The sequence below is a fragment of the Drosophila grimshawi genome, unplaced genomic scaffold (genome assembly GCF_018153295.1).
Source record: "Drosophila grimshawi isolate 15287-2541.00 unplaced genomic scaffold, ASM1815329v1 contig_184, whole genome shotgun sequence".
NCBI classification, from domain to species: Eukaryota; Metazoa; Arthropoda; class Insecta; order Diptera; family Drosophilidae; genus Drosophila; species Drosophila grimshawi.
In genome coordinates this window covers 300205-440352 of record NW_025062956.1, presented here as the reverse complement: position 1 = coordinate 440352, position 140148 = coordinate 300205, and the positions used below count along the sequence as shown (strand labels likewise).

The 140148-nt window shown below is 41.0% G+C and overlaps 18 protein-coding genes across 21 annotated transcripts; 9 read left to right on the top strand and 9 right to left on the bottom strand.

Moving 5' to 3' along the window:
* The first annotated feature begins 10507 nt into the window (after positions 1–10507).
* Positions 10508–13252, top strand: LOC6560167 (V-type proton ATPase 116 kDa subunit a1). The gene has a single exon (XM_001987808.2). The coding sequence runs from the start codon at positions 10554–10556 to the stop codon at positions 13161–13163; it is 2610 nt and encodes an 869-aa protein (XP_001987844.1). The 5' UTR covers positions 10508–10553; the 3' UTR covers positions 13164–13252.
* A 46313-nt stretch (positions 13253–59565) lies between these two features.
* LOC6560166 (diptericin A) lies at positions 59566–60019 on the bottom strand. Its single transcript, XM_001987807.3, has one exon. The coding sequence runs from the start codon at positions 59990–59992 to the stop codon at positions 59663–59665; it is 330 nt and encodes a 109-aa protein (XP_001987843.1). The 5' UTR covers positions 59993–60019; the 3' UTR covers positions 59566–59662.
* A 3486-nt stretch (positions 60020–63505) lies between these two features.
* Positions 63506–64064, bottom strand: LOC6560165 (diptericin-D). Its single transcript, XM_001987806.3, has 2 exons — positions 63915–64064; positions 63506–63842 (listed from the first exon to the last, which is right to left on the bottom strand). The coding sequence occupies exons 1-2, from the start codon at positions 64008–64010 to the stop codon at positions 63585–63587; spliced, it is 354 nt and encodes a 117-aa protein (XP_001987842.1). The 5' UTR covers positions 64011–64064; the 3' UTR covers positions 63506–63584.
* A 1279-nt stretch (positions 64065–65343) lies between these two features.
* On the bottom strand, positions 65344–65781 carry LOC6560164 (diptericin A). The gene has a single exon (XM_001987805.2). The coding sequence runs from the start codon at positions 65764–65766 to the stop codon at positions 65437–65439; it is 330 nt and encodes a 109-aa protein (XP_001987841.1). The 5' UTR covers positions 65767–65781; the 3' UTR covers positions 65344–65436.
* Positions 65782–70358: 4577 nt separating this feature from the next.
* On the bottom strand, positions 70359–70925 carry LOC116805055. The gene is made up of 3 exons (XM_032734848.2): positions 70833–70925; positions 70595–70756; positions 70359–70533 (listed from the first exon to the last, which is right to left on the bottom strand). Exons 1-3 carry the CDS (start codon positions 70881–70883, stop codon positions 70417–70419), a joined length of 330 nt encoding a protein of 109 aa, XP_032590739.1. The 5' UTR covers positions 70884–70925; the 3' UTR covers positions 70359–70416.
* A 3874-nt stretch (positions 70926–74799) lies between these two features.
* LOC6560677 (juvenile hormone epoxide hydrolase 1) lies at positions 74800–76595 on the top strand. The gene is made up of 3 exons (XM_001987804.2): positions 74800–75344; positions 75402–75606; positions 75697–76595. Exons 1-3 carry the CDS (start codon positions 74944–74946, stop codon positions 76480–76482), a joined length of 1392 nt encoding a protein of 463 aa, XP_001987840.1. The 5' UTR covers positions 74800–74943; the 3' UTR covers positions 76483–76595.
* Positions 76596–77644: 1049 nt separating this feature from the next.
* Positions 77645–79703, top strand: LOC6560676 (juvenile hormone epoxide hydrolase 1). The gene is made up of 4 exons (XM_001987803.3): positions 77645–78058; positions 78176–78375; positions 78564–78762; positions 78828–79703. Exons 1-4 carry the CDS (start codon positions 77852–77854, stop codon positions 79608–79610), a joined length of 1389 nt encoding a protein of 462 aa, XP_001987839.1. The 5' UTR covers positions 77645–77851; the 3' UTR covers positions 79611–79703.
* Positions 79704–80234: 531 nt separating this feature from the next.
* On the top strand, positions 80235–82086 carry LOC6560675 (juvenile hormone epoxide hydrolase 1). Its single transcript, XM_001987802.3, has 4 exons — positions 80235–80646; positions 80715–80914; positions 80978–81188; positions 81252–82086. Exons 1-4 carry the CDS (start codon positions 80437–80439, stop codon positions 82053–82055), a joined length of 1425 nt encoding a protein of 474 aa, XP_001987838.1. The 5' UTR covers positions 80235–80436; the 3' UTR covers positions 82056–82086.
* A 107-nt stretch (positions 82087–82193) lies between these two features.
* On the top strand, positions 82194–83448 carry LOC6560674 (microtubule-associated protein RP/EB family member 1). Its single transcript, XM_001987801.2, has 2 exons — positions 82194–82602; positions 82694–83448. Exons 1-2 carry the CDS (start codon positions 82464–82466, stop codon positions 83284–83286), a joined length of 732 nt encoding a protein of 243 aa, XP_001987837.1. The 5' UTR covers positions 82194–82463; the 3' UTR covers positions 83287–83448.
* A 1293-nt stretch (positions 83449–84741) lies between these two features.
* LOC6559657 (coiled-coil domain-containing protein 130 homolog) lies at positions 84742–85954 on the bottom strand. The gene has a single exon (XM_001987800.2). The coding sequence runs from the start codon at positions 85886–85888 to the stop codon at positions 84782–84784; it is 1107 nt and encodes a 368-aa protein (XP_001987836.1). The 5' UTR covers positions 85889–85954; the 3' UTR covers positions 84742–84781.
* Positions 85955–86066: 112 nt separating this feature from the next.
* LOC6559656 (methionine--tRNA ligase, cytoplasmic) lies at positions 86067–89761 on the top strand. Its single transcript, XM_001987799.2, has 6 exons — positions 86067–86261; positions 86354–86475; positions 86536–87371; positions 87432–87536; positions 87594–88745; positions 88810–89761. The coding sequence occupies exons 1-6, from the start codon at positions 86159–86161 to the stop codon at positions 89561–89563; spliced, it is 3072 nt and encodes a 1023-aa protein (XP_001987835.1). The 5' UTR covers positions 86067–86158; the 3' UTR covers positions 89564–89761.
* A 368-nt stretch (positions 89762–90129) lies between these two features.
* On the top strand, positions 90130–100944 carry LOC6559655 (protein dopey-1 homolog). 2 transcript variants are annotated; one of them, XM_032734645.1, is made up of 11 exons: positions 90130–90504; positions 90927–91111; positions 91800–91978; positions 92044–93261; positions 93548–93845; positions 93909–94701; positions 94776–94884; positions 95010–99442; positions 99515–99710; positions 99794–100145; positions 100223–100944. In XM_032734645.1, exons 2-11 carry the CDS (start codon positions 90959–90961, stop codon positions 100442–100444), a joined length of 7953 nt encoding a protein of 2650 aa, XP_032590536.1. In that variant the 5' UTR covers positions 90130–90504; positions 90927–90958; the 3' UTR covers positions 100445–100944. The 2 variants fall into 2 exon arrangements, with proteins under 2 accessions (XP_032590536.1, XP_001987834.1); XM_001987798.2 differs by having other exon boundaries at positions 93545–93845.
* On the bottom strand, positions 100913–103478 carry LOC6560461. The gene is made up of 4 exons (XM_001987797.2): positions 103236–103478; positions 102719–102786; positions 101275–101437; positions 100913–101184 (listed from the first exon to the last, which is right to left on the bottom strand). The coding sequence occupies exons 1-4, from the start codon at positions 103354–103356 to the stop codon at positions 101093–101095; spliced, it is 444 nt and encodes a 147-aa protein (XP_001987833.1). The 5' UTR covers positions 103357–103478; the 3' UTR covers positions 100913–101092.
* A 213-nt stretch (positions 103479–103691) lies between these two features.
* Positions 103692–105299, top strand: LOC6560460. The gene is made up of 5 exons (XM_001987796.3): positions 103692–103978; positions 104101–104328; positions 104406–104491; positions 104605–104758; positions 105002–105299. The coding sequence occupies exons 2-5, from the start codon at positions 104151–104153 to the stop codon at positions 105148–105150; spliced, it is 567 nt and encodes a 188-aa protein (XP_001987832.1). The 5' UTR covers positions 103692–103978; positions 104101–104150; the 3' UTR covers positions 105151–105299.
* Positions 105300–108407: 3108 nt separating this feature from the next.
* Positions 108408–111623, bottom strand: LOC6560459. Of its 2 annotated transcripts, none has more exons than XM_032734572.2 (4): positions 111304–111623; positions 110471–111208; positions 108908–109402; positions 108408–108861 (listed from the first exon to the last, which is right to left on the bottom strand). In XM_032734572.2, exons 2-4 carry the CDS (start codon positions 110616–110618, stop codon positions 108509–108511), a joined length of 996 nt encoding a protein of 331 aa, XP_032590463.1. In that variant the 5' UTR covers positions 110619–111208; positions 111304–111623; the 3' UTR covers positions 108408–108508. The 2 variants fall into 2 exon arrangements, with proteins under 2 accessions (XP_032590463.1, XP_001987831.2); XM_001987795.3 differs by having other exon boundaries at positions 108408–108837; positions 111304–111587.
* Positions 111624–112810: 1187 nt separating this feature from the next.
* LOC6561106 (kelch-like protein 17) lies at positions 112811–121236 on the top strand. Its single transcript, XM_032734431.2, has 6 exons — positions 112811–113051; positions 117346–117525; positions 117784–117967; positions 119319–119415; positions 119495–120827; positions 120917–121236. The coding sequence occupies exons 2-6, from the start codon at positions 117500–117502 to the stop codon at positions 121128–121130; spliced, it is 1854 nt and encodes a 617-aa protein (XP_032590322.1). The 5' UTR covers positions 112811–113051; positions 117346–117499; the 3' UTR covers positions 121131–121236.
* Positions 121237–122174: 938 nt separating this feature from the next.
* LOC6561105 (prohibitin-2) lies at positions 122175–124824 on the bottom strand. Of its 2 annotated transcripts, XM_032734432.1 has the most exons (7): positions 124758–124824; positions 124561–124701; positions 123865–124211; positions 123571–123804; positions 123392–123469; positions 123217–123316; positions 122175–122482 (listed from the first exon to the last, which is right to left on the bottom strand). In XM_032734432.1, exons 2-7 carry the CDS (start codon positions 124691–124693, stop codon positions 122376–122378), a joined length of 999 nt encoding a protein of 332 aa, XP_032590323.1. In that variant the 5' UTR covers positions 124694–124701; positions 124758–124824; the 3' UTR covers positions 122175–122375. The 2 variants fall into 2 exon arrangements, with proteins under 2 accessions (XP_032590323.1, XP_032590324.1); XM_032734433.1 differs by lacking the exons at positions 122175–122482; positions 124758–124824 and adding an exon at positions 122594–122978.
* A 142-nt stretch (positions 124825–124966) lies between these two features.
* LOC6561104 (spatacsin) lies at positions 124967–131168 on the bottom strand. The gene is made up of 6 exons (XM_001987792.3): positions 130051–131168; positions 128340–129806; positions 126793–128265; positions 125639–126738; positions 125358–125519; positions 124967–125279 (listed from the first exon to the last, which is right to left on the bottom strand). Exons 1-6 carry the CDS (start codon positions 131092–131094, stop codon positions 125060–125062), a joined length of 5466 nt encoding a protein of 1821 aa, XP_001987828.1. The 5' UTR covers positions 131095–131168; the 3' UTR covers positions 124967–125059.
* Between the last annotated feature and the right edge of the window lie 8980 nt (positions 131169–140148).

Here is a 140148-nt window from a genome sequence, read left to right as displayed (position 1 = left end):
ATGCATTGTAAATGTTGGCGCTGCCTGCAGTCAAAATAAGCTTATAATAAAGACATGCCAATCGACTAACGCCGACGCGTCATGTCAGCAACGTGGATGCAAAGTCTGGAAACCAATCAGCTCTCTCAAACTAAATCAAAAATCATAAAACCAACAGAAAAGGAGAGAAAAAAAAGAAATAATGCCAGGCAAAATGTGAATTGCACACATGAGCAGGCAGCTCGTGGCCCAGAGAGTCTTTGGATTTTGGGCATATATTGGATGAACTGCACCAGCCAGGGAACGACAACCGATGAGCTCAAGTTGGGACTGTGTCTGTGCCTGGGGCTGCAGCTGGGCTTCATCCTCCGGTAACATCCGCTTGCCAGAGTGCCTAGCCCGGCTGTCGTTTATAAATAAAATTTGCATAAATTTAATAAACCCTGCTCGTTTTCAGTGCCCATAAAAGGCAGCTTTTTCGGGACACTTGTTAGTTGCTCCGTTGCAGCAGCAACAGCAGTTGCAGCAGTGGTTGCAGTTGTCTAGCTGGAAGGTAGATTTGTGATTTACCGATTTACCGGTAAAGCGGTTTGTCACATAAAAAGCCGTTGTCTCACCCAAAGACCCATAAATAACAAAATGCCACTGGCACAAATAATGATGACAGTAGTATTCCTATTCCTACTCCTGTTCCTGGCTATCCCAGCGCATTCGCATCATTTTGCACGCATAAATCGCATTGCCTACGAGCTTGTTAGCAGCAATACCACTGACAATGGGCCCAAAAACCAAAAAGAAGCAGCAAACCACATTGTTGCAAACTGTAGCTGGCATATGCAACATAAATGCGTTTTTATTTGCACCCTGTATCATATTAAGGGATTATGAATCCCTGACCACAGAAACTATATACTTCCATGTTCTAGAATTTTAAAATAGAGATTTGGGTGTGCTAAGTCAAGTAATATCGATTAACAATAAAGTGTCCCATTTGTGATTATTTTAGTGGGTTAAAAAATATAAAATATTTAATAATGCTTGCTTGAACTGAATACAGAGTAACTATCAGTCGATAGCCCTTGATTGGAGCACTCTTACTTGTTTTATATATATATTTGGGCCGTATTCATTTGACGGCGAGTGCAATGCTCTCTAAATCATCGCAATGTGTAAATATTTGCGCTATGCCAGCAACTTCCTGGTTAAGGCAAAGTGCGGCCACAAATTAATGTCAAAGTCAAATGAAAATGGCATTTGGCAAGCTAGTCGCAGTCAGAGTTAGAGCCAAAGTCGCGCCATAAATTTAGCGCTGTGAAAAAATGACAGAAATGCGTTTATTGACCAAATGCGCAGCAGCTCATCGATTACGAGGCCGAAACGAAGATGGAGACAGCAACATTTTGAAACTGAGATGGGGAGGTGGTTTGGTGGTGCAACGGTGGCTGCCTTGACCATTGGCGCATTTGCGCATGCGTTTTCTGTTGCCTTTGGTTATGCCATTTGGGAAATGCCTTTGTAGCACACACTACTGCATACACAAACGGGTCGTATACGTAATGGCATTGCCTATGTTTGTCATTTGTTGTGTTTTTTTGTTTAAGTGGCAGTTGCAATGCGGCGCATAACTACATGAAATGAAATATCAAATAAATCGATTGCAATTTAGCTATAAACATTTGCCTATTGTGCAAAATGTAGTCGTTAAGCAGAGAATATTTCGTTATTTGACAGAGCTCTGTTTTGATGATTTCAAGCTAATGTTTGGCAGTTTTAATAAATTAAGAGGCATTATATAATTTCGAACTAAGTCAATTGTTGAATTGAGATCATTGTGTAGAAGTGATTTTGTATTCCTCGAAATCTACAGTTAACATATTGTGGTCATATTTGAAAAAATGTATTATTTTTAGCAACTAAACTAGAGTTTAAGGTTATTGTTTAGTTTCATCCAAAATATTTTTAGCGTTAAAATCAATCAAACTAATTATTTTGTATCATAATATGTGAAATAGCTACAATTTGTTTCGCTATTTTTCAGCTAATTTATCAGCACTGACTGCAGCTCCACTTTCTACTGCTCCCTCCCGAGTAACACTCTGGCTTGCTGTCTAAGTGGCTGCTCTTTAGCGAGTATTTTTGGATGCTCAAGTGCTAAATTTGTGTTACTTCCGAGCATTGGCAAAAGTCGTGAGGTAGCCTCGTTGCCGCTGCCGTCTTCAGCTACGCCCCACTCCTCTTGCGGCACAACGCTGACAGCGCTGTTGATGTGGCTGGCAAACATGTGACAGGAAACAAGGCAGGCAACCAGGCCGCTGCCTAACTCTAATGCATGATTTATAGTAAAATATTTATTTTACTGTTAAGTATATGCTGCGAAGCAACACGAGTCGCAGTCGCAGTCCCATCTCCCAACTCCCAACAGCCACAAAACGCCAAGGGGGGTTGTGGCTCAACGACTGCTGGGTGGGTGCCACATACGGACTGCGGGCTGGGATTGGGACAAGTTGCTGTAGCAGTAGTTTCTGCTGCCGCTCTTGCTGCTGCTGCTGCTGCTGCTGCTGTCACAGTTGCTTATTGTTGTGGCCTTATCAGTGCTTATGCAAAAGACTAACTGTATTTCATTTTATTTCTGCTCTTAGTTAAGCGCTAGTAGCAGCTTGTTAGTTGGCTTAGGTTTTGGCTAATGTCACTCATACGACACGTTGCAGGCAACAGATAAAATATTTATGTCAAATGCGGTTCGTATAAATCAAATGCTATCAGCTGATGACCCCATTCAACGTAATATACTCCGTAGCTGCTGCCGTTTTGTTTTTGTTTTTCTTTTTATTTTTTATGGCTTTTCAATAAGCGTGTCAAGCATAAATCAACTAAGCAGCAACCGCAGTAACACAACTTATCTCAATCTACAGTGGGTAGCTCAAAAATCTTTCATTCGCGAGTGCACAGCAAAATTAAACCAAGTGCTCTTCACAAAAATTATGACAAGCTGCCAGCCAACCAATCGAGTGTCTAAAAGCTGTACAAAAATCCAGCCAACCATTCTGATAAGCATCGTGCCATCGATTTTGCATGACTGAGCGAGCGAGGAGCTCGAGGTCCCTGCGAACCTCAGCCTCAGTCACAGTCTCTCTGGGGCTGAGGCGTTGAAAAGCTTTTTCTTTTGGCTTAAACAAAAGTGTCATAAATCTTGCAGGTCGACACAAAAGAACTTGACACAGTGAAATAAATACGCAACATATATTCACACACAAAGGCAACATACACAGCCAGCCAGTCAGCTAGTCAGGCAGTGAGACGCTGCTCGAGCAGAAGGATACTAATGCACGTAATACGTTCCACTTGAATTGATCACAAAGGAGCCCTGGCAATATGGCCCTATGTGAGCCAGAACAAACCTCACCCCAAAAAAGAAAATAAAATACCAAGAGCTGCATCATCGACCCACGCTGGGTCCATGGAAAATTAGTTGTTGCAGATTTCGCATAGAGCCCGACCCTGCATTGAGCTGTTAGCCCTGTATTGTAAGTGCGTTACGACATCAGCTTTTGGCCTTAGCTTTGTTTTTGGCTTAGCTGCCTATTAGCAAGAACACAAGGCGTTAAGCCAAAGTCTTTTGTCAACTGCATGCAGGGCAGCGTAAAGTTCCTCTTTTGTGATAAATTTGTTGTGGCGCTGGCAACGAATTGTGATTTCCTGCGATAATAAAATAGCATCAGCGACGACAACAGCAACTATAACAGCGGCAAAGGCAACTCATGTTACCACTTTAACATATAAAAATGCTAAAAACTTTTGGCCAAGTGAAAATGAAAAAAGAAGATTAATGACAAATGACAAATTGCGCTCAATGCCGAATTAATTGAGGCAATGAGCGCATGAATAAATGCATTAATTTACACACAAAAATCAACAATGACAAGCCAAATGGTTTCTATTAAACTGAGCATTAGAGCCAACCAAATCAGCGACGAAGGTCATTTACAAGATTTTTGATTGTGATCTGCCGTTGTTCATCGTTAGATTTTACTGAAAATGAGAATCAAATGCTAATGACAGACCCGAAACCAATTTGCAAGAATTATTTAGAGAATTATTTATAAAACAAAAAAGTTGCATAATTGCATTATTTAGACTTCCAACATATCAATGATGTTGCAAGCAGAAGCAAAACCTATTTGAAACCACAAAAATAAAATAAAACGAAAAATATTTAATAAGAAGAACTTTGTGAAACCCCAATTTGAAAGCAAAAACTAGACTGAAAGAAGAAGTCCAAAGAACAAAAAAAATGGTACATTCATAAGGAAAGACTTTTCTATATCGGCTGGGTTATTTATGGTTATCAAAATATGAGGTCAAGGATGTCTCCTTCAATGGGTCGCACATTTCATGAAAATAGAGGAATTTATCTGAACTGATATGACTGTGCATAAAACCTTCTAGCAGATCGTTTCTAATACTGATGAATTCTGCACCAGCAACGGCTTATGGCTTAAGGTCACTTCAGTCGAGCGTCGTGCTATATGTAGATTGAGTTAGATAGAGATGTTGTCGCTCCTCCAAATTTTGCGGCTGTAGCGCGTGTTACGGTCTACGGTAGCACCACAAACAACAGCAACACACTCCACAAACACACTACACACACGCACACACATAGTCTAAAAGCACTAAAGCACACTCGTTGCTGTCTATTAGCGCATTTATGTGCAAATTACGGGAGCGCCATGGCAACAGCGGCATTGCTTTAAAAAATGCTGCCACCCGCCGTTAAGTTGGCCACAAAATATGAGCAGGCCAGCAGCTAATTGCACCACAACGACGTCGACAACGGTCCGGATTGGCAGCCCACGTAGCCAGCGGCTCTGCTGTTGCCCGCTTTTTTTTTAATTTTTTATTTTTATTTTGTAATATGCAACAAATCAACGCGCAAATTGTAACATAAAATATTTACACTGCACTCATTTTGCTCTGCCCCCCGCCCACGGCGACTTCATGCCTGTATTCAGTATTTAGTTTATTGCATTTAATTTGCGCATTGTTTGTGCAGCTTTAGATAATTGCGAGCATCAATTGCAAGCGGTTAGTGGGCGTGGCAGGCAGGCATTCGCCCACACACAGCGGCAATCAAATTGCCTGGCGCTGACACAGTAGGCGGCAAGCAGTTGTGGGCGTGTCGGGTCCGTGCACATCAAAAAGCCAAAAAAAAAGAAGAAAAAAAAGAGAAGCCAAATGAAAAGCCACAGAAATTCGCTTGCTTTCATTAAGTTTTCAGCGCTCGCCGGCAAATGCGATCTGTTGTGTATAATCAACGTCCAGCAGTCCAAGGCGTCCAAACTGTCCATCAGTCCAGTCTGTCCAGCCATGCTGTCCAACTGTTCGTTTGTTTGCATTTCACGGTTCAGCCTATGGCCCCGTGTGATTAATCTCCCACACAGCAACGGCGGCTCCAACGGAGCACAAATCAGACGGATAAACTGATAGAGTGGGGAACACAGGGGAGAAAGAGACACATATAGACATACATTATGTTTGGTAGAACAAATGATTTCCCACTGTTATTGATGATGTGTTGATTAGGTTCTGAAACACAACACAGTCAACAAATTGCGGCCATGTGAATTTCAAGTCGCTGCGTTTCATTATGGATTTCACTTTGAACTCGTGCCGCACGCACACACACCGTCGCATATAGGACGCCCAGCTGAGTTTTTTAGATTCTGTTGCACATGTCCAAAAATAAAAATAACACAAAAGGGTGGTAAATTGGGTCATGTTTGCTCAAAATGTATGTGTATTTTTTGTTGCAAATTGCAAGAATCATGCAAAGCAGCGTGTGTCGAATAATGTGCCCAGCCTAAGACGAATACGTGCGTATGTCTGTGTGTGTATCTCATATTTCAAATTACCCAGCAAGCTAATGACTAGACAGCGCTGCACGTTTCCATGTTGCAAATGCTGCTGTTACGCAGAATGTAAACGTCAATTTATTAGAAGTTTTCTGCAGCTGCCGGCCGCTGTCAAATTCAAGTACAAAATTGTCAATGGGTTTATACCTACCCCCTTTCACCACCAGGGAGCCTTAATTGTTGCGCAAGTTGTCCTGTTCAAGCCATTACTGACAAATTTGTAATAAAGTTAGATGAAGTTTTGCATGGTTTGAAATAATTAAAACACACACACTCATAATGCTGATGGCACTCGAATATTTCATTTAATTAGTGGCATAACAAATTGATTTGATGTTTACGTACAAAATGAGGAATGAGCATCATTAAACACATCTTGTTTAGTGTTATTGAATTATTCAATTTCTTAATCGTAAATACTAATGATGTGTAATATTTAAATTTGCTAAGTATTAAGCAATTAAGTTCAGGAAAAGATTTATTTCATAAATAAGTAAAATAATAAATTAAAAAATCTCATGCATTTCTGTATTTTAAAGAATATTTTGCTATTTCGAAATATAGATCTTAAAAAAATGTAAGCCTTGAAGGTATACCTAAAAATATATATTATTTAATTATATTTAATTCAGTGAATATAAAATGATACACCAAAAGCGAACAATTAAATGAATAAGGAAGCAAAAGGGCAAAAAAGCAAAAACGATTTTTGGATTTCCTATAATTTAACAAAGTTAATCACATAATTTGTTGAAAAATACACACTGCATGCTTTGCTAAATGATTGTTGTCGAGTCAACGTTCCGTTTAACAAATCACAATGTGCTCATAATTTTACGCCAGAATTCCTGAATAAATTGTTGAGTTCGAGTAGGGGAATTGCTTCGGCCACGCCCACACTTACAGGTCGGGCCGTCAGTCAGTTAGTCAATCAGTCAGTTTGGCTAATGGTCAGACCAATTGTCGCAAATTAGTAACTCTCTTACACATACACGCACTCAACGTGCACACACAAATGCACACAGGTGAATAAGAGCAGGCCTGGAACTGAGGTAAATGGCCGAGTATTTTGCTGCAACACTTTAGGCCAATCACATGCACAGCGAACTAACGGTAAACACCAGATAGTGGGGGGAGCAATGAAAATATACAGCTACAAAGTTTACTGCTACAATTGGCAAATTGAAAATTGTGCGCTGGTGGCGGTGGCGGTGGCGGTGGTGCCGGTGCTGGTTGTTGGAGCAACCACAGCCACAGCTCCAGTCTCAGTCTCAGTCCCAATCCCAGCCACAGTCAGACCCAGACCGCATGAGAAGCTATGGTTGGGAGGGGAGGAGACCTTGGCTTCGCCAAGAGCCAAGTACGCGTTCATGATGCGTTGGCTGCCAGATCAAGCTCCGGAGTCAAGTTGATGATGATGCAGACGAAGATGCATTTGCAGCAGACGCAAGCAGTCGCAACATACGACGTTTCAATTTCAAAAACCATTTGGGCACAGCTAGACATTTTAATGAAGCGCTGCCGGCTCTAGCTCTAGACGCATAACGGTGAGGTACCAGGCCAGACCAGACCTGGCCAAGACCCGACCAGACCTGGACCAGGCCAAGCCAGGCTGGACGTCCACGCACTGCAATAACAAATACAGCAAGAACAACAACAACAACAAAAACAACGGTAGCAGCAGCACCTCGTCACAGTCATAGCTTGATAAGGTCGCAGTCAGTCAGTCAGTTGGTATGCAAATCGAATGACTTAGGCAACGAACTGGCTGGCTGCAACCACTACCGCGAAAACAACAACAACTGAAAGGTAAGGCGTACATTTCATTGCCAGTCTTGAGCACAGTTACTTCTTGAGTGCAGCGGCAATTGAGATATTGGCTTATGTCGTAATTATGTGCATTCGTAATCATATTTTAAATATACATATGCTGTCAAATAACAAAATATGTGTGTTTAACTTTGTTTATAATGAAAAAATATAATATTTTAAGTTATTAATAATTAGAATAGATGCGATTTTTTGCTCATTCCTCTAATGGAAACAGATCCCCAACAACTGAGTGTCCTGCTGTCCGACTGTCTGTTTGTATCAATGAAATCTTCGCGACGCTAATAATATATACATTGAATTGCTCATGAAACCTTTCTATGTAATTCCAAAAATTGTATATTGCTGATAATCTTCCTTAATACATGTTCGACTGCAACGTCCTTGCATGCCAGCTAAATTTACTTAAGTTTTTTAGTTTTATTTTTTGGGATTTTTCCGTTGTCACTTTTAACTTTCGCTGTGTAGCTTTTGCTCTCGTTTTTATAAGACACGCACACCCACAACTTCGTGTGTTCTGCTTCGTGTGCTTCGCAACTTGACCCGGTTCGAACTACGGCCATGCCTCATATATTGTAATTAAAACGAAATGTAAGCTCCACTCCCCCCACACCCTATCATCGCACTTGATTGCCATAATAAAGCTGAGGAGTTGAGCCGGTGTGGTTTAGGCGTTAATTTTGGGTTCTACTTGCCGCATGCCGCTAGCAAATTAAAAGTTTTCTAAGTGCACTTTCTCCCTGCTGATGAAAAGTGAGTTGCGTCTTTTTGTTGTTCTTCTTGTTATTTTTGTGTTGAGGGCGTTCACTTAATTGCTTATTTAATGCCAAAATCGATTGCTGCTTACCTTTTGCTTGGCGTCTGCTTGATGGCTCTTAAACTTCACCCACACAAAGAGGGAGAAAGAGAGAGAATGGCAAATTAGTTTATGAAAATACTTGAAACGCTTCAGAGTCTCGCCCTTAGCCATACAAATTGTTGCAGTTCTAAACTGTTTTAGGCCAAAGTTAATTTATTGGCTGGCATGCAAATCGACAATTGACTGCAATTGACGCAGCGTGGCCAAAAGTGAAAACGCAGCCCACTTTTGCTTTCCTTCAAGACTTTCAATTGGTGACTTAATTTCATTGGCAACAAAAGTGCTGCAATAAAGCTAATGAAATCGAACGGCAACGAACAGCTTATTGTTAACGCCAATGTCCAGCAAAATGACTCGCGGGTAACAACAATAACAACAACAACAGCAGTATGAACAGCAAACTTTAGAGATCGCCAACAAAAGCTTGCTCAAGAAATTATCAAGTGCAGTGCGCTTTGAGTTGGCACTTTTACTTTCATTGTTGTAGCCCGATTTATTTCATTGTTGCCATTGGGCTTATTGTGCTGTTGCAAACGCTAACGAACATTTTATGGGCGCCAACAACAACAACAACAACAACGACTAGAAACAGCTTTGACGCAGCCGTAACAAAATTTTCACCAAACAGTCACATTTTACACATTTTGGGCGATTTTCCTTTTAGCAGCAGCTAATGACTAAAACGCTTTTGGCACTACAACAACCACAGAGAAAAGCAGCAGCGGCAACAACAACAGAGGCTTAAAATTACAAAACAATTTGTCTTAAACGCTTAAGCTTCGATTTGTATGGGAAAATGTTGTTGCATCTTTGTGGCATGTGATGAGAAAATAACACCAATATCAACACCAACAAACTACATAAACAACAATATCAACATTCGGTGTTGCTTTCTGTCTTATATAAGCAGATTAAACATACACCGAATTGCTAGCTACAGCAACAGCAACAGCTTTAGCAAAGCCAAGACAAAGCAAATCAAATGCACTCTGGCCACAGTCATTTAATTAAATACAAACACAACAGCAACAAGTTTGAATCGTCTCTGCTTCACTTGAATATATCCTGTATACTGATAAATATTTAATAATATGAATAGTTATTGATTTTTAAAGTCTGAAACACATGACTGCCCTTATTGACACTGTTGATGGTCCTAACCAAAAATAATAAATATATATATATATATATATGGGGTCGGTGCTGTCTCCTTCTGCCTATTTTCTTAAGTTGTGCTAATCATCTAATAAAAATTAATATTGATTCATGTATAGGACTTATGAAAATCTTTGGAACCAATTTAAACATATTATGCTACTATGCATACATATATATCTACTGGCTATAAAAATATATGAGCAAAGATTATTATAGGGGTTTCGGGGTACATAAATAAAAGGCGTGGCCTTCCATTGATTTATTTCTAATGTAACAACACATTATTGATTTTACAAAAGTTCTCTAATGGTTATGTGTGAGATCTAAACTCTGCTTTACATTTTGCTTACATCTCTCCCAGTCTCCACTGTAAATGACTTTATACACGCTCTACACACAACATGTACAACCATCTTACAAATAAAGTCGAGTTTCCCATTGAGAACAAAGCATAAATTGCAGGCTTGGGTCTTGTTCAGTCTAGCGTTGCAAAGACTTGAGATGTGGGCGTTACTGCGGTTGTGACGCGGAGGGTGTACTGTAAGTAAGACATGGTACAGGGGACAGCATGCAAACTTCAAATTATCGTTGTTGATCTAAGTTTTGGAGCTTGAGTTAGCCGCTACTCGTTTTAAGTGTAACTTCAACAAACACAAACAAACATAAAAAAAAACAAACAAACAAACACCAGCATAAACAATAGCTAGGCAAACGTATCAATTAGTAGGCAACACAATTCAGCAGGCCTGGCAACATTTTTAGTTTACGGCAAATAAAACTAGAATTGAAATTTTGTTGAGCTGTTCAGCGGCTTCAAAATGACCAAGGCATTCTTTTGTAGTGAGGAGATGGAGCTGTGCCAGCTTCTTCTACATGTGGACAACGCCTTCAATTGCCTTGTAGAGTTGGCCCACAATGGCGGGCTGCAGTTTAATAATGTATACGATGAGGATCGCATTCTGAATGGCCTCTATACGAGGCGTGTCCAATTGTGCTATGAACTGTTGCGCATTGTCGAATATCTGGAGGAACAGCTGATCAGCTTGTCGATTAAAGAGGTATACTATAACGATGTCGATACCGAGAATCGTCCACGAGAGTCCTATATACCACAATACGAGACGCATCTGCGTCGCATACATAAGGAGGTCATTTCCGTTATGGAGCACTACCAAACCCTGCAGAAGCGTCAAAACTATATGAAGGAGAAACGTTTCGCATTGGAGAAGGCTCAAAAGATTCTCTCCTCGGATGGGACCCATGGCGCTCAGTTGCTATACTCCGAGAGCATTATTGTCAAGCTGCTGAAGGATCAGTCTGATAAAAACCCAGACAGCTCACAACTCAACTACATACTGGGCAGCATCAACGTGGAGATGTTTCCAGCCTTTGAGCTAATGATATACAGGCTATTTGGTCGCAATCTTTTGATACGTCACGCCGAGATGCCAATGAAAATGATGGAGTATGTGGGTCAACAGTATAATTTGGTGCACAAATTCGTCATACTTCTAATGACCATCTCGCAGAGCTATCGTCCCAAGTTGTTGAAATGCTGTCAGGCATTTCATGTGACAATTTTCGAGTGCCCAGAGAGGCCCAGCCAGCGCATGGAGATGATCAAACAGCTGGGTCAGGACATTCACGATTTAGATTTGGTGCTAAATGAGACGCGAGCTGTACGCAAACGCATCCTGCTCTTCGCAGCCACCGATCTGTATATAATGCGCATCAATTTGCACAAATCATTGAAGATCTATGATCTGCTCAATCGCCTGAATCAGTTGGGTGGGCAGGACCATCAGAAATACTTGCAGGCAGAATGCTTTGTGCCCAAGACACAGATTGATCAGGTGCGTGACGCACTCAATCTTGCTACTGAGAAGGATACCGCACCGCCCATTCTGCTGAAGCGCAGTCGAAAGTTGCGACACATGCCACCCACATACTTTCGGTTGAATAAGTTCACGCAGGGATTTCAGAATCTCATCGATTCATACGGCATGGCTGACTATAGGGAACTGAATCCGGCACCGTATACAATCATAACATTCCCATTTTTATTTGCCATCATGTTCGGTGATTTTGGACATGGCCTGATTCTCACATTTTTTGCTTGCGTCCTCATCTTCCAGGAGAAACGAATCGAGAATATGAATCGCTCGAATGTGAGTGAGAATGAGATACTCAATATATTATATGCCGGTAGATATATCATACTCCTAATGGGAATATTTTCTATTTATATTGGCATTATCTACAATGATGTCGTATCAGTGGCAGTGAATATGTTTGGATCCAGTTGGTCGGCCGTCTACAATGAGACGACTATTCTCACATTGACCTCCAGCCTAGGTTTGAACCCAAATGATCCGAAATTTTATTCCGGTCATCCTTACCCACTTGGCGTGGATCCTATATGGAAAATCAGTGGCGAAGATTCCATAACTACCTTCAACTCACTCAAAATGAAACTGGCTATCATATTGGGTATTATACATATGATGTTCGGCCTAGTGCTGTCAGCCATCAATTGCATACATCTGGGTCACACAGCGGATTTGTTTCTGGTGGTGATTCCACAATTCATCTTCATGATCTGCCTGTTCTGTTATCTTGTCTTTCTCATATTTTATAAATGGATATTTTATGGCGGCTTGAAGGAGTCACCGCAAAACTCTGCCTGTGCTCCGTCCGTGTTGATTATCTTCATCGACATGATGCTGATGAAGAATTCCGAAATAACTATAAATGAATGTAATGTCGAGATGTTTCCATTCGAGCGTACTCTCGAATATATTCTGGTCATGGTAGCCTTTGCTGCTGTGCCCATTCTTTTGGCTGGAAAGCCGATATATTTGACGCGTCGTCAGAAGCAACTAACCAAGGAGCGCGAGCAACGGGATACAGACGATTTGAAGAAGAGCGGACGAGACACTATACTGGAGATGCGATCCTCGCTGCGCTACTCTGTCGAATTCCAGGACGTTGGGCAAGATAGATCGGGCTCGGGACCCAAGCTACAAACAGTCGAAGATGCTGTAGAGTTCGATATGACCGAGATCTGGATACATTCAGGTATCCACACAATTGAGAGCGTTTTGGGATCTGTATCACACACCGCTTCATATTTGCGTCTTTGGGCATTGTCGCTGGCCCACAGCCAGCTGTCCGATGTCTTATGGAATATGATCCTAGAGAAGGGTCTCGTAAATAATTTACCTATCTATATGGGAGCGCCGGTACTGATGGTAGCCTTCTTTATTTGGGCCATACTCACTGTTGCTATTCTGGTAATGATGGAGGGTCTGTCGGCTTTTTTGCATACTCTGCGTCTGCACTGGGTTGAGTTTCAATCAAAGTTTTTCAACGGCGCTGGAGAACCCTTTCGACCTTTATATTTTCCACCATCCACCATACGCGGCTAGCTTGGAGGTGGAATTGTTGAAAATTGATTATATGTTATATAATATATTTGTTAATAATAAACTGACTAAGGACGATTTATTTCTTCTCATAATTGTGAATTATAAAAAGAATATAATACTAGCACGAGCTGTATTTTAGTGTAATTCTATTGATATTTAATACAAGATAATAATAATTTATGAAACCTGGCAATCCTGGCTAAAGATCAACATTAATAACAATTACAATTTGATGAAGAAAATGGGATATGCCTATAAGTACTATCAATTAAGAGCCAAGTAATCCTGACTAATGCCAATAATTAGCAGCAAGTAGCAACTAACAACCAGCAGCAAAAAGTTGCACGTTGCAGCCCACGCAAATGACCGGCATCTGCATTTTGTGGACATTCCAATGCAATTAACATTGGCAGTTGCAGCGGAGGCCATAAACCAAAGCAAACTTTAAACAATTTACATTTATTTGGTTTATGCCAAGCCAAGCGGCCATTGCCAGCTGCAAATGCTGCACGTTGTACGTTGCACGCGGCACATTGTTGGGTGCCAATGCGGGCGAAAAAGTCGTCGACCCTTTTGAAGCAGTTGTTATTGTTGCTTTCGTTGTTAATGTGGCTGCTGCTGCTGCTGCTGTTCTTGTCGTAGTTGTTTAGCTTGTTTTCTATACTACAACACACACAGCTGAGTATTTGCTGGCGTGACTGTTCAACACTGTTGCCGCGCCGCCATTAACACCCACGCCAAAAGCGACAACGTTACCGGGGCGAGTCTTGGCATAAATTATGTACCACAAGCGATGACGCATGCAGGCCTAAGTAGACTTGTTGCATGCATAAATAACTTTCGTTAGCCACAGCGCACATAACAAAAAAAATGGTCTTATTAGATCTTTTGCGCTCACTAAACAAAAGAGACAAAGCTCAAGCTCAATGCATTTTCATGATCAGAGCAGGTTTCAAATGGTACGCAATGGCTAAAAAAAAACAGGCTTTTGCTTTGACTGTGTCTATAGCTATGGCTGTTGCTTTTAACCATAGCACGCGCCATTGTCTAGTTCAGCTGTACGCAAGAAGTTCGTTGCCCAAGTCTTTCGAATATATTTGGTAAGTTGTGTTCTAATGCGAAACGCTAGTTGCCCATAGTTGTGGCTGCTGCTGTGTTTGTCTCTGTGCTTTGTGCCCACAATGGGCAGCTGCTTAGCGCGTTTATGGCCAGCAATTGTCAAGTCCCTCGGGTAGGCAGCCTGCAACTGCAACAAAAGCAAGGTCAACGTTGTTATCTTCGCTGCTGTTGTTTTTGTTGTCGCTGCTGCTGTTGCTATTTTAGCTGGCAACATGTAGTCGCATGGGGAAAATCAATTTCAAGCTAAAACGTCGCATTGCTTGGCTTCCTCTTCCTCTCTCGCACACTCTTTGCGCAGCTTTACGTCACGTCACGTTGGGTCATCAATTTTTTGAGTGCACTGCGACGGGCCTTAAAGGGCGCTCTGCGGCTACTGCTGTTGCTGCTGTCATTCTTGCCGAGTCTCATATGCTCTGATCCCAAGGGCAGAAGAGCATATTGAGTCTTGAAACTGGAAATAAATGCTCGTATAGATAGAAAACGCACAAACTGGAACAGAGAAATCAATAAAATCCCATTTGTATAACTCCTACAGCTTAATTCGATGAAATCAATATGTTGTAAAATAATAACAATAACTCATTGGATACAAGAATTTCTTCAATTCAACAGCTTTAAAGTAACTAAGCTCATTATCAAGAAATCTCAATTCGATGTATTTTAAGGTATTACCCCACCAAGATCAGAGTATTATGCAGTCGGTTAAGAACGACTGCAACTTGGTTGTTTTTTTATTTTCGTTTTGTAGTTTTTGCTATTGTCTGTCTGGGCTGGCAAGCAGGCTAGCTCTGCTTTTGGGGTTTACATGCCGAGCATAACAAAAAAGGTGTTAAATTCAACTCATAGCCGGCAGTGGGGCAACAGCGGGGAAGAAGAGAGCAGGAGGTAAGGGGTAGGGACAACGGGCAACGGTCGCAACGGTCGCAACAGCCACTCGAAAATCACAAGCAATGTCAATGCACGCTGAAGAATTTCTGCCACAGCAGAAGGACATTTCAGCTACGACGGCGAGTGCGACTACGACTGTCCACCGGCCTGAAGCACCTCAAGTGCTTACCTCACTTCACAAAAAAAAAAAAAAATATATATATATATATATATATGTGTATATATACTAAATACATATTTTCTTTGGACTGGCTGTGTCTCAGGCAAAGTATTTAAATGAAGTCAAGAGTTCGACGGCAACAAAAACATCAGTAGAAGCGGCTACCTGATGAAAACATCAACAAAGCAAATGCAAAGCAACAAATCAGCAACAACAACAACCACCATAACAAAAACATAACTGTAAACAGCGAGTTATTAAGTAAATTAATTAACTTGCCTCACACTTTTGCACATTTTAAGCCAACAACAAGTTGGCTAGTGGAAAAATGTCGCAAATTGTGCATTGTTTAACTTGTTGTTGCTGCTGCTCGCTGCTTGCTTTTGCTATGTTAGCTAATTTTAATTAATTTTAATGGCATCAGAGTTTGGCTGTTATTTGTTTAGCAGATTCTTAACGCGGCGGAAGTCAACAATTGGCCCCATTAGAGCCAAGCTGGCCAATTTCTGGACTAACCCAGCAGCGACTTTCACTCAACAAAACGCTTTAATTAAAATTGCAAAAAAAATTCATTTAACTATGTCGGAATTTGCTTGCTAATTTAACCAGTTTCTGTTAAGTTTTGTTTTTATTTTAAGCAGCTGCTGCCACAGCCCGAAAAAGTGAAATTTATCTAGCTGAGAACCCATTTTTGGCATTTAGCAGTTTATTAGCAAAGTTGTAGAATATAATAAACAATGGCCAAATACAGCTCAGCAAAAGAGAAATGGGAAAGAAACCGATTTAATAAATGCAAATTACAGGGAATATCTCTAAAATAAATCAACCTCGGGAATATACTATTTCAAAATATTTTCATGCCAAAAAGATTTTTAATGTGATCGACTTAAAGTGCCTCATCAAATTAATGAGCACATTAAAAGCACATTAACATTCCGCAGCCTAATCGAAACTTAATCTAGTTTTAAGACGTTCAGCAAATAGGTTTTCCTCTTGGAAATCGATTAAGTTTTAACCAACTTATTGGAGTTAACAAATGATCTATTGTATATGTATTTAACTTTATAAGTTAATCAAAAACTTAACAATTATATTGCGGAATATTGAATATGGAAATTACTTTGTAATGTGTGATATATGTTTATGTTAATTTATAGCTTGGCACTGATTTAAGTATTCTCGCTTGTATCATTCTTACATATTTCACATGATCTTGGCAAGTTCGCTGTTTCAGTCTTTTGTTTTGCCACCGCATGCATAATGAGAAGGCGAACCAGATATGATACTTAAATACGAACGAAACTGTATAATGTGACCGTATATATGTCAATTACAGCACGATTTTTGGCAAATTTGCTTGTCTCTGACACATTTTCTACTGGCAGCGAATTGTGGGTCAGATCTGATACCGATTTATGTTGTCGGCGACAATAAATTTGTCAGCTTTTTGAGCACCGTTAAATAAACGCAATGCATGATTTGTGCTTTATAATGAGGGCAAGCAAAGACGCCGATGACGATGACGATGAACGTTGAGCGATGAAGACATCGACAAAGGCATAAAGCGCTCACGTTGGACTTATAATATATTCATTATATGTGTGTTTGCTGTGCGGGATGTTTACTTGAAGCTGTCAAATAACAGTTTACGTATAATTTGTATGTAAGAGCCCACATAGTTCGTTAAGTCATAAAAATGCAATTTTCTATCAATCGCATTACTAAAGTTGGCTAAGGTGGCGTTTAACCAAACTTCACATCAATTTATTGGCATGGCAAACTGACGGTCTAAAAGTCACTTTACGATCATTTAACAACAAACACAAATTGAAATAAAATGACAATGCTCTCGGCAAAAATAACGCATTTTGGCAAAAAGGTTGGAAAAGATTTGAATAAGACCTCATTACAGAGACTGATGAGCATATTCCTGCAAGCCAGTAAGAAAATGTCCACATTAATTGTTCGTATTATTTAAGTTTGCCATCGATATATTTTAAACTCCAAGTCTCGACATTAAGCAAATCTAATTTTGTGTGTGGATCAAGCTGAACGAGACATTGAAAAAACAATCCTGAGACAGTAGCGAGAAATGAACCAAGTGTATTGAGCGGTATATAAAAGTATCTGTATCTGCATATATGTATATAGCTGTACTTATGTATTTGTATTCGTACCCTGCACAGCATCACAAGCCCCAACAAGCTGTGTGTGCGAGTGTGTGTGCGCTCTAGTTGCTCGAACGAATCAAAACATCACGAAATCTCGTTAAAAACCACAGCACAAAGCAAATACAAATAAAAATACACAAATATGTACCGTTAGCTTTGTTTTAACGCTGCCCGCCGCTGTTGGTACTTTTTACGCGCATACGCGAAATAGAAGAAACATACAAAAAGTATATAAGCATAAAAATAAAAATAAAAGGCAAACAAAAGTGGCAAACGGCATTGACCAGCCAAGTGGGCAAGTTGCCAAGCAGCAGCGGCTTTTGGCCCGGTCAATTGTCAGTAATTTGATGTTGTAGTAACTGCTATTCATAATTTGCTACATTTAATTTGTGTGGGGAGAGCGAGCAGCTGACAAACTGATTTAATCACTTGTCAGAATGCAGCGCAGGTGGAACGACAACAACAGCTACCAACAACCGCATTATGACCTTCGCCTGAGACAACGCAAGCCCAAAATGCAGCTCAAGAGTTAAAACTTCACAGCTCTCGGCTGGCAAACACTTGAGCACGAAGTTCGTTGGCTGTCTGCCATTTGAATGACGTGCAACGACAGCAGCAACAGCAACAGCAACAATAGCGTGCAATCACAACAACAACAATTGGTGTCAAATGCTACCGTAGCACGCCACATCAAATTGCTGCTGCCAGAATTTATTGGCGCAACTTGAGAAATTAGCCAAAATATGAAAGCGCAAGAAAAAAAAGAAAAAACCAACAAAGATCATATTTCTTTTACATCGAATATTACATGCCCTTGTAGATTACTAAAGTCCACAAGCAAACACGAAATGAGTGTTGCAACAATTGTTGGTAGCTTAATGACATAATAGTCTGATAGATTGATAATTGAGCAAAAAAAGTTGCTCATTGTTTTTTTCCCCCAAATTGTTAGCCGCATTACGACACTCGTATCTAATGACAATTTTAAGATATATTCTGAGAAATTCTACAAATATTCTTTTACATAAGCTGAAATATTAAGTAGTATCACAATCCGACTGCAAGACCAACGATTTATCAAGATCAAGCGAGTAGTTTGCCTAGATGAAGACAGAACATAGATAGATATATATACCTAATGGGCTTGCAGGTGTCTTATTTAAGGCGTTACATAGTTAATGCACAAACTATAATACCCTTTTGCAAAGGCACAATAAATAAACATACATAAATGATTATTGTGGCAACTAATTTCACTAAAGCGAAATGTGCTGTTGACGCCTCCGCATGCCAAACTTTCCAACTGACCGGGCAGGCAGACGGGCAGTTAGAAAAGCCAACAGAGAGATGGATATGGAGAGACAGGGCGACGACGAAGACACAAGTCTCTGTGGAGCTTACAAATGCTTCGCAATTTGCAACCGTTTGCTGCCGAAAAAAAACAGAAATAACAGACAGAGACACTAGCAGCCCCGCACCACCCACGCAGCCCATAAATAAGTCAGCATCAGGCAAACAGCAAGCGAGTCGGTTAGCGGACCAGTCGACAGCAATAAATCGGAGCGCGTGGGCCGTAGTCAACAGCGTCGTGCGACAAATGTCAGAAGCAAATGAGGCCACGCCCTAAAAAAAATGAACTGCGTCATCAAGGCACTAAAACTAGACACATTCATCTGACCACCAAGTGCGTATTAAGTGGCATTTCAATTTGAACAAACCCAACTTTATGACTCAACTAAAGAGCCCAGCCACTACTATTAAAGAAAGCTATTAGCGAAAAGTGAGCGCGCATTTTGATAATCTGTTTATGGTCACAGAACTAGGCCTTATTACCATATGTGACAGCCAAAAACACAACATGTGGGCATGTATGTGTTTTATTTTTACAGATGCTCTTTGCGTTTAGCTCCACTTGGCCAGACATTGGCGTGCCAATGAATTGGCACATTTGGCACAAGTTCAGCGAATATTTTTGGATTATTTTTAGCTAAAGTAATACATAAATTCTCAACTGACAGCAATTACAGATGTAAGTGTTTTGAAGCTGCAAAGTGAGCTCAAAGAAGAACTTTAATGTTAACTTAAAGTTAAAGGTAAAATTATCGGAGTATCTATAGCTAGAGCAACGCATATATTGAAAGCGTATGCAGTTGTGTCCACGTCTGTTTATTTGAATATAAGCTGAAGTAAACGCAAAAAAATACAGCAGATTCCTATTTCCTTGCAAAATGTTTGTTTTTTTATAAATTCAAGTCGGTTCACTTTTAGCAGCAAAAATGTTAAGTATCAAAGAAGGAATACTACCAAATCGCTTGACTGGCTTGGCTAAAGCGCTCCGAAATTAGAATATATGTTTTGTATTTTCTGCTCAATTTTAGTAACAAAAATACACACTGTGTTAAAGTAATTTATTCCTATATGTATATATGACTTTAACGTAGATGTTGTCCTTAACAAATTAACTGATAGGTATTTTAATTATTTATTGTTTGGTGTCGACATTTTATAATTTAAATGCGTCTTAAAACATATTAAAGTAAGCATTTAAATTTAAACACATATTTAACTCACCCGTCAAAATCAAACGCTACGATGCCGCTTCTATCAATTGACAACTGAAATAAGAAAATTAAAGCACATTTATTATAGAGCATGTGTAGAAACCAAGAGACAGTAGAGACATACATAAATCAGCATATATAGTAATTGATTTGCTTCCAAACGTATGCTTAAATTATGAACAATTTGTTTGGTCAGTTGTTGACTAAAATTATCACTTGAAACTGATCTATGAGCAATTTGAAAATACACTTTCTATGGCAAATTTGCGGCTACCAAATGCGAGAGTAACGCTCAAATTAGACTCAAAAGCATGTATGTACATACACTTCAAGAGGCAGCAACACTAACAGCAACAGCAATACTAACAGCAACAACAACACGTACTGCGATTCGCTTGTTAACTCATCCAAAAAGTAAACCACATTCTTTAGAGCATTTGAAAAAGCAGCAGCAGCAGCAGCAGAAAAGTAAAAAAAAAAAAAAAACGAAGCAAAAAAGATACACAAAACAACATGCGAGGCAAACAACAACAAACAGCAGCAGAAACAAAAAAAAAAAAGATGGAATAAAAACACGTTCAGCGCGTGTAACAGCAAGAGGCAAGCATGGGCGGCCGTTTGGCGTGGCATGGCTTTGGCTTTGGCTTTGGCTGGAGCTGCTGTGGCTGTGGCTGTTGCTGTTGCTGTTGCGGCTGCCAATGCTAAACAACATTGAAAGACGAGAAATCTGGCTACTGTAATTTGTCTGCCCCGCCATAGACACGGACACGCGCTCGGGCGGCCGATTTCAATTCGGTGTCCAAGTGCGATTCCAACTTGAACGGCAGTTGCAATGCAGAGTATACATACACGGTGGTGCATAGGGAAGTGGCAAGTAGGGGGAAATATGCTTAGCCCACAGTCTGCAATTGCTGCTCCACTTTTGAGTGAGTCTCGTTGTGCGCCTCCCTGTCTCCAACTATTCGGCTTCACAAAAAACATAGTCTAACAACGTTGACGTCGTCGTTGCTTTTTGGCCGCCATTGTCGCTGAGGTCAATTTTTATGTTGCAGCCATTTTTCAAACACAAACGTAGAAAAAACTTCGTTGGGCTTTTTACATTTTTTAGTTTTCGGGCATCAAGATTTTTTTTATATTGTCTGCGGCACTTAAAGTTACTTATGTGAGTATGTGCTTCGTGTGTGTGTGTGAGTGTGTAGATTTTGCTGCAGCCAACATTTCAGCTTGGCACTTGGCCGACAAACACTTCAACTTCAACTACAGCTAAAACTATGAGTACAACAACTAGTGCTATAACTACAAAACTGCAATTGCTTGACACTTCAGTAGTAATTAGTTTTGTGGCCAGGCATGAAAATTTCATTTATTTTTTGATAGCTTCATGTACTACAATAGCCACGTGCTCAAAGTGTTATTTTTGAAGTGCTTATGAACAAAAGAAATACTTTGAAAATGCATTGTTATTTTTATTTATAATAACTATTACATTAGCAACGCAATGAATTCAACAAAAAAAATATATATATATAAATTCTATAAAGTATAGCTAATTTAAAGCATTAATTTATTAAACATCATTAATAAAGCGTAAGACATTTCCCCCTAACTAAGTAGTCATATTCCTTTTACAACTGGTACTCCAACTTAAATGTCAAATTAATTGCAGTCGCACAGACTTTGAGTATAAATCAGTGGCAATAAATGAAGGTGTATCCAATAATATAACAAACTAATGACATTATTTACATGCAACCTTGAATTATTGTTTGAAAGAAGCTTTCGACAAGCAGCCAATTTGGCATGTGCACATGATAAACAATCCTTGGAAATAAACTATAATAAACTGCTTGTGTGTGAATCCTGTGATTACCGCTCCCCGTTGCTCGCGCCCCGCGCCCCTTGCACTTTCAAGTGTCTGCCAATCTAGGGAAATCATGTTGAAATTATTGACAATAACAATAATAGCAAATAATGTTCAGCTGCTGTTGCTGTTGCTGCTGCTGTTGCTGCTGCTGTTGTCTTTTGCATGTGGCATGCAACGTTGTCTGTCAAGGGCTAAATAACAGCAACAACAATGCTAGAAGGAAAAGTGAAAATTCTTGTTGCTGTTACCAAGTGAAACTGCCAGGCAGGTGAAATACTATTGTATCTGATACTTTTACTTGCCATTAAGCAGGGCTTTCATATATGAAGTACCTGCCACTGCAACTGCTACCACAACAACTACTGGCAAATTTTGTTGTTGTTGCATTTGATGTTGCTGTTTGCACATATTCCCAGTTTGCCGGCATGAGTTTTCATAAATTTTGTTGCTACTGTTGTGTGTTGCATTACATTTGATTACAAACTGTGCAGTCGACATGTGCCACTTTTTGTTGCAGCTGAAAGTAAAAATGAAACAGCCACAAAAACAACTGTAACTGAGCGTGCCGCATGTGGCATGAGTAACATAAATACGTATAAAACCTAAAATTCAATGAGAAATGCATGTGCATTTACTAACAATAAGTAGAACACATGGCAGCAGCAGTAACAACAACAACTACAACAACAACTGTTGCTTGCATGTTGTAAAACTTTCAAAGGCATCAAAAATGCAGCAAAAATATGAAAAGTTTAAATATACAGGTAATTACCTGGGCACAGCTTGTTGATAGTTTGTTGTTGTTGCTGTTTACGCTGCTGCTGCTACCTGCATTTACATTAAGTCTCTTTAGTAAAAGCGACTGCCAGTCAAAGCTAAAAAGGTACCCCCTTAACACAAGATCAAACAAATGCTAGACCTGCTCTAATTAAATTCCACAGCCATCATATTATGCTACTTATAAACACGCTATATATATTTATATATGGATGAAGAGAGGCAGAAAGAGAGAGAGTGAGAAGCACACAGGGGAAGGGTTAAATAAAAGAGCAGTCCAGTTGCAGGTCCAAGTCTTTCGCAAATAATTTTCAAATTTTGGCGCTACACTTAGTGCTTTTGCGTGAAAAGTTACCCCGAACTGTGAAAAGAAAGGGCGTATTTTGATACCAGCATATACGAATAGATAAATGCACTACAGCTGATGCTTAAGTTTAACTTGCTACAGTCACTTTTCTATCTAAATAAGTCAGGCTAATATTATCCCCTAGTTAGGTTCAGGAACTTTTATACATAACTAAGTTACTTAATAGCTTAACACTTGTTTTAAATACCCAAAACATTCATATATGAAAAAATTAAAAACTCATTTACTAATTTTAATTTATCTTTGAATTTTAATCAACACGCAACAATCCTTATTAAGCAAACAACTTGGCGTATGCCCTAGGCAATACTCGCAGTGTATTAAAAAGTAATAACAACTACAAATTTTTTTTGGAGGAAAGTTCATCAAAACGTCATAACTAGAGTTGGCAACGAGCAAGAAATGAAGCTATCAAAAGCAAAGACACGCCAGACCAGCCACTCAACCGCCCTCTCGGCCACCCACTTATGTAGCTGGCGTTGCAGTGAAAATTGGACGCTGTAGCTGCTACAGATTGAGATTGGGAACAGGCCACTTCTGCGCAATTTTGTGGCAAACAATGCATATGACAAACTTTTGTCAATTTATTAAAAACTTTTGCGCGCTCAAAGTTAACCTGATTCCCAGGAGAGCACGGGAGCAACAGTGGGGGATAAGGCGGAGTTGTTGTAACGACTGAAACTGGTCAGTCAACAGCTTAAGTGAAGAGCCAGAACCAGAGAACAGCAGCAACATATCCCAGTTGTGCATCGGACTCATCAACAACAACAATAAGAACAACAACAACATCAAGCAACTTTCGTTGTTGTCGTTTATGAAACGAGCGCATAAATTTATGATAACAACACACAAAGGCAAACGGGCAATTGGCCAAGTGATTGCACATCCAGATGCCGGTCAATAGTTGCAACTGGAGCTGTTGCTGCTTTTGTTGTTGTTGCTGTTGTTGATGGCACGATTGCATCCGCGTTGCAGTGGCAGTTGCCCAACTGGTCGCTGGCCAGTGCCAAAGCTGTTGCAGATATGAATTATGTCAAATGGCATAATTGCCAACTCTCAGCAAACGGTTTCAGGTCTCGGCCACTGGACGGCGTAGTCATCATCATCGCCATCATTGTTTTGTCGCTGGTGATTTTTTGGTTTTCGCGTAAAGCAGGAAGCAATAAATTCTATGCATTGCACTCGATACAATTTGTAACTGATAGATAGCTTGATACACACGATACTAGCTAGATAGATGGCCAGCAATGGACGGAAATACTGTACAGCTGTTTGCAACTGGCCAATTGTAGGCCTGCAAAGCACAAACACAGACACACACACCCTCCATCATCCCCTCCCCTGTTCCTGCTCCTCTAATTTTTTCTCTTTCTCCCAATTTACAAGCTAATGAACGTGTTGCCAGGCCGCATGCAGTTTAATTAAATTTTTGTTTAGCTTTTTTTCATTTTGTTATTGCCGGCGACTGCCTGCTTAACGGTACTTGGCTAAATTGTTGGCAATTTGTTCTGCGAGTCGTGGCTATAAATTTGCATTTATCTGTTACAGTTAGAAGCACGCACACGAGACCAACCACAAACATGCTACCAATAGCTCCGGTCTTGGTCATGTTTTGTTTGTGTTACTTTCGCTGGCAGTGAAGCGACACCGACGCAACAAATTTGTACTCTAATTATCAGGCCCAGTCAGACTTGGGCTTACATTTCACACTCACTTTTGCTGACGAGGGTCTCTCGCTGTTGTCATAATGCTTCACCTGCTGATTTTCTAAAAACCCACCCACCGCTCACAAACTCTCTCTCTCTCTCTCTCTCTCTCTCGCTCACTCTTTTTCCCCGCTGGCCATACATCTGAGAATCTGAGAACGCGTTAGTGGAAAGTGAAAAGTCATTAAAACGGCAAAGAAAAGCGAAAACTGACAAACAGCTGGCGAAATATGAGCACAAAACTTTTCACTAGCCGTCCTCCCGCTACACCATGCGGCTGAGGCTCCAGCAACTTTGACATTGATATGACGAGGGAGGCTCCAATAGTCAGTTTCTTTGATGTGTTAAACAGCAAGAAAGCTGTTTATATTGACAATTTTTATGTGAATCGATTAAGTTCCATTTTGCCGCAATGCATATCAAAAGAAAAAACGAATATAACTTAAAGATCTCACAAAAGTCAGAATAGGACATAGTTTATGTATACAATATAGACACAAGGAAGCTGGCAACTTTCACTTATAATTTCCAAGCAATTCGACCGCAAACTTGTCAATATATATTATTAAGAAGGTTTGCTCAACGCAGTTTTCCTCATGTGACACGTTCTGAACAGGTTTGCAGTTAAACTCGCACCCGTGTATTAAGAACCTTTTTAACGCCTCCCGCGTTCTGTTTGTCCAATGAAGGGATGCAACGTCAATGGCGAACCGCAATATATGGCAGCCCTGCTCAGAGTTGCCATATTGTTTCCCAATTCAAATCCAGAACCCACACGTGCACCACAAGTATCTATTTATGAGAAGTATGTGTGTGTGCTCACTTTTCATATTGAGGTTATTAGTAACAAGGCCGAAGCTGCATTAAATTTGGCCGGTGGCTAAGCTTGTGGGTGCAGCAGGAGAGGCGTTCAAAAGTTTGCGGAAAGCGAAAACTTTTTGCGCACATTTTCAATGATAATTTATGCCTAATATTTGAATACAATTGCATCAGCAATGGCAGCAACAGCTGCTCATTTTCGTAGCGAGTGTTTACAATTTTCCAGCTAGAGGCAAAAACAATGCCAATGTGTGTAAATGGTGTCAAATTCATGAACAAAAGTCGGAAACTCATAACTTTACCAGCTCATTGTTGCCTATATTGCAGTTGTTTTGATCTCTGTGGATATCTGAAAATGTATTTGTGTATCTCTTCATATTTAGTCATGTGCGTGTGTATTTGTAAAATGTTCATAAAATATTTACGAGCCACAGCCTAAAACTTTTATACGACAATTATTTAATGTGTACTGCAAAATGTTTATTATTTGAATGTGTCCTATCTGACGCTGCCTATTACGAGCACCTGAAGCCCGAATAATTACCGTAAATTAATGAGCACCGATTTGGAATTCAAATAGAAATTAACCCAACCAATAACCGTTATGGTAATATCGAAAAAATTAGGAATAGCCACAACAGCTGCCAGCTGTACATTTATGATCGTCATATAAAAGCAGCTAGCAATAGTATACTACGGAATGCTAGACTGCTAGATACTCTGCCTGCACTTATTAACGTTATTTTCAAGCGGCTATTCTAAATCTATTTTTAGACATACAACCAAAATATTAAGATTTAAGATCACATCATTTATATTCATACTTAACGAAATTTTATCATCTTTTTCATTCCGCAAAACTCTTCTCCTAGCTTCTTGTAAAAGAATCCGCCAAGGGCAGCAACAATAAAACTTTATGAGCTCACACATTATGACATCACAAATTCGAATTATGATTTATACGCATTGATTCGGCTGAACAAAAACAACACAAAAATTAGAAGAGAATTCTTTGGTCTATGACATTCAAATGGCTATAATTAAGCTAAATTAGCGGCCTTTGAAAGATTGCCACGAATTTCAAAGTTTGTACCTTATAAAAACATTGGCATTCGCATTTGAATGTAAACAATACAAAGTCGAATTTAATTTGCATGATTCCGAAACATTTCGTAAGAAAAAAACACAACTAATAAAAGCACACAGAATGAAAAATACCAAATAAATTATGTGCGCATTTCAAAAGAACGTTTTTGCAACACTAGCCACGCCCCTTCGAGTATGCCTCAAACAGCAAGGCCAACACCCAGCAAAAAGTGTATTTTTTTTTCATTAAATTGATGCGGCTTGCTGCGCATATGCTTGTTGCATTTGCTTCCCCCAAAAATGTTTTTGTTGTTTTCGTATCGAATAAAATGCTGCTATCAAGTGATGAATAATAAGCACTGACCAAAAACTGGCCAAACATTTAATTACAAAAGCGTCGCGTCGTGCAATAAATTTTGTTTGCCTTTACGCCGCCCCAAGCCAAATGAATAAGCCTGCCAAAAAAAAAATTAAAAAAGAAAATATTTATATAGTCCGAGGCAAAAACAAAGTGCAATTTGGCTGTTTGTTGGACCGCCTTTGTTTATCAAAGTGCTCTCAAAGGTTGCACGCTCAACCTTATCCTTATAGCAGCCGAATCCTTAGCCGTGTATAAATATGATTTTATTTATAAGTTGGCCAGAACCAGAACCCAAAACCTAAAAAAAAACCCAAAACCCGAACTCGGGACCCAACACAAAACTTTTTCAAAGCCAAAATTTGTAGCCCTGGTCCGCTAAAAACTGCAGCTACTGCTCTGGGGCAAGAGAGAGCAGCTTACCAAAAAAAGGAAAGAAGAAATACGAAGCAGAAACAACTTTTTGTTGTCGCTTGACTGCGCTCTTGCAGGCATCTACTGCGGCAAAGTGTTTGCCAGAATTGCCATTGCCATGCCCCGCTTTGGTTTTCCTGGACCTGCTTCGCTCTTAGCTGCCTTCTTCACTTTTTTACTGTATACATTTCAAATGGAATATACTTGTAAGCCCTTGCCGAGCGCATTAAAACTTTCCCATTACCTATTACAATACACTCAAAAAATAGTAGCTTATGCCACGAAGATCAACTGAGTAATGCTAATTTAGACAAATTCCATGATAGAACTCGAATTTCCAGAATAGTAGTATTTGCTTAGGCTATTGCGTATTATCATCAAATTAAATATGACAAGCGTTCAGATTTCTCAACTTATTGACTAGCTAATGTACAATTTACTAATAATATTTATATTCGTACGCCCCACTTAACAAACAAACCAGTTAAAGAAACAAAGCTTTGGTAATGAATAATGATAAAATGGTAGACTGTTACATGAATTTTTATTGTAAAGAGCTTTACTAAGTTAAAATGAAATATTAATATTGTTATTATTGTTATTATTGAGACACGATAGAATGATCAAAAAGCCAATTTTTAGAATGATAGATCCAGTTTTGACACTGGTTTCGAAGGTGAAAAGCTTCAGTCGTCACAATGTTTATTTTATCTATATCGAGTTTTTAAATTAAATCCAATATTAATCTAAAATATATCTATGTATTTAATATTTCATTTTTCATCCTTGAAGCAATTTCGTTGATATGTTGCATAGCAAAAGCCTTACAATCAGCTGAAAGACCGCAGGGCGCAGGTATTTCCTTTGGCATACGTGTAGCTTATTAAAATGTATATTAAAAGTGCAGACACTGCATTGAAAGTGTAAAATGCAGCAGCAACAGAGACCGCAACTTTATTTCATTTTAATTAAAACTGCAAATGTGAAATGGCATTTTGCTCCGTAGAGTATTCGAGTTGTGGACATAAATATGTCGAATGAATGTGCATGTCCCACAGGAGAACTGCAAATGTGCTATCTTGCTAGCTACCTATCTGCCTCGTATATCTATCTAACTATCTATCTATCTGTATATGTGACCAGCGCCATCGGCAAACGTTGCGTATGTTTAACGTCGCCTAATGACTTCAGCAGCAGCTGGCCGAAATTGTCGAATAAAGTAAAGTGAGCCACGCCCCGCAATGCCTGGCAGGGCACGTGCTACATGAAGGTTGCAAAACGAGTACACACAGATACGCTCGTAACTATTCACGGGCATTCACGATTATTCACACACTTCTATGCGAATACTTTGGTTACTGTAATCAAGTGCGCGCCTAGCACGCAGAGTGCTCCACCAATAAATTTGAGACGAGTCGGCTTTATCAGCTACGTCACCATGTTGTGTGCATGTTTATGGCCAGAACGAAGCAACAAAAAAGAAAAACGCCAAACACAAAAGGCAAATGTAGTAAAAATACTTTGCATGCCAGCTAACCAGCACGAGAGAGGGAGACTTGCCTTAGCTTCAGCCTGATACCAGCCAAAGTTTCATATGTCATAATTTTATCAGGCAACAAAAAAGGCAAGTGATGCCTATCTGTGTGTGTGTGTGTGTGTGTGTGCGTGTGTTGATGTCTGTGTTTTGATATGTATGCATGGCAGCCCTAAAGTGGAAACGCTGCGCTGTGCTGCGCTGCCATTCATGACACACAGGCATTAAGAGCGGCGACAGGAATAGTGGAAACCGAACCCCGCCAGCTTACAACTCCCCGCAATGGCCACGATCCTCGAACAGGTGCATCAGCTAAGACACAGTTGTTGTTTTTGTTTTGTTTGTTGGACATGCTAACAGGTACATTCGCAGCGTTGACTTTGATTACAAGTTCAGGCCAAAAGCAAGTGCAACAAATTTAGTGTTATCTTTTGGTGTTCGGGGGGAACGACGGGAATATAATTCACTTAAAGCCCAAGCGATTTGTGAACTATTTTCCAAGGGAGCAGAGGCAACAAGCCACAGCGCAATTTTATCACTCTCTTAAGCGCTAGCAACATATTTCTTCAATTTGTTGTAGCAGTAGCAGCAAAAAAACAACTATGAAAAATATGATGTTATTTTTAACACACTGAAAGCGTGAGGAAAAGCTATTTTTAGACGGCAAAAGAAGTTAGCGATCGAGAAAAGCAAAGCAAAAAAAATAAAGTGTACAGAAAAACTTGTAGTTAAAGGCAGCAACTTGGAACAGCATCAGCAGGGGCAGCAACACTTGCCACTTGCTGCTTGCCACAACCAGTAAGGAAAACGACTTTGGTTATTTGTGTCGACGTTTGCTTTTGTGCTGCTGTGTACTGCATGTTTCTTTATAAATATGGCCAATAAATTGCAACTGTTTGACTGTCGCCTCTACCGCTAAGCAAAAGGGCGTACAAAAATTAAAAAAATTACAACATTTTTTTCGCACCCAGCCAAAGCGATTTTCATTGTACCTGGGCATATGAAAATCTTTTTATTTTTGTATGTGAGCAAGTCAGTGTGTGTGTGTGTGTTAGCTAAAGCAAACAGTTGAAATTGGAAACAGTCAGTAACACACACAGCGCACACAGACTTATACACAGCGGCTGTTAAAGCTGAGCAAACAGTGCCGCAAACACGTTGCACAAATATTCAGATGCGGGGGCCGGAACGAGATGTGGACACTGGGGACAGTTGGACATGGTACATGGGACATGGCAATAACTGCACATGCCACATGCCACAGCAGAATACCAAAAACGCACCGAAAGAAATGCAAAACAAGAACAGCAAACAAAATAGTGCCAAACGCAGCTAACAACAAAAAAAACAACAAACCGCAAAGGTATTTGCAAAAGTTTTCACCATGAAATTTAAAACACTATGTTGATCGCAGGGCTGTGGCTGTAGTGGGTTGGGTTAATGCATTGGCATGTTGTATGCAACGATAAAACGCTAAACGCATATTAAAACAGCACAACACAAACACATTTGACAAAAAGGGGAGGTGGTTGGGCGTTAGCGGGGCTGTTTTTTTTTTTGTTTGCTGATTTTGTTAGCCATGTGGCGTGGCGGAAAGCAAAAAACAAACAACCGACTCCCGGCCGCTCCCCCCCTCACGTAGCACATAATGTGCTCCATAGAAAAAAAAAAAACAAAGAAATTGAAAGATTGAAACTTAAACAAATATAAAAAGCGCACCAAAAACATAAAAGTTTCGTGAAAAAGGGATTTACGAGTGTGTGCATATCAAATCAATGAAAATAGAAGAAGAAAACAAATAACAGCACGCACTCTGCAAAAATCTATGCTGCAGTATCCGGAGAGGGGGAGAGAGTTAGAGAGGGAAATCAGTATTGGCAGCAATGCACATCAAATATGCAGCAATTTAAGGAAAGCTAGAGAAGAACTGCATAATATGGGCATTAAAAGATTCCAACAAGCAAATCATTTATTTAACTTATATTAGGAATTTGCATATGGAAGTGCATTGGAACTACCAATTTATACGAATTTATTATTTCGTAAGATCCTAAATTCATAGTAAAATAATAAAATTCAAGAGACTTAGCCAACAATTGAGGTGTGGAAAATATTCCTTATTAAAATATATGTATATTCGAACACTGCACCTTAATTTTCCTTCACTTTCAATTTCCATCCTATAATTTGGCTTGGTTTTAAAGGCACTTACTAAAAACAATGCTTGCAGATATGTTTAAAGATCAAACGAATATACAAGAGCAGCAATTTAATTAACATGTATTAAGTGCCCAATAAAGTTTTTTTTCTTGTAAATCTCAATGTTGCTTTAGTTATTATTGTTATTATTATTGTTGGGTTATTGCTGTGGGATTAACAAGGCCGCCTCAAAGATAAATTGTTATAGGCAAGCCAAACGAAATTAAAAAAGAAAAAATTAAAAAATAGTAATTCACACATAATTGCTAACACAGAATTTATAAAAATTACCCAACACCGCTGCGCAGTGATAAATTAATGAATCTGAACTGCAACCGTTAAGCTTAGGTTTTTGAGATTGAGACCGCAGAGCGAGTCGAACCGAGTTAAATTGCCCAACTGCCCAAACGGGTTTCCGGCATATATTCAGAGCTAGATATAGATATACATTTGCAGTCGTGCGCCGAACAACAAACATGTTTCGAGTAATTTAAAATACTCAAATATTTAAGGCATGTGGCGTTTAGATTGCATTTATTTTTTATTTATTATTTATCTCTATCAATTTTCCAAAATGTACATTTTTTGTTTGCTTCAATCAAGTTGCGGTAGGTCGGTTGGTCGTTCGGTCGGTTGAGTGGTATGCAAATTTTTTAACTTTACTGATATATGCAAATATATATATGTGGAGTGAACTGCAGCTCGACGAGTTTTGGCACCTCCAAAAATGATTTAAATTAAATTCATAAACATTTGTTAGCGAATTTACTGTTAGACCGAAACCACTTTAAGAAACCAAATTGTTTTACGTTAACCACTTGAACAACACTGCTTTCTAGCGTTGTGAGCACATTAAAGTCTTTGCTGCAATAGATGTTTTAGTAATATATATGAATATACATATATATATATAGTTTCCCTTTCTCCCTGTAATTACTGCCACTTTTAAATAGTCTTATTGCACTTCAATGACTTCTCAGTGTTTACATGTGTGCCCAGTTAATCTTAGATATTTAGTGATCTGCTGTTCAGTGCCTATGACTATGCTTTTTTCAGTAAAATGTATCTTCTTAACGGTTCACATTCTTAAGACTTCTTTTCTTATGTATTTCCAACTATGGCTTCTGTGAGGTTTGAGACTGACTTGATAAAGTATGCTACTTTAGTTCTATGAAAGTAATTGGGTTTCTTCAATTTGCATTTGTCAATTAGAAAAGATTTTACGTAATCAGAGGAACGGAACATGTCCGAAATGACAGCTTTTGCCATCATTTACAAATTGCATAATGCTATTTAAATTGCAGACGCATAAATGTCACAAATGCTACAAATTGCAGGACCAAATGATCATCAATAAAAGCACTTTATGTCGCAAGTCACTTATACCAAACACACACACACACACACACACATATATATATATACAGCTGCAGTTAAGTAGCTGACCCAGCGGCGGCTGCCGCAAACATGGCAACATGTCTATTCCTGCAAAACGCCAAACGCCAAACATTGTCGTTGTGCCTGTCTCTGTGTGTATGCAGACTTTATAGCAGAGTATAAAAAATAAACAACAATGTGAGGGCGACGCACAGCATGAAAGGCAAATGGGAAAACATACCCAACCGGCCTTTTGCAAAGTCCTAACGAATCGAAATTCAATCAACGATCAATGAATCGAGTCGATTCGATTCGATTTGAGAGAGAGAGAGAGAGAGAGAGTGAGTGAGGATAGCGAGGCTTACAGTGCTCAGAGTATTCGAATGCGTCGCTGGCGACTGTGGGGACTCTCGGCGGCATTTAACATTTCCGTTGCCATTGTCGCATCTCCATCAACGCAGTCCCTGGGCTACCTGTGCAAACGTGGCAACAGCTGCGCTGGCTGCCTGGCATCCTGCGTCGTCGCCTGCGGAAGCTGCGCTTAGTGCCACTACGGATGTCAGAGCTACCACCAGACACCAGCCAACCAGCCAACCAGCCAACCAGCCAACCAACCCACGACTCCCCTCTTTCTCTCACAGACACGTCTCCCTTAATTCAGTTTGCCAGTTTTCGGCTGGTTCGCAAGCGTTTTGTTTGTCCTTTATTCGCATTCTGGTACATAAATGCCTCTTGAATATTTTTATTGGACTTGCTTACTTGTTGCCGGTGGGTGATGAGTGCAACACACGAGCCGCTCTGCAGCACTGCACCACAATCATCAGCTTTATCATCAGCGTCCTCATCACACGAACTAATCGCTTCTGCGAATTTGCATTTTAAATGCCAGCAATGAGTTGCAGTGGCAACTAAACACATACAGACACATATAATGTTGCAGATGTAGTTACAGATAGAAAAGTGCATTTGACGTTTAATTTGCTTTGCTGGCTTTATAAATGGCCATAGCATGGCTGATTAGCCATCTAGCTGCGCATTAAGTGAACTGATTGTGACTAGACTGTAAGTCATCTACATAAGTAATTAATTGCATTTCTCAGCAGCTCTATCAACATCAGCATCCACATCCACATCCTCATCCAGAGCCACATCGTCAAGAGCATCGTTTGTCGATTGCCAACTTCCTGCATTGAGGAGCCACACAAATTGCAAATGAGTGCTAAGCTCGAGTACCAGCAGAAGCTGATGGCTAGGAAAGCTGGCCAAACTGGGTAAGCTGTGCACTCTACGAACACTAGCAACTGGACAACTGGCATCTAGTTAGAAAACTGACAAGCAAATTATGAAAACCAACCAGCTGCCTTCCCTCCCCCAATCGCCCCTGGGGAGCGCTTTGACAAACAATGCAGCTCCTAGCTGACAAATGACGAATGCAATTTGTATTACAAAAATTGAGAGTACATTTCATCTGCAACTCACGCTGATACTGATGCTTTCGCTTCTGCATTTGAGTAGTGGCAAAATATTTGCAAATTAATTCGCTGGGGAGTTGCGCATACAAAAAACGCCGTCAAAATAAGTGAAACAAATGCGTTTATACCGACAACTGCCAAAGAGAAATGTACAAAATTTCATTTGTTTTAGTGTGTGTTATATTATGCACTGACACCCGGCATATCCGGCACCAGAAAATAAAAATACGCAAAATGTACATACCTTTGTGTATATATGAATGCACATATGAAAATGTGAGTGCTGGTGCTCAGACAAGACATTTTTTATTAAAAACTACTTGTCAAGAAATTTTGCGAGGGCTGCTCGAGTAACGAATTTTATTGTCAACACATATTATACAAATTCTTCTCTATGCATTTACAGATGAACTCGTGAGAAATACTAATCATTTAGCGATTCCCGATTTATTTTCTGACAAAAGTGAGATCACCGATATTTGGAAGTGTTTGCGATTTAAGTTTGGCATCGATGTGTACAAGAAACAGGTACTGACGCATGTGGTACCAATGTAGCAAAACATGTATTTTAATTATTCGCCAGTATGCTGGATAGAACTATTTAACCAAAAACAATACAAAACAAATTAGAAACATTTTAAGTTTGTATATTTACATATTTGTATTCAATCATGTTGAATTGAAGTGCACTCTTGATTTATTCTGTTTAGTTTATCACGTACACTCACGAGTTGTTCTACATGGTTGCAACTGCCACTATTTAGTTTGCTTAGGCAGCTGGCAGTGTACTGTGTACGCTTGTGTGGCATACTTTTCGTTGCACACTTGCTGAGCAATTTGACAGCCCTTTGCCTGTCCATTCAATTGAACACACATTACACATACGACACATGGGTCTAAGGTAAAATCCTGAGTGCGCTGTCAGCAAAGTACAATCTTTCGGCAGCTGTTGCCAGTTACGAAAGGGTGCTGAACTGTGGGCCAATTGGAGAGGGTTGAAGGGCATCGCCTAAGCTGATTTCGCAACTAGCAAAATGAACAGCTGCTACAGCTGCCCTTGTTAGTATTAGTTTTTCTATTTTAATAGGGAAATTCGAATAAAAACGATATAAAAGCGAATTTCCACTAGAGATGACATTAACAGCTTGCGCTTGAACTTGCGGCACCATAAAATGTGGCCGCATGCATACATATTTAATGTTGACAGTTCACTGACTGTGCGTGTGTCTTTATGCGCGTATGTGTTTGCGTGTCCACACACTCATGACCTTAAACTTCAACTTGTTTTGTAGCCAACCGCCGCCTCGCAAAACGCAGCTGCTGATGAAGACACGCAAAAAAGTGAGCGAATCAGCCAAAAGCAAACAGCCGCCAGGCCGAAGGCAGGTGGCTCAGGTCGATAATGCTGTTGTGCACTGAGCGAAACTAGGCATTAGTTAGAAAAATATATTTAAAAACGTTGTAGGCTAAGAGCTGTGTGGATAAAATCAATTCTGTGACTCTATTATCCGCCTTGCCATGTTTTCAATGGATAAGATTGTTGGGAATCATATAAAAACAATGGAAAAGAGAGCGAAAACTTAACTCAACTTTACTGCTGATTTTTTTATTAAATAAACTTGTTGTGAATAACAAAAGCCAATAACAAAAATTTAATTCTATTTTATTTATGCGCTTTTTACGGTTTTTTGTTTGGTTTTTTTCATCTGCTTTCAGACGAAAGAAACGTTTTGTGTATTTATAAACACAGCTCTTAAAGCATTTCTCTCTCCCACTTTTTGTGGCAGTGCAGCTTGGGTCTCAACACGTTGATCGGACGCGCAAACGACATGAGCAATTAAAAATTTGTTAAATTAATTTTTGCAAATTTTGTTGCTGTCGGAAAGGCAAAGAAGCAGAACCAGAAACATAACCAGTAAGCGAAACCCATGCCCAAACCAGACACAGAGACAGACCCCGACTGATGACGACCCATCCCGCATTTTGTGTAATTCATTAAGAATGCTTGCCAGCTTTAGTTCAGCAAACGTTGCCCCAGCCCCTGCCACATGCCGCACGATTCTTTGCCTTCAAGTCTATGTCGTCCCTTTTCAGTTCTTGCGTTTTATTGCTACACTTGACATTTTGTCAGCAGTTGCGTATTTTAATTTAATTCATTTTTATGAAATGCGGGCTCTGCGCTGTAGCAGGGTTTGAGTGCACCGCCCTGACACGATGCCACCCCCCACCCCCCACCCCTGACTCTGCAAATGGCCAGCCCAAAGCCAATGTCATCTAAGTTGACATTTATTTCGTACATATTGCGCATACGCCGCGTCGCTCAGCTTAAACAGACACTACGCTACTGCAATGGCGGTTAGCCAAGTTTGTCAGAACTTTTGTCCACAGCCAGTGCCAACTAGATGCGTCTTGTCTGTCTGTCAGCCTGTCTGTCTGTCTGTCTGTGTGTCAACTCTCGACATAGACGAACCATCAGAGCTTCGGTCATGTGTGACTTTTGTGAGTTTATCTTCATTTGGACTTTGGACAGAGTTGCGGACAGCAGAGGAGCTGAGCGGACGAATAGCTGTAAAGTTCACCCGTCAGTGCAAATGGTCTTAGCCATGGCCAATGGATTTGAGCGCAGATTGGATTTTCGACTTTTGCGCTTAGATACATGCGCCAATCCGAAAGAAATGCTCGACTTACTAAACGGTTGGCAATTCAATTAAAATACAATCCCAGAAAAGAAGTTGAAACTTTAACGGTGTCGAAGCGTGGTAAATGTATTTAGTTTAAGGGCGAGTCTCCGTGTGTATATGTTTGTGTGTGTGTGTGTGTGTGTGTGTGTGTGTGTAATTTAATTAAAAGTTTTTACTACTACTAAATAGAGAACTGCTGGGTCACACAGGAAATGGAATGGCAAAGCTGAGCACAGCAAAAGCTGCTGGCAAACCCACCTACAATTTAATCAACCGACAAATGGCTCAAGGAGCTGCCAGCAAATTGACGAACCTTTTAAAACGCAAAAAGCAAGAAATAATAAAAATGGGCTCGACCCGACCACGAACTCAAACCACTGGCAGGCAAATCAATTGACCGAAAGGGCCACGACAAACTTGGCCCACAAAAAAAATCCATAATATAAACAATATGCAGCTGCATTCGTTGACAGTTGTGCAAATCAGTTTTGGCCAATTTCTAGCCGGCGGCGCAACAACAACTAAAAACAAAGAGGCAAATCCAAATCCAAAGACATGATCGCATTCCAAGAAGCGGCCAAAAGCTAAAAACAATAAGCATTGCCGTTTTTTGAGCGAAGCCGGCGTTTTGTTGATTTTTTCCTTTTTTTAGTATTTTTTTTTTTTTGGTGGCCGCATCGATCACGATCGCTGACTGACGACTGACATCACCCGGTTGCCTGGGGCACTGTGTCAGTCGGCAAGTTGGGGGCAGCTCTCTCTCTCTCCTCTGTCTCTTTTACTCCCTTTCCCCCACATCCATCATAAATATATAATGGCAAAACGATATCGCTTAGAAACAACCGAAGCAATCTTTTGTTTAGCCAGATGTCATAGGTTGGCCCAGAAAGCAAATAAAAACAAGAAATAACGTTTATTTTAGGCACGCCGAAAATTACATACCCTTATAGACCAGAGTTAATCGGCTGCCATTTAAATGTTAGTCTGGAGATCGAAATATTATGTATTTATATTTTTCTGCTTCATTTTACATATTTCTATATAATAATTAAATTTGATCACAATTCGTTACATGTATTTCTGCGCCCATCTCGTGCACACAACTTTATGTTCATCTTTCGACAGATTGTGCCTATTGCAGCTATATAGCTCGATCTGATTGCCTTCGACGATCCAACTTACAATACGATAGCTATGTATAACATCTTCAAAAAATGGATTTAAGCAATGAAGACTGCTTGTTGATAAAGAATACATAAACCTTATGTGTTCGAAGATGTCTCCTTGAGTGCGTTACACGTGGCATGACAATTTTATTATACCCTCTACAAGGGTATAAAGAAAAAAACCCATAAGCCCAGGTAAGGTCGCTGGCCAAGTGTTGATTGCAACGAATGGCGCTTGCATAAGCCAACTTGAACTTCGGGCCGAACGGAAAAAAATATCGAAAGAAAAAACCGGCCAAAGCGAGACGATTGCACAATTAAAACCAAAAAACAAACAAACTGTTAAAAATTAATTCGACCTATGCGCCACACAATTGACAATAATTTTCAGCAGCAATGCGAATGCAGCCAAAAAGTTGAGTCACAGTCACAAGCTGATTATCAGCCACAACAACAACCACAAAAGTGCTTTCAAACTGCAAGCCAACAATTAAACAATTGCAGCCAGCAGCCAAACAATTTATGATCATTTTTTTCTGTGTTCAGTAAAAAGAGTTTTCCAGCTGCGCACATATGAAACCCGAAATTCATAGCTTCACAATACAACAGCGAATTAGGCGCAGCCCAAGCAGCAACAGCAAGAGCAATAATAAAGAAACCAAATTTCCTATCATACAATTAAGTTCATTGTGAGCCCAAAATAAAAATCCACATAACATGTCAAATGTCATTTGTCGAACAATCACGATCTAACGATGTTAGATAAGTTGTACCAGCAAACCAGCAGCAAAAAGAGAAAGACTGAAAGGGAGACTGAGGCAGAGAGAGATAGTGAGGGAGAGAGAGGCAAGCAGAGCGAAGGAGAATCGGTGATCAGTTAGCTGGTAGCCAGCTGGCATCGACTGTCGCACTTAAGCCCAATTCAATCAGTCGTCTGACGAAAATCAATTAAGCATTCAAGCAGCCTTAATATAATATATAGCATATCCACGCTGAAAATCAGTGTATGTGTGCACTAAGCTATGGCAAGAGATATAAAGCGAGACATAGAGGAATAGTAGACGATGCCACATCTATATTTTGTTGAGCATAGCTAACACAATATGTACTATCAGATACTCTAAATGCTAGGATAGAGTTTAGTCTGATGATTAGTGTTACGCTCAGTGGGAATCCCTGTAAGGCTCCATAATAATAAATGCTTACTTAAATGCTTCCAAATATTGTCTAGCTGTTTATCGAATTAATAAAATCCAATACTAGAAACTATCTAATGTGTTATTCATCCATCACAGAAGCAATAATATAGATGAAGGAAATAAAGTCCAGTGTGGTAGCACAATGAGCAAATCATCGATTAAGTGGATCGGTGGGGTGTTTTCTCCTCCCTTGCCAACAACAGCCTTAACCTAACCTATCATGCCATAAAACTTAATTGATACGATATAATATAGTTCATTACTCTAAACAGCTGTGAAGCAACTACAAAAGACATTACCACATAAATAAGGACAAGCTGTTATTATCATCAGCATCTCAATCATGTGCCTTGATTAGCTTCCTTATGGCATTTGACATCTCAACTTCCCCACATCCCGAATCCGACCCATGCACTCTGTGGCCCTGTCGGGCCAATAAGTTATTGCCGCTGCCCGCTCAGCAACGCAGCAAAATCGATATGCAAAGCATGGTGTGAACTGAAATTGCAATCGACTACCTTTTGCACCCTTTTTCACACCTCGACACCATCGACTGCGTCGCATTGTCACCCCATCAACAATTGGTGACAAATCATTTGCCATTTGACTGCGCTCGCTTTTTGGCATTTTTCCGCTGCGGTTGCCATCGGCATGTGCCAAAAATGTTAAGCGCAATATGTCTGCAGCTCTCTTGCAGTCTATCTATCTATCTATATATCTGTCTGTCTGTATGTCTGTCTATCAGTATGTCTATTGGATTTTGAATACTGCGTCGATTTCGTAACCGCAACAAAGAATTTACCTGACACATTGTGTATCGAGGTATTTGTCACTTTGCCCCGAATTGCTGCCGGCAATGTAATTGAACAGTTTTCACACACATACATACATGTATAAATATGCATATATATATATATATATATATATATATATATATATATATATATATATATATATATATATATATATATAAAATATATATATATATATATATATATATATGTGTACATGTCTGTTGCTGTAGGCGCGTGCCCCAAATTGCGGGCTGTGTCCGGTGCAACAAACAACTAATAACAAAAACCGGTCGTATTCCCAAAAATTATTGCAGCTAAAAGCAAAAGCATAACCAGGAAATTGTTAGCAAAAAGAAGCTTACATACTCTAAAGCAAACCACTGCAAAACTTTTGGGAGAGATTAGAGTGGGCAAAGTAATTTCGCAGCTGCAGGATATTATTTGGAAATGTAGCAAATAAATTTTAACAGAGCTTTCACTTAAGTTGTAAAATGAATATGTGAAACAGATATTCTGACAGTGTTTTAATGTAGGTAAAAATAAATTATACGGTTTTTGAATAAACTTAATAGCTGTGCAAAACTATTGAAATAAATTAGAGAGAGATCTGTGAGGGTCTTGAGAGTCTTAAAAGTTCATGATAATAATGTGTGCAACACTATAAAATATTTTTAAAGGATTAAAAATGCTCTCTTTAACTGATTGGATTAAAAAAATGTTGTCGAAAACGAAATGCTATAAAATTTAAATCTCATTTTGGAAATGCTATTCAAAATATGTCAATACGAAAATTATTTCATTTTTTTGAATGCGTGCCAAACACACTAAGAAAATCAAAATACCGAGTGCAAGCGTATAAGTGCAGAAATGAATAAATTAAATAAATATTTGGTAGATGCAGCGCCAGCAGCTAATTAAATTATTTACTTTAGTTTTCGAAATGTAATTTGCAGCAGGTTGACAACCAGTTTTTGTGGTCGTTTGATGTTGTTGTTGTCCAATCTACTCAAAGCTGTTGATGTTGCTTGTCTTTTTGCAGCCTGTGCGCTTGGCAAATAAAAATATGTTTATCTTTTAACGTGGGCAGCCGCCTGACCTGACCGACCGGTCAACACATTGTAGCTCCGCTTTTTTTGATAGTAGCAAAGTGTAAATAACATGCACTTTTTATCCAATTGTTTGCAGAAATTTCGCATCGGCGCGTGGGCAACGGCCAAACAATCAAATTGCGATGAGCAGCAAATAAAACAATTGCAAATAGCAACCGATGACAAGAACAACAAGAGCCAAAGGCAACAGCAATGTGCAATTGCAAAGCCTTTAAGCAATTACAATATTTGCATAGCAGCAAATAGCACTAACAAAAGCAATTTCTATTGCAATTTCCGGGCCACGTTTTTAACAAATTGCAAATATTACGAAATGATTTCAATAGATTTTCCTTTAGCTGCCGTTGCAATCTCTGCAGATAGCTAGCAAATTAAATTGAGTTGTTTAATTTTATTTGGTTTTTCTGCTCAGAAAATTCGACAAGACACAAAAATGGATGAGTTCGGGGCGCATTTAAATTGGGCAAAAAGCTTCAGCAAAACTAAAAAAAATTATGTAAAATTGTTGTTTTCTTCAATGAAAAATCAAACAATAACAACATAAACATTTGATTTGAAGATAAGTTTTTGAGTGTTGTCTACTAAAACGTGCACAACTAATTTTTACACTCAAGGAAGGGTATTACAATTTTGCAGGCAAATATGTAAAACATTGATAAACATAAGGATAAAATATGAGATTATATAGAGTAACTAAATCTTCAAAATAAATTTCCAAATTGTAATTTTTTTAAATTTTCCTAAGTAAAATGTACAAATATTTTCTATTATGTCATGCAAGAGTATTCAAGCGTCAGCAACGAAAAACAGCCGAATTTCGCTACTCCCTTGTTTTTATTTCTTTATTCATTTTCTTTTCGTCATTATTGTCGTCAGTTGTTTGCTTTGTTTGGTTTTTCTATGTATCTGTTGTTACATTATATATCGATGATTATGTAATTATGAAAATGATGTCTGATCTCGGGAACTGGAGGTGACTGCTTTCAATTTGTTCAAAATTCATCTGTCCCCATCTTCTCCCCCGCCACTGAAGCCCCCTGCTGTAAGCTGGCCAGGTATAAACCTACATACACACATACAAATAATTGGACTGCTGAAATCTTGATAAAGCAACTCCATAATTGAATATAATTTCTACAGAAGTTAGCAACGTTCTATGCTGACCTGAATTCGTGAATCCATTTTACAATTTGCCAATTTCCGAGTAGTGGCGTGGAATAGGGCACAGAACATACTACAAAGTGTATTCCAACTAAATGTGGCATATTCAATCTACTGCACTCACTGCAGATGATGTGAGCTCTGAAATTCATTAATATGAGGGGCAAGCAAATATGATGCTGATGCAAGGATGAGCAGCTTCAACAAAGACACATTGCTTTGCTTGACTTGCCACATGCAACATGTTATTTAAACGTAAATCATTTCGCTGCCAGACGCAACTCGAATTGGAATTTCGATTTTTCACAAGTTCACATGTTCCCAAGTGTGTTTCGCCCCCCTCCCAAAAGAGAAGTCGTGTCTGCAGCATATGTTAAAGCTATAGCTGGGGAGCTGGGCCTGGAGCTGGGGCTCTAGCAAAAATTGAAGTCCAAGTCCAAGTCGCGCTCAGCGGAGCGCAACGTTGCCGCCAACGCCGCCGACGACGACGACGAGCTTGTGGCATTTCCATTTTCATTTTCACACGCGGTCATTAGAGTTGAACCCCACTTAAGAAGAGAGTGAGACTTGGACTTGGACTTGGCCAACTCCTTTAACCATTTTTCACACACATACACAAACATGCACAGCTGGTAGACAAGCGCAGAAATCGCAGTAGAAATAAATTAAATTTAACTTGCATTTTTGCCAGGCCATGGGCCATGGGCAAGTCCAACTTGCCAACATTGCTTTTGATGCAGTTTTGATGCTCTCATGCCGCAGCAAAGGGAGTATTTTGCTTAAGGCCAAAAAAAAATACTTCTGTACATACTAGTCCAGATGGATAGTTCCAGAGAAAATAAAGATACTTCTGCATCGCTATAATCTTTGAGAATACTACTTTGATATATATGTATTATCATATATCTAACTATGCCATAGTTAAAATTTATAAACACTATTTTCAGTAGTAAAATGATCCACAGTTTTCAAACTAAACAAAATAAGTATATTTGTATTTCATATAATTTTAAGACTGAACTTTTTAACTTTGATCGGTTGTTTAACGCTGATCTTCAAAGCTAGACGAAATAGTATTCAAGGGTATCATGCAGTCGGTTATGTTTGTCATTCTTGTTGCTGGCCCTGTTGCTGTATTTTTTTTCGGTTGGCAAGTTGGCACTTGAAATTGCAAAGGGCCGGCGCACTCTCTAAGTACTTGCTGCGATGCATATATCTAGCAGATACTTACTTAATACTTTGTATCTGTATGCGGTATTTGTGTTGGTGTTGGTGTTGAGCTGTTGGCTGTTGGCTGTTGAGACCGCCGTTGCGCCTGCTCGAGCGCGTTCTGCCATATGCAAATTAAAATTAAAAGCCTTTTTGTACTGCTTAAGTTTAACTTTGGTTGCAGCCAAAGAACAGGGCCATGTCTTCAGACTTGGACTTCAACTTGGTCGCTGTTGGCTATTGCTGTTGCTGTTTTCTGCGCACCGTCTTGCCTATGACTTTACAATTTGTTTGGCTTTTTTGCAGCCGCCGATAGGCTCTGAAGTGTGAAACATGCCTTCACACATACACACACACACACACACACACACACACACTCACACAAATAGATAAAGATTGCCACAACTCAGCAGAAAAAAATGACTTGGTCTTCGTTTCTTGACTGTCATTCGTCTTGGTTGTGTGTTTTGAACTTCTTTAAGCGGAAGTTCAAGGCGTTCACTCAATTGTATCGTGTAATGAAATGTTTTATAAGTCAGACAACAGACAACAAGGAACAGACAACAAGCAAACAGACAAAGTCGCAGCTCGAGTTGAGTTCGCATTAATAATTGCTCGTTTATTTAACAGTTGCGTTTGGGTCATTGGCTTCATTGGCTGCGAGTCCGGCTCCGTCTTCGACCCCGCCGGCTACTTGTCATATCAGAATGATGCCCCCCGCTCTCATTAGCATACCCAACACGCAGCAGCAAATCGATCGTGTGTGTTATGTAATATTTATGCTAATATTTACACACATTTTTGCTGCGGTCAGTTAGTGCACGGATTCTGGGGCTCTTCTTTCACATCATTTGTCATTTGGCAAAGGGCAAGTCGGCTTACAGCATCGACTTAATTAATGGCAATAATCAAAGCAAAGCCAGCAGCTCTCAGCCACTTGACAGTGACAGCCAACTTCGACATCAACTTGGACTTCAACTTCTACTTGAGAACTGTTCTCCAAGGTTGTAGACCTTTTCAAAAAAAAAAAAATGTATCCCAAAAGCCAAGCCAACAAAACAGCAAATTGACGTAACTTATTCGCGTTTATATCACTCTCGACTGTAAGACGGGCACACAGCTATAGATACCATCATCAGCCAAACCAAAATACACGCAACACAATTACAACAACAACAACAGCAGCAGCAGCAACTCGAAAACTGGCGCGTCAAAATTAATACGTTTTTAAATGCCAAGCGACGCAGCTTCCTGTTGAGAGCTCCTCACCCAGCGCACCAAGCCCCCAAAGAGCCAACTGGCCAAGTTAACAAAGACTTACGCACATGCGCGTAATTGTTGGAGCACAGCCAGACTACAAGCCATAAGTTCTTGGTACGAATTTGGGGGCCAATCAAACTGCGCAAGAAAACTTCGAGCGAGGGTAATTCGAACAGTTCCTCTTTTTATTTTATAAAAAGCTAGTTTATTTTAAAAAGTAATTTTTATAAGTTTATGAATTAAGTTGTCAACCAAAGTTAATACATTTAGTTAAATTTTATTCTCTTAATGAGATCTAATTAGCAACGAGAATTCCCGCAACTAAACAACGTATAGTAACGGAATTGTCCGATTTTGGGACAGTCAAAGATATTCCTCATTGCAAAAATATAAACAAGTAAGAATGCTGTTGTCGATTAAGCTGGACTACGATTTACCCTGAACCAAGTTGTTAAATATATTCTATATTCCAGTTGTTTTGGAAAATTTCCCTTTACAAGTTTTGCACCAAAATCCGAGCAGATCTGCTAGTGCGATCTGCCGACAAACACGTGAATACTCATACTTATACATACATATATATATACATATATACGTACACGCAATGGTAACGGGGTAACGGGGCTCTGCAGAATACACACAAAATACACACATATTGAAGCCCGCTTCGATTATCATGCCACATCTTTCTCACACATGCGCTCGCATATTTATGCATACAGAAAATGCTTGCCGTTGCTGATAGAAATGAGATTAATATGAGAATATTGTCGAATTTAGCTTGGGTGTTTCTTATGAAATTTGGGCAGTTGATCCATAAATTAGAGGATTCTGCATTTTAAATTTTAGCATTTATTACTATCGGAAATTAAAATGTATCGATAGCCCCGAAACGGAAGCTGTTATTGATGAAATACTGCAAACTTGACCTGTGCCTGGTATACGTGAACCTATATTCCAAATTTGAAGTCTCTAGCTCTTATAGTCTCAATGATCTGCGTGTTCATACAGCCGGACAGACGGACATGGCTATAACCATAAGCTATAAGACTAACCATTATACCCTTTTTACCCATTTTTAATGGGTTCAGGGTATAAAAAAATAATATAAAATCAAAACCCAAATTTTAGATTACATAGGCTTTACAACTTCTTGAACACACCTCGCCACATACATATTAATGATGGGCCTGGGCCAAGACCGAAACCGAAATGTAAATTGAATTTTAAAAGGCAATTTAACAAGCGCGTTCTGCTGCCATAATTAAAAATTAACTTAAATTTAACACTCGGCGCACAAAACTTCAATTTATAATTTACGCAATTTCAGCAGTAACTGATGCTGCGTTTTTAATTAACCCAACAATAACTCATTTGATTTATGACTATGTTTTCGAACTGCAATTGAAACAAATGTAATAAGAGAGCAAAATGCAATTGTTTGTTGATTTATGTCAATTGAAATTGCATTCAAATTAATGCCAAATTCATTAGCAACATGAAATGGAAAGATGCATCCGCCTTTGTAAAATAATTATATGTATTGTAATGCAACGCATTGAAAATTGACAGTGTTCCTCTGATGCACAATTGTTAAAGATGTTGTGCTCTAATTAAAGGAAATAAATAAGCAATTAAATAAAATATAAACTAATTTGAAATATTTAAAGAAGAAAAAACAAGTAATAAATTCCTATAAAATAATAATACAATTATCATGATCTATCTATTTGTATTTGTCTACATGTGTATATCCATAAAGCATTCTGTCAAATTTGCTGAATTCTCAATACTCAACAATGCATACTCAAATATCTCGATTGTATTAATGCATGGCCAGGCAATAAAGCAGGCATTGGACAGATAAAATTTTCAATATCACTGGAATGTAATTTGAGTTTTTAATAATAATAAATTAGCATAGTTTAACGAAAATATTTTCCCATTTCTATCAACAGTTTGCCAACTAAATGGTGCATACAATTGGCGCATTTTGTGATCAATTCGCTGGCTGTTTAATTGCCACACTCGTTGTGTAGCCAAAACAAAGCCAAACTAAACAACAATTTGAAATGCAAAAATTGAGTCGTTTTGCGTTTTGAATTTAAAACCCCCGAAAAATGAGAAGCGCACAGCTTATGCAAATTATGAATGCTTGTTAACATTTATTGCCGTCGGCTGTCTGCTCTGCCCCCTTAGTAGTGTGAGTACGTGGGCGTGGCCTAAGAAGAGGGGCGGGGTCGGAGGAGTTGAAGGGGTCGGATGAATTGGAGGCTTGGCGCACACGTGCAAATATTTAAAAAAAACCATCGCAAATCTAAAAACCCCACAGACGCAGCAGAGCAAAAGATTTTTAATTAAAATGTTGTTGCCTTCGAAATGGCAGCATTAAGCGGGCTTTTGTTATGCAGATACTTTATTTTGTGGGTGCGAAAGGGTAAATAGAAGCAGGGAACAGGCGAGAGATAGCCATTGCCATAAACATAAATATAAACAATAACTACTGATACGCAGATAAAACGGATAGTTGAGGGCTTGATAGAGCCAGACCAAATATATATATTTGAATTTGCATTTGAATTTCACACATTTTTGGGCAGCATTTTAAACATTCAATGCACGTACCGTTAGTTGGTTTTAGCCAGATTTGCGACCCCTAAAGAGTTGTCTGCTGTCTACACGATAATTAAACAATAAAACACCTGAGTTGTGATTATTTAATGCAATGTTTTTGGATTTTGTTAATTTAGGCACTAACTGCTACACACTTTAATTTGATTAAATTGCTCGGGGAATTGATATTGGAACGCTTTCGTTTGTGACAGCTGCAAAAACACAAAACAATAGTCGTAATGAATGCATTTTGTCTAATTAATTTGGTGTGAATCGAATCAGATATGCAAGGGCGTCCCCAGCTCTTCGGTAAGGTGGACCCAACTACTGAATATGCTGGGCCGAATTGTATTTTTTTCCATAAATTGTAATCTAAACCACGTTTTGTGTATGTAAAGATGTAAGGGAAGAATATGGGAAGAGGGCAGCTTGCTCCCTGCCCTGCCTGCGTACGGCGTCTGATAGATTTACAATAAATAAATAATTTAAGAGTATGTACACACACCGAATTACAGTCTTTAATTTATGGCAAATAATTAAAAAAATATATTTTAAGCGAATGTCTACCACAAAAGTATTAATTAATAAATTTGGTCAACTACTATTTTTAGATTCTGATCAGATTTATAGATTTAAAACAAATAAGTAAATTCGGTGTATGTAAAAAGTGCACGATCTTCCATTTATATGGTATAAGCCCAAAAATTATTGTCAATATTGGGCCATCCTTGAAGGATTTAAGCAATTGCTACAGCACTCAACACAACACTCGAATTGCAGTTGGCCCAAATGCAATTAGAGTCAAACAATCAGTGCAAATTGGCACAGAAGGTATTTGCCAGCTAAACTGTGATGACTTAAGTCACCCTCCAATTCGATACACCACCGTTCAGCACCCACTTAAATATTTGGTTAAAATGGAAATTGTCGCAAATTAACAACTCACCTGTGATTAATGAAAATTCAATTGGTTAAGCAGACACCTGTCTTTTGTTTCGATGTTTGAATCGATTTTGATATTGGATATTGAATTTGGATTTCGATGCTTTTATGGAGGAGTACCTGCAGTGGTTGTTGCGGCTTTCAAATGTGGCGCGTTGCGACTGACTTTTCGGCCATAAATTACAATCAATAATGCAAAACGTTTTTAGAAACAAAGCCACAAATCAAATTACACAATAAATTTTAATCAAAATAATATTCTTTTTCTTACTACATTCAACAACTTTTTTGTTTTGATTCGTTTTGCACAAAATACACGAGACACAGGTAGAGAAACACAAGCACAACAAAAAAGTAGAAAAGATAAGCAGCGAGAAAATCAAATTATGGAATTCTCTTAGCGAATTTTATTTTCTTTTGACCTCCAGCTTTTTTTGTTTTGGTTTTTAGTGCTGAAAAAAAATATATATATGAAAAATGAAAAGAAATGCAAAATGGCAAATGAATAATAGGCAAACAAAGAGTAAGGGCCACGAAGCAAACAAATAAAATGAAAACAAAACAAAATTTTAGCAAATTATCCGTGTGAATATATACATACATATATATATATAAAGTACTCAATGCGCTTTAGATTTATGTTGCAAATATGCAAAAACCCACAAAATAATCAACAAAAAAAAGTGTATAAAAGAAAAAAGCGATAAAAGACTGCCGGTCAGTGTCTGCTTCTAAAACTGTCTCAAGTTAATCGCATTTATTTATTTTCGCCATAGCCAAGTGATGCAAAAAACAAACAAAAAAGCTAACCTGCAACCGGTTTTTCCACATATAAATATATATAAATAAATATATATTTATAACAATATTTATACATATATATATATATATGCACACATATGCGCTCGTAGAAATTTTGCGCGCCTTTTAGCTATTTTCATTGCTTTTATTTGCTACCATTTTTTTTGTATTTATGAAAAAAAACTCATCAAAAACAAAAGCGAATTTTGCATGCATTTTTTTCTCATATAAATAGTTTTTTTGTTTGCATATTTTATTCCCCCTTTTTTTATGTATTTACTAAACACAAGCAGCTTGTCTGAGAGTGTGTGTGTATGCTTAGGTTGCAGTTGCAAGCAGGCAACAACAGCAACAGATAGACACAACACACACACAAACACCAGGTTTCACGTCTAGCCAGGTAGCTGTTGCTGGTTGCTGGTTGCTGCTTGCTGCTTGCTTCTCTGCTGGCTTGGCCAGGTTAACACGCCAAACTGGCGACGTCATAAAGTCAGCTGCGCGTCTTCTTCCTAGCATCTTTAGCTTTGGCTGCTGTTGCTTTTGTTGTGACTTGTGGAACGCTTTGTTGTTGTGGTTGTTATTGCTACTCGGTTGACAGGGGCTGCTGCTGCTGTTGCAGCTGCGAGGCAGCTTTCAAGGCTGTTTAGAAGGCAGCCAGCGCAAAATACACTCACACACTCCACACACACACTCTATACACACACTCTTCACATACACTCAACACATACACACACACACACACACACACTTGCAGTTTTGTTTTTGTCAAGCACGAGCTGCCCTTTTGTTTAAGTTTAATGCAATTTATATGCGCCTAAAGTACATGCATTTCTGCATATATGTGCAACAAATATTCAGCCTTTTATTTATTTTTTTTTAATTGCTCAAACTGGTTTCTTACTCTTACTTTGCCTAATTAGCAAGTTCGTTTTTTCTTTTTTTTTATTATTTTTTAATTTTTTTTATTTTATTTTATTTGTTTGCAACTAAATTTACCGTTTACTATTTATGTTTGTGTTTTTGTCTTGGAATTTTGTTGTAATTGTTATTTGTTTGTTTGTTTGATTTTTTTTCTGTTGTGTGTGTTTTTTTTTTTTTTTTGGTGAACGCGACGCGAACTCGTCGAATGAGCTAAAATCGAGTTGCACCCAACGCAGCGTCGTCGTCGTTGTTGTCGTTTTGGCTGGCAAAGCTCAACTGAAATCAAGCACGTTTTGGCCAAGACTTCGAACTAAAATGCTGCCAACAACGCCAACGCCAAGAGCCAAAGCAGTTAACTGGTTTTCTTGCTGTTGTTGTTGCTGTTGTTGTTGCAGCTGCTGTTGTTGCTTTTGCTTTTTGTCTTTTCGCATTGTCGGCCCGAAGCCAAAGTCGACCGAGTCGTTGCCACTCGCTAGCGTCGCCGTCTCTCTCCACTCTCTCTCTCTCTTACACACTCTCTCTCGGTCTATTTGGGTGCTGGTGCTGGTGCTTCCGCTAGGGCAAAATGTGTAGTAGCAGCAGCAGCAGCTGTTAAAACAGTAGTAGATCTGCGCATCATAGTAGTAGACATCTGCAGCAAGGCAGCACTTGTATGCGCTCTATGCGCTCTCTCTCTCTTCATACAACGCTCTCTCAAGCTCTTAAACGGAAGTGAAAAACTGCAACACCAGCAGCAGCAGCACCAGCAGCAACAACAACAACAGCCGGTTTGCGTTTCTTGTTTACTTTTTGTGCTCTCTGGTGGCTGTTATACGTCTGTTATACGCCAACAAACAGCTGTTAACAGTCGCTCACCGACGTTTGCAAGTGGAAGTTGGGCGATTGGTTTGCCGGATGGGGGAGGAGTGGGTCAGTCTAGTGGGTGGTTGCCATGGCGCATTTGATAAATAAGCAAACAAATAAATAAACAGCTTCAAGTGCGGCCACAAATTGAGTCCAATTTTTACTTTTGCTCACACAAATAAATGAAATGATGCAATGCAATCAACCGCAATGGGATAATTTGTTTTTTCTCTTCAAATGAAGCGTTAATTAGTGTACTTAAATGTGAAATTTGTCAAGTGTCATAACTTAATTGAATTGCAAAGGTTGCAATTAGCTATTATTATACGAAATATACAAATATTATCTCTTTTTTGGTGGGTGAATGTTGTGTATGCATATATAAAGTATATGTTGTATATAGCAAGTAAAGGAGGAATGGGTTCATGGCACCCCCGATCCACCGACAACCATAACCTTCTTTACAGACGAATCCAACCGCGTAGGCGGAGGGGTCTACTCCGAGCAACTCAACATACAGTTATCCTTCAGCCTTCCAACGCACTGCAGTGTCTTTCAAGCTGAGGTACTGGCCATAAAAGAAGCTATAGACTGCCTAGAAAGGATCAAAGTCAGCCCTAGCAATTAAATCCATCAGCTCGATATCTTCAAATTCGCTATCAGTAACAAGCTGTCGCAAATCTCTACACGAGATGGCTAAACAGCATGTTATTGGCCTGATATGGGTTCCTGGTCACCAGGACATTGAAGGCAACTGTAAAGCCTATGAGCTAGCTAGGAAATGTACTATACTACCACTCTTCGCGGACAAGGAAGGTTTAAGTATGCCTCTAGCTACCTGTAAGCTCAACATCAAGGAGGAGTACAGGCGCAGGTCATGCCGAAAATGACAAAATGCTACCTGTGCCCGCATAGCACACCAGACATGGTCAATTATAAACTCCAAGCGCGGCAGAGAGCTGTGCAGTCTACGTCGGACTGTTCTGCAGTGATCCGGGCTCTAACTGGGCACTGGCTGGTCGGCATTCATGCCAGCAGACTCCAGGTGCCATACAATGACTTTTGCAGAAGCTGCAAAGACGAGGAAGAAGTAGAATCTCCGGAACATTTCTTCTGCCTCTACCCAGCACTTGCCAGGAAAAGGCTGGCAATCCTGGGGAACTACTCCCTAACTGGTTTATCGGAGCTCCGACATATGAGACCGACCAAGATAGCGAAATTCATCAATGCATCTGGCTGGTCAAATGTTTGACTGTTAGAATGCTTTGGAGGCACGACTGCAGGAGGAAACCCCCCTGGATCCCATTCGGTATCACAACGGGCCAAATATGGCCTAAGTGTGTCAGCCGATCGGGCTAACCTAACCTAACCTAACCTATGGCAAGTAGAAGCTAATATTTATTAGTTTTTATCAGTATATAACTCAGACTAAAGCATTTGTTCTTTGCCGTAAATCAATTAAAAGTATTACATTTCTTTGAATACTTTTTGATTAGTGGTTTTTAAAATCATTTTAAATTTCGCTTAACAAATTAACTTTATAACACTATTGTCAAGCTATTGTTACTCTCTTTTATCTCCACCCTCCTCCCCCCACTTCGCACTCTTAGCCCCAACCCAATTTGCTGCGCACAATTGCAAAATTTCATAACTTTATTAATACATTTGTCCATTGTCTGTTTTATCGAGCCGCATTCAGGCGCGACAAAAGACAAAAACCCAACCCACAAAAAACAACAAAAAACTGAGGGGGCTACCGGTGTTCATAGGCTACTTGCGGTTGTTTCTCTTGTTGTTGTTGTTGTTGGCCTAGCTGTGGCACAGTTCCCCCCGCAGGAGTCAAAAACCAAAGAAATTCCAATTAATGAAAATGTGAATAACAAGACAAAAGGGGGCACTCAATTGCCTGTTGGTGGCTGAGTGACAGGAGGGAAAGGGAGGGGAGGGAGGAAGGGGCGAAATGGGGTAAGGGGCTTATTGAAGACAAAGTTTTGGGAATTATGCAAACAGCAGGTGTTTTATTTGTATTTTTTGCTTTTGTTCACATCTACTTATTTTTATTCAGTTGTTATTGACTCACTTGGCGCTTGATAACTTTTCACTGCAGTCGCCAATTTGGGTCATTAACAGGTGTGTTTTTGGGGTGAAATATTATTAACCCGGCCCACCCGCCACGTCTCACCATCACTCATCAGTTCGATGGGTGGTCCAAAACGAGGAGAAAATTTAATTAACAGCTAAATGAAATGCGCACAGGCAGCAGCACAATGCGTGGCAAGAACAACAGCAGCAGCAGGCAGTTTCAACCAATTTGCAAATCAGTCAACATCCCCCACTCCCGACCCATCCTACTAACCCCACTCAACACAATTTTACGATTGAAGCCACCCGCAACGACGCGTCCAGTTGTTGGTTTTGGTTGTTGTTGTTGCTAATGGTTGTTGTTGTTGGCTGTTGGCCTTTTTTTAGTTAGTGCGTCGGAAGTTGTCGCCGGCAGTCAACAAACCATAACGCACAACAAACGGTACTTTTGAGAACTGCAGAACATTTATCGCCGCTTTGAATGCCAGCCAACTCTTTGTTGTTCCTGTTTCTGTTGTTGTTGTTGTTATTCACATTGTTGCTGTTTGCATACTAATATAATTTTCAAAAATTAATTCATTAAAATTATGCTGTTGAGCACCCAACAAATTAGCCAAAAGCCAGACAAGTCGAAAGAAGTGGGCAACACTCTAACCAATTATTCATAAGACTGGCCTACAACATTTCTGTGGTTTCTTCGTGAGCCATTATAGCAGCATAATTTGAAGTTTCCATTTCAAATTGCTGAACAACAACAACCACATCAAAATTGCTCTCGAATAAAGAAGCTTCATAAAAGATCAAAATTTTAATTACTTACAATAAGAAGAGATAGAGATGTAGTATATTGAGCACTAATTTTACAGAACTCTTAAGAAAAATATTGTCTTTAGTTATATTTAAATTTGGCAAATATTTGTATATGTTGAAATTGCTAAACGGAAAATGGCTTAATCAGACAATTATAAATTTGTAACATTAAAAATATATTCACTGGCAATCACTCTTTAGAAATGTTCTAGTTAGTGAAACCTGGCATTAATCAAACTTGCTTAGCCAATAATTTAATCCAGACCTCTTAACCATCAAATCAACTCAATCATCAACAATCAAAGTTACTTTTCGGATGACTATTTATAACATACTATAAAAACAACTATAAAAATACAGTTCAAATTAAAATCATTTAACTAATGAAAATCAAAGTAAACATAGGACTCGTCACCAAAATCTTGGAAAATCTATCATAAACCTCGTATCGTAAAGCAAGAGAAAAACTTTAAAGACTTTGAACCTTCTTGTGTTAATAATGTCCAGTTTGGTGAAACTGATAATATTGCTATTTATGAGTAGCAATAAATATCACCTATAAGGTGTTTTACAGGCTATAATAAATTTTAGACAAAATTTAAACTGTTTGTTATTTTTTATAACCCTTCTTGAAGAAAATGCTCCCCACGCATGCATCGAGTTAGTTTTCAACGTAAATCATTTTCATTGGGCTCAGCTTATATACAGTTAGTTAGCCCCATTTCTCTATTAACGCAACTAGTTTTTTTCTCTGGCGTTAGTCTCATTACCCAATCAGTTGATTTAATCGATCATTACGATTTCCAGTTTATCGACGATGATCTTGCAATGGATAAGCTTGTATAGAAACATGGCCGTTTTTCAATTTCCTAGCCCATAAGCTGCCAATTTTATGGCCAAAAACGCCGCTTGGTTTTATGAGTTTCAACACCCAAAAAGCTGCGAGAACGCCGCGCATAGAATCCAGCCTGCTGTGGGGCATATATACATATATCTATTGCTACATATATGTGTATATGTGGAAAGAGCCACACAGCGACGCACTAAAAGAAGAATTTATGTTGATGATTTTGTGTGGCCGCCGTCGCGAGACGCAGCACCAGCGAAACTAAAATCGTGGCCAGCACGGGCTGCAGCCGGGGGGCGCACGCAGACACACACAAAAGTGCAGACAATGCCGACCACAAGCAACAACAGCAACATCAGCAAACGGCTGCAACATCGGCTGCGGTCATCGCACTGCCCACCCAAAAAGGCGGGACTAAATTGCCGAATGCCGTTAGAACAATAATTGCGCACACACTACCATACAGAAAAAATAAAATAAAATAAAACAGATGACAGTGGCAGGGGGTAAAAGGAGGTGTGGGGGATGGAGGGTTGGAGGTTGGAGGGAGGTCCAAACTACATTGATTGCTGCTCGCAGATAGAAGCGCTGCCAATTTATTGAGTTGTAAAATTGCAAGTGGCTGTCCAAACGGGACCTCGCGGATCCATATTAAAAATAAATAAATTTTAAAAAAATGCTTGTACATGTCCACTTGCCTCCCACCGCCCCACCTCCCTTCTCCGTTTCTAACGCTCATTAGTTCCGCGCGGCCCCTTCGCCGGCTGTCTAGACTAATTGCCATACATAAATAAGCTGAATTCACACGAAAATTTTTAACTCTAATGCGGATGCTGCTGCTGCTGCTGCTGTTCTGGACAGTGACGAATGCCGCTTCCTTATTGCAAGGTCAGTTTTGTCCCCGTCTTTGGCTCAACTTCTTTGCTCCGGCACCCAGCGATTGATTGATGCACTGCCAGCTGCCGTTAGCGGACTGCAACCAATGTTCTCCAGTCTGCGGCCAAAAGCACTTCACACCAAATTGGCTCCTAATCTGCAAACGGCGCTGCCCAAAAATGGCTAAGCCACTGGCCAAGTCGCTGCCTTTACGATGTTTGTTTTTTTTGCTTTTTTGTTTTTGTCAATAATCGTAAATTAATGAAATGCAACAGCGAAGCCACACGCCGAGTAAACAAACAAATGCCGACAACAACAACTGAAATAGTTGAAAATAATTTTTCAATAACAGCAGACTGTACACACTTAAAAAAGTTTGTCAGCCAAAAAAAAAAAACAAAAAAGGAGAGAACTCTTTTCTTAGAAACGTCCAAAATTCAATTTGAAAAGAAAATGAAAATATCTTCTCTAAGAGTATAATTATACAGTATGTATCTAAAGGATAAATATTGATTGCTTCTTTCAAGCTCTCAATTTTTAACAAATTTAAAAGTTTCAACATTTGTAAAGGCACAACACAAACAAAGCCAGTGGCTATGTGCAACTACCCACAGTGGGTAAGCCTGATAAGCACCACAGCAACAACAACCGCAAGATGCGATTTTAAAGCCATATTTATGGGTCCTTAACATTGCCATTGTTATTGTTATCGCTATTTGTTTGTTGTCGCCGTTGTTCCTTGTTGTTGTCACTGTTATTTGTTGTTGTTGTTGCTTCATTTGTTCTTTGTCGGTTTTGTCGCAAGTATCTGTCGTACTTTTTGGGTCAACATTTTATATAATTTGTTGAATTTGCATTTAACTAACCAAATACTAATGTCAACTTGGCGAGCCATTAAATAATTAAAATATTCGCTAGCACAATGAAATTTTAATGACTCAATAATGCACAACAAACACTAAATGACACTTAACTCTAAAAAAAATGGAGAAAAGAGAAGAAATAATATAAGTGGTAAACCAGAAATGATTTGAATGCTGCCAAACGGTAGTCGCCAGTTAGCAGTTGATGCTCATCATTTCGCTGTGATTAACTTAAGTACACAAGCCATAAATATTTAAACGCTTACGGCGAAAGACTGACAAAATCAAGCGTGCTAACGGGCAATGGTTAGGGAGCAGAAGAAGGGACTAGGACATGGACGGGGCAGACGCAGGGATGGGAGCATGAGCTGTTGCTGGCGAGTAACGGCACTGCACAGTGGCAGCTAAACGTCAGCGACGCGTCAGTCAACAAATGCTGTCTAGAAAATGACGACGACAATGTTGGTAATGGCCAACTAAAGCAGACGCACGCAGTACCGAAGCTAAAGCTACACTGTTACAAAATATTGTCTTAAATTGCATAATTAATTTTGTCAGAAATAACAAAAAAGAAAAGAAATCTTTTATTAACATTAATGAGTGGCTAGACAATTTATATTATATTCTTTACCATTAAAATTAAATTTAAACGGGACTTGATATGTATTGATTACAAATATAAATTCTTAATTTTCCATAAACTAATATTGGCTGTTAAATAATATCTGGATAAGGTAAAAAAAATGTTTTCACAAGAGATTTCAGTGCAACTTCAATTCCTCATAGTGTGTTGCAGTTGCAGGCAGCATTAACCATAAAAGTGAGCAGTGGCAACGGATTGAAATAACTAAAGGCGTTCCATGCTGGGCAGCTTTTTGTTTGTATGCAAATATCTTGACCACCAGAAGCAGCAGCAGCAACACCACCACCACAACCAGATGGGGCTCATTGGCCGGCCGATTGTGGCACCTAGTTGATCAATAATTGCCACACGACAGCTAAATGGGCTTTAATGCCATGTTAGCCATGATGCGACGCCACGTCGTCCAAGGAAATGCAAATCAAATTCTAATGATGTTGTAATACAGACAGCGGGCACCAAGCAGCAGACGTAGCAAAATGGTCATGTCGATAGATAGCTTGGGACACACTGGACACAATGCCCAGGCACGCAAATAGCCTTTACCGCAGCAGCAGCAACAAGCAAGCAAAAAGAGAAGAAAAACTTATAATATTAGAATTGAACATGCAATCTGACAAGTGTTTCTGCCCAAAACATTTCCTGGTTTGGGCCGAGATGGCCACTGACCAGGCTAATTGCCACACAGCATAAATATTGCAACTATATAGCCGCAGCAATGACCATCAGCGCGATTTATGATTGCGTTTCCTGTGACTCTACAACCTCCAGCCCAAAAGTTGCTTAGAAGAAGTCCGTTGCTTTGACTGCTGTGTTGTATTGTCGCTTTGGGCCAACAATTAAGCGGAAATGCAATTGTCGTCTGTGTTAAGCCAGAACACTCCCATCAACCGTGTGGCCACAAACACTTACACAATACTCAATGCACAAAGAACTCATTGATATTCCACACTCCGCGCGCACAGCTCATACTTTGTTGTTGTTGCTTTGGTGCTGTCATCGACCACATTGACGACCCTTCTAATAAGGTATTAATACCTTTTGCCAAACACATTTGACGCCGCATTCTTGCCCGGTTATTGATCACTGTTTGTTGTCATAGGTGTTTGTGGTTATTTTGTTTTATTTTTTTTTTTGTCGTTAATCGTGCCTTTGCATTTTAAATCACAAACACGTTCGACAAGAATTGAACTTGCAATGCTTTGATTATTAACATCAATTAGATAAGGCTCTATCAATTCCGAGGATTTTTGAACCACTAAAAACCCTTAAGAGGGCCGAATAAAAACCACATTCTAATTAAATATTAATGAAGAGTATAACCAATTAAGAATAACTAAAGCAATTATAGTTTAAAAGCAAATGTTTCGAGAAACTCAATCTGATGATTCAACTTGCAAGTACTTAAATACCCAAAAAGACACGAATTAAAATCTCTTAAATGCCAATCTGTATGTATATTGTATAAACTTACTTTCAATAGTTACTTAAGCAATTCTTAATATTTCCACGTTTATAGGGTGATGCAACTGTTGTTAAAAATAAACAAATGAATGCCACTTGCTGCACCTGCCCATCAGCAAAGGTCAACGAGCGCGTGCGGTTCAAGTTGCTGATGAAGTCGAAAGTTGACGTGACCCGTTGAATGGATGACAACCACAACAGCAACGACACTAACTGCAAGTGAACATTGTGATTGGGAGTTGACTGTTGCCTATTGGCTGGTGACTGTAGCTAAAGCAGGTGATTAATCAATGTGTATATATGCATATGACAAATTCGCATCAGCTATGGGAAGTGGTTGCTGCTTGGATTCTAGCCTCTGCTGTGAGAGCGGGCAGTGTCAAGTGATGACCATGGCCAACAGCAACACTGGCAGCAGCACTGGCAGCAGCACTGACAGCAGCACTGGCATCAGCACAGGCAGCAGCAATGGCAGCAATTGACGATGACTTCGAGTGGCCACTTTGACACACTCAAGCCGGCTACGTGCAGATCCCTATCCACAGATAGCAACACACGGCCATACAATTTCAATACAATATTTGAAATAATTGGCTACAAATCGTCATTGTTGTTGTTGTTGTTGCTGCTGTTGTTGTTACTGCCGTGGCTTTGGGTCTGATCCAACTGCATCGACATGCCAAGTCCTAGGCCACAAATTGCAGTTGGAAAACTGCGGCAATCGTAGACACATTTTGTTGCTGCCGCTGCCGTTTTGTAGCTGCTGCCTGACCTACGACACCATCATGTGCGCCCAGTCGACTGTGCAGAGTCCCAGTTTCAAAGCCGAATGCATCCTTTCCCCCACCCATTCCATCTCTCTCTCTCTCTTTAGCTCTCTCTAAATACATCTATATATATATATGGACATATATATATATATATATATATATATATATCTATGTCCAGCTGGCCGCTTGTCAAGTTTTGTGGTGAGTGAAACTTAAAATTACTATTGATACTGATAGCAAACTGCAACTGCAACAGGCATTACACGTAAGAAAAACCTGGCTGGCAGAGATTACTTTTTTATGAGTACTTTTTAAGTAAAGTACGAAATAGATTTTTCTTGAAAGAAACTGTACATATCTTTTAATAAGTAATAAGTTCTAAAAATATTACTCGGGTTCGAGTAGCTCGAGTAGTTGTTTCAGCTTAGTTGAGATTTGGCTTAGGTCAAGAAGAGCTGATGGCAAATTCATGCATTAAATTGTGGATATACATTTTATAATAAATATGCTTTAAAATTGATAATATTATTGGTATTCAACTCAAGTACTATTGCTGAATTACTAAGCTGATGTTATTTAAAATCGGAATCTGTAGTTGCCGCCCACACCCCATGAGGGTGGGCTATTGCCATAAGGTCCATCCAGATGCTGTCCATATTTGCCGACAACATCGAACTCGTGTCGCTTGTTCTCACTGGTCCAAACAGGCACCTGTGCTTGAACCCACACATCCTTGCCACTCTTATCCTTGTTGTAGCCACCATCCACTAAGAAACGCTGCTCATCTGGCATATTAAACTGCTTTCGCTCATTCCAGACATCCTTCTTCTCCTCCGGATCGGGATAAGGCAGAGCCAGTGCAGAGCCGACTAAACAGCAGACTAAGGCGATGATTGTTACCTGCATGTTGTATGTGAATCTTGAGCTGATTGACTGATAACTCAGTGTGCCGCAACCGTGCTTTTATAGCAGGACACTAGAGATAAGAGACACATCACACCAAAAGAAGATGCAAAATATAAAAAAGTACCGTGCTCTAGCTGCTCTTATCTGCAGAGTACTTCCCCTGGATAGATTACCAGTATGTGACTTGCAAAATTATTTGTTGACTTTGATTTTGTTTATAGTAATTATGTTACATATACATGTTTACAATTAAATAATAAAATAAAATAACAAAAATATATAATAAAAAAAGTAACCTTGCATTTCTAAACATATTTCTTTAAGTGTAGCAACAGCAAACTGCATCAGTTTTGTTGCTGCCTTCTTGCCTTTTAATCTGTGCGGCATAATGCGTTACGGTAAATATTTTTGCAGTTAAGATCAAAGCTGGCCATCAAAATGTTTTCATGTGGTCTGCCCCGCTTGCCATTATTTGCCTAATTGAGCTGCGTTGGGTCAGATTTTCGACTGTTGCCAATTATGAGACCGATATCTATGTACTACACACTACATAGATACATTCACGTATAGATATGCGGGCAATTGCCACAAGGTGCGGAGAACTCAATCATCGCCAGTGGTCCGTAGTTTGCTTAATGCGCAAAACGTGAGCACAATTTGCATGGCGACAACAACAGCAAAAGCAACTGTTAACTTAACAACTAACTAACTAACTACCAGCATCAACATGCCGCAACTATAAAGTCAGCCTTCATTTTGCAGACTATTCTGAATGCATTTCGCACATTTTACTGCATGACTCAGTTTTATTTAAGATTTATTACGTAGGCAGCTCGCACAACAATTCATTAGCCATTTAAATCATTTGACCCATCAGCTCGAACTAGAGATGAGAGCGTGACTGCATATACATGTATATATATTTGAAGATGATCATTTTATTTGATTAAATCGAGTAAAAATCACCACAAAAGTAAATAAAATATTATTCAGTATAATTTATTTTTATAATTTCTCCCAGTTTCTCATAGAACCTTCTATGGATTTATTTATACAGTGAACAGTATATGTAATTGAAAAATTAATTAAATATATCGCTAACGGTTACGATTTTCGTGTGTGAGTCACGCACACATTTTTAGCGCAGCTACCACTATGGTGTATTTGCAACAACGTCTTGGTTTGCTATGTGGATAGGTCACGTGTTTTGTGTTTTTCGTGGGCCTCAGCAAAATATCAGCAAATGAACTATAGACATTTTAGCCAAATGCAGTAAGCAGCCGCAAATGCCGTGCTCTTTTTGTCAATTTTGGTAAACAGGGGGCTTTGAGGTGGAAAAGCTGCTTTCATGTCTGGTTTGCCTGTTGTTTTTCTTTTGGTTGGTGGCGGCGCATCTTGCAAGAGTTGCACTAAATGTCAAATGCAAATGCAAAAAGGCCACAGTTTGTTGGCACCTGCCAAACTTTCAGGTGCTTTTTCAAGTTATCTTTCTACCTGTTCTGGTGCTGGGCTGACAGTCATAATTAATACGCTTAAGTTGGCTTACTTAGTTTCAATTTGCACGTCGCTGACATATTTCTCCACCCTGTCGGCTTCATTAAAAACCCATTAGTGGAGTCATCTTGGACGCATTAGAAACTTCTGCATCAATTTTAGTCCAGCATTGCCAAAAGATGTGGCATCTGCCGTGTATTAGATGTCATTGCTGTTATTGTTGTTGTTGTCGTTGGTGTCAACTTTGAGACTTTTTTCATCCGTTAGGTTTTCTTTTGCGTGGGAAATGCCGTCGATCGGTCACGATCAGCAAGCAAGCAATCAGCAATCAACGCTCCCCGATCAAAGCGAAGACACAAACCAGCTGAAATTACTGCTCGTACATGCAAAATAAAAAGTTGATTTTATCATTGTTGTTGATTGTTTGCGTTGCTTTCCATTCATCTGGCCTTTAAAGTGATTTGCCACTTGACAAATGAGCTGCCTGCCACATGTGCAATTTAAGAGACGACTCCAACAACAACAATTTGTGGATCCAATCTTCGCTCAACTTTGCAAAACAATAGACTTCAACTATAGCAATAGCGATAGCTATATAGAGCCACATACACACATGTGCTGATTGGCTTGACAATTTGTGCATTGAATTGGAAAATATCTCTAGCAAATGGCCAAGAAATGGAGCGCACATCGTCCATACATTCATACGTTCATATCAGTGCATTAAAATGACATGGAAAAACTCGAAAGTCTCGAACCCCTCAAAAAGAGAAAATTGTGGCGCACACAAAGGAAAATTGCCAGAAATTGGCGCTATTAACAAAAAATAACTTGCGGAACGAACCCAACTGCAGTAGCACACAGAACCGATAATAGAAACAACACAAAGACAAATAAGAATGAAAAACGAAAAAAAATAAATAAAAGCAAACAATAATGTTTTGTTACCCTATGGATTGACCTTCATTACTGTTTGCAACCAAAATTTAAATTTGTTTGTGAAGTCTAATTGTTTTGTGAACATAGCTATAGGGTTTGATGTGCTTGTATATAAAATGTACTCCGAAGATTGCTTCTGTCGATCACATACCCAGCCATCGATAAAGATCGATTAATAACCACATTCTTGAAGAGAATGCTTGTGAATACCATTTAAGTAAACCGAGAATTAGATTTCGACTTTTAGATAAGACTTCAGAGGATTCGTTAATCCAGCATTAATTTCTAGAGTTTTCCTTTCATGAGCACGTATGAGTATTTTAGTCCACTCAGACCTGCAAACAATGCATCTTCCAATCAAGTACCCAATTTCTATCACTTTAAAGGGAATCTGTGAAACACTCTCGTTTCAGGCTTTCTGGTTAGTTTCATGTTTTCATTCTTATTCGATTTCAACACAAAACGTGCCAGGTTCTTTTTTTCTCTCAATTTTCGTGCTGCTGGCACGTTTAACAAATTTAAAATAGTTCAACGTGACAAAAAGTAGCGGAGAGAAGGCTGCGTTTGGCACATAGATGCCTCTCAACTGACGCACACAGCAATTGCTGATCGCAGCTTCTAGAGCGATTTTCGCTTATCAGCACAGCTGACTGATAACGGTGGAATAGGTATATAGCTATATAGCTTTATGAACTTATTTAGTGCACTTTTCAAAATCGAGTAAGACACAACAAAAATTAGAAATGTTTGGCTTGTTGAAATTGTTGTTCTTTGTTCAGTGGCTAATTGCTTTGAGCCAAGGGAATTCCACAGCGATTAAGGATTTGCATCGGGCAAGTGCTTAAGTGCGGTCTATAAATTAATTACAGCTTAATAATTCTCTAAGTTACTTGCAGTCACCTGAGCCAGATCCCACAATCTTTGAGTGCAAACCACTCTTAGAGACAGATATGCATATGAATGATATAAACTGCAACTGAATATGTTATATCTGATGTTTAAAAACATAAGTGCTGAAAATATATAAATATAAGTTTAATATCCAGTATGTTCCAGGTATTCTTTTGAAAACAGTTGAAATTATGTTGTGAAGTAAATATTTTTAATGAAATATATGTGTATAACTAAACAATTAAGATTAAAGATGAATTTGGTATCCCTAGAAACGGAATGTGTACATTGCACCTGCACCCCAATTGGGTCGGCTATTGCCATATGGACCGCCCAAGTGCTGTGAATATTGTCCGGTGGCATCTACGGAATGGCGACCATTTGGACTCTGCCACACTGGCGCACGTCCATTGACGCTCAAATCAAAGCCCTGGCGAGGACTGCCCCCGCCCTGCACATTCAGCTGGCGACGCACACGATGCTGCTGCTCGACATCAATGGGCGCCCAATCTCTATTCTCGGCCAGCTGCAAGGATGTTAGGCACAAATAAGTTTTTGTGGCAACTGCACCAACTTTTTTGTGGGGCACAGCACTTACCAATTGTGAGTCTTGCTCATAGGCATCCAAGTCGTCAAATCCCCAGATGCAGGCGGTCAGGCCGAGCAGGAGCAGCACACTGAGATTAAGTTGCATCTTGTGACTTTTTTAAGCTGTTTGGTGCTGCAGTTACTGTTCAACTGAATGATGAGTGATGGCTGGTTCTGTTTGCTTTATATATTTTTTATAACGCCACTCAGACTAAAAGTTCCCCCTTGAGGGAATCCCTTAGCACATTGTCTGTGGTTCACAAGTAGATCCCCGTATCACATATTGCTCTTGATAAGATGCGTGATCTCATGAAACAATTTATTTTCTTATTATTATTATGTTGATAAGGATCGAAGTGAGGGACCCCCATTGGAGTTGTGAGTAAATACATTGGTATTCCCAATAACAGTCAAAACCAAATTATATAACTCTTCTAAACACGGCTCCTCATTTTACTTAATATATATTAGATATCGATATCGATATCAATGCTATCTACAGATATTATGTTACATTCTTTTTACCACGTCACTAGTAGTCTGTGGCCGACATTACAAGTGACCTGCTACAAAAGTAATTTAATCTTTAACAACACTCAAAACGGTATATCCCATTTCACAATTCATGTGGTCACGTATGTAATTGGGCTATGCTTGAGATCAACTATATAAATAGAAATGTGTTATGCATTTTTGATTTAAATATTGCGGACCATTACTTGCTCAGTTAAAAAAAAATTGCTTTCGAAATATATAACTGATGTCGTAATTTTTTTAGAATTATATATAATTTGCCAAGGTCAAGTTATCGGTAGAACCCAGCTCTAAATTTGCAACAAATTTATGCAAATTAATGATGTGCAAATCAAATTGTAATTCCCATTCTAGACCCGAAAAATGATTCATTTTTTAATAATTTGATACGGCAACGCCCACATTTTCGCCATCGAAGATGATTCGCTTTCGTTGGCTGCCTAGTACCTCAATTAGTTAAGCAACTTTGGGTTAGTCTCTTGGCATGATAAATTTTCATTGAAGGCTCTCTTGACAGTTTACGCAATAAATCCAATTAAGAAAAAAGATTTTATCTTGTCGAATATTGCGGCAGGTTTCATTAAGACAAACATATTGTCGTCATTATCGACGTGTGCGCTTAATTTGTTATTACCAACAAGAATTAGCCAAAAAACATAAATATAGTCATGTACAGCCAAACTGCAAGCTCATCTCGGCGGACTATGAGTAATAAAACTGACTGTATGTTCCGGGGTAGATGAACGTGAAGTTATTCAAGGATGCCAAAGTGCCAACCCCAACTCAAACTTTGACTATGAATCTTCAATATTTCATAGAATTGTTTTTATGTTTTTATTTTAAGCTAAGCTAATTGTTCAGATACTTGGATTTAGTAAAAGGCAAATAAATATTGAGTTTGTAAACAAAATTTTTATTTCAATAAATAATCCTTTAACTTCAAAATAATTTTGGTATTCAACTCAAGTACTATTGCTGAATTGTTAAACTGATGTTATTTAAAATCGGAATCTGTAGTTGCCGCCCACACCCCATGAGGGTGGGCTATTGCCATAAGGTCCATCCAGATGCTGTCCATATTTGCCGACAACATCGAACTCGTGTCGCTTGTTCTCACTGGTCCAAACAGGCACCTGTGCTTGAACCCACACATCCTTGCCACTCTTATCCTTGTTGTAGCCACCATCCACTAAGAAACGCTGCTCATCTGGCATATTAAACTGCTTTCGCTCATTCCAGACATCCTTCTTCTCCTCCGGATCGGGATAAGGCAGAGCCAGTGCAGAGCCGACTAAACAGCAGACTAAGGCGATGATTGTTACCTGCATGTTGTATGTGAATCTTGAGCTGATTGACTGATAACTCAATGAGCCTCCACCGAGTTTTTATAAGCTAGATGATACAAAAAAAAATCCCCATCAGGCAGCTGCTCTACTCTTATCTGCAGAGTGCTTTCCCCCGGGTGATTTCTTCTATTTGACTTGTCAAAATTCTGCCTTCTTTGTTTTGCTTCAATTAAAAAATATTTGTGTTCAATACCCCAAACTTATGTTTAGTTCAATGTCTTTCCATTTGGAATATATGTGGAATTATTTTCTTCATCTATTATTTATTTTTCATGTTTTCAATTCATCGAAATCATTTATTGGCCATGAGGAAAATCATTCGTCTGCCATATTTGTAATAAAATTATTGCATATTTTCTCTCTGGCAAAAGATTCCTTCAAACCACACGCACACGTGTCATATGACAAGTTTTATTGTTTATTTTTTTATGTAGCGTTCATTGATTTATGAGCATTTTGTGGGTTTTGTGAAAGCATTTTCATCATTTCGTGTTCATTTCAATTTATTTACGATTTTCGTCTGTGTGGCTTATCAGCAGCTGATAATGCTGTACCATGAATAATATATAAAGCAAAAACAAATACGTGTTGGACATTTTTTTCGTTATTAATGTGAGCAAATATGAAACAGTTGTACAAAGAGAATCAGTCGAGAGCCAACTGAATTAACGGACAGAGTGCAAAATGCGACTGCAATTCATTTACATAAATACGATAGTCATTTTATTGGCTCTGTTGTGCGGAGTAAGTGGCGAGATACAATAATACGTAAATACTTTACAATATTGACTAAATACTTAGCAGCTGCAACAGGGCGTGGCGCAAGTTGATGATGCAGATTTGGGCATCGCTGGGACAAATCCACCCTCTAAGAATCGTTTTCCAGTTTGGGATGATGCAGCCGGCGAGTGGACTGATCAGGATAATTAATAAATAAATTTTATCAAACATGGTCTCTAATTATACATTTGCCATCAATATGTCACAGCAGATAGTTATTACTCTGAATTTCAGCTGATAGATTTAAAGTCAAGATTGGAAGGCCCTGTTTTTTGGAAATAGGATTACTTTTCACAAGGTATTGACTCTGGAAAGTTTCTTCTTTCTCTAAAGCACATTTTATCATATTGGAGCTGAGATTACGTCTCCAAATAATGACGAAAAAGCCAAAAAAAAATTATATAGAGAACCTTAATCTATTCCCTTAACTCACAATAACGCTAAGGCTAAGGCACACTTTTAAGATGTTTTAATTTTAGCCTAAAAGTATGCATTCGGTTTATTTGTAAACTATATTTAAATATATACAGCGCAGCCAATAGGCTCCTCAGGCCAAGCCGTGTCTTCCCTTTCTTTTTTCTTAGAATCGATTGTGTTATGCTTGTTTGAATACTAGTATGGCAGGCTTACAATGCTACACACCATAAAAATGTCGCTACATGCATGTCAAAAATCAATTGCCCAAAGTTCAATGCACCTCGAGGAGAAGTGCGTGCCAGCTCATGATAATTGTGGCCGTTACACTAGGCGGTAACGGAAACTACGTGTACTCAAAACACCCAACTTTGTAGAGGCAAAGACAAAACGTAAAAAACAATATTAACAAAATCACTGTAGGCTAAAGTTGGGCGACTGTGAGATGCCTTGTAAATATAAAAATCAACTAAAATAATAATAAAACACAAGTTTCAAAAATATCTATATAATAACGATGTCAGATCAATGATTTGTCTTAGTGGTTAATAGTTTAGTTAGTACTTCAATTAATGTACATTTACTAAAAGATGACTAAAAACTATGATCTTCCATTTTCCACTTTCTGTGCTGAACTAATCTGCACAGTCTGAAAATGCAATATACTCCTCAGCCCATCTTCTACAGGGTCTATGTAAAGTGGCACACAAGCCACTCAATAAAATGAATAGCTCCGACCAAATTGCTTCAGGCCGCCACATTTCCATGCCCCTCTTAGCCACAAAAAGGCAACTCTGAGCTTCTGCGCTAAATGAATCGCCCATCAATGCGGCAATTAACGATTCCAGTTATTGCCCCGGCTTAAGGGGTATCTGGATATCTTGTTGGGCTGGTGCCAGTTTTTGACACGCTGCAGCCAGGCAATTCGATTTGGGGCGCAGCACGCAAAGGGGCGGCAGCACTGGCGCCAACTTTGCCGCATGTAGTGCTGCAGTGCATCATTGTGGCAGTTTTGGCAAAATCGAGTCGCGGCCTAATTGCGTTAATTTTACTTGCATTCCAATTCCCATTGTTTCAATTGTTTCTGTTAGCAGCCACACCCATTTTTATTTTCTGGAGAGGGGTCGCTTGCATGCTTTGTGGCACTTTTGTTGCCTAGAGCGCAGCCTGTGCATGTCGACGACATAATTGTTTGCCTTACAACTTATACAAAATTATCCCCAACAGCAAGGTGCAACAACCCCCAAGGGCCCAAGCCCAAGACCAACCGCTAACCCCTAACACCCACTCTTACAAACAGAAACAGTGAAAGTTCATTGACATGCGCCAAGAGTAGTAGGGAAATGGGGATTCTATGACAAGAAGTGGCTTATTGCTTTTGATTTTTAATTGCTTCATTATTGGAGCTAATTTATTGATTTTAGGTGGGGGAGTGACAGGTGTGTGACCATTTATGATCGAAGGGTATAGATTTATGGCTGACCCTTTTTTTATTGTGGGTTGGCATGAGGTGGAGGATCACTCAGCAGCACTTGTGTGTGCGTACGTTATTGTGGTTTTAAGGAGGAAATTGTGTGCTAGGCGTGTAACCTGTGTCTGTTAGAATCAAGTGGAAGATCAGCTAGCAGCTGGCGCACTATTGTGCATGTACATGATTTGATTTTTGAGGGTGGGTGCAATGGTCAGTGGAAAGGTAATGCTCGCTTCTCTTTTGCCACTTCTTTGTCAATGTATAGAACTCATACGACACCTCACACCTGAATGTTTTCCCACACAATAATTAAAGTATTATTGGTGTAAACTGTAGTTAAGTAGTACTTCGCGCGTACGTTTGCCACGTGCTGCTATCTTCTTCGTGTATTTGGTTCTCTCCCTTTTTATAGTGCACTCTTTTTGAGTGACCCTCCTCCTTTGAAATAATAGCCTGCGTTGCTTTGTGCACCTACGGGCTTCATACCTAGGTTTATAGACTTTTTAAAATGTTTTCATATGTGAACATTTTTTTATTCTTATTGATAAGTTTAATTTTAAGATACATGTACTTTATGAAAGTATATTATTATTATTATTATCCATTTTGCTTAACCTCTTTCTTAGATTAATGTATTGAAATATAAGACGATCCAGTTTTCTTTTATATGATACAAAGTAGTGACAAGCACATGTATCAACTCCATCTCTGGCGTTTTCCGAAGACCATGGGCGCACTGTCAAGTGCTTTCCATATTTTGATTTAATTAGACGATAGTTTTTATGTTCCAAGAAAAGTACTCGGTATTCCTCCAACAATTTAGAATGTTCAGGGAAAATGACATCCTCAAACTCCTTGAGGAAATCATGAATTTTCCTTACATTTGATTTAGAAGAATTATTTTACTTTATTTATAAAGTGTCTATTCTTGTGTAACTTTCTTTTGTAATACTTGTCTATACTGGTTTACATCTTTTTTTTATTTCTTTTCCCATTTTTCTTGAAATTTCAAAGCATAAGCGTGTTAAATCAATTTCTGCTTCATGTCCATAAGACACATTTAAATCTAAAAGTTGTACATCATATTTCCCCATCTTTGAACATTTTGGAATAATATAATTATTATATATATTACAAATTTGATTTTTAAGCAGTGTGTTCCAACATAAAAATGACGTGAAAAATATCCCTAATCTTATGAAGGCTCTCCATGATTCACTATCAAATTCAATTTTATTTCCGTATTGATTTAAAATTAATATTGATTCTAATCTTAAAATGACACCTTATGCTCTCAATCATGATAATAACCATTCTTAAAAACAAGAGCAATTTCTTTTAATATAAAATAGTCGCAATTTCCAAAAAATCCTTGAATGTCGACAACTACTTGATTCTCAATACTTTAGTGTTTCTCACACTTGCACTCTCCAACTCGATGGAAACTCTGATATCGATCGGTCCTGTTTTAATAGACTCCTTCTGATGTGTTAGATCTTTAACAACAATCGGTGCTTTTTCCTTAAATTCCTTAGGTGTTAACAACGGTTCAGACTGCTTCATATAGTAACTTGCTTGAAAATTTGTATACATATCATACAAAGTTGCAAATCGTTCACGATTAAAATTTATATTCATATCATCATAGCGATATGTTTCAGGGTTCAAGAACACTTTCAAGTTTCGCAATTGATTTTGAATCAAATTATTATCCAGTATAAAAGCTATTATAGCGAAACGGGGGCGTTCTCTATTTTTAGTTATGAGTAGTATTAGTTCATGTTTACAATTTAGTAAGATTTTGTTATAGTCTTCACAAAATCCAAGTAGGTATTTAATAGGAATAGAGAAATTAAAATATCCATCATTTACCACTAGTTTTTCGTTTCCATTAAACCAACCAAAATTCTCAAACATTCGACTTTCAGGTTTATTCAAAGAAATAGTTTTTTAAGGTTGTTGAAGTGCTATAATATACTCATTAGTCTGATGTTGATTGTTTTAATTTTGTCTAATGCGTCTCGATATGCTACATTGGCTGCACGCATCTTCTTCATCTCGATCCGCAGAGCGGCCAGTTTTTTCTGAAAATATTTATATTTTGTGCTGATTTCGACATTTTATTAAATGCTGATTCACAAGTACCTTATATTGTCGGTTGACTTTCGCCAACTTCTGTTTCATCTTGTGATTTTTAAGAAACAACGTATTGCTTGTATTCAAATGCTTTTTTTTTTCCACCTCCAGAAGACGCGTTACGTTGGCCTTATTCATTAGCTCAACGCCACGCTTCTTAAGCACCTCCAACTAGAACCGAAAAAAAGAGGTAATGAGTGTCTTGCGGTGTAAACTCTTCGCACTGATTCAATATGGCGTTGCTTACCACATTTTCAGTGCTCATCGAAGCTATTTCTCCATTGCTGCTATTATCCATCGCGTAGCCGACTGAAATAAAGCTCAGTATTATTCAAAATGTTATTTTAGTTTTTAGTTGTGTTCACGTTGGAACATTGGAGGCAACTGACGACTGAAATAAACAGTCGCCAGCCAGCCCAAATTTTTTTTCCATTGCTCAGACACAGCAACCTTTAAAATATACATCACATGCAAAATGACAAAATTTGAAGGGGCAACTCTGGGCAAATAAATAAAATGTCCAGCTGAATTGGCTGCAGTAACTGCATCTGCATCAGCACAATGGGGTGGAACTCGCGGTTTAGACCACGGAGGACCAACTTCATCCAAGTTCCCCATTGTGTGAGCGGCTTGAAAACACATGACGATTAAAAAGACCATGGAGGACCATCCAGATCAGTTTCTTCAGAAGACTTTCCTGCTCCTGCAGCTCAAGTGGCACCGCGAAAAAGGAGTCCATGGAGGACCTACTAATCCAAGAGGTGCCAGATGAAAAAAGAACTGCATCTGCGGGTGGAGCGACGTCTAAAACAAGAGTCCAAGGAGGACCATCCAGGTAAGTAGTCACATTGAAGGAAAAAAGAAATCTGCTTCTACAAAAAATGGCATCTCCACCAAGCACCATTTAAGAAGTCAGACTGAAATGACAAAAAAACAAAAGATCACGCATAAAGTATTTATAGACTTAGCCATCTGTCAGGAGATCGCGTCTTCCGATGAGCCTGCTGCCTCCAGTTGTGCTCAGGCCGCCAAAGTTGAGCCGGAAAGCAAACATCAAACCAGCAAGATTGATACCCATCTCCATGGACAAACAGCGGGTTCAATTGCAGCCATTGCTGCAGCGCCTTCTCCTCAAAATTCTGCTGCCGTTGCCAGGGCAGCAAAATCCGATCCGAAGACACCGGCACTTGTGGATGCATCCGATCTGGCTGGTCATGCTCACGAAGACAAATTCGTTTTGTAGGGGGCAGAACCTTCCTTAACTTCCGTTTTTCCGGGTTACTTCTACGAATGCCAGGAGCAAGTAACGAAACAGCACTGGGAGGACGTATCGCAGGACCCTTCATGTATGGGTGCATGCACACACGTTTAGATGGCATATGTGGAGATGTACACCTACGTTTTTCGGAGGTGACTTGAGCTTGCTGCATCTGCAGATGATGCTGACGATGATTATCTATGGACTCCAAAGATCCACACTGTGACTGCTCAGTTGGCTCAATTACTTGCTCAAACTTCCGCTGCTCAAGAAGGAGCTCATCATCCATTCTCTTCTCAAGCTCCTGCTGCAAAGTCTCAAGCCTCATCTCCAACTCCAGACCATCATCTTTGGGGGGATTCTCCTGCTGACGCTGCATGGCTACACTGCCAGGAAATAAAGGCAATTGAAGCGGGGGCAAAATCAAAACTTCCTCTATATGGACTCTTGGACGCACTGGCAAGCTATTATCTTCCATCAGGGGGGAATCACTCTTTCTTTTCAGCAGCAATGGCTCAGAGTCTATCTGAGTTGCTACCAGTTGCTGAATTCGGATTGGCTGAAGCAAAACAACCTCATCAAGCTGTTCCCGCGTAACTTTACCCATCCTGTAGAAGCGCAGAAAGGATCGCATGAGTGGATCGATAACCAATTCATCTTGATGCGGCCGTTGTCGATCAGTCCCATTGGCATCAATCCGCACTGTGGCAAAATAATCTCCTGGATTTGAGCAGGCTGACTTGCAATGACCACCTCCATTCTCTCACGAGAGATAAGGCCATCTCTAAACTTGCGGCGGAGCGTGTTAATTGTCATTAAGGAGTTGTAATTTTCCCTGAACATTCTAAATTATTGGAGGAATACCGAGTATTTTTCTTGGAATATGAAAACTATCGTCTAATTAAATCTAAATATGGAAAGCACTTGACCCATGGTCTTCGGATAACGCCAGAGATGGAGTTGATACATGTGCTTGTCACTACTTTGTATCATATAAAATAAAACTGGATCGTCTTATATTTCAATACACTAACCTAAGAAAGAGGTTAAGCAAAATGGATAATAATAATAATAATATACTTTCATAAGGTACATGTATCTTAAAATTAAACTTATCAATAAGAATAAACAAATTTTCACATATGAAAACATTTTATTTATAAATAAATAAATTATATTATGAAAATTTAAAAAAAAAGTTTTTTTATTTAAACATTTTAAACTCTATAAACCTAGGTATGAAGTCCGCAGGTGCACAAAGCAACGCAGGCTATTATTTCAAAGGTGCACAAAGCAACCCAGGCTATTATTTCAAGTTATTGTGAAATTAACATGAGGAGGGTCACTCAAAAAGCAAACGTACGTGCGAAGTACCTACTTAACTACAGTTTACACCAATAATACTTTAATTATTGTGTGGGAAAACATTCAGGTGTGAGGTGTCGTATGAGTTCTATACATTGACAAAGAAGTGGCAAAAGAGAAGCGAGCATTACCTTTCCACTGACCATTGCACCCACCCTCAAAAATCAAATCATTACATTGCACAATAGCTGCTAGCTGATCTTCCACTTGATTCTAACAGACACAGGTTACACGCCTAGCACACAATTTCCTCCTTAAAACCACAATAACGTACGCACACACAAGTGCTGCTGAGTGATCCTCCACCTCATGCCAACCCACAATAAAAAAAGGGTCAGCCATAAATCTATACCCTTCGATCATAAATGTCTCATACGTGATCCAAAATCACACATTTTCCTAAAAAAAGGTCACACACCTGTCACTCCCCCACCTAAAATCAATAAATTAGCTCCAATAATGAAGCAATTAAAAATCAAAAGCAATAAGCCACTTCCTGTCATAGAATCCCCATTTCCCTACTACTGCCAAGTATTATTTTTAATTTTTCAATGCTGCAAATAATTTAAATCGAATAAGTTGCAAGTACATATGCATCTGCCCCTCGAACTCATGCCTCATGTACCACATCTTTACCATCTTATCTAATTTTTGTTTGCTACAGGCGCAAACATTCACGTTATAATTGATTGTTGACTCAAAAATGATTGGGGCCACATCATCATCAAACATTAATGTTTGGGGCCACATCAGCAGCAAACAAGTGGGAAGTACGTAATAAATAAGAATATATATATGAAAGATAAGATACCGTCCACTTAAGCTGTAGCAGGTACTGCTCCCGGCATATCGCATAAATATTCCTAGCTGGCATACGAGTCAGCGGCAATCTAATATTATAGTACTGTGGTTAAATGTGGTATCAAAAAATAAATAAAATTTGAGTATTAAAATCGATGTTGTAATGTTTGAAAACTTCGCTTCTTTATGAATGGAATTAAGAAGTTAAATTCAAGTTCAAAATATATAACCAAATTATTTTTAAAATAACCTAATAAGGTAACCCTTATTACGTTTTACTTCAGTGTCTGACACATACATACATAACTATGAATAATAATTTGTTTAATTCTGAAATGTCAGCATTCGAGCAAGTAAGAACGCAGTAGTTAAGTGAGCTCGACTGCAATATACCCTGCTCCAAGCTAGAAATTCAATTTGTATCGCGAAACAAGGACAGTTTCAAATTTAAAGTCTCTTACTTGTATTCTCGTTAAGATCCTCGTGTTCATAAGGAGGGATGGCTTTATCAACTCGGCTGTTTACCATGATTAAGATTATATAGATTAGATTATGGTGTCGAAAATCCTTGCTTCTACGAATATATATGTTAATTTTCTCGCATAATGGAGCAGACTTTGACCAGAACGTATTTCACATAAGGGTATATCATTATGTTCACCTCACATCTCAAATGTTATTTAGGTCCCACTGTAAAGTACGCTATCATGTGTACAATTTATTTGTACATATAACTATATGTACTATATATAGTGTAGCTTTACGAAAGCTCTTTGGCGTTCTTCTTGACAGTCGTCAGTTGTTTAATGGCAAGCACGAAGAGCAGTTGTGAATACTCAATGAATATTTAGAGAGCTCATTAACATTTTTGTCATTAGGCAGATAAACAATCAAGAGTCAAAAGAACGCATTTGCTTAGCTGCACATTGGCAAAATGAGGTGCCTGGTAATATTCGGACTGATTGTAGGCATATTTGCCGCCATCGTTGGATACGCTTATCTCGTTTTCACAGACCTGACACGTCCACTGCCCAAACCCGATTACAATGACAATACCTACTGGGGACCTGGCGATGGCAAGAACTACGTGCCCGATACGAAAATCAATGAGTTTAAACTGAATGTACCCCAGGCAGAGATTGAAGATTTGCGACAGCAGCTAAACCGCACATTGAAATTAACTGAACCCTTAGATGGCATTGCCTTTGAATATGGCTTCAATACAAACGCACTGGAACAGTATGTGGAATACTGGCGCGAAAAGTATCTAACCAAATGGGATGAGCGTCAGGCGTTTCTCAACTCACTGAAGCAATACACCACCGAGATTCAGGGGTGAGCAATTAAAGCTTCAGACTTTTCAACTGATTTACTTATTTATCCCTTCGACAGCTTGAAAATTCACTTCATACACGAGCGCGTTTCGGAGGAAGTTGCGACCAAGAAGCATGTGTATCCACTCTTGCTGCTCCATGGCTGGCCGGGTTCAGTGCGTGAGTTTTATGATTTTATACCCATGCTGACCAAGAACCAAAACATAAGCGACTATGCCTTTGATGTTATTGCACCCTCGCTCGTCGGCTTCGGTTGGTCGGATGTAAGTAAATTCTCACATTTATGTATATTGATTTATGGCAATGTCATGTTTTGTGTGTTTTATTCTTATCTTTTTATCTTATTTTTTCAGGCTGCCACTCGGGTGGGCTTCAATGCCGCCGAAATGGCCACCGTGATGCGTAATCTTATGCTGCGACTGGGTCACAAGCAGTTCTTCGTACAGGGCGGCGATTGGGGCAGCATTATTGGCAGCAATTTAGCCACACTGTATCCGGAGAATGTGCTCGGCTATCACTCCAACATGTGTGTGTTGAGTACGCCCCTCTCCTTCCTCAAGGGTATCTATACGAACTATTTTCCCCAGAAAGTTTTGGTGTCCCGCATGTTCTACGATCACCATGTCCCAATGTGGGACAAGTACCTCGATTTGCTAAAGGAGAGTGGCTATTTTCATATACAGGCCACCAAGCCAGATACGATTGGTGCCGCCCTTGACACTAATCCTGTTGGACTGGCCGCCTACATTCTGGAAAAGTTCCAGACCTGCAGTGGACCCAGTCTGAAGCAGGACTTTGGCGGCATTGCCACGGCCTTTGGCCTGGAGGCTGTGCTCGATAATCTGATGATATATTATCTAAACAACGCAGCCACCACCGCAGCCCGCTTCTATGCCGAGAATGTGTCCAAACCATATCGCGATCTCCAGCTGGATCGCGTGCAGACGCCCGTGCCCATGGGCTGTGTCCGATTTAGATTTGATCTGCCTGCTGCTTCGCTATGGCAATTGAGCGACAAGTATACCAATATTAAGCGCAACATGTACTTCCAGCATGGTGGTCACTTTGCTGCCATGGAGATGCCATCTATGTTGTACAATGATTTCACCGCATTTGTCAGCAATGTTTATGAAGAATAGAATAAACAGGGAAAGTGCTTTTGAAAAATGTTAAAACTGTTGTGGCTCTCATAGAGTTTTCAATTGTGTACATTATTGGTAATTAAAATAATAAATTAAAGATTTACAGATTATTATAATTCAGTTAAATCTGATGAGCCGTCTTGTTAATACAGTTTCTCACTCTCATCGTTGATCTTTCTTTTTATGTATTATTTTTATTTCAATATATATTATTATAGTGGACCCAATGTAATTCATTGAGTGATCCTAATAATAATAATAATAATCAGTCCTAAACCGATTCTGCTTACCAATTACTTGAATTTAAATAGCGCGCCCATACTAACAAATTTATTTTAAGCCGTCTTCCAACACTAAACGCAGCTCTCCGAAGTTATCTGTCATCGCGTTGACAGCACTTTATTTGCTAATCAGTGGAGAGCGGTAAAAAATTTCAATGTTATTAAATTCATGATGATATTAAAAAAAGCATTTGTTTTTCATTTCCACCAGCTCATAATAATCAACAGTCTCGTTGCTGTGTCATGCTCGCAAAGCACATCATTTCATTGCTAAATATGAGCGATTCAATTGATGATACTCACATATGTATGTATGTATATGTGTTTGTATGTTTGCATATCACGGTCTAAACTAAAGTCCAAACAAATTGGGGCTCCCCTTGCTATTACAAAGAGCATTAACATAAAACGAAAGTGATCACAAATATTAGATTTAGTAGACAAACGGTTTCTTCGTATAAATAAATTCAAAGCTACATACATTTAACATTTTCGTGCAAACGTTGACACGATAAGCACGATATTTCTATGATCGCATGCTTTCTGCTCTATAGCTCTTCTCTAGTTTGCTTTTGTTTATATGTAGGTGTTCAGAATAAAGAGAGAGACCACAGCGCACTTCACAACTATAGAATAATAATTATTTGGACGCTTTTTTTGTTTTTGCCTATTTAAATTAAGCTTTTAGGTGGAGGCGACGAAATAAACGGTTAAACATTACCTCATTGGAATTGTGAAATTAAAAAAATGGTATAAATGAAAACTAACCAGCTTAGCTTCAGTTCAATAAAAACTTTGCAGCTGCCGTAAAGTTATGTACGGCGCTGTACAATCTCTGTATCGCAATATGCTTTTGGCGTGCTGATTTTCCTTCCCTTTATCGTCGAATTTGCTTTTGCCGAGTTTTTTTTTTAACGGAATTTGTCTCTAAGCGAGGAACCGGGTCATTAATAGTGTACAATGCTCAACAGTTTGTTGAGTGAGTTGAAGCTGAGTGGTTGTGTTGATTTTAGAGCGTTTTGAACTCTGTTCGCAGAAATCTTAATAGCCATTATAACGCAGCATTATTAAAAAAAATAATAATAATGCCATCTGTAGCGTCGACCTTTGTGCGCATATTGATTGGTGGCTTGGCCCTTTTGGTGGCGGTGGGTTATAAGAACTATCGTGATTTAGGTGCGCCTGGCAAACGGCCGGATTTGGATAACAATGCATATTGGGGACCAAAGTTGGAGGGATCATATCAAGAGAAGAAGGAAATTTCTCCATATGACATAAGTGTTGCGCCCGAGGTAGTTCAAAGTTCAAATGAGCTTCTTTCTTTTTTATGTTTTTTTTTTCTTTTTACCTGTCTTGCAAACTCGTTTGCCATTTTATTTGCATAATTTTTGGATTTGTTATGCCATTAGGTGATTGCCGATCTAACCGCACAGCTGGAACGTCCGCTCAAGGTGCAGGAGCCGTTGGAAGGCATTGGCTTCGAGTACGGTTTCAATGCCAAGGAATTACAAAGGGTGGTGAAATATTGGCGCGATAGCTATCTGCCCAAATGGAATGAACGTGAGCAGTTCCTCAAAAAGTTGAAGCATTTCCAAACAGAAATTCAAGGGTACGTTAGACATATTCGCATAATTAAGGTATTCATATTATATATATATATATATATATATATATATATGATTCGCCTGTGGATCAATATACGGAACTTAATTCATTTTGATTCCAACAATCTTATGCAATCCGTGGCATCTGAACTTTCCCCTATTGAATATGTATTATCTCCAAATTTATTTATAGCTTAAAAATCCACTTTATACATGCGAAGCCCAAGAAAGCTGGGGGTAAAAAGGTTGTTCCTCTGCTCCTGATGCATGGGTGGCCCGGCACTGTTCGCGAATTCTATGATTTCATTCCACTGCTGACGACTGGCAGTGATAAGAGCGATTATGTTTTTGAGGTGATAGCGCCCAGTTTGCCCGGCTACGGCTGGTCTCAGGTGAGCTCGAAATGATTGTTCACCATGATACGAACTTTTCAGACTGTTGTCTTTGCATTTCACAGGGTGCTGCTCGGCCTGGTCTGGGCGTCGCACAGGTGTCTGTGGTTATGCGTAATCTGATGCTGCGTCTGGGCTTCGACAAGTTCCTTATTCAAGGTGGCGATTGGGGCAGTATTATTGGCAGCAATCTGGCCTCTCTGTTTCCGGAAAACGTGATTGGCTATCACTCAAATATGTGTTCCAACAACAGTCCCATGGGTAGTCTGCGCTTGCTGTTCTCCTCCTTCCTACCCAGCTTCTACATTGACAGCCAGTATAAGGAGTATTACAAGGGCGTCAGCAAAATGTTCCTCATTCTAATGGAGGAAATGGGCTATGCCCATATCCAGGCCACCAAACCGGACACTATTGGCACTGCTCTGGCACACAATCCAGTTGGCCTTGCAGCGTACATACTGGAGAAGTTCTCTACGTGGACGAATCCAACTTACATCAACTTGGAGGATGGCGGTTTGACGAAACACTTCAACTATGATCAGCTGCTGGATAATGTAATGATCTACTATGTGACCAACTCGATTACTACCTCGCAGCGCTTATATGCCGAGTCTATGGGCAGCACCCAGATGGCCTTGGGAGTGGACAGTGTGCCTGTTAAGGCACCGGCCGGTTGCACACGCTTCGCCAATGAGATATTCCACGTGCCGGATTCGGTACTGGCCAATAAGTTCCCGAATCTGGTGCACAGCACTCATTATCCGGAGGGTGGACACTTCCCAGCGTTCCAGGTGCCACAGCAACTCTATGAGGACTATGTGGCCTATGTGAAGAAGGCATTGGGATAAATTTTTGCCGGATTGATTTCCATGTAATTTGTATGTTGGTTGTATGTTAAGCAGAGGTTCGTGGAATGAATAAAAACAATTGTTTACATTGTATATATAAGCTATAAAATTGATTAGATTGTTTGTTTATCAATATCAAAATGCTGAAAAGTGCTTACATTCTATACGAACAGAGTTTGCTAACAAATTTAATGTATGCAATCGTTAAAAATCGGTTTGTGTCAACTCAGATATGTTCAGATATACAACAGAAAACACACACTCAAAGCTTTGACAAAAGTTTCGTAATAATTTGTATTACGCCATAAGATTGAGCTTAGACAACTTTTGAATACATTTAGTAATGTTAAGAATTGAGTGCTAAGCTTCAATAAGGAGCTATCTGGCTGTAACTTAAGGTTTGGTTTAAAATATATTCGTTTTTAATCTTCAATCAAACTAATTTCATGTTTCTTTAGCATATTTCCATTTTTTAAATCTTAGTTAACATGAAAAAAAGCTTCGAGACAGCAAAAAGCTTCACCAAAAATGTGGGCATATGCGACTTGTGAAAGCTGTCATACCGTAATAATATCACAGCTAAAGCTTAATAGCCTATGGTTTAAAGTTTAAGCAAACGAGTCACTTTTATACGCTAGCGAAGCGTTGTTGATCAAATAAAAGCACTTATCATCGTGTGTGCAAAGGTTTACGATCAGTTCTGACAGACTACAACAACGCAACTGCAATCTCAGTTAAATGCCTCACTGATTAGACGACGGACCGAACTAGCCGCAATTAGTATGAAGCAAACCTTTCACTGCAGTTGTTCTAATTTGAAAAAATAATGTCGCCCATAACACGTTTGGTGGTTCTGCTGCTGGCCATTGGTGGCGGCATGCTCTACAAACGTGTAAATCAGCTGTGGGGCGATTTACCGGCACCGACGCTGGACCCACAGGAATGGTGGGGCGATGAGGCCAAGCCCAAAGACTATGCCGCCTATCTGGTCAACAGCTCGGAAGTTGTGGGCAATCGACTTTTGTACCCGGAGTCAGTAAGTTGAATATTTTTTTGCTTTGATTTAACTAAACATACATGTATATTAATCTTTTTTCTCGCTAGACAATTGAGGATCTGACTAAAAGATTGAATCGCACGTTGCGACTCACCCCACCACTGGAGGGCGTGGCCTTTGAGTATGGCTTCAATAGCGATTATTTGCAGGAAGTGGTTGACTATTGGCGAGACGATTACATGCCGCGTTGGCGCTCTCGTGAGGTATTCCTTTGGCAATTCAATCACTACACCACTGAAATCCAAGGGTGAGTGCGGGAATGAGTGATAAGCGCTTATCACTATTGATAGTGGCTATTTTATTTTATTAGTCTACGCATGCACTTTTTCAACCTAATGGTTTACGATGACAACAAGGTGGGCAAGGCGCATTATCCGGTTCTGTTGCTGCACGGCTGGCCGGGATCAGTGCGTGAGTTCTATGACCTGATCCACATGCTGCACCAATCCCATTTGGATAAGAATAACAAATACATTTTCAATGTGATTGTGCCCAGTTTGCCGGGATATGCCTGGTCGCAGGTACCTGGAGAATTGTTATGAGAGGTTACTTTTAGTCACTTATATATATACTTTACTTTCCAGGGCACTTCTCGCAAGGGATTGGGTCCCGCTGAAATGGCTGTAATGCTACGTAATCTGATGCTGCGTCTGGGCTATAATAAATTCTTTATACAGGGAGGCGACTGGGGCTCTATAATTGGTTCGCATATAGCCACTCTCTATCCGGACAATGTGCTTGGGTATCACTCAAATATGTGCAACAATCTGAGCCCCAGATCACAGGTGAAGGGTGTACTTGCCGGGCTATGGCCTGGTCTGTTTGTGCCCAGCGGCTTTGAGGATTTCTTCTTCCCTAAATCGCGCGAATTCAGCTACTTGATGGAGGAGAGCGGCTACTTCCACTTGCAGGCCACGAAACCGGACACGATTGGTGCCACATTAACCGACAATCCCGTCGGTCTGGCTGCCTACATACTTGAGAAGTTCTCCACGTGGACGAATGCCACATATCGCTCGCTGCCCGATGGCGGACTCAAGAAGCGCTACAAGCTGGACGCACTCCTGGACAATGTGATGATCTACTATTTAACAAACTCTATAACAACTTCACAACGCCTCTATGCGGAGGCATACAGTAAGGAGCAACTTGATCTCAAATTGGATCGCGTGCCCACCTTGGTGCCCACTGGCTGTGCTCGCTTCAAGGGTGATGTTATGCAGTTCCTGGATCTGCAGCTGCAGGACAAGTACAAAAATCTAATACACAGCACCTACTACAGACGTGGTGGTCATTTTGCCGCCATGGAGGTGCCCAAGGTTCTCTACATGGATTTCATTGAGTTTGTTAAAAAAGTTGAGCACAAATATAAGATTAAATCTTTGTAAACTAGTTGCAAATAAAATTTGAATAATATATATATATTTTGTTTTTCAAAACATAAATATCGACAAATATTATCAATGCAAGCCTGATGAGCCATTGTCATTTGATCCTGCCAATTAGCTGCCAGTGTTGCCAGTGCGTCAAAACTGAAGAGAATGAGAAAGCGAAAGCATGAATTGAACAATAAGAAATTATAAGCGAGCAGTCAGTCATAAGGTCGAATCGCCGAAGAATAAGCCACAAAGAATTATTTTCATTTAAAAATTATCATTTTCTGTTTTCAACTTTTAAGAGTTATGTGCTGCTAGTCACGCACATTTCTGAAAATTTAAACGCAGTTAAAGAAAATAAAAGTGCAACTGTAAATAGGTTTAGGTTATACACATTCACATTTGCACCTATTGTAAAACATGTCCAAGACGAGTGATATGAAGCCAACTGTGTCGCTGACCAGCGTCAATGCGGAGAATTTGTCGCGCCACCAAATGATAGAGTGGGTCAACACCATGGTCAATGGCAATTTCAAGAAAATCGAAGAGATGTCATCGGGTAAGCAGAGTCTAAGATAAGAGTGCCCAGTCGTCAGCTGAATTCAATGAAAATATAAATGCTTGTATGACAACTGCTGTGTTATTGCCAGGTGTCGCCTATTGCCAAATGATGGAGATGATCTCGCCGAACTGCATCAATTTGAAGCGCGTCAAAATGTCGGCCAAACTGGAGCACGAGTTTTTCCACAACATGAAGCTATTCCAGGGCGCCTTTGGGCGTCTCAAGATGGATAAAACTGTGCCGCTGGATCGTTTGATAAAGGGTCGTTTTCAGGATAACTTTGAGTTCCTGCAGTGGTTCAAGAAGTTCTTCGACTCGCAAGCGCCCGGCCTGGAGAATATCAGATCGGCAGCCAATGCAGTGCAGCCGAAGCCAATTGTGAGGCCACGCGCAGCCATTGCCAAGGATGAGCCGACACATGAACTTCAAGCGACGATTGAGGAGCTCAATACCAAGATTACCGATACGATCGAGAAGCGCGATCTAGCCTATGAGAAGCTGCACAAGATTGAGATGCTACTCACAGATATGATCAATAAAAATGAGCATGTCGATTTTTGCAATCGCATGCTCGAGGTGCTCTATAAAACCGACCAAAATGAAAATGTCAACGACAACGTGGCACCCGAGGATAATAGCACTGATAGCGCCATCGATGATGTGAATGAAGGAATGTATTAAAGGTTTTTTAGTTACTGTTTTTTAATATTTCCACCCATTCTATTTAATTTATTTAAAATTATTAATTATTATACCCCAGAGCTGGCCGTATCGGATCATTATATTATATTGCTGCCATATAAACGATAAATCGAAATAGATGTTTATGTATACAAAAAAAAATCACTGATCTGTCGTTTTGTAAATTTATAGAGTACATAGAGAAAGTATAACAGGATATACATATTATCCGCTTCTAGGATTAGGAATTTTACAGCTTTCCGCTTCGGCACATCATTGTTAAATAGGTTCCATTTGGACTTCCCCAAGCCTATATTGTGGGAGATACTTTTCGCGGGAGTGTTTAATCTGCCTATACAGGGAATATTAAATGTAGATTTGCAAAGCTGAGAGAGATCGCCCGAAGCAATGTGCGGTTAGTTTTCTATGTAAAATGTATTTAAATATATGTGAATCGGCTTATTTTCATTAGTTTCCCCAATGGGAGACCGTGACTCACCCACTGTAAGATAGGTGATAAGAACATCAACAATTAAGAGAGCAAACATATCATTCAACATCAAAAAATTGTAATACAACGCTGAAATAATAATTTTGAATGCATTTCCAATAGCAGAATTGATCAGACATGGCAACAACATCAAATGGCGCTCCTGCATTGGAGCAAAAGTGATTCGAATACACGATTTGTAAACAGAAGAGTAAAACATGAACTGATGACTTTCACAGCCTGACCTGCATGGTGCCAATGATGAGCAGGAACAATGCCAGCAAACTAAGACACTGCACAAAATGATAACCTCTAGAAATAAATAAGTGGTTTTGTTACTCTTTCGCTATCCACTTTTAATCTCTCTTACCAGTTAATAGCGGCCACCATAATTGTCATCCCAGGCGAGCTAAAAAAAACCCCAGCCAGCCGAGAAGGACACCGGCGGTGCTAAGACTCATGCAGCACAGACTATTCATCATCTTCACAGGTTTGCGATTTTTTTATCACCAGAATTGAAACGAATATTGCAAACTTAATGAGTCACAATTGCGAATATATGCAATGCGGCAGGTTCAAATCACAATCATGAATTACTGTAACTTATATAATAAGATCTTTGGTACAATACCACAAACAAATCATATAATGCAAATCACACAGTGCGTCATAATCGAGACTGTTGCGAGTTACTCACATTAAAACACAAGCTTGTAAAAGTTGTTCATGAACTAATGTTTTTCCGACTGTTCCTATGGCAGGTATACAATATAGTTATGCGATCCAAATATGTACTGGCTGCAGTTAGCTTATTTCGCATAGAAAGCCACAGTCGAAAATGGATATATAACGATTCGTTAAAAACTTAGCGACCTGCAATGGAATGATGAGTTACGTAATTGGATTACTGAATGAATATTTTTCCATGATTAATGTAATATTTATAAATTAATAAATTTGTCTGGTTAAAATATAATACTTTTATTGTGATTGATTGTGTCGGCTTCAATCATTGGAATCGGGGCTGCTGTCTTCGGAGCTGGTGCTTTGATAGTCACCCACCAGACTGCATAACTTTTGAGCTGTTACCGCTGACTTCTCGGCGGATCCAGCTGCGGATGTGTGTCCTGATTTCGATGACATTGCTGATTCTGTCTCTGCTTCCATAACTGCTACTATCCCTGTTTCTGCAGCGGTTTCTATATCTGCTCGTTCAGTTGATTTCATTTTAGCTCCTCCAGCAGCGTTAGCCTGCTTACGCTTTATGCCCAATTCCTGCAACTGGAGCTGCGTGTTTAGAGCCTTTTGTCGCTTCAGGCCACCAAAGGTGGTGGATGTGGCGCCCGGAAGCGCAGGTCGCATGAGAAGTTCTAGCCGCTGCTCCGATTCGCGTTCGATGGCGCTTTTCGTTTGCAGCTTCATCAGGGCCGCCATTTCTCTGTCCTGAGCTGTCTCCGGGAGCAACGCTATGTCCAGACTACTCTTGGCCAGTAGCTGGCGATCCAGATCCTGTTGACCCTTGATCTCCTGCTTTTGCTGGCGAAATGTGGCACGTAGTCGATAGTTTGCCACATAGCTATCATTCCAAACACTCTGATTGCGATCTACAAGTTTTTGGAGGATCGGCTTGGCATCGGACGCTGTCTGAACATCTTTGGCCTGATGCTCCAGCTTGTACATGGCATCGTCGAAGAGTCTCTTTTGAACCTCTTTGGTTTCGGGCACTACCTGCTCGTTCTGCAGCGGATCCCAGCGATTTTCCTGACGTCGGGCGCCCGATAATATCACATAGTCCAGATTCCCAGGATCTGTTTGAATCTCAAAGTGATTTTCACACAAGTGGCACTTCATGCGAAACTTGTAAATGGGCGTTGTGTAGTACATGCCCACCTTAGTCTTCTCGGCATTGTAGCGGACACCCATGCCAATGTGATTCTTACAGCCATCACACCAGATATTGTAGGGCATCTCAAAGCGGATGATGATGATGCCCAGATGAATCTTCCGAGCACGCTCGCGCAGCGCATGGGTGCCGCGAAATTTGTTGAGACCGCCCTTCTTTGGATCATAGTCGGGCGGATAGTATTTGTTTTGACCCTTGCGTTCGCCCATTTTAATGAAAATACACCAACTCTTTAAATTGCTATTGAAACGTATACGAATTGCTGCTCCACACTGGCGCCACCTGCCGAACACAGCTGATTCCGCTCGTATCTTCTCGATATCGATAAGTTTGAAAAGCGTGCGTATATTTTCTCTTGCGATAGTTCGCTTATTAGCCCATCACCATTATACATATAGTTACCAATTCGCATGCGACTGCGGCTTGAGGCTTTTCTTTTAACGCGTTTTGCCACGTAAATTGATTTAAAGTAGTGCAACATGATTATCTACACAAATGAGGGTAATCCACTTGGCCTGCAGCTGCTCATGCTGGCGAAATTCGCCAAACGCACGGCCCAAGTACAATTGGTTAACCTAAATGGTAAGAAGGAAAAAGAAGAAAAATTCTGCGGGCCGGCAACGTGCAGCAAATAAAAAAAAAGTTACCTTTTGCAAAACATGTCAAAATTTCAGATGCAAAGTATAAGGATTTGCTAGTGCTGCCCACGATGGAGCTGGACAACGGTTTGCGATTGTTCTCAGGTGCAGCCATTGCTAAATATTTTCTGGGCGATGAGAGTCAGCAGAGAGACGAGGTAATTGTTTGCCCCTCGATTCTTCAAGGTTAAATCAATTAATGAAACTCTCGCTCACAGTGGTTGGAGTGGTCGACAACGCTGCTGGCGCCAGCGTTGGCCCATCACATGGCTGTCGGACATCGCGCCGATCCCAATGCTCTGCCCGTGCTTAATAATCTTGTAAAGAAACTCGACGACCACTTGAAGAACTCGTCGTATTTGGCTGGCGACAAAGTGACTGCAGCAGATATTGCAGTGTGGTCCCTGTTGGCGCCAGATGGTACACTGAAAGGTGCGCAAAATGTGGACAACCTGCGCAGCTGGTATGGCAAAATCAAGGCGCTGTCGGAGGTGCAGCAGGTGCTGGGCGAGCAGTCGCTAAAGGATCTCAGCTTCAATGCTCTGCAGCAGGCCAATCGTTATGGTGGACTGCATCATGTGCCGCTCAAGCGTTCAATCTCAACGGATGCCGGCAAATTGCTGGCTGAAACCGCCTCCACTGTCGCTGACACCATTACGGATGAGGAAATCAGTGCGGCACGCGCCGCTTTCATTTACAACAAACCTCAGGAGTTTGCCGAGCCGCGCACCGTACTGCCGAAAGCTGGGGAGCGCAATGTGCTGATCACATCGGCATTGCCGTATGTCAATAATGTGCCACATCTAGGCAACATTATAGGCTGCGTCCTCTCGGCGGACATCTTTGCGCGCTACTCGCGCGCTGCTGGCTACAATACGCTGCTCATCTGTGGCACTGATGAATATGGCACAGCGACAGAGAACAAGGCGCTTGCCGAGAACATGACGCCACGCGAAATCTGCGATAAGTACTTCGAGCTGCACAATTCCATTTACCGCTGGTTCGGCATTGGTTTCGATTACTTTGGACGAACCACCACCCAGGAACAAACCGAGTGAGTTTCCATTTGGGTAAATGGATAATCTGAATTTGAACTTGTATTTACTGCTTACAGCATTGTGCAAGAGGCTTTTAAGGATGTGTACAACGCTGGCTATATACTCACCGAAAGCGTGGAGCAGCTGCTATGCCAGAAATGCGATCGTTTTCTAGCTGATCGGTAAATATAAAATCTACCCAGAAATTGTAATCATAATTCTCAATTATATTTCTGTAGCTTTGTGGAGGGCACCTGTCCGCATCCTGGCTGCGGCTATGAAGATGCACGTGGCGATCAGTGCGACAAGTGCGGCAAGCTGGTAAATGCCACCGAACTGGTGCGACCACGCTGTAAGGTGTGCAACACTGCCCCTGTTTTGCGCTCGTCGGAACAATTATTCTTGGATCTGCCCAAGGCAGAGCCACAGCTGCGCGAATGGGTGGACCGCGTGGAGAACGGTTGGACACACAATGCACGGGTCATAACACGCGCCTGGTTGCGCGAGGGCCTCAAGCCGCGCTGCATTACACGCGATCTGAAATGGGGCATACCTGTGCCGCACAAGAATTTCGAAAAGAAGGTCTTCTATGTGTGGTTCGATGCACCATTTGGTTATGTGTCCATGACGAAACGCTACACCAAAGACTACGAGCAGTGGTGGCGACCTGACGCCAACACAGATGTGCAGCTGTTCCAGTTCATGGCAAAGGACAATGTACCTTTTCATTCGGTGGTGTGGCCCAGTGTACTCTTAGCCGTCAACAAGGGCAACACGCTAGTCAGCCATATTATGGCCACGGAGTATTTGAACTATGAGGATGGCAAATTTAGCAAGAGTCGCGGCATCGGCGTCTTTGGCAACGATGCCCAAGAGACGGGCATTCCCGCTGATGTTTGGCGCTTCTATTTGGCGTCAGCACGGCCTGAAGGCCAGGACTCTAGCTTTAGCTGGAACGATCTGGCTGCACGCAACAATTCCGAGCTGCTCAACAATTTAGGCAACTTTGTGAATCGTGCTTTAGTCTTCTGCGAAAAGAATTTCAGCAGCACAGTGCCGCACGTTGTGCTCGCCCAGGATGAGGTGGTGCTACTGGCGCTTATCAATCGCGAACTGCGTGGCTACATCAATTCCATGGAGAAGGCCAAGCTGCGCGATGGCATACGGCATCTGTTGGCCATTTCACGACATGGCAATGGCTACATGCAAACTCAACAGCCTTGGGTCCTGCTCAAAGGCAACGCGGACCAGAAGACGCACGCTGCCACCATTATTGGCCTGTGCATCAATATTGCCTGCCTGCTGGCCAATCTCCTCTTCCCTTATATGCCGAGCACGGCGCGCCAATTGTTCGCCCAGCTGAATGCCAAACAAACGCCACTCAAAGCCGAGTAAGTAACTCAAACTGGAATAACACTTAAATTAGACTAACATTGAGAATCCATTTTTAAATAGCAAACCATTGACCACATTGCTGCTGCCAGCGGGACACAAGATTGGCAAGCCATCGCCGCTGTTTAGCAAACTGGAGCAGCAATTTATCAACGAACTCAAGGCCAAATACGGTGGAGTACAGGATACCCAGACAGCGACGTCTCAGCAATCGAATGTAGCCGACTTGGAGGCAGCGGTGCAGGCGCAGGCTGATCAGGTGCGACAGCTGAAGGCGAGCACAAAAGACAAGACCGTCTGGCAGCCGGAGGTGAGCAAGCTGCTCGAGCTCAAGAAACAATTGGAAGCGGCACAAAAAACAGCGACAACAGCTACGCCAGCAGCAGCTGTAGCAGCAGCAATCCCACAAAAGAGCACACAATCATCATCCGTTCAAGATCTGGAAAAAATGGTTCAGGCGCAGGGCGAGAAGGTGCGTCAGCTAAAGTCCAGCACCAAAGACAAGGCTGTCTGGCAGCCCGAAGTAAACGTGCTGCTTGATCTGAAAAAGCAACTCGAGGCAGCAAAAGCGGAGCCTCCAGCACCAAGAGCAGCAGCAACTTCCACACAAGCAGCTCCCGATGCGGCCACCCAAGTCAAAGATCTGGAAGATAAGATCACGAAGCAGGGCGAGAAGGTGCGCACCCTCAAAGCCAGTGGAGATGCTACCATTTGGAAGCCAGAGGTTGACATACTCTTGAATCTGAAAAAGGAGCTGTCGTCGCTGACAGGTGCACCAGTAGCTGGAGCTCAGGGCAAGAATAAGAAGAAAAAGTAATGCTCAGTCATATATTATATACCTTATTTCAAGGTCATCAACTTTTCATAGACAGTTTCTATTCAATTTTTGTTAAGTTATGCGTTGAATTTGCATTTAAAATGGTTTTATTTATTTACAAGTATTACCCTGACTTATTTTAGTAATTTATTCAGCTTGTGCAAAAAAAGAAAAATAAATATATTGACTTTGATATAATGACAAATTCTTTTAATGGCGATATTTAAAAACAAATTTTCCCATTTAATAGATTTTTTATTTGAACTCGAATCCATATACATACATAGTTTTATAGATTTAAAATTGTAAAACTATCATATAGACTTTGGCCAATAACATGAGAGGTAGGCGCTTACACGGTATATGTTTTGTTTAAACCACCTTAGATAAAGTTTCTTTCATGATTAAAATAATAGTCATACAAGAAAAACATTTGATAAAAATGTATAATCATCCAATAATTTCACGATACCTTTTCTAAACAGAAAAAAATATCGGAAGAAAAAATGAGTGAGTGTCATGCCACTATAACCAAGAGTAGCTATCGATATATCGATATTTTATACAATGCATTGGAAAATATAAGACCACGACCAGCAGTCTGCATTATTTTATTGTGATTCGTTTTTTTGTTGGCAAAACGTATATTTTTGCAATGTAAATCAATAGACTAGAATAATTATAAACATGTGCAATTACCGATGGCGACACAAAATGTCGTAGAGGGACCGTTCAACGCCACTTGCAAATAATAATAATTCAACAATACAATAAACAAAAGTCGTCGTCTGTCTGCAAAAATTCGTCATCAGCTGGTCGCGAGGCGCAAGTCGCGAGTCTCAAGTCGTCGTCACAGCAATTGCGATCGCAGTAAATTGTGTGACGTGCGCGAGACAGCAAGCAGAAAACAAGGCTGCTGTTGACTTGAGGGGGTTAATAAGGTGAAATGTGAAATATATACAAAAGAAATCAAATTCAATTTGGGTCTAAACTGATGCCAAACATCTGTGTGTATGTGCGTGTGTGTGTGAACAAAGAACCCATAAGCACGCATACATACACAGACTCACTCACACAAACTAGCAATTTTCGCTAGTGATTTCAACATTTTTGTTGTCCATCGTTGTTGGTTGGCAAGCAGTTGTTGCAGTTGACGCAGATGCCACACTCATTAAATATGTATGAATTTACAGTTAAAACCAACTTAACACACAAAAATAGAAAAAACTTAAACTCAAACTCAAGGAAACGCAAGCGAACGGCAACAAGTGTTTGTTAATTGTTATTGATTTTCTTCTTATAGTTGTTGTTATTGTTGATTTTATTTGATTTGTTTTTTTTTTTTTTTTTTTGTATCGTTCAGTTGAAGCTATCGAGTCGGATACAATTGACGCCATGGAATCTGCGGACATGCTCGTCGAGGAGCAGAAGCTCATGGCCGAGGCGAAGTATCGTCAATATATGACGAACATAGATAAAGCACTGCGCAATTTTGAGTACTCCAGCGAGTGGGCGGACTTAATATCCGCACTGGGCAAACTGAGCAAGGTATGCTGGTATAATGCACTATGCATTGTTTATAATATATCCATCAATACATCAATAAGTAAGCTTGACCCGCGCTACTTTACCCGGCTGCACCCATACACCCACAAAATAAAAAGCCAGCATTTGCTCCACCGCTGATTCATGCGGCAATTTACTGAAACAACGCAGGCACCCTTATCGCAAATATATTTGTACATTCGCGCAATTGCGGTGGTTTTTTTTAAATCAAATCATTTAGTAATTTACACTTTGAGTGTTTCTCTTTGCCCAGCCTAGAAAGATTTTAATTAGTACTTTAAAAATTGTATGTTGCTGAAGAACATAAATCAGAATTTGTATCATATACTATTCATTATTTGTAATAATGTATGTACATACCATAAAACCAGTTTAGTTCCCTTTTGTATATAATTAAATTTGAAAGATTAACTTTACAGATTGTTTACTTAGCTTGTTAAACAAGCACAATCATTAAATTATTGAATAAATCAGAAACTACTTTATATATATAGACTTCGCCTTAAATATATATGTTTAATTAGTATTGTCCACTATCTTTATAGATAGATAGATATAGATTTATTCTGTTATAGCCGTAAAAAACGTGACTTTAAATTTTGTATTTGTAAGCCCTTTTCAACTGTTGTCTTATAAATTTTGTCTTCGTCGTCATCTCGTTTTGCCACAGGCGATATCAAGTAATTCGCAGTATCAGGTCATACCCAGACGCCTGAAGATTGCCAAGCGTCTGGCTCAATGCATGCATCCCGCCCTGCCCTCGGGTGTGCATCTAAAGGCACTGGAAACGTACTCGGTGATATTCAGCAAAACGGGACCAGAACGTCTGGCAACGGAGTTTATATATGGGTGAGTAACATGAAAGTAAAAATAAAAGTTATAAAAATAATGTAAATTATTCCTATCTACTCTAGTGCTGGACTCTTTCCACTGCTCGGCTATGCGGCCATGAATGTGCGTCCGGCACTCTTGACCATCTATGAGACATACTTTGCGCCGTTGGGCGATAAGCTGCGGCCTGCGCTCAGTGGATTCCTGAGTGGCGTGCTGCCCGGCTATGATTGTGGACTGGATCATTTTGAGCGTATTAGTGCGTTGCTCAAGAATGTGTGCGTGGCTGTCAATCCGATGCACTTTTATACGGTTCTATGGGAATCTGTGGCTAATAATGCAGCGATACGCTTGCCCGCAATTACATTTCTGCTGGAGCACTTCAATAAGCGCCTGGATATGCAGAAACAGATATACATAATGGGTCACAATCGAGAGATCATGATGTCGGCGCTGTGCGCCTGCCTTAACGATACTCTGATATTGGTGCAGCGCAATACGCTGGAGTTCCTGTTGCTCGGCTTTCCCATGCACACCCGCCTTCTGGAGGAGGAGCAGCTGGTGGTGCTGGTTACGAACGGACTGAATACAATACTGAGACGCGATATGTCGCTAAATAAACGACTCTTCTCCTGGCTGCTGGCCAGTGAGGTGACGAAAAATTCGCCCACTTATGACACACTATCGCTAGATTCAGCGCCCATCGATGGCCTGAAGGAGGAGCCATATTTTATAACGCATTCACGGCACATACTAATTAACGCTTTGGTGAGCACGCTGCGATTGAGCCTGGAGTGCCAGCCCATGGATCTGAAGCCGTATCGCATTATGCTGTCGCTGTTGGACAAGGCGGAGATCGGCAGCGCCGTGCTAGACTTTGTGCTGCATGACATAATTCGCACCATGTACATTTCTAGCAGTAATGCGGACGCGCTCAAGTCGGCCAATCTGCTGTTTGCCACCTTCGATCCGGCGTACATCTGGAGCTACATGACCAACATATTTGAGCGCGCCTGCCAGCAGGCGCCCACCTCTGCCCAGTCCAATAGCGATGGCAAATTCGTCAGCATCGTTGGCTCCGGTGATCCCTGTGTGTTGGAAATTTGCGTGCTCACCGAATTTCTGTTGGAAACCATCTCACTGGAAATGTACACGGAAACCACACGCGTCTACTTGCCGAAAGTATTTCTGGCCGTTACCCAGCTACTCTCCATCCACGTGGATCGCATGAGCAGCGATGAGATCACCGCCTCCCTAAAGCTCTGCATGAAGATTGTCTCGCGTGTACAACCAATGATAACGTAAGTGACTGGGGGTGATCCTTAAATGATGAGAATATTGACGGATACATCTCTCTATAGTTATATATTCTTGCTAACTTAGCTTTGAAGCTATCTTTTTTTTTGTGGCGGGTAGAACATATGTATGTAGAAGATATGTATGTATGTATGTATGTCGAAGTCGATCGACCCGGTTAACTATATCATATTGATAACATCTTATCTTATTTAAGATATCTTCACTATTAACATTCTTATAACATATTGCATATATATTTATATATCAATTACATATTGTTTGCAGTAGCCCAATTAAACTGAATAAGGTGATGGAACAGAGCACCTCAGGATCCATGGAGAAGATTGCCAATGCCGCAGGCAGCAGCAACAGTAACAACATTTTGGAGTCGACGACACAAGCCGCCAATGCGCTAGAGAAGAGTAAATCTGATTCGCGACTCAATCAATTTGGCGAGCATTCGCAGAGTGCCGAACCCAATGATGAGGAGCTAATCCGACGTTCGGCCTCCAATCAGAGCGTGGTGCGGCACAGTCCCAAAAAGAAGGCCAAATCCTTTTCACGACTCTCCGAACTGGACAAAGATGTAAATGCCCAATTAACCTGATTTATATTACGAATATTAAAAAAATACCCTTTCCCATTGCAGATAAGCGCCTCGGATACAGGCCAGCAGTCCTCGTCAGATTTGGACACGCCGCGTAGCATTAAAAAGATCAAGGCCAAAGCCAAGGTGCCCTTTATACGCAGCAGCCCGAAGAAAACACGACCAAAGGACATTGTTATAGCGCCCAGCCCAGCAGTGTCTAGTGATGTAAATGATGACGCAGGCGAGGAGCCGCCTAAGAGTGCACCCCCAGAAAACTGTGCTGAATTCCAACTGGACGAGGAACAGACAAATGCGCAGCAACAACGCGGTTTCTCAATACTAGAGAAATGTATACGACAATACGAGATCTTCTTTGAGGTCTACATCGCCCGCCAGGTGCTGCAAATTGAAACAGCCGCCAGCCCAGACAGCTCCGATTTCAGTGCGAAATGTGCGATTAAGGTGCAACTACAGCGCAGCACCAGCCACAGCTCGAGTATGTTTACGGTGGAGCAAGTGCTGGAGCAAAAGAGCTCGGTACGTGAGTCACAAATCGATCGATTGTTTAATCTGCTGCGTGTGGATCTGATGCCGCGCTCCAAGCAGCTGCAGCGTCTGCTCAATCTCTCACTGTCCACTGTCACCGCCAGTGAGCTGAGCAGCGACAGCGACGCCTGCGATGAGCCCCAGCAGAAGCTACTCATCGATACCCAAACACAGCGCAGCGTTCAACAGCTATCTGATCTGCAATTGAGTTCGGCCTTACGCTCTGCCATTAAATTGGCTGCCACGCTGCTCGTCGAGATGTCCACATTTCCCAATTGCAATCAGCATATTGTGCTGGACAAGAGTGGTAATGATCAGCATAACACAGCTTGTGCAAAGTACATATATAAATAATCCTCTCTCTCTCTCTCTCTTTTCTAGAGCCGGAACTGCCCAACTGGCTGAAGGTTCTTTGTCTTGTGGCCTGCTTTGCTCAGAGCGATAAGGAGCTACAGGTGGCTTCCATTACTACGCTCTTCGATTTGATTAGGTAATGGGAACACTGAATTTCAAGAGTTGATAATAAGCAGCGAAACGTTCCTTATGCTCCGATTTACCACACATTATAACTATATCAATTGTATACTGAAGTTTCACATCTCTGCTTGCTTGCAGCCTGTTGCGCTCACAGATCGAGCACACGACTGGACCGGGTGTTACGTTTGTGGTGATGTTGCCGCTGCTGAAATTTGGGCACGTTAGCTATATGGAGCAGCACACGCGCATCTTTCAGCTGGTCAGCTCCATTTTGTGGGATTATTTGGGCACACCGGGCATTGATCCCTCGCAAATAGCAGCACTGCTGCATCAGCTGCACAGCTGCCTGGACAGTGGCCTCGTCGAGTCGATAATCGGCAATCGGATGCATGCCCAGCATCTGCTGCAGGCACAGTCACAAACCGGGCATAGTAACTCGTTGCGCAGCTTCCAGCTGGAACGGATGACAGATGTCCAGCTTCTATGTCCCTCTGTCTGCCTGGATCGTCTGCGCGAGAGTCAGGCGCGCAGCTACAAAAAGTTCGAGCTACTCTGGCATCTGGGCAGGGAGAAGCAGATGTCGCGTGGCTTCGAGAAGACTCTGCTCAAGGTGCTCGACACGCTAGCCCTGCCGCATTACATGTCCGAGCGCACGTTCGTCAGCAACTGGCTGCAGGCCTCGCTCTTGCGTGGCGATTTGGCTCGTTTGACTAAACCGCTTTACAAGATTTTACTCTCCGCCAGTTCGAAGCGTGTCGGCATTGTCCATATGCAGCAACTATATCGCGAAGCAACGGATGCGGAGCACGCTGGCGATGAGGATCAACAGGCGCCGGCATTTGAGCGCGATGTGTACGCCATTAGTTCGGAGCAGGGCAACGTTAAGTATCATCACATGGAGGCGGCCAGCAGCAGCAGCTCCACAGGCGGCATTGGTCACGGCAGCAGCGGTGCCAAGAAGAAGAGTCCCATCCGACATCTGCCCAAGAAGATCTTTGGCGTCACGCTCAGTGGCAAATCGAATAAAACGTCAAATTTTGTGAGCGACAAGGCGCCGCTGGCCAGTGAGGCAATGCAGGACATTAACACCATTGGTCTGATCATTAATCCGCTGGAGAATGCACATGATTTCGATGATGAAACGGATCTGGAGGAGCCGCGCATTGAGCTAGTTCATACGGCTGGCAAGGATGCGCCGCAAACGCCGCTGGAGCAAAAGCTGGCCAGCGCAATGGATGAGAATGAGGTGACAGCAACAGCGCCCAATCCGGAGCCGGAGCCCTCTCTGCACTACGACCAGGACATAACCGATCAGTCGGAGAGCAGTGAATTCGAGTCGGACTCGGAGATGCGCGAGACGAGCATTGACAAGGAAGATAGCCTCACGATCAGCTCCAGCGGCGCTGCTGCCGCCAGCGATGATGTCAAGCGTTTTGTTGGCGACTGCGAGCGTGTTACCGAAACACTCACCCAATACGAGCGGATCAAGAGTCGCAAAACGTATCGATTGACGCGTGAGAAGACACCAGGTGACTCCAGTCTCAATGAGCCCGCGGAACAGGCACCGGACAACGAGCATGCCCTGCCGGCAGATGAGTATTTCAACGAGGCAGCCGTCGACAAAAAGCAAACCAAGGAGTCTAAGGAGCAGCGCAAGCGTAAGAAGCTACTCAGCAGCAGCGAGAAGAAGCGTCTCAGTTGCATCTCGAAAACCTCGACGGACAGCAATCACAGCAATCCCGCAGAGCAATTGGAAACAGAGCACAGCGAGGAGGAGCCAGAGCTAGGTAATGAGGCGGCCAGCCAATGCACCATCAATGTGGAGGACAAGCGACGCAATCTGTGCCTGGAGACCAGCAAACTGCAGCCGGCCGACTGGCAAAAGACGCTTGAGAAGAGCAAACAGAATGTGGAGATTCTGCGTCAGAATGCGGCAGCAGCTGCTGCCGTTGCCGCTGCCGAGGAGCAGCAGAGTATACGTTCCTCCACAAAGAGCAGCAGTTCCTTGGGCATTGGCATCACTCGCCACATGGCGACGGATTCAGCGCATCTCTATCACAATCATCTGCTGCTATATCTGGCTATCTATGACACTAGACAGACGCTCTACGCACTGCAAACGTTGCGCAACATCATCTGCTGCGACAAGCGAACGTTCCTTTGCCTCTCTATAACCACATCGTTCACGAGCGGCAGTCTGAAGCAATTGCTCATCCGGCATCGCAAGAGCATCTCTGGCAAAGGGTTTGACGGTAGCGTTGGCAACTCGGAGTACGCTCAAGGATATCGGGGCTGCATGCATCTGGAACTGTTGGTCACATTGCTGTTGTTCTATGCCCGTGGCTACTTTCAGCGTGAATCGTTGGATGCCCAGCGACAACCGCCAACGCTGCAGGATGTGGTGAACAACCGGCGGATTCAGCTGGAGAGCATTGAGCTGCTGGCGCTCATCTGCACGGAACTGATTGAGATTGTCAAGGGTATGGGCCGTGGCTTGGCCTGCTATATTGCTGATCTGTTGGCGCGTGCCAAGCTCCAAAAGGTCATGCTGCACTGCCTCAATAGCTCCGTCTGCAGCTATGGACGGCGAGCCGGCGGCACCAGCTATGCGGATAAGGTGCTTAGCTTTAATGATCCACAGGATGATCAATTGCATGCAGATGGCTTTCAGCTGCAGCTGTTGCGGCTTCTATTGTCCGTCATACGGCTGGAGAATGAGGTACATCAGTTGCGTCAGGATACGCCCAGCACGGGCGCTGCTGACGATCACCACAATGGCTCTGGGAATGCATCGCCCACACGGCTAGCCGAGGGAGCAGCTGCCAATGTCAAATACTTGCCCAACTGTTTGATCAGTCAGCAACCCATGTTCCTCGCCGCCGTGCTTGGTGCACTGCAACAGGAGCGCTTGCGGCACCTGCATCGCAACTGGACGGATCTGGTGACCAGTTCATTGAACTGCTTCAGTTTCGGGTCGCTTACAAACATTGTGATTAGCGTGGTCCATCAGCTGTGCAACAATCTGGATCGCCTGGCCCGGCTCACGCTGCCCCAGCAGCGTCACTTTCCGCCCGACTATGTGCTCGTCCAGCTGGAGGCGCTGACCATTCTCTGTCACTACTGCCTGCTGGACAACACACAGCAGACAGCGCTCTCGCATCTCTTCAATCAGGCCTATCCACAGACTAGTGCCGCATCACAAAGTTCCAGCACGGGACAATTGCTTAATAGCATTGTGCACTCCTTTCTCTCGGCGAATGAATCCTCGTCGACTGCCTCGGCGCCACGTAATCCACAATTACAGGCGGCACGGAATGCTGTCCTGTCGCATCTGCCACGGATCATGACAAGCGTTGCGGCCATTTGGGACAGCGAATTGGGTCAATTGCGTCCGGTGCGACAACAGCTGTTGGAGTTTCTCTCTCCCGTCTCATTACATCATGGCTGCAACTTCCTAGCTGCGATTGCAGTCACCTGGCAACAGCGAGGTTGCAGTAGCAACAACACCAATAACAACAGCTCCTTGAGCATTTCGGAGCAGTTTCAGCGCAACTCCACGCTGCAGGCATGCCCGGCTCAGCTCAGTCTTGTGTCGCTGGTGTCCAGCATTCGGGTGATGCCGATGGATTCGTTTGTGCAGACACTGCATCAGGTGGTCAAGTCACCACCACCCATTCACCGGCCACCCGCACAGCTCAGCATTGAGGTTAGCGCCTTGGAGCTGTTCTATTTCTACATGAGATCGGCTCCGGCGCTACAGCTGGCAGATGCTTGGGCTGCATTGCTGGTGCTGATTAGAGATGGTCTAAGTCTTTCGCCGCCTGCACAGTTTGCGCTGCTGATGCTGCTCAATGAGTTTGTGCAGCGTTGTCCCCAGATGCCCTTCCCGGACAAGAAGGAGGTGCGTGAACTCCACGATATCACCGCTCGGCTGGTGGACTCGCTGTCCAGTGTGGCGGGCGCCTGTCTAGAGCAGACCACCTGGCTGCGTCGAAATCTGGCCGTTAAGGAGGATACGGATGGCCACGCCAAGGATAATAGTCTCGGCGGCGGCATTCAGCAGTATTCGCTGCAGGCGCAAAGCGTTCTCGCTGGCATACTCTCCAATCTGCTGGACGTTGCGTACGGTTCGCAGGAGAAGGACAAGGTGGTGACGATTGTGACCACGCTGCTGTACAATATAACGCCGTATCTGAAGAATCATACGGCTCGCAATGTGCCCTTCTTTTATGCGTGCTCCGCCCTGTTGGCCAGCCTCAGTGTCTATCAGTATACGCGCAAGGCGTGGCGCAAGGATATGCTCGATCTGCTGCTGGACACCACTTTCTTTCAGATGCACATCTCATGCCTGCCATTCTGGCGGCAGATCATGGACAGTCTGATGACCTATGACAATACCACATTCCGCGAGCTAATGACCCGCGTCTCGCTCTCCCAGGCGGGAAGCCTCAATATCTTCGCGTCGCGCGACCAGGAATACGAGCTGCGCGCCATGCTTCTCAAGCGTCTCGCCTTTGTCATCTACTGTAGTGAGTTCGATCAGCACAACAAGTACATGCCAGATATTCAGGGTAAGTGTCACTAAATAGCAAAGATATTATTATTATTATTTTATTAATGTTTACTTGCATTTCCCTTTGCAGAGCAATTGGCCAACAGTTTGCGTTTGGTACCCCTGGGTCCATCTGTGCAGGCCGCTGTATTGCTGTGCTTCCGTGTCCTGTTGCTGCGCATGTCGCCCGATCACGTCACCTCGCTGTGGCCCATCATCATAGCTGAAATGGTGCAAGTGTTCCTACAAATGGAACAGGAATTGAAATCGGAGAGCGATGAGCGCAGGTGGGTTCGAATCAAATATCGACAACCAATTAAATGTTTCAACTGTAATTAAATCAAAATTAATAACTACTAATCACTTACAGCCAGCAAAGCCGACTGCTGCCTGGCATTGATGTCTCCTGGTCGTCGTCCAACTCGAGCGCCAGCAATGGAATAAACGCGCAGACGCCCATGCAACAGTGGCGTTCGGTGCAACTGGAGGCGTGCAAGCTACTGGAACTGGGCTGTGTGCTGCCGGCGACAAAGCTGCCGCATTTTCAAATGTATCGCTGGGCCTTCGTTGGTACCGAGTTCGATGTGCATGAGGAAATGGTGCCGCTGCCGCTGCCTAATGGCAGCATCGAAAATCTGGCAGCGCTGCCCAATGCCCTCTATGTGCCGCACGTGCGTCGCGTGGCGCGCCTCATGGACATGAAATACACCAGTCACTCGCCGGTAAGTGGACATCTCAATGGGTCACCGTTTACTGTTTGAGATTGAGATGCGCAACTAAATTAAATCACCTTGCACAGCTGTTGCAGCGTCCGCGTAATCGTCATTTGATGTTGGGCTTCCAGCAACTGCAATCGCTGCAGGAGCTATATCCATTCTTCTCCACGCTGGGCATCACCTGTCCACATCCGTGTAACTATGCCGACACGGAGCAGACGGTGGCCAACTGTCTGAAGGAGATCGAAGATGTGCTCGCCCAAGATTTCCTGGAGAAGCTGCCCAGCATAACAACGCCCAGATGAAAACTGGTCGCGGCCTACAGGCAGACGACGCAGGCCCACATTCAAACAACAACAAGCCTGACACAGTTCGAGCTGGAGCTGAATCTGGGTGGCATCGGTGGAGCTACGCCTCCATCTTCCGGGCAGACGGCGCGTCTCTTTGCGGCGGTTCAAGCGAAACTCAGCAGCCAAAATGAGACGGAGACAAGCTTCACGCAAACAACCAAGAAGACAAACTTTCCATTTTACGTTTAGGGAGTGGGCCAAGCAAGCGATACGATATGATACGATAGATAGTTAGTTAGTGTGCAGTATAGTAGATATATCCAATATAGTCGATTATGTGTATTAATGAGCATTGTTTTAACTGTTGCATAAGTCCTATGAAATATTTAGCTGATAATAGCACCCTGTATGTATGTATATGTATATTTCAAACTGTTGATAGCTGCGCCGAAGTAAATAACAAATAACATGTTTAACGACAAATTGTAATTCAATAGAACAAATCGTATTTTATTACAAATCTATTACATATAAATATATATATAACGTATTTATATAAGAAGGCACATGGTATTAGATTCTTAAAGTAAACAATTGCCGGCAAATGCACTGAAAAGAGGTGATTAAGACGAAATGCAAACGGTGGCTGGCAAGAGCTGAGATTCAAACGACGACCGAGTGTTGCGGACTCGTCTGGCGTCCCTTCAGCTGCAAGTAGTACGAGTAGACGATGCGAGCGCAAAAGGCGCAAATCACTGGGGGGGAGCAAAAACAGAAGAAGGAACAAAGGATAACATCTATTTTTCACAAGTTCAATGAAAGTCACACATCAAAAAAGAACTTACGCAGTTGTATAATGTAAACGAGCAGTGCTAAGAACACATTGTTGAAACCACTGCTCTCCCGATAGCCACCAAAGTGGAAGATGGTGCCGAATATGGCAAACGGAAAGTTGATGGCTATTAGAATGGCATATATCAGCCAGATGCCAACAAGCACATGATTATACTGCAAGGAAAATCAGATATATATATATATGTAAGTATTTACTATAGATGTGGAAATGTACAATGTTTATTTTTATGAGGAAATTGGATACGTAATGTGAAAACAAACGGCAGATGCCCTTTAACTGATTAATAACAGCTAGCTCTAGCAATAAAGATGCGTAAATATGTCTAATGCTATCAAATTTGAAATATATGAAAATCTTGAAAACTTGATTTACGGTGGACACAGATATATGCAAACAGATGTATATTTATATAAATATGTATAGTTCTTTCGCGCTTGTTGTGTACCATTGTACAAAAATTATATATTCTTTTTGGTCTGTCGGTCAGAATGGCCTGTCCCCATTTTTTATATATTTTTATATTTAGTTTTAAAGCAGTTTTATTGTGGAAACTTGGCATTTATCCATATTTTTGCAATAGGCATTACATATGTCGGATCAGACCGCATCAGATCACTACAGGAACTATACAGCTGACATGGGAACAATCGTTCAAAAGATTTAAGCTGTGGAATCAAGATAGGTGTGTACATATACATATACATATATATACACAAATGTTCGAAAAAAGACCTTGAACAGTAAACAAAATATAATAATGTCTCGCACTCCGGAATAAGCTAATTCCCATTTTAGCAAAGACAATAGAAGTTAGTCCCACACATCATTTCGTAAAAAAAGATCGGTTGGTGTTTTAAATTTATAGTGCAAAATATATAATCTACTTTCTGACTGATTGTATGTTCATCTCAAGTGCATTTTAAGTCTAGTTTGTAAGCTGCTCAATGTAAAAGAAGTGTATGCACAAGGGCGTGCCCAGCTTATCGTGAAGGGGGTGTTGAATTTCGTTAGCAGCTATCCCGCCCTGCGTACGACCTTGCGTAGACTTAAATACTAGAGTTAAATCGCAGCCGTTATGTATATATATCTTAATCTGACGACCAGGTATACGCTCTTTTTTTCCAATGGGAGCAGATTACAAATTGCCGCTTATTTTGTGTTGTTGGCAAAATTAGCATTTTTAACACTTGTTGCTCACATTGGAACAAAAAAAAACAAAAATGTGTGTGTGGCTTGCCGCCCAGTCATCACAATGTAAATATATATACATTTGTAAGAGCAATCTTCACCTATAGATATGGCTTATCAGAACCAACTACTTGTTGGTCCCATATCGGAAGTATCAAAATTCTTATATTTAAAACGAATGAATGAATGAATGCCTACAAACATTTTCTATTTATAAAAGTATACGTATAAATATATAAACTTACCCGGAGGCAGCCAATAAGTAAGCAAACGTTTGCAATGAGAGCAATTGCAAAAGCAATAAAAGACATAACTGAAATATAAGAATTAATCTATGTGTGATCATCACTGTATTCAAACTTGGCATCATTGTCATTTAAATTCCAAACTATGTATGTAATTCAAAAAAATAAAATAAATTAATTTAACAAAAACAAAAAAAAAAATAGAAAAACGAAAAATTCGCCCTCGTCATGAGAACACGTTTTGAAACGCCTTTTATAGCTTAAGCATTAGCTCATTCTTTATATTTACGTTTAGCTATATTCATGAACACATACATATTAAATGTGGGACTGTCACCGCATGTGTGTGTGTATGTGTGTGTATGTTGTGTGTGTATGTTGTGTGTGTGTGTGTGGAAGCATCAAATTAAATGGAGAAAACTCACAACAAAAATACAAAACCTATAAACATACACACACACACATACATGTATATAAGGAGACGACAAGGTAATGAAACATATATTGTTTTACTCACCCCCTGGTGCAAATAACGTATTTAATGCTATGGCAATTAGCGTATAGATCGCTATGCCCAGGCACCAGCTACGTAATTCTGTATCGCATGGTCCACGATCGACGGTTAGCTCGAGTTTCATATTTAGGCTTGGCTTAAATACTGAGTGACGTTCACAATGCTAGCAGTTTTTCCCAGATTTGAAACGGAATGATCCAAGACACTTCAACTAAAACACTACTAGCGCGCGCAACAGGTTAACCTTAACTGACGCGTCTCCAAATTCTGTGCCACATTCATCTCCCACTGGAGATGAAGAGAGCCATAGCTTAACAGTACTGTCAAATATATTTTTTAATTACATTTAAAATATTAGCAGTCTGGCAATATCTATTAGTTAACATAAGTCACGCTGTGAAATGTAACTGCTACTTTGTGCATAAAGTGACAATTGTGACTAGCAATGTGAATGCATATTTAAAAAGGCTTATCGACTTGTCTGAAGCTAAACACTGGGAAATGTTGTAACAATAGTTATAATTGAATATTCTAATAACTTAAACATCAGCATAGCATTTTTATTTGCTTCACATTTCGATAAACATCTAAAATCCACACGTCAGCAATATTGTGATTGTGACTTGCACGTCTCATCCCAGCACAACTCTATCACTTAGCCGACAACGTTGCTGCGCATTTCACAACATTGAATTCATTCTCATTAGAGACGCGTACGAGGCATCTACATAAAGTTCTAGCTAAAGGTTTGTTCGCTTTTCTACACACATATGTGTATCTATACATATGTAAATATGTGTGCTTGTTTTGTGTTCGCATCGGATTACATTATACAAAGTAATTAATTTTTGTGGTTTTATTGTTGAAGGTAGTCCATTTTGGAATTTGTTGATAAAAAAAAACAAAAACGAGTGCAAAATGTTGACAAGTCTGTGTTGCATGCGCCTCAACACCGCCGGTGTCGTTCTCGGCTGGTTGGGTGTTGTTGGCTCATTTGTGTTGATGATTCTGGCGTCCGTCGTGTTGGGCAACTCCGATGTGCTTGCCAAACAGGTTATGGATCACATGGACGTGAATTATGAACAAGTCCACACGGGTAAGCGAAAGAGAAAGAGAGGGAGTGCAAAGGCGGTGGCGAATCGGATGCGTTAAACTTAATCATTTGTCATGCAGCCATTATCATTGTGTGCAGCGTCTATTTGGCCATGGTTATACTCAATTTGCTGTCATCGGCTCTGCTTATCCTGGGCACTATGAAGGTGAGTGGATGGCGGAGGTGAAGTGAAAGTCATCAGTTGATGTTGTTGCTCGTCTTCTGTTTGTATTTGCATTTTATAAAGTGTGTATGATCATCTCTTTTTCTCCAATGCAGGAGCGCCATTTGCTGTTGTTGCCGTGGCTGATCAATTCTGGAGTCGGACTCATCTTCGCCATCATATATCAAATGGCATTCCTATTTATGTCGGTTTCGGGTGGTGCGATAGGCAACGCTTTTCCCGCCCTGATTTTGAGTTTACTTGCACTTGGTGAGTCACGGTCTCCTCCCCTCTTCACTCCACTCCCATTGGAGAAATCAATGTGTATTCGATTGCACAGCACACACATGTGCACTTTGTATACGTATGTATGTATGTATGCATGTGTTTACTTGCCGGCTCTTTTGCAAATATATACATACATATGTATTTACTGTTCAATACATATAAACTCGTACAGTACGAAACTAACTGCGCATTTCCTTGCGCCATCTCTCTCTCGTTCTCGTTCAGCCTTACAAATCTACATTTACTATGGCATCTACTCGCTGTTCAAGCAGATTCAGGCCTCACGCGATCAGCAGCGACCGCTGATAGTCCAATCGCAGGGCATGGCCGTGCCACAGCAGAGCAACACTTATCCCACATATACCAAAATCTAAGTTCCCGGGGTCCAATAGGATTTAACGATGTGGAACGCCTTAAGCGAAATAAGCTTTCAACTATAACGAAAATCATATATTTTTGATGTTATAATTAAATTAGCCATACGCATGCACATAGTGTATTGTCGTAATATCGAAAAATGTAACAATGATCAAATATTTTCTGCCATTTTTCAGGCATTTATTTAAAAAAATAAATATATACATATGTACACACAGATACAAGTTTGAATCGATAGGTATTGAAAAATCACGATTGTCTTGGAGTGGGGAATACCAGGCTGGCCGCATTTGCACCAAAGCAGCTGACGTTGTCAAAAGCTGGCTTTGAGTTGTGGGTTCCATGTATCAATGAGAAATATGGTGAAATTCGCATCGATAAGGGAGATGTTCATTTGCAGCTGGGAGCTTTTGCGAATTCCAAAGCAACTTTTGTTTCATTTGTGCCAATATGCTGCAGGCTAAATACAAATTTGGTGGATATACAAATATAAACAAATATATTTCTTGTTAAAACTCAAATGCACAGCATGTACGTATTGTATTGTATATATTTAATTGAAAAAAGAACAACTTTTTTTCGTTTTAAGTTTTTTTGTGTCGTGTGTTAGGCTTTGCTTTTAAATGTAATTATATATGGCATATAAATATGTACGTAGGCACATATAACAATTTTATTCAATGGAAATTAATGGAGAAAACGTGATTGACCACTTTTCAGTAGGGAACACCAGGTTTTTCGGTTTTGCAATCGCAGGGCAACAAGTAACATTATTATTTATATATAGCCTGTAGAACAAACAAACATGGGTATTGCCAAAGCTCACAACTCATTGCGACTGGGGGATTTTTTCGTTGTTGTACATACATATATACATATGTACGTTTACTTAATTACTGAGAATCCAACACACACACACACATGTAAGTAACAATTTTAATCGCACGAAATTCCCGAGATGTATTGATATGAAATTGAGAATATTCATTTCTGTACTTTACGAAATTCAATAATATATGCGAATGAGTATGTGTTTAAGAACGTATTTAACTTATCCATTTCAATTATTATTATTATTCTTTTTAGATACACACAATTCCAATAAGCAGATTCACGCTTTGTATACGTTTGTATTTAGCAAAAGGTGCTATCTATAAGTCAGTGGGCGTATTTATTTTGGCATCTGTTTTTAATTTTATACATCAATTCAATTGTGAGCCAAATTGCTAAAGCTCTTATCTGAATTTATTAATTAAAATATTCGCAGTCTGTCAAAATGTTGAAAAGCTTTTGCAGAATGTGCCTCAAAATAGCTGGCATCATCGTGGGCTTTATTGGAATTATGGTCCCAGCTGTGACGACAAATCCATTGTCCATCAGTTTATTCCATTTTAAAGGGATTGTTGCCTATCATTCGTATGGTGACGAAATTCAAATGCTTACTTGCATCGATGCTGGCTTGCATCGTTTGCCTGTTTTTTTTTTTTTTTTTGTGTGCTGAATTGTTTCTCTTCGGGCTTGCTCTTTATGGGCATTATTAAGATAAGAGGAGTCTGGAAATATCTTTGATCTGTGTCGATGCTTGTAAATTCGTATGCTCAACTGTGCTCATCTCTCGTTCTCCCATGCAGGAGCGTCATTCGTTGCTGTTGTTCTGAATAATCAGTTCTGACATTCCATTCGTCATCGGCATTATATATTATACGTTCTTTTATTTGTCGTCTCACTGGCGGGAAATGAGTGGTCGAGTCAATCTCCCTCTTATCGCGTGCATTAGTTTTATTTACCATATGCACCAGATAAAAACTTGTACGCTTGTATACATAACTAACTTTTCATTAACTCTATCTTTAACAGCTTTAGCACATTGGCATCCATTTGCTGTTCAAGCAGATTCGAAAACTTTCGCCTGCTAATCAGCCGCAGGACACTCGTATATCAGAAAACCTTGGACTTTAACTATGTGCAAGTTTAAGTCAAGTTGAATTGAAGATGACTGTGTATATAGCTAATTCGCGATCTTCGTAACCAATTGGGTGGAAAGTGGGTCGCAGTTTGTTTGTACTTCAACATCCAAATCAGTAAATTACTATAATCTGCCATGTAATCGTAAATATGTAAACTCCATTTAATTTTAATAATTTTGTGTCATTCTTTAATGCTTATCTTTAAATTAATATCAAATGGGCCAATAGCTCAGTAGCTAATAAAGACAATTTTCTTGCTCTATCGTCTTGTAGACATAAGGGCAGTCAGGCAGGTGGGAAACTGCGTGCTCATTCTCTTCACTGGATAGCCATAAGATGGAGTTACACTTCAGCTTCGCTGTGAAATCGACTGCCGGAGATTGCACATCGCCCACCCAAGACGTCTGATGCAACTGCAGCTCCTTCAGATACAAAGGCGTTATCGCTTACCTTTCAACGGAAATTAAACGCTTTCACCAGCGCATCGGAAAATTCGGGCGTCGTTTCCCAGTTTTAAATTTTGGCAAAAGGCTTCCGTTGTGCATAAAATAGCTGTAGGAGTTTTGTGACCTTCTCTTCATTGGCTACTCCCAGGTGGCCTGTACGCCGTCCGCCTCCACATCGATGGGCGAGGGGGGCAATTATTTGTATATGTATGTGTGTGCCCTAGGAACCAAATATATTTGAGAGCCTGACACGGATGTTCAATTTCCGTTTGAGGTCCTGCAGATTTTAATTGCTGATATGCGTTTCTATTGACGTACAAAACAATTAATCGAATCGTTAATCTGACAAGAATATGTGTAAATCCAGATAAGAATAAGATGAAATTCGGTTGATGATTCAAAAGATTGAGTTTTTGTGGATACACTTATGCATTAACTTTAAAACACATATCTCAGCTGTAATTTAGGCTGTTAAGTTTTTTTTTAGGTGTAGGTCGAGTTTGATTTGAAGTTTATTGCAGCAACCCTAAGCAAGCTTGAGGTTACCCCTTCCAGACTACTCTCAGCTTGCAGAAGCTGCCCTTGAAAAACACAATTATAATGTTCATCAGTTTAATATATTCTGATAAAATTATTGCTAATGAAAGTGCTGCGAATCTGAAAAAGTCATATAATATTCAAATTTCACGATCGCTTGCGTCGTACTTTGTTTTGTTTTTGGAGCTGAATTTGCTTTCAGCGGGCTTGCTTCTTGTTGGCATCAAAATTCACTTTTAAATATGTATAATAGTAGGTTAAGTCGATTAATTAGTTTTTGCCATTCTTGTTTTGTGGCATTTATTAGTGCTTGCCTTTAAATTTAAATATATATTATATATGTACACACAGATAAAAGTTTTGAAAGATCATACGTTGTAACCATGTGAATGGAAGGCTTATGGTCATTTGCCCAGACCGAGCCACATGTAGCTGGGATCTATGAACTGAGAGCCGCGATATCCGTTGGGATTGCGTGACACCAGCGAGCGTATCTTCTGGGAGGGTCGATAGCTAAGCAAGGATTGCAGCAGCTTGGATTTTTTACGATCGGATGACTGACCGGAATCAGAAACTTCATTTTCTTTTGTGTCACTTTCTTCCTTCTCTAGCTGATGGCGGTGCACTCCCTCAAGTAGTTGGGAATCCCCCTCGTCCAACTGATGCGAATGCTCGGCAAACTGCACGTTTGCCCTGAGCTGCTTGAAGAAGTCACCCAGATTGGTCATAGCTCCTGGAAGAGTGACAAATGCGGTACCTAATAAACATAAGCGAGTGCTCAGTAGCTCATAAGGTCTACCCACCAGCACTGATGGAAGGCCTGAATAATGGACCCTTATAATCGGACGGTTCGTCTTTCAGTTTATGTTGTTCCTCGAGCGTGACATAGGCATAAGGGTAATCAGGCTGGTCGGAAGCTGTCTGCTCATTATCTTCATTGGGTGGCCATAAGATGGAGTTACGCTTCAGCTTCGGCATGGATTCGTCACCCGGAGATTGCACATTGTCCATCCAAGACGTCTGATGCAGCTGCAGCTCCTTCAGATACTTTGCGTAGCGCTGATGCCAAAGCCGCCTTAGTCTACCGTTAAGGGACAACGGAAGCAGCGGGAAATTGAACCCTTTCGCGATTGCATCGAAAAATTCCGGCGTCGTTTCCCCAGTTTTAAAATTTGGCAAAGGCCTTCCGTTGTGCATAAAATTGCTGTAGGAGTTTTCTGACCTTTCCATTGGCCAGTCCCAGGTGGCCTGTACGCTGTCCGCCTCCCCATCGATGGGCGAGGGACGCAATGGCGTCGCTGTGGAGCAAATACCATTATTTGTCTGTGAATGTATGTGAGCAATATTTTCGAGATCCTGAAACGGATTTTCAATTACCGTTTCAGGCATTGCAGATTTTAATTACTGATATGTGTATCAATTGACGTACAAAACAATTAATCGATGGATACGTGTACATTGGGATGATGATTAGTAAGATTCTTTTATACAAAGCAAACAATTTTCTTTTATACAAAATAAACAATCTTACTAATATTCATTTTTGTATATATTTTTGTTCACATGGACACACATATCATAGTTGTTATTTAAACTTATAATTTTTATTTTATACAAAATGGGACTATATATTAAGGCTTATCGCTTTTACTTAAGCTTCACAAGTATTCAGATTGAAAGGCAATTTTTATTTTATACAAAATGGCACTATATATTAAGGCTTATCGCTTTTACGTAAGCTTCACAAGTATATGCATGTGTATATAATTCACTAGTGACTATTCTGATAGTACTCTAGTTTGTTAGGTCACAGAATATTAATATTATTTTATATACTAATTCTTTACGAGGAATAAGATTGTCTTGCTACCCAATTTGTTACTGCATTGAATACATGATTTTTGCATAACACATTTGCACATGCATATTTATTTCATGTCACGCCGATTTGCTTATGCCACTTACATTAACCATTAATATAGGTTTTAAGGAAGTTTATGGGAGTGCACACTTGCACTGAAAGAGTCTTAACTTCAGTTCAATATAATTCTACAAGAAGTCTCATTCAATTTAAACATACTTGTCATTCTTCAACTTATCAAATTGGTAACTGGTTGAGCTTATGGTAAAAATAAAAGTGTGACATTTGAAAACACTTTTATGCACTTTTATTATGTCGCCTCAAAATTAAAGTAACTTTTATTTTTATAGTTATTCAATAATAGTTAAAGCATAATTGATAAACAAACATTTTAGAGAAAAAGTTTGCTGTTATACTTCCTGCTATTCAGAGGTATCCATATTATTTAAGCAAAGCCTTAAATCTATGTTTATAATTTTTGAAATTAATCTTTAATATATCTCACCTGACATTAGCAGAGTCAGCAGTAATATGAGTCGCGTTAAACTGAAGCAGGGAAGCGCCATTATTCTCATTGCTGTTGTTGTTTGATCAGATTTGATTAAGTATGATTTGCAGCTATTGACATCTTTATTAATGATTACTTTTACCATTGGTTAAAGACTTGTAAAAAACATGTTTGAAGCACAAGATCGTATGACACGGCGTAGCAAATGCGACTAACGGCAAAGGCGACCAATTTGTGCGTTTTTATAGACACCAGGAATGTATCCTAACTGGCGTCCCGAGCACCTGTTGCCTGCACCTCGGCTGCGACGGGACGACAAGGACCACGACGACGAAGACATTGCGGTGGGTCGGTGCAGGTGGCAAGTGGCAAGTGGCGCACTGAGGACATGCGCAGCAGTCGCAGCCGTCACATTAGTTGGTTATTTGAAACGCGATTTGAGATTTTGATATTGGCTCTTATGCACAGAGATGGCAATTGGCCAAATGTCGAGTGGGTGGTAGACCGGGGATTGCGTTGCCCAAAGTACCCTTTCAGAAGAGAACCGCTTGTCTCCATTTGCACTTGTTAAGCGGTAATAAAGCTCAGGTGTGCTAAAAAGGAATATCTCTGCGGCAACACGCACAATTATCCTGCTTTATTGCGTAATGCGTTATTCAATTGAGTTGTAGAGTTTGTGATTTTTTCAACTTGTGGCGGCTGCTTTTGCCTTTGTGAGCTGGCTCCTCGCTGACCCTAATGTGACGTCAAAGGGAAAATTACAAAATTTACATAACTGGGTCATAGTGGCTAGCGGTTTTACTAGCCAACATTGTTTGACTTATTGGCACCTGCTTTGTTGTCTTCCATTCTGCACTCCACATTTTTCCATGCCTTTGAGTCCAGCTTTTAGTATCCCTTATAGCAGTAGCAACATAAGCAACAACAGCAATAGCAGCAGCAACAAGGTCGGTACTATCCAGCAATCTAATTAGCCTTGTGGGCAGCGTTGGCAGCGTGTGGCAACTTCTTTGTGACGCGCTCGGTGAGTTAATGGCTAACAACAACGACAAGGCAGCAGCAGCAGCAGCAACATGCAACAAAGGCAGCGGCAGAGGCAGCAGCAACTAAAACGGAGAGAACAGCAGCCGCCGAACTTTGCAAAAACCATTTAAAAGTTGTCAAACACTTTGCTAATTTGTCAACCTACTTTTCACTTAATTTTTTGCTGCAACATTCCTGTAAAACAGAACATTTATGCAGTTTCCTTTTATTTTTAATTATAATAAAAATGCTTTGCATCATAGTTTCAAATTGACCAGTATATTCATTTACTAATTAAATTACATGTCGCTCTGAAGCAAAGCTTCAAATTCACCAGTAAATTAATTTACTAGCCAGAAAATACTCAAACTCAACAAATGTTCTGGACTTGGGCCACCAAGATAACGTATTTTATGATTATTGTTTATTTTAAAATTTGTTGTGCCAAAGACATGTAATTATGTATAATGTGTGTATTGGTATAAGGTAAAACAATATGCAAATATATTTAATATTTTTAAATGATGTAGTATAAAATAGCTCAAGCTGATCAAATCAAAGCGTTAAATTCAATCAGCTTGTACATTGTAACTTACAATACGTATACAGATTTCTAAAGCGCCTTGTCCAACTTTTACATTAATTAATCATTTACATATTTTTTGCAATTTGAAATATTATTTGTTTATTTACAATACTTCAGATTGTTTTTTGGACAATGTAGATGTTAAGCAATGATGATCGCTTGTAAAATGCATATTAAAACAAAAAGCTCAAAACACATGAAGAATTATGGCACTCGTTGAAGCAAAAGCAGTTGTGACTTTAAATCTTCAAAAGCTTTAGCTGCCAAACGGTGCCATTTTGAGTACAGCACTGCTTTTATCTAACAGCGCTGCTAATATTTAACAGCAAAATGGCATTGGCAGTTGAACGTTGAAATTCAAAATTTTAAAAAAGCCTCATAAGGACCGTATTTAATTGTTGGATAGGCTCTATCAATTGTTTTCAAAATATTTTAAATAATAATTAACTTTTATTAAATATATTTTCAGTTGTATGCAAAAAGAAAGTTTGTGGCTTGCTCAATAAGCAAGCAAATTCAATTATAGTAATTAATACCACATTACTCTGTTTTGGCAAACAGAATAATAGTTTAAAAAGGAGAATTTTTCTCAAATACGTATATATGAATTAGTTATGGAATAACCCTCGTTCAGCAATGAGGTTTAGGGCTCTACGCCACTGCCTCCCACAGTCGCTCTCAGAGTCGCGATGTCGTTGCCGCTGTTGCTCAGTCGCGTCTGAGCTTTCGTGCCGTTAAGTTCTCGAACGCGCAGAGTTGTCAAAAGTTGTCGACGAAGTTGTCCACGCGACGCAGGCAGCAACAAAATAATTGGCTTAATAACAGTTGAAATTTCGGTGTGTGTTTGCAATACAAACAAGGATAAGGGACACACACTCGCAAGCGCAGTTAGCAAAGCAAAAAGCAGAGTAAACAAAAAAAAACAAACTTAATTTTAACGGCAACTCCAAAGTGAAATAAGGTGCGGCAGTAAGTGAATCTAACGTTGGCAATTGTGAAAACTCTTAGGGGTAGAGAATGAGGAGTTTTCGAGGATGAGGCACATGCCGCTGCACTGGCCGATGGGGAAAACTCATCGAGTCATGCGCAGACGCAACAAAAACACAAAACGGCTGATTTTCACATTTTCCCGCGCTGCGGCCGCAGGTTGACGACCCCCAACGAAAATAAAAACGCCGGCACAGCAGCAGCAACGATAACAGCATTCACTTAGGCTGGCAATATTGCGACCCAGTCCCAGCTCACTTTCGCTTCGTCGTAGCGGGTTGGGGATGGCCTCCCATATTGACCATTGGCTAACTAAACGTTGGCCCAGTACAAATAGTCGTTACATGAATTACGGCACACATTGCGTATGCTTAACGTTACCTTCATACGCCTGTAGGTGGTTCTGTTGTTTACTCGGTTTACCTGGCACACACCTGGCAACTCGGCTACCTACTACATAGAATACCATTCACCGTATTTGGTGCTGCTCTTGACAGTGTCTCTCTTTTTTCGGCTAGCACGCATTGGCACTCGAACCCGTGTTGGGGGCGCTTCAAGAGGGCCGACATCAATTCAATAAATAATGTGCTAAATATTCGTGATATATACTCATACATAGGGAAAAAATGGGTGAGCAAATAATCGAAATTGCGATACTCTTTTGAGAAATTTCGATACTTGAAATATTGATTTTGACACCATTCTTGAATTGACTGGAAGGAAAGGAAAGTTTGCTATTGAAAAATTATCTTTGATAATAATAAGAAATAGAAATAATTTTTTTTTTTATTATAACTTAAAAATTATTGTTTTTCCTTGATTCATATCAAATATTGACAAAAAATGTGGTAAAGTTGAGGATCTGTGTCAGCTGTAATTTATGGCTATTCAGTTTCATTCTTATAGGGCTTACATAGTTATTAGAACGTTTCAAATGCATACCATAATAAAGACATCGTTTAAGCAAGCTTGTCATTCACTTAAGGTATACACAATGCTTGCCGTTTTAGTCATTGGTTTTAGCCGTAATTGAAGTCAATTTGATTGCTCATTTCCGCGGCAATGCTCAAGGGAATAGTTGCATAGAATAACAACTGGTTGACCTTGTTGGTTTTCAGACAATTGCAAGTTCATTGCGATTAATCATCAATGAACCGTGCAAGAATCACTTTCAGCTGGCAGTTTTCGGCAACAAGCATGACTGCTGCAATCCATCGGCTGCACGTCTAAACAAACTTCGAATGTGGCCCAAAAGCAAACGAATAACGAAAAAAAATAAAGCCAAAAAATATGCGCGTAAATTTATTCTAATACAACTACAACCGGTTCAATGTTTGCACAATTTTTGTCGCCAGACGGTAAAAAATTACTGAATGGTTTATGCCTGAATTGGTCGCGACTCTGAGGGAGCCAAAATGAGTCGTTAACTGCTTCGGCCCAACGTGCCGCATTCATTTCTGGCTCAGTTGCTTGTTAATTTGAATTTCACACACACACACACAAGAACATATCAGCGATACATCAGTTTCTGCTGAACTTCAATTTTGTTTGGGTTTTTTATATTTTTTTTTACGCTATACATATTTTTAGCACTTTTTCTTCTTGCTATACCAAGTTGGGTGAGCAAATTTGAGCAGTCTCAAAAACTGACCGTTTGTTAAGGCTATTTATAAGCTTATCAGCCACCTGCAGCAGCAACACCACCAAAACCACTTCCAGCACCACCTTCAACTCACTTCTTGTTCCTTTCGCACTTGTGCGCTCATGCTATAAATATGTATAATTTTGAATGCTCTTCCCTCCCTGCTAAACTCATGTCAAGTGACAACACATTTCCAAGTTAATTAAACTCACTTTATGTACGCACTGAGAGAAAGCAAATATCGCATGGCAAATCAAATAAACCAAAGGCAATTTGCTAGTTTGCATTTAATATTTGCAAGAACACGTTCTTTATTAAACTTGCTGTTAAATTGATAACCAGTTTTTGTTCAAGTATAATAATTCGATAACTTCTGCTTATTCGTTGTTTGGTGAACTCTTTTTGTAATTTAAATATGGCTTTCATCAAGTGTTTTTTTTTTTTTTTAAACAACGATATATGTCGAATCCCGTCGTAGAGATTCACTGCGTCTGTTCTGTCAGCTGTTGAGTTTGTTAAGATATTTTGTGTTTCTGGATTCTGGCTGCAAATTCCGCATAGATTTGTCGTTAAGTGTAGTATGTATTCTGCAACCGCAGAACAGTTAGTCCGAGCTGAGCTGTCACTGAGACAAACCGCAGAGCGTAACGGTAAACGGGGGCCCCTCAACGACCCTGGGGCACTGCTTTAATTACACGCACATTGCTCATACGCCAAGTGGCACGCAAGTTTTTTAGGAACTGACCCACACTTAAACAACAAAAATCAAAATATCAAGAAAACAATAACAAAAAGAACTGCATGCGAATTTGTAACTGTGACAATCCCACGGCTGCTTCTGTGTCAAGTCCGTTTTGCAACAGTTGCAGTTCTGTTTTCGTTTATTTTTTTGGGTTGCTCGGCGCAGGGGGTGTTTGCAGTAATAAGCACCTAATGGGGCTTCTTTTAGCTAGGGTGCCCTGTGCGACCATACACACCGTTGTATTTACAAGTATTTAACGGGCATTGCCCTCCAGCACAATTGCGCCCTCAAGCATGGCATTTCGCCTGGGCCTGGGTTGTATCGCAGTTGGAAAAACAACAACTAAAAAACGTACACCGAAAATTGTCGTTAATATGTTTCTGTTTGTTGCGCCAGGTGGGCAAAGTGAAATTTTGTGTGTGTTGCTTTGTTAAATTTGTGTTTTTTTTTTTTGTTTGCGTTTTGTTATGCAGCGTTAAAATTCGTGACGTTGATTTCACACATGCTGGCTGTCTGTCTGGCCACGTTTTGTTGACCCCAGAACTTTCCAAGCGTCTTATTGCCAGCAATTGTCAAATACTGTCTAAATAAATATATAAATAAATAAATAAATAAATATATAATATATATATATATATACATACATGTGTACATGAGCGCAAGTAATAAGCAATGCTTTTCATTTATCTGCATAATCTGCCAAATGCATTCGCTGTGTTTATTTTGCATGGCCAGCCATAAATAAACATTCGTCACCATTGCGAACTGACCAAGGAAAAAATGAAATAAGCAAATAAAAAATAAAAAATAAATAAATAACAAGTGTAAGCCGAGGCCAGAAAATTCACTTTAATCATTGCCTAAGCACGCTTTCTATATATACCCATAAATCTGGGCATGAGCAAATTTAAATGTAATTTCAAGTAGTTATTTCATACGCATTGTACAATGAAATCTGAAATACTAATGATTAATAATAATAAAACAAAAAAGGAAATGTTAAAGTGCTGTGTACACATATAAAGAAACTCTCTGCAAATTAGATATATTTTTATTATATTTTAAAAAAATGTACCTTGGTATTGGGAAAAGAAACTCCCAGTTTTTAGGAAGACACGCTTTAGAAATATACTTTTAATTACAATTGAAGAATTGAAAATATTTTTCTGAGCGTACTTATCAATTAAATCAAACAAAGCAAACTTCAGTTTTACTACTTGATACATAAAATTACTTTTTATGTCGTATTTTGTAGTATTTTATGGGCAGTACTTCTACTTTGTAAATGACTTTCATGGACTCTTTTTTATTTTTTATGGGCTATACTTCTACTCAATAAGTCACTTTCATGGACTGCTTTTGGCCTTGAATGCAATGCTATAAAAAACTCGACCAATGACCACATTAACTCCCTGGCCGGGCAAATGCGCAAATTGCATGCGAAGGACTATTTTATAGGCATTGAGTGTACACACAACCGCATCCTGTGCAGCAAGCACAAGGAGCTATATACATCAAAGCGTGGCTAACCCAAATTTACGCCTGGGTGCAGCTCATTCAAAGCGGGCCCCCAAACAATGGGCATGATGGATTCCCAAGGGGGTGGTGGGTGTGGGTGTTTGTAAAGGGGGCAGCGGGATTGTCGGCACTTAACCTACTTTGCGGTCTCTTTAGATGCTTTCTTTTCACTTTGACATGACCAAAAAATAAAAGTCTTGTAGCTATGATCTCATGACAGTCGACGTAACGTCGTCTGGATGCCACACAGCCCTCCCACTCGCAAGACTGCGGATGACCTAAATTTGGTTGATGTTGTTGCTGTTTTAGGGGTGCCAGCAAAACAATTACAAGTTTATTGATTTTTTTTTTGTACTTTCTCGGCTTCATTACAGCTGCAACTGCCACAGAAAAGACTGAATTATTTCTAAGGGGAAGCAGCCCCTACCAAAAGGAATACAAACGAAGGACCAATTTGAATCTGTCAACGACAGTGAGGACATGTTTTAGACGCATCATAGCGATAAACTCAAGGCACACCGCAACGCAATGTTTCTGCCAGTCAAATCGAATCAGTGAGTAAACACCATAACAGGAGCTGCTTCCATTCATTCATTCATTCATGTTTCATGCCGGTAACAACCCCTAAAAGAAAAAAAAACATGGGGAGACTTTCGGCGTGAAAACAACCCCCAGTCTGCCTTTTGGCGATGTGTGGCGTCATGTTGTCGCCCCATAACCATCATCCTCATTATTTCGGATTATCTCTCAAATTTGATTTAAACAGCAACGCCTTTCGTGTTTTTTTTTGTTGTTTATCTCTTCTGCTGCAGCACCGCCGAGGCGAGTGGCAACAATGAGGATGTTACCACCACCAGCAACAATTCAACACAAACACCCAGCGATCTGAGCCCACCGGGACCAAATGAGGAGGTACTGCCCCAAGCTCATCATCAAAATCCAGGACACTGTATTGCCTCCTTTGCCGCCATCAATCAGATGCGCAATAATGCACAGGTATGAATAGCAATCTTATGTTTGAATATAATGTAATATGTATGTATATATTATAATATAATATAGAAATATCATATATATATATTTGAGACTTACAAAATCCGCAACTAATCCTTTATCTTGCTTAATAAATGATTTAAATTAAATAAATTGCCTTTAGTTATCTTTTGATTGAAAAGACTTTGTTTTGGATGCCAACGATATTAATTTCAATTTTATAAACAACTGAAATTCAGTGCATAAAGAAAAAATACAAAGATTATAAAGACAATTTCCAAATGATTTAAGAAAAAAACAGATTGTGAGATATATATCCAAACTGTTTTTAGCTGGAGCTTTAGTTATACATTTGCTAAATTTGAAGGGTTTCATTTATAAATGGTTCTTTCTGTGAGTCTTTTGCCAACCACTTAAGCTAAGTGAAATCATTGAAAGGGCAACGTAAATTTTTGAACGCTCTTACAGGTCTGCCTATCTGCACAATTAACTGTAGAAGTAGTTTGCATAATTAAAATATAGCTATTAATGTTTAACTGGAAATATTGCGTGATTCGAGACCTGTGGGTCGACATGGTCTGCATTTGTTCTCACTTACAGTTCGTCGCACTTGGCGTATACATAATTTCATTTCCCATCAACTTTTTTTTTCTTTTTAATTGCCTATCCCACTACCCGCGCAGAGGGCAGCTGGGTGAGCTAATAGAGCAAATTGTCATTTAGTGATAAAAATAAAAAGCGCAATAATTTGCTCAGCGGGTGGTTGGCCTTAAACCGATTCGGAGCAAGCGACTCCACCCCCACCACACGCATGACGTGTGCGGTAAATTTGTATTCGGCAAAAATAAAAAATGTAATATCGACATAAAAAGTATTGCTATTAAAAATAGATATTAATCGGATGCGTTGACTTGACAAGAGGCGGCTCGTCGTGCTCGGCTTAAGTTATTTATGGTGAGGCCAGCTCAATGTCTGGCACTGAAGTTGAAGCGTGTCACTTGTAGGGATTCAATGGGAGGCACAGTGGTTCAAAAGCTTGTATAAGTTTTTTTTATGAAGTTAAATGGATATGAGCCTATTGAAAGTAATGTTTTTTTTTTAGTCTTTTGTGTCAACGAATGTTTTAAGAGACCACGTTAAAGATTTTCTATCATTCAAACTGTTCGAACCACTGTATCATACGTTTGTTTAGGATAGGGAGGCTAGACTGTGAAATGAAGCACGTAGTGGTCGAGGGCCAGGACGTTGTTAATCGAATTTGTATAAGGCAACACTTGCCACGCCTCGTGACGCCTGCTTCATGTGTCAATGATGATGATGATGGGTTTTCCCCCTTTGCCGTTTCTCGTTGCAGCTGTGCGATGTGCGCCTGGAGGTGGGTGGAGACACCATTAATGCACACCGTGTCGTGTTGGCCTCCGTCTCGCCTTATTTCTATGCCATGTTCAATGGTAAGCGAAGAGCTACACACCCTACCAGGAGTCAAGCAAGCGGAACTGAACTCATTTGTTTCGCCCATTCTTCTTGCAGATGATATGCTCGAGCGTACCCAGGGTCTGGTGCGACTGCATGATGTGGACAGCTCGGCGCTGCGCCAACTGATTGACTACACGTATTCGGGCGAGATAACCATAACGGAGCAGAATGTCCAGGTGCTGTTGCCGGCATCGGGACTGCTGCAGATGCACTCGGTGCGGGATGCGTGCTGTAAGTTTCTGCTGCGGCAGCTGCATCCGTCCAACTGCCTGGGCATACGCAGCTTTGCGGATGCGCACTCCTGCAAGGAACTCCACACGCGCTCCCACAAGTATGCGCTGCAGAATTTCCAGCAAGTGGTGGGCACCGAGGAGTTCCTGCTGCTGCCCTTCGAGGAGGTCAAGGAGCTGATATCGAATACCCAGCTGAACATTTGCTCCGAGGAGAAGGTATTTCTGGGCGTTATCAGTTGGGTAAAGCACGATCTCAGCAAGCGTCGCCTGCATATTGCCGAGCTGATGTCACACGTGCGCCTGCCGCTGGTTAATCGTGATTTCCTGATGAGCTGCGTCGAAGCTGAGACGCTGATGCGCGATGACTCCGAGTGCAAGGAGCTGCTGCTCGAGGCGATGAAGTATCATCTGTTGCCGGAGCAGCGCAGCTTGATGGGCAGCCAGCGCACCCAGGAACGCCGGCCGGAGGGCATGAAGCCCTACATTTTTGCTGTCGGCGGCGGCAGTCTCTTTGCCATCCACAACGAGTGCGAGGTGTATAATCCACGATGCAACAGCTGGTCACCGGTGGCTCCGATGCTCTGGCGTCGCTCACGCTCCGGCGTGACATCATTGCACAAGCAGCTGTATGTGGTGGGTGGCTATGATGGCGTCAGTGATCTGGCCACAGCGGAGTGCTATAATCCGTTGACCAACAAGTGGACCAACATCACACCGATGGGCACCAAGCGCAGCTGCCTGGGCATCTGTGCCTATGATGGTCTGATCTTTGTCTGTGGCGGCTACGATGGCGCCTCCTGTCTGAGCAGCATGGAACGCTACGATCCGCTGACGGGCATCTGGAGCTCCTGTCCGGCGATGAGCACTCGCCGCCGTTATTGTCGTCTCGCCGTGCTCGAGAATCAAATCTATAGCTTGGGAGGCTTTGATTCCACCAACTATCAGTCGAGTGTGGAGCGCTTTGATCCTCGTGTGGGTCGCTGGCAGCCAGTGCCCAGCATGACAGCGAGGCGCAGCAGCTGCGGTGTCGCCTCCACCGATGGACATCTCTATTGCATTGGCGGCAACGATGGCACCATGTGCATGTCCAGCGGTGAACGTTTCAACTTGCGTCGCAACTGCTGGGAGCCCATTGCGGCAATGCATTCGCGCAGGTAAACAAGCTGCTGGATCTCTTTGGGAACACTATTACTTTCTTTACTCTTACATCTTTCATGTTATTTATAATATGTCTCCTTTGCAGATCCACACACGAGGTGGTGGATGTGGAGGGCGTGCTCTTTGCCTTGGGGGGCAACGATGGCAGCTCCTCTTTAAACTCCGTGGAACGCTATGATCCACGTTTGAATAAATGGAGCGTGGTGAATGCGATGGTGGCTCGACGCAGCTCAGTGGGAGCTGCGATGCTGGAGTGCTTCCATTTGGAGCGTGGACTGGTGCAGACGACGAACTTATGACCCCCATTGGGCAGCATCAGCGAATCCTTCGCCGCTGCCACAGCGAACGGCGCTAACAGCATCAACAGCAGCAGCAGCATCAACATCAACAACAACAGCAGCAGTAGCAGCAGCAGCGCCAGCACGAGCACCACCACGACCAATGGCACCTTGACAGTGCCTAGTCGCGCCGAGGCAGCCGCCTTTACGGCCAACATTGCATTGAGTTCATCGGCTCCGTCGGCCAGCTCCACGCTGCGCCGGCATCGACGGGATACGCCCGCTCTGACGGAGAGTCGACGCGCCAATAGCAATGCGAGCAGCAGCAGCGAGAGTGGCAGCAGCAGCAGCAAAGCCCCATCGACTGCCTGATCCTGGTCCATGTCGAGTGCGCGACAACCTTAAGAAACAAATAACACTAATCTACAAATACATACAAAGCTAACCCCACGCGCCTATTGCAGGAAAATTTGATTGATTGTTCGAGTTCGTTACTATGCATACATATGATAGATATTGATGTGGAAAGGATAAAGGAAGCAGCACCTAAATTAAATGACAGGCCTTTCTTAGGGGCACTTATTTGCTCAAGAAGTAGACCAAAAAAAATACATTAACTCACTGCAGTTGTATTTAAAGTGGTTCCCATAAATGTTTATGGCAACCACTCTACATACACAAAATGCTATTGTTATGTTTATATGTAGACTTGGCATTAAATTTAAAGGATAGTTGAGTCTACCAGCAAAAAACAATTATTAGCCTTATCCAACTTATAAATTGTATACGAGATCTTCATTATAAACATAACAATAAGGAAAGACACACACACAAACACACACACACACAACTATTTCTAGTCAAGATCTCGCACGAAACTCTATGTTAAAAACTCCACAAAAAATAAAAGAATAAGAATAGCAACAGCTACAACAAGGAACCTAACCTACTCTGCCTAAAATTTTACATGAATCTTCTACACATACATATTATAAATTATACTATATATACACCCATATTATGTACTATTCTTATGTATTTTATACATGCAATTATTATAATATAAGTAAATGTTTCGTATTTGAAGAAATGCCATCAGCGGATTATTGCTATTATTTTTTTTAAAGGAAAGGAAATTTGCAGTTTGTCCTCACACAAAATATGTGTTTTTGTACTTGGTTGATTTGCTGTTATTGTTTTGAGATGATGTTGGGAAGCCAGAAGAGTTTTGCTGCAGCCACAATTTGAGTCATCCAATCTGTTACATTACACGAGGCGATCCGCAGTGCTGCGTGCCACATCGCCAACGTTGGAGTCAACTCCGCCCGTCAATTTGCCCTTGTCTAGCCAATTCTTGGGCAGGCCCGTGCCAACTGAAAAACGATGGGTTTTTTTTTTAGGTTTTATGTTTTGGTACGAGTTGTTGTCACCTGGTTAAGTAGATTGAAACTGATTTGTTCGAGTGTTGACAATGTTTTTTGTTGTTTGTTTTCTCAATGCGCATTTATTAACAGTTTTCGTTATTGTTTCTTTGAATGGGACAAAACGCTAAATGCTGCGGCAATTTAGCCGCGTCGTCGTCCTCACTTTCGCAATCAAACTGTGAGCGCTGATCTCTCGCGGATGCTGCGCGCCTGCGTTGCGGCAACGATGTGAAATGAAGCTGTACACCACATAGCAGGCAGAACGCAGAAAGGCGAGAGGCGGCGCAGACAGTGCGTGAAGAAGTTAGAACGACGCGCTAAGATTTTTATATATCTAATCATTATCTTAGGCACTAGCTTATATGTATGCAAATTGCTGTGCATCAAGTTAATTAATCAACAAGTTTAGGAATTGGCCCGCTTACTTAATCCAAGCCTTCTGGGACTGCGTTGCGCGTTAGGGAATAAAAGAGCAGAAAGTTGAACAGAACGAAATGGATAGAAAATTGGTTGGCAAAGAGAAAAAGAGAGATATAAGATGAAACGTTTAAAATGTTATTTCAATTACACGGTCTATATGTCTAAGTTTTTGGCCAATGCTCGAAACCAAAAACATATTTTGTTTTTTCTTGTTTTCTTTTTTCAACTTAAATGTAAACTCAATGACGGAACGAGTTATTTACTTTTGTAAACCTTCTCAGTCATGTCATCGAAGCTCGAGTCCTGAATGTTCAACATCAAACTGTCGGCGGACAGATAAACCTTGTTCTGTGAGCTGGCAATCTATTAAGAGAAAAAACGATTAGCGATAAAAAATTTTGAAATAGCGACTGCAGAGTATCTTGAAACTATTCTTACCGTGCGGGCAATGCTTTGAGCGGCACGCAACTTTCTCAACTTGAGGTAGGCTGGATTCTGCTTGACGGCCAGACCTAAGTAAACATAACAGTTAAGGTGCAAACCAAGTGCAAAAAAAATTATTTTCCTATAAAATGATTGCAAATATATGTTTAAGCTTTGATTTGTTAAAAGGATATCATTTTGGCTGCCTCGGCTTCACCCTCGGCCTGGACAATCTTCTGTTGCTTCTCCTGCTTGGCGCGCTCAACAAAGAAGACGGCGCGCTGCGCTTCCTGCTGTGCCACCTGCTTGGCCTCAATGGCTGCCGTGTATTCCTTGCCAAAGCTGAGCTCAGTCAGCGAAACATCATCCAAAATTATGTTAAAGTCGCGCGCACGCTCCACCAGCTCCTTGCGTATCAGAAGAGAGACCTGCGGGGCAATCAAAGTATTATTTTATATTCTATAAATAAGTTAAGAACTTCTACAGACCTGTTGACGCTGTGTTATCAGCTGGGATGCATTGAACTTGGCAATCACACTCTTGAGCACCTCATTGCAAATAGAGGGCAGCACCTTCTCATCGTAATCGACACCCAGTTGCTTGTGCAGGAAGGGCAAATTGAGTGAATCGGGACGCGAAAGCACACGCAACGATATATTTATCATTTGCAAATCCTTCGAGCCGGTAGGTGATGAAATCTTTCGTGGCCGCGAACGGATATCATAAATAATGGGATACTGGATCCAAGGAATGCGCACATGCAGACCCTCAGAATAAATATCGTTCTGTATGCCGCCCAAGCGACTAAAGATGATGGCGCGATGGCCACCCTCAACTATAAACAGAGAGCAAAGAGCAGAGAAGAGAACAGGAAAACATCAGAAGTTTGTTATGCAACCAGTAAAAAAAAGCAATGTAAAAGCGAGTGCATCTGCTAATAGCACAGAAGCCGATTCCCAATTGCACTTGTCATAAATAGACTAACGAATATCCAAAGTCTTGCATTGTGCAAGCATGTTAATTAGTTATGAAATCCAACAAAAGCCGCAATAGCATCCACACAGACACTCAACGCACACATACTAATGTACCTTTGAGGTTATGTGTCCATGCCGCAAGAATAGTCGTGTTTTCTTTGCTAGCTCAATGGTTGTATGCTGCTGGCCAAATATTACACAACTTACCGGTGTACAAGGATTGACTGACACCATAAGCAGCGGCGCCTACAGCAGCCAAGAGCTTTAGTCCGATGCCCAGACCAGGGGGGCCACCTTTGCCCAGCTTGCCAGCAAGATCGTTCAGTTTGCTTTGCGCCATTGTGTGTGCTAAATAAATTGAAATTAACTAATAAGTCGCCTATGAATTTTAAACACACACACACTCTCTCTCTCCAAAGAAATAAAGTAAATTCAGTCTGGGGAAAGAAAAACCTTACGCACGTTATTTACTTGTCAGAAAATAATTGTTATCGTACTTCGTGACAATTTTGTTAACTTGTAAGAAGCTATCGATAATGCCCTGCTATCGATTGTTATGGATATCGTATATGTAAATCTGGCGAGATGACAACTCTGCATTTACACTTGACTGGCGCGCCTTTTTTAAGTTTTTGCATTTAATAACGTATTTGGCATTACAATCAGTACATATATATAATATAGTGTATAAATCACATATTGTGTGTCACATATTCGTGACGTTATGCAGTTCGTTGCGACCAAAGTTCGTATCGCGTAGATAGTGAACCGTGGAATCGCTGATCAGCGACATAACAATCATTTTCAGGCCCGAAATGGAAGCTAATTTGTATTTTAGTGTGACGGATCGAATAAGCTCCACCAGTTGAGCTAGAGATTCCTCCTGTTTGCCATTCGACGGATTGTTCTGAGTGTGCAGCAGATAGCTGAAACGATACAAATCATGTTATACACTATAAACGGGCTCCAGGTGAGTGAATGTTTTGAATTTTATCTGTTCTTACCCCTTAACAACCTGTTCAATGACGTTATCATTGATGCGCTGATGGCAACGATACTCATGCAAATAGTTGCACCGCTGCAGCACCACAAATTGGGTTAGCAAAGCTTCGCTCCAGTTGACATCATAGCCACAGGCACGACTCAGTATCAACGTTTGCGGCACACTGTTTGGGAATCATAGATTTTAAAAGATTAACAAGATTATAAAATCCTCAACAAAAATATAAAAATGTTCTCGAAAAAAATGAACATTTTGTAAATTCTTATTTATCATGAAACCCACCTCAATTGTGTGTTGACCAACTCGCGGAATTGCTCGCGCGTTTGGATGCCAATAACGCTAATGCAGCTGAGCGTCGCTGAGATGCTGTTGTGGTGTCCACCTCCTCCTCCTCCACGCTTCTCTAGCGCCTTGTTGCACAGATCCAGTTGCATGGCCATCAGCTCGGCACGCGACACACTCAACTGGGCCAGAATCAGTTTGTTGTCTAGCAAATAGTTTTCGGTGGCATGCGTATAATTCTCCAAAGCCTGCTGCAGCAGCATCTGTAGCTCCTGGCTGCACTTCAATTTGCCCGGCTCAGCGGACATAGTGGCGATCACTTTGTCTACGATTTGTTGTGCCTCCTGTGACCACATCTCCGCCAGCTCATTGTACATGAGGAAATGATGGGCGGCCAGACGCAACAGTTCCATGCTATTTTTGGGATTATATTCGCGTAGATAGCCTAAAATGGCTTGGCGCAGTCCGCTCTTCTGGTCCTCATCGAACTGTCCCAGAAGCGACTCGAATTGCTCGTTCTCGATGAGCGCGTCGAAGCAGTAGAACATCTCACGATAGCGTGCAATCCCGATCAGTAGGCGCACAATTAATGACCACGATTTGGCCGTGGTCAGCTGTGCGGTGAGCTGCTTTGAACGCTCCAGCACGCTGGCAATCCCCTCCATGGAGCATTCGTGCACAAAGCACAAATGTGCCTTAATCAATAGCTCCACATAGATTTGATTCTGCTTCTTGTGGGACAGAACGTGCGGTTTCCCCGGCGAACTAGGCACATTACTGCTGCTGCTGTTGTTGGTACTAGGCAGCCCGTAGAGCTGGATGATGCCCGAGAGGCGCTCAAAGGCTTCACTCTGCATATAGGGCTTGTTGTCCTGATAGCGACGATAGGCCTTGAGCGCATCACAATACTCCAGCAGACAGTTGCCCAGCAGCGTCGTGTTGGGCGTCAGCTCAAGAAATAGATGAAAATCTCGATCGATATTGTGACCCCAGAGATCCGCGTTGCGTGGCGCATTCCGTGGCTGTTGGCTGGCATGGAATATGTAGAAACGTGGACGCACAATGCACGTGGTCAGCTCCAGAGCCACAGACTCTGCAATCTGCAAGTGACAAAATGCTTTAGCTGAATAGTTTCCACATTCAACTCAACGTACCTCTTTGGATGTCATTCGTGTGGAGATGTGTATATCGCTCACGACCAATAGACGCTGCAGACAATCCTCTTCGGCGGCACTCTTGAGCAGCACAGTGACATCCTTGGTGCGCAACACATCCAAATATTCCTTGTCCAAGAACATGGCGGCGCGATAGGAAAGCACAATGCGTCGTCCCAGTTCGATGCCATGCTTGAGCTTGGAGCCAATGCCCAGCAGCGTATCTAGCGTTTGTTGTTTCTCCTTGGAGGGTATCTCTTCAAATTCCAGCGTAGAGCAGCTGCCAGACAAATCGCTGTTGCATCTTACCATTGGACTCTGATTGAGCGTCAGTCGATTGAATTTGGGAAAGGCGCTCTTCTCAATGTCGCTGAGCAGCTGGCGCTCCTTGATGGCCAGATTCACAATGCTAGTCATGCCCTCGGCCAGGGCCATGGCGAAGACAATGAAACGCAAGTCAGTTGGACGAAATTCAAAAAGTTCTTGGAGACGCAGTGCCTCCACAATGTCACCCTCATCCAGGAGCAGATTGAGTAACTCATTCAGACGCCGCTCCATCTCTGCGGTCAGTTGTGATTTGTTGGCAATGCTGAGATCATCAATGCCTGCCAGCTCCTTTAGCTCGGAGAAAGATTTGTAGAGAACACCGCGCTCCTGTTGCATTATCTGCTCAAAGTACTCCGAATGGTAGATGGTTACAGGCGGAGATGGCTCCGGTTCCAGTTGCAAGTAGCACAAAACCATATCATACTCAATCTGATCGCGATCAAAGCATTCGTTGGGAAACAGATGATGCTGCTTGATGACCCCCAGTACACTCTGAAGCAGCTCATACCGACGACGTAATTGATTCTCCTCCGGCTGCTGTGTGGCTGCCGCGTGGAGCAGAAAGTTAACAAGTATTGCAGGCGGCAGAGCATGTTGCTCAATCTCCCGCTCGTATTCCGCATGCAGACGCAACTGGCCGGCCTCGAGTTCTGCCAGCCACTTGGCATAAACAATATCGGCCAGTGGTAACTGCAACAGTGCCGCCAACTGCAGTGCCTCGTCATATGCCTTGGCATCGGTCAGTGCATCCACAAGGCGCTTGTATTCGGCACTGTCTCGCTTCACCAGCTGCTCGTAGTCAATGCCCAGTTGACGCATCCAGGGTGCCGCAACACCAAAGATCCTATGCAGCAGGCAAAAGTCCAGCAGATCACAAATGTCGCCCACATCCGAGCGACAAATGCACTCGAGAAATTTCTGTTGCTGCATAATGCAATCGAAATTGGATTGCAGCTGCATCAGGAGTAGTCCAATGCAGCGTTGCATCAAATGCTTGTGAGCGAGTGGCTCACAGAGAGGCAGCTGCACTGCATCCTGGCTCCAACTGCAGAAGAACATACGCAACTCCACGATCGTTGTTGTGCTAAAGTCCTGCTGCTGTGCCGTCAACTGCAGGAAACGACACAAATGCCCAAACTTGCACTCCTATAAAAGAAATAACATTAGAAGATTTATACCACATATATATGTATATTTAAGGTTTCCAAAGGCATACTCACCGGATGAAAGATGCAGAAGCTGTGCAGCAGGGCATTCACATGTCCAGCGCTGACAGCGCCACGTATTACTGACCAAACGAGTTCCGTTTGATCGTTACGCTCCTTGCATTTGATGGCCAGCTGAAGCAGCTGCGTCCACTGGCCACTGGCAACAGCCAGCCAGAGTAACCAGCACCAGTCGTGATTCGATTCGCTGAGCGTCGCTGCCAGCACAGCCAGAACGGGCATCTGCTGGCGGACGCAGTGTTTCAGCAGATTGATGGCGGTGCTATGCTGACCACTGCTCTGCATCAGCTCCACAAATGTAGTGAAGCTCGTAATGGACTCATCCGGCAAATTGTTGCTGCTGCAGATCACAATGGCGAACAGATCTTGTTGGGCATTGTGGGTAAGCAGCTGGCACATGGATTGCCCAGCGTCGCGTTGCAGCTGCTGTAGATTCGCATCCAGGCCGGAACTATGCGACGAGTTCGTCATTGTTTCTTGTGAGGAATTCGTCTGTCCGTCGTTGCGGCGATTGCTGGCACGCTTATGCGGCCGCTCGTGACTGCATTCGTAGCTGAGGGCGCGCAGCAAGTGGACGCCGAGGGCGCTGCACTTGAAATGTGGCAGTAGTTGCTTCAGTTCACTCAGTGGCAGATCAAAGTACTGGAAGAGCAGTAGTAGCTGCCACCAATCGTTGCCAGCGGCAAAATGTCGCAACAGTGCCGATGGCCACTTGCCTTGAACGTTGCGGGCAGCGAGACGCATTAGTGCCTGATAGGATTCCAAGGGAAAGTGTTCCGGTCTCTGCAACAATTGCTGCACCAGCGCCTGATCCCAGCTTTGCAGCTGCGCCGAATAATTCCCAGTTGCGTTTGCCGCCGGCAGCAGTCGCTGCAGATGCAAAAAGCTGCGCAATGTTTGCGTATCGAAATCCAACATTTCGCAGCAGGCGACGCAGTGCGTCACCAGCTCCTCGTCGCCGGCATGTTGCAGCGCCAGTTGTGTGGCCGTCTCGCACGCATGGAATAGCTGTATGCGTGTGATCTGTCCATAAAGCTGCAGCTGCTCCATCAGAAAATAATAGACAGCATACGCGCTCCTCTGCTGCTTCAGATAATGCGTGTAGCTCAGCTGCGCTTTGCGTGCATATCGCTGACTCAGACGGGGATTGGAGAAACTAATCATCTCGCCGGGGCCACCAGCTGCCGCGAGCACAGCAAAATTCACCTGCTTGAACTTGTGGAAGAGGTCGTGTGCCGTGGGCAAAGTGGTTGTGTTGCTCAATGCATGATGCTCGAAGCGCATCATCAGTGATTTCAAATAGGGCACTCGTCGCAGATTGCTGGAGGAGAGGAAACCCTCCAGTGCACGCACGCTCGGCTCATGGCAGAGAAAGTCATAAAATGTCAGCAGCGGATGCTCATACAGCGATTCTGCAGCGTTGTGTGTGCGCTCCAAATAGCTCTGAGCACTCTGCGATATCTGCGGGGTAAGAATGGGAAACAAATATATTAGTAACCTAATCGAAAAATGCCCCAAGACGCAAACAAAGACCACAGGCCCAAAGGTTAACAGTCTTGAAAGAATATTAATTGTGAATTTCAGATTACATTTCACTAAGAGATAAAGACTCCGGAGTGTAGATTTTGTTATAGAAGTTGGTTTAATCTGCAGATAAATTAAAGACCAGATGTAAGGACTAGAATCACCTTAGTTATATGCTCACCAATTCAAATCCTTCGCGCTGCGTCAGATCATGAGTCTTGAGATCAATTAGCAATGTCAGCAGTGGCTCATTTTCACCAGCCAACTGCTCCAGCGCTGAGATGGGCACACATTGGAGCAGCAGCAACGAATGGTAGCCGCGTTCCAGTAAATGATTCGCCAGTGGCTGGCGTCTGATCAGCTCCTTGTGTTGCTCGAGAGACTGCATTGTGCAGAGCCGTCGCAGCATCGTGGACATATCGGCAGTTTCAGCGGCAAAGAAGTATCCAGCTCTGGCAAAATAGTTGCGCAGTGGTTCGCAGGGCTGCTCCAAATGTTCTAGAGCATATTCATACATGGCCGGCTCGATGAGCCACTGAGCGAAGGCCTGCTCCAGTGGCAGCAGCAGTGCACTTGTTGCCGTCGCATCCTGACCGCCGCACCAGCACCAGCGACGCAATCTATCCAACTGTTCGGTGTCCACTAGATGTTGCCACACCAGTTGTTTGTTGAGATCCGGCAGCAGGGACTCATTGCCATTGGCAAAGTAAAGTTCGACAAGAAGCAGCTGCAGCGTTTGTTCGGACAGCGACATCAGCGCCTCGATGTGGACACGTGGCAGCTGCGCTTTGCGCCTGGTGAGTAGATCACCGCACTCGCGCAGCTGCTGCACCAGCGACCAGTAATACTCCAGCACCGGTTGCTCCTGCTCAAACATTTGGGGCTCGCGGCAGCGCAGATGATCCAGCACAAACTCACTGAGATCGGCATCGTTGCACTCGCAGGCGTATTGATAGAAGAAACACTTCACATCGCGATCCACATTGTGCAGGACATTGTCTGCCTTGCAGACAAGTCGCTCTGACAGCAGACGCTGCACGTACGCTTGCACCACATCGAAGAAGTAATGACGATACTCGGCGAGGGGCAATTTGCGCTTGGCAGCCCAGTATTCCATGCAGAGATCGATGTGCTCGCCTTTGGTGGCCACCTCCTTGATGATGGACACCTCGCTAATGCCCGACCATGTTTTGAATATCTTATTGCGTGCCTGGGCGGAATGCATTGTGTATATGGTGTGTGGTATGGGTGTGTTCCAATGCGATTTTCACATTGTCAACCTAGATAATTGACACTTTGCTTTCTTTGTTTGCAACAAAGCAACCAACAGAACAGCTGGCAGAACAGAGTTGCCACTTTGACAATGAGTACTTTTAAAATCCTGAGGCACGGCTGAAATGCGAAAACATGTATGACAAGCTTCGAAATACAATCGAAAAGCAGGAAACACACCCATTTAAAGTTACATTTACTGGCTTTTTATAATTTTCAGTAATTAAGAATCAATAGTGCTGATATCAACTGTTGACTACATAGCGTTGCCACCTTGCTAATGAGTACTTTGTGCATGTAACTTTTGAATTGTGGTGGCACTTTTAAAGCCCCTGCTGGAATGCAACAACACATGTTAAATAGTATCCACTTTCAATCCCTTGTTTCTCCTTTTTGGTAATTGAATAGCCCAGTCAATGTCCTTGTCTGTCGCGTTGCTTGTATGAAATTTAATAAATTGCAGGAACCGACAACAGCCGCTACACAAACAAGTTCCCTGTCAAAGTTCAAGCCGCTCGTAGGGCTTGAGAGACAGACACAAATTTAAAGAGACCACACACAAACAGCAGAACAGCAACAATTCCTGATTCTGCCCAATGTTTTCCATGTTCGGGCCTTTTTGTTTAATTTTCGCTATAACAACTAAACGATATGTATGTATTTTTTCCCTGTGTATACAAATGTACATACATACATGTATACATGTATATGTATGTATGTAGATTTGCAATTGGCCAGCTTACAACATCCGCTTACACAGCTTTGGTGGCTAGAAATAAATCAGCTTACAGCACATTATAAGTGCAAGTCTGTGGCAAATGGTCTTTTCCAAGAATGTCACATTTTACAAGACACTTTCTAACAAGACTTATGAGCTAGCAAGTGGACGGCATTTGGAGTATCATTAATAAATTTCACACGACTGTTTTACATGGCATTTGTACATGAAAATAAAAAAACAAAACAAAACAAAACGGAGCCCCAAGCTTATGGGCCAACTTGCGTAAGCTCATATTTTGTTTTCTTTCATTTTTTCGTAATTTTTCATTTTATGCAGAAGCATAATTATTCTTTATATCGTTTATGAGTTAAGAAGAAGAAAAGGGTACAAAACAGAAATGCTTCCATTTCTTGTTACCTTTTCGGTCACTTAATAAATAGTCGAAAAGCTTTATGGGATTCCGCAGCTCTGCAGTTTTGTCTATAAGCGGGTGACTTGGCAATCCAAACCGGTTAGTCCCTGCTCCAAAACACACACATACACAACCCCCCGCGCCACATACTTGCTGTGTGTTGTGTGTGTGTGTGTGGTGAGTGTGATTTATAGTTACGCACAAGCGCGCAAATCCAATTAGACGAACTCACTGACTGACTGACTGACTGAATGACTGAGTGACTGACTGTTGTGGCAGCAGTCGCCCGCGGCCAGAGTCACAGAAATGCCACCAGGCCAGAGGACGGCCACAGTCCCAAAATTCAAGTCTCACATGCTCCTCTTTTCAAAAAAAAACACACACACACAAGTCATACATATATACATATATATTTTTTAAATAGTTTCGGGTCGCCCGCTGTATTTATATTTTTTTTCTATTTTTTTTTCTCGTTGTTTACATCATCGCGGAACTGCACGCCTCTATTTCTTCGTTCGATTCAATGTTGCGTCGCGGGAGGGCGGCCTTTTGTTGCATTTCAAATATCAAAGAAAAAGCTGAACTGCAGCTCTTCGCATCTTTATCTAAAAAGCTACGATATGTGTGTGTCATAATACCTTTGGTATGCCTTGTCCGCCAGTTCGGTTTGGCTGACAGCTGGAATTGCTGATCACCGCATGTTGCATGCAAATTTCAACAAATGGAGCAATGGAGCAGTAGCAACTGGTGACGTCATCGCTTGGCGCTCAATTTAAATGCAAGTCGCATACAGCCTGCGTTCCCAGCAACCCTGAACGTCTATCCCGTAACAGGAATAGTCCGTGAGTGCACGAATTGTTGCTACCCTGTACATAGTTACAAATTGATGTACACTCATTATTTATAATGTTAAATGTGTATACCTTTTAGTCAAGTTACCTAATTAGTAAGAAAGTATATTTGTTAAACGTATAAAAAAAAAGGGGGAGAAATTATTTCAAAAATATCATTTTCTTCTAGAAGGACTTCCTCGAGAGTAAATAATAATTAAAATGAATATATTTTATTTGTATGTTAAGAGAACAAAAATATTACATTTGTTAGTTTCAAACATTCTCAAAAAAGTATGCTCGCAATTGGTATTTATCTGAGAACTGATCCTGTTTTTTAAAATTTAAAAAAAAAATAATAATATAGATCATCGTTCTGATCAAGTATTTTTAATTCCTCCTTCTGTCGTTGCTGAGTTGCTTAAGCATACCGTTTTTACTATAGGGTATAACAATAGCTTTTTGCAAAGGGCTGAGCTGTGTGTGACTTCGGCTAAAGCGTTTCCCACGTGAAATGCCTGTGATTTCATATCAGCTCGTCTTGGCCTGTAACTGGAACTGGAACTGGGTGTGTTTGCTGTTTGCCAGCGTTTCGCACTTGAATGCTTAAGCAGTGAATGCTCCCGCTCCCACTACCACTAGCCACAAGTTTAACCTTCAGCATGGCCAGCAGCTGTTGGCATGCATTATTATTATATTATATTGAGGGCTTTTCCAATGGAAAGTCGAGTACCGGTCTGGTTGGGTCAACTCAAAGAGCTGCCGGGCTGCCGAGCTGCCGAGCTTGTGAGCTGGTGAGCTGTTGCTGTTGAGCTGGCGACCGAGCTACAAATTTGGTAACGGCCGTTTTGACCATAGACAATAGACAATAACTGATTGATAGTCGCGGCACATTCCGTGCTTCCTCTTCTTCTGGAGCTGGGTTAACTTGTTTTTGTTTTGCAAACCACAGAAATAAACAAATGTGAGCCAAAGTGAGCGCCCACCAAAAAGAAGAAATCAATGATTAATAGGAGAGGAGCCAACGTCTCCCTCCAAGGCGCGAAGTGCGTCTGCAACTAGTTGTTGCCATTACCCATTTTGACCGCAAGCCGGACAGCTTAGCAGCAGCAGCCGGGTTAGCCACAAAATTCCCCCAGGCTGACTGTGATCTTTGGCAGCGCCATGCAACATCTAACGAGTTGTTGTTCTTGTTGTTGGCCTTCTAGTGCTTTTTTGTCTTTATCATTTAAAATCGGTTAATGAACTGTGAGAATGGCAAACGAAAGTTTTGGCTTAGAACTCAAGAGCCCGTTGATTATTGCTGATTGTTTTGGAATTTTATTCTTTTGGCTGATGTCGTTTTATTGTACTGTGGCAATTTGCATGTTGCCGCCTTTCGCTTGTACCGTTAGGCGGCGATACGCTCATTGGCTATGCTGCATGTCAATACCAATACAGTAGTCGCTCGAAAATGGAAGCGTCCTGTAAATGAAATTCTAGTCTAGAAAATACAATTTATATACAAATAATAAACTTAAAAAATAAGCTGTTAATATTCGTTGCGAATCGGAATCAGCTCTGCAAATGTAGCTAATTCTTATTAGCGAGTGACCACTGTGAGTGACAATACATAAATTATATGCCTTAGAATGGGCTCATTAGCACCAGGTTAAGATTGCGAACTGAAACTGTGAAATTATAAAGATTTGCATTTAACGGCCATAAGCTCATTTTTGGGCACAAATATTGACCCTAACATTTTTTTGGATGGGTGGATTGAGGATGCTGCCACGTTGGTGGTCGCACAGTTTTGTGCCGCTTTTGCTTTGCTTAATTGGAAGCGACTTGCGCTGAAAATCAAAAGTGACATAGCAACAACAACATCATCGTCAAACAGTAACAATAAAAAGAAGCAACAAATAAATCAACTTTGAAGTGCAGCCGCAGTCGCTACAGCAACAGCAGCAGCAGCAAGAACAGCTCTCTGTTCGGCCTTGCTTATCAACGTTTCCTTCATTTTGCGCAGCTGCTTCTTGTTGCGTTTTCTTTTTGTTTTAGTCTTTACTTTCTTTGTTTGCCTTTTGCCTTTGCCCGCACGAATTTTGGCTAAGTGCAGGCCGCCGTAGTCGGTGCCGCAACAGGTTCTCGCTTGTCGTCGTGTTGTTGTTGTTCTTTAGCAAGAACTGGACGCATAGCACGCGCAACAGGTTCTGTCCAATGCCTGATTAAGTGGCGAGTGAGTGAGCGAGCGCTTGACTGACGATGTCGATGTCGAATGTCGAATGTCGATGTGTGCGTGTCTCTCGCGTCTCTCTCTCATTTTTTCTCTCTCTGCAGCGCAAAACATGCTCGCACACATATGCGACATGTGAACGACTTGCAAGCGCACTCACTGACAGCTGAGATAAGTGACTTTCAATAAAAATACCTGTTTATGTTTTTGTTGTTGCTTGTTGGTTTACTCTGCTTTGCTTTTGGCTTCGCTTTGCTGCTATGCCCAGGCAGCATGATAAGACTGACCCCCATTAGCACAAACGTTTTTACCAAATCGAAATACTCCTCATGTGCAGCACATTGAGAGCAATGTCCAAATTTCCACTGGGGTTTTTAATACTCAGCGCAGGTAAAACAGACTTAAGATTCGGTCGCTGCCGCTCTACCGCTACATACGTGTTTTCTGTGTGTGTGTCGCTCTCTCTATCTCTCTGAGTCTTGAAGTGCTTGTGGATTTTGTGGCCGAAGAAAAACATTTTCGCAATTGTTGCTGTGAGAGCGGGTCTCAGAGTGTATGTGTATGTGTGTGTATGCGCATGCATGTATGTGTAGGTGTTGGACTCTGCCGCCGTGAGCTTTGCCTGATCGCGCCTCAGTCTCCAGTGTCAGTCCACTTTTGGCTCTCGTCTCGTGCAGTTTGCAAGCAACAAGAAGGTTTCATGCCGCGTTCATTGGCCGCACGCTACGTGTCTGTGTGTCTTGCTGGTGTTTATGTATGTGTGTATGCGTGCATATGCATGTATATGTGTGCGAGAGAGCGCGAAATAATTAAATGAAAATCCAATAAATACAAAATTTAATTATTATTTCTCTGTTTACATACGGCTTTCAATATTAAATTGACGACAACTCTAAAGTGCAGGTCTGTTTGCCCATGTGTTAATGTGGCTGTGTGTGTGTGTATGAGTAAAGTAAAGCAACGGCGTTTATCACGCGTTCTGCTAGCAAACAAAAGTGCTACAAAAAAAAAAAAAACTTAAAACAAGTACAACACAGTGGTTGCAACACGAAACGGCATATAATGCACAACAATGTGCCGTGTAAAATGTGCAATAAATAATTACAAAAATTCAGCAAACACCAGCAAAATGCCTATGAATACAAATTTGATTTAAAACGACAAAAAACTGCAGCGCAGCCTTTAAAATGTGCTCCTGTTGTTGCTGCTTCTTCTTGTTATTATTAATCTGTGCAGTTATCCGACGTAAGCGGGCGGCAAGAAGCTTCTGCTGCTGCAGCCTCTTCTTTTACTTCGTTGCCAACTCCATCTTGTGCTTTGAGGCCAACAACAAGTTTTGCTCATGCTTTTTTTATTTTTTTATTGTGCGCCGCAACCCCCAAACCCCTTCCCCTTGCAATCAACATTTTCCTAAGGCAGACCAGTTTTTGGCGGCTGCATTTTACCATTTTCCGCGCTTCAAACATGCAGCGCGCAACTCCTCGAAGAAGCGGCAGAGGCAGAGGCAAAGGCGGAGCACTGGCTGGAGAGCAGTGGCTGCCGCCGCCCCATTGGCAGTTAGTTGCACTTGGGAAAACTCTTCCCAGCCATATATACATATTTACATGCCACATACATATTTGCCCATAACAAAGGCGGCCAGTACGTGTTTTGGATTATTTTAATTGGCGCCAGACGAGAGACATGTTCAACAACAACTAAAAAATTTAGAAGCAACTACAGCAACTACAGCAACTACAGCAACTAAAAAACAAACATCATCACAACAGACAAAGTGATGCACAATGAAAATTATTTGCTTTGGGTCAGTTTTTGGATACAAGAACTTGAATAGACCACAAACATGTAGAACTGATAAATCGAGTTGAAAAAATGCCAACAGTGAATTCAAATGACATAACGTGTGTAAAATGCTTAAAGAAAAATGGTTAATAGAACAGCATAAAACATGTCCAGACGCAGGTCGAAGATAGGCTCGAATTAAAGGCTATACAGATACTGAGAGATGTATCCCTATAATCTTTGCCAGAGCAGAAACCATTAGCCAAAAAGTAGGCAAAGCATTAGCTAAACAAATTAAATTAAATCAAATATTATTATTTTGAATTTAAAACGGTATATTCGTAATCCTAAAATGTTATTGAATTTAAAACTTATACTTTCCAGAATATATTATTGTTTCAAACAATGTTCCTAATCTCTTCTTTGCATATATATATAATTTAATATTTATGGAATTTCAAGTTGTTACTTGGATCAGAAATATTCTTCTTAATTGAATTTCCGCCTAATTAACTTTAAATTTGATCAACTTATATTTAAATCTGGTGTAACTTGGAAGACTTTCCATCCAGCCATTTTTTCGTCGTCATTCCATGGAACTTGATAAACTGCTCAAATTTTGGCGAATTTTGTACTGATTTCCCGTATGGAAAAATTTACATGGAGCTTAACTGAGATTCAAGTAATACACCGGCCTTAGTATTGTTTTTGCTCATTGCGATAACGTGTGATAAAAATACTTACAAAAACAGATTTAAATCACCAAAACGAAAAGTGAGTGACATTGTGGCGCAGGAAACGGATAGAGTTGCAACAGAACGGGGCAAATCAGAATGGGAATTCAATATGACAACTTGCCTGCTTGTGTATTTAAAACTGTCGCAGTCTGTGGCGGGTGGCAGACGCTGCTCGCAACAACAATAATACATGCTACAAAAGAATTTCAAAACAAACTTGTTTACTTTGTTGTATGTGACAGTGCTCTGGGATGGAATGGAGTGGGGAGGGGAGCTGATGGGTTCAATACACTCGTCCGCCTCGGCATTCAGAGGCGCTCCGAAAAATGTGCGCGAGAGATTGATTGAATTATAAGTGCGAGTAGCTGCACTAGAAAGCAACCAGTCAGCAGCCAGCAGACGACGATCATCGAATTCGAATTCAATTAAATGCGAATCATTATTGCATGCGAGGCGGCGACCTTGCCATGTGTCTGTATTTCTCTCTGTATCTGATGGATTGTGTATATTAGTTGCTCCATGTCAGGCTCCATTGGCAACCAATTTTTGTTTCAATGCTGCGCTCCACGCTTGTGGAAGAGGCGCACTTTTATCTTATCATCCGCCGGCAGGCTGAAGCGACTGGCTAAGTCGAATTTTAATCTTATCTGTCAGAACTAAGTAGTGCAAACAGTAGAAATAACAATACGTATGTACATCAACGGCAATTCAAGTATTTTTCGAGTGTGCTGTCATTGTAAATTGTTAAGATACAACAAATTCACCGTTGATTTCCTTAAAAGTACATATCGTTCATTCTTTAGAGCTAATTTTACCCCCTCCCCCACAAAAAAAAAAAAAACTACCAGAAAAAAAACAAAAGAAATAAAAACATTTCAACAAATTGCGCACAAAATTTCTGCCCTAAATGACTGAACAGTTAAGCAAATAGCAAACAGACATTAAAAAACATGCTACACAGAATAAGTTCCTCAGAAATAACAATGTCATCATGAATTTCCCATTATATGTATGAATGCGTATCACTTGCTGGGTTCACAGTGCCATATAAGCAGACTGTCGAACTATTTTAAATAACTAAATACCTCTATTTTTTTTTTGCTAGCAATTGGCTTAGATCTGTATCTGTATTCTTGGGATAAACTAAAGAACCTAAACATTTTCGTTTTATAATTTTGTTATAGTAACTCTTTTATCTTATGGGTTTATAAGTGAACTAATTTTAATATTGAAAGTTCTTAAAGGCTCTACAAAATTTGTTAAAAAACTTATTTGTAATCCAATAAATAGATTCTTTTTAAGTTTTCTATGCACATAGAGAAACTTTCTGTACATTCCCCTATTAAGTGTTGAGGGTAACGCATTAAAAATGTGTATAAACTAAAGGAAATAAATAATATTATGAAAGTTTAGCTGCAGTTTCAGTTTAGTTTGATAAGATACACAGCTTTAGTCACCCATAATCTGCTTTTCACTAATTTGATAGAGTGCTTGATAAAATTTGGAGCAAATACTTTGCACTATTTAAAGAAATTGAAAAGAATTTTTGTGCTATTATGTTTGGTTTTTGGAGGCATAGCAATTACAATTTTGAGTACACTTGTGGCATGTTTCTTTTTAATTATATGTATCTATATATTTCGGTACTTGGTAATAACAACTATAACTTGACTATCTTACATTCTAATTATTTAATATTTGACTCACGCTCAATCGCTTGCCCCTCACGCTTTCTCTCCCTATCCATCTGGATATTTATTGTTTTTCTTTTTTGCTCGCATTACGTTGCACGTTTTACAATTTGTATTTGCACTGCCAAAGTGCTTGGAATGTGCTGTGCAAATATTTGCGGCACATACACACTTACTAAATATTTAACGTTTTTGCCAACTGAAAATGGTGCGCGCTCTGCTCAGGTGATAAGCAAAGCGCTGCGCCGCAACGACCTTGTGCCGGCAACGACCTTCACATCCTGCCCGCTGTGCCCCGCTCAATAAAGCGGAAGTAACGCGAACAATGCGCAAACGCGGGTGTACCCCAAAAAAAAATTAAAAAACAAAAAAGTATCTGAAATCTATACATTCGATCCAGTCCAGCATCTAGGTAGCTAAAATTAAAGCAAAAGCTGAGGTTAAAACTACGGCTGGGCTGTTGACAGGGCGCACTGCAGAAAGCAGAAATCAGAAATCTGCAGAAACCGTCGAGACCAAAATGAGATGAGGTTTTTGAGGCTGACGCTGCTTGTGGCATTGAGGATGAATGATGCCAGGCAAAAAGGCAATATACATATTTATATGTGTATGTGTGTGG

Bases quoted from the DNA above. Each gene is read 5' to 3' on its own strand.
- LOC6560167 (XM_001987808.2), top strand. From the start codon at position 10,554: ATGACCAAGGCATTCTTTTGTAGTGAGGAGATGGAGCTGTGCCAGCTT.
- LOC6560166 (XM_001987807.3), bottom strand. From the start codon at position 59,992: ATGCAGGTAACAATCATCGCCTTAGTCTGCTGTTTAGTCGGCTCTGCA.
- LOC6560165 (XM_001987806.3), bottom strand. From the start codon at position 64,010: ATGCAACTTAATCTCAGTGTGCTGCTCCTGCTCGGCCTGACCGCCTGC. The intron at 63,843-63,914 runs GTAAGTGCTGTG...ACATCCTTGCAG, and splicing joins ATGAGCAAGACTCACAATTG to CTGGCCGAGAATAGAGATTG.
- LOC6560164 (XM_001987805.2), bottom strand. From the start codon at position 65,766: ATGCAGGTAACAATCATCGCCTTAGTCTGCTGTTTAGTCGGCTCTGCA.
- LOC116805055 (XM_032734848.2), bottom strand. From the start codon at position 70,883: ATGGATAATAGCAGCAATGGAGAAATAGCTTCGATGAGCACTGAAAAT. The intron at 70,757-70,832 runs GTAAGCAACGCC...TTTCGGTTCTAG, and splicing joins CGATGAGCACTGAAAATGTG to TTGGAGGTGCTTAAGAAGCG. The intron at 70,534-70,594 runs GTACTTGTGAAT...AAATATTTTCAG, and splicing joins AAGTCAACCGACAATATAAG to AAAAAACTGGCCGCTCTGCG.
- LOC6560677 (XM_001987804.2), top strand. From the start codon at position 74,944: ATGAGGTGCCTGGTAATATTCGGACTGATTGTAGGCATATTTGCCGCC. The intron at 75,345-75,401 runs GTGAGCAATTAA...TCCCTTCGACAG, and splicing joins TACACCACCGAGATTCAGGG to CTTGAAAATTCACTTCATAC. The intron at 75,607-75,696 runs GTAAGTAAATTC...TTATTTTTTCAG, and splicing joins TCGGCTTCGGTTGGTCGGAT to GCTGCCACTCGGGTGGGCTT.
- LOC6560676 (XM_001987803.3), top strand. From the start codon at position 77,852: ATGCCATCTGTAGCGTCGACCTTTGTGCGCATATTGATTGGTGGCTTG. The intron at 78,376-78,563 runs GTACGTTAGACA...ATTTATTTATAG, and splicing joins TTCCAAACAGAAATTCAAGG to CTTAAAAATCCACTTTATAC. The intron at 78,763-78,827 runs GTGAGCTCGAAA...TGCATTTCACAG, and splicing joins CCGGCTACGGCTGGTCTCAG to GGTGCTGCTCGGCCTGGTCT.
- LOC6560675 (XM_001987802.3), top strand. From the start codon at position 80,437: ATGTCGCCCATAACACGTTTGGTGGTTCTGCTGCTGGCCATTGGTGGC. The intron at 80,915-80,977 runs GTGAGTGCGGGA...TTATTTTATTAG, and splicing joins TACACCACTGAAATCCAAGG to TCTACGCATGCACTTTTTCA. The intron at 81,189-81,251 runs GTACCTGGAGAA...TTTACTTTCCAG, and splicing joins CGGGATATGCCTGGTCGCAG to GGCACTTCTCGCAAGGGATT.
- LOC6560674 (XM_001987801.2), top strand. From the start codon at position 82,464: ATGTCCAAGACGAGTGATATGAAGCCAACTGTGTCGCTGACCAGCGTC. The intron at 82,603-82,693 runs GTAAGCAGAGTC...TGTTATTGCCAG, and splicing joins AATCGAAGAGATGTCATCGG to GTGTCGCCTATTGCCAAATG.
- LOC6559657 (XM_001987800.2), bottom strand. From the start codon at position 85,888: ATGGGCGAACGCAAGGGTCAAAACAAATACTATCCGCCCGACTATGAT.
- LOC6559656 (XM_001987799.2), top strand. From the start codon at position 86,159: ATGATTATCTACACAAATGAGGGTAATCCACTTGGCCTGCAGCTGCTC. The intron at 86,262-86,353 runs GTAAGAAGGAAA...TCAAAATTTCAG, and splicing joins ACAATTGGTTAACCTAAATG to ATGCAAAGTATAAGGATTTG. The intron at 87,372-87,431 runs GTGAGTTTCCAT...TACTGCTTACAG, and splicing joins ACCACCCAGGAACAAACCGA to CATTGTGCAAGAGGCTTTTA.
- LOC6559655 (XM_001987798.2), top strand. From the start codon at position 90,959: ATGGAATCTGCGGACATGCTCGTCGAGGAGCAGAAGCTCATGGCCGAG. The intron at 91,979-92,043 runs GTGAGTAACATG...TATCTACTCTAG, and splicing joins GCAACGGAGTTTATATATGG to TGCTGGACTCTTTCCACTGC. The intron at 99,443-99,514 runs GTAAGTGTCACT...TTCCCTTTGCAG, and splicing joins GTACATGCCAGATATTCAGG to AGCAATTGGCCAACAGTTTG.
- LOC6560461 (XM_001987797.2), bottom strand. From the start codon at position 103,356: ATGAAACTCGAGCTAACCGTCGATCGTGGACCATGCGATACAGAATTA. The intron at 102,787-103,235 runs GTGAGTAAAACA...CTTATATTTCAG, and splicing joins TACGTTATTTGCACCAGGGG to TTATGTCTTTTATTGCTTTT. The intron at 101,438-102,718 runs GTAAGTTTATAT...TTTTCCTTGCAG, and splicing joins TACTTATTGGCTGCCTCCGG to TATAATCATGTGCTTGTTGG.
- LOC6560460 (XM_001987796.3), top strand. From the start codon at position 104,151: ATGTTGACAAGTCTGTGTTGCATGCGCCTCAACACCGCCGGTGTCGTT. The intron at 104,329-104,405 runs GTAAGCGAAAGA...TTTGTCATGCAG, and splicing joins TTATGAACAAGTCCACACGG to CCATTATCATTGTGTGCAGC. The intron at 104,492-104,604 runs GTGAGTGGATGG...TCTCCAATGCAG, and splicing joins TTATCCTGGGCACTATGAAG to GAGCGCCATTTGCTGTTGTT.
- LOC6560459 (XM_032734572.2), bottom strand. From the start codon at position 110,618: ATGGTAAAAGTAATCATTAATAAAGATGTCAATAGCTGCAAATCATAC. The intron at 109,403-110,470 runs GTGAGATATATT...TTTGCTCCACAG, and splicing joins GCTGACTCTGCTAATGTCAG to CGACGCCATTGCGTCCCTCG. The intron at 108,862-108,907 runs GTGGGTAGACCT...TATGTTTATTAG, and splicing joins CAGGCCTTCCATCAGTGCTG to GTACCGCATTTGTCACTCTT.
- LOC6561106 (XM_032734431.2), top strand. From the start codon at position 117,500: ATGTTTCTGCCAGTCAAATCGAATCA. The intron at 117,968-119,318 runs GTATGAATAGCA...TTCTCGTTGCAG, and splicing joins AGATGCGCAATAATGCACAG to CTGTGCGATGTGCGCCTGGA. The intron at 119,416-119,494 runs GTAAGCGAAGAG...TTCTTCTTGCAG, and splicing joins TTTCTATGCCATGTTCAATG to ATGATATGCTCGAGCGTACC.
- LOC6561105 (XM_032734432.1), bottom strand. From the start codon at position 124,693: ATGGCGCAAAGCAAACTGAACGATCTTGCTGGCAAGCTGGGCAAAGGT. The intron at 124,212-124,560 runs GTAAGTTGTGTA...CTCTGTTTATAG, and splicing joins CAGTCAATCCTTGTACACCG to TTGAGGGTGGCCATCGCGCC. The intron at 123,470-123,570 runs ATATCCTTTTAA...TGTTATGTTTAC, and splicing joins AAGCCGAGGCAGCCAAAATG to TTAGGTCTGGCCGTCAAGCA.
- LOC6561104 (XM_001987792.3), bottom strand. From the start codon at position 131,094: ATGCATTCCGCCCAGGCACGCAATAAGATATTCAAAACATGGTCGGGC. The intron at 129,807-130,050 runs GTGAGCATATAA...CTTACCCCGCAG, and splicing joins AGCGCGAAGGATTTGAATTG to ATATCGCAGAGTGCTCAGAG. The intron at 125,520-125,638 runs GTGGGTTTCATG...ATTCCCAAACAG, and splicing joins TTGGTCAACACACAATTGAG to TGTGCCGCAAACGTTGATAC.